Source organism: Pleurodeles waltl, chromosome 3_1 (genome assembly GCF_031143425.1).
Source record: "Pleurodeles waltl isolate 20211129_DDA chromosome 3_1, aPleWal1.hap1.20221129, whole genome shotgun sequence".
In the NCBI taxonomy this organism is placed as follows: domain Eukaryota; kingdom Metazoa; phylum Chordata; class Amphibia; order Caudata; family Salamandridae; genus Pleurodeles; species Pleurodeles waltl.
This window is the reverse complement of record NC_090440.1, coordinates 1,401,390,637-1,401,512,532: the sequence shown is the minus strand read 5'-3', so window position 1 is coordinate 1,401,512,532 and position 121,896 is coordinate 1,401,390,637. Positions and strand designations below refer to the sequence as shown.

Sequence of the window (121,896 nt, the reverse complement as noted above, 5' to 3'; positions counted from 1 at the left end):
CCGTCACCATCGAGCCGCAACGAGCTTCCCAGCCCCACTGGCTGGCGTCCGACTCTATGACAACTTCTGGGTGAGATCCGAAAATGGCCCTGCCATTCCATGCTTCCATGTGGTGAAGCCACCACTGAATCTCTTCTTTGACCTCTGAAGTCAGAGGAACCTGGGGGGAGTAACTTAGACCCTGTCTCAAATACTGGATCTTCAATCTCTGGAGGGCTCGCTAGTGTAAGGGGGCAGAAAATATTGCTTGAATGGATGAGGCTAATAGTCCCACCAAACGAGCAATGCTCCTTAAAGAAATATTCGGTCTGAGTAATGCCGCTCTCAATTCTCTCTTGATATTGCGAATTTTTGAAGCTGGAAGTATCAATAGGGAGAGGATGGAATCTATCCTCAAACCCAAAAACTCTATCGTTTGGGATGGTTTCAACAATGACTTCTGCGCATTGATAAGGAAAACTAATTCCTGTAGTAAAGTGACTGTCCAATTCAGATGTGTCAGTAACGTCGTTGAATCCTGCGCCATCAGTAAGATGTCGTCCAGGAATATGATAAGACGAACACCCTTGGTTCTCAGCCATTCCACTACTGGTCTCAGGAGCTTTGTGAAACACCAAGGGGCCGAGGATAGGCCGAACGGGAGAGCCGTGAATTTTAGGTAATTACCCTTCCACTGGAATTGAAGATACTTCCTGTGGGGGGCAAAAATCGGGATTGAGAGGTACGCGTCCTTTAGATCTAAGCGAACCATCTAAAACCATCCAAAAGGATGTCTCGTAACATGTGAATCCTTTCCATCTTGAAGTGTCTGTATACAATCCAAGAATTGAAATCTTTCAGATTTAATACTAACCGGTGACCACCTCCTTTTTTGTCTACCACAAAAATAGAATTGCAGAACCCGGTAGGGTGAGGGGTTGAAAAAGTTACCGCACCTTTGTCTAACAACGCTTGTACCTCTAGATCTATAAAATTCTGATTTGATTAGGAAAAACACATGTTTACCGGAGGAGTATGCTGAAACGGAGTGTTGAGGAACTCCAGGTGAAAGCCTGACACTGTCTGAATAACCCAAGGGTCTCCTGAAATCTCTCTCCATTTGTGTACAAACAGTCTGACTCTTCCCCCAAGAATAATTTTTTAGGAACTGGTGTAGCAGTGTCTTCAGAGGAGGGGGTGGGGTCCCCGGTCATCCAACCCTGCGATTGGGCATATTCTAATAACTGGCCGGAAAAGGGGCGAAGAGCTCTTGCCAGAGCGTCATTAACCGACTGTTGCACCCTGGAGTCTAGTGCTTCAACCAAATTTACCTCCAGTTGGTTGTCGGTATCATCAGGGTAGAACCCTGCATCCTGGTCGCTCCATTGAGCCATAGTGATATTATATATAGGACCAGAAGTCAATAAGAATAATAAAGGGGGAGTGAAAAGACCCCAGCAGGTGTTTTAGCAAGTCAAAATATATATATATACCTAAAACCACAGGCAAGAGGGAGATAAGTATGTATATATATCAATAAAAAATATCTCTGGTTGTGGAGGAAGTTGCCTGGATCAAAAGAATTATTTCACTCTAGGCCAAGCCTTTATCTAAATTTTACAACCCAGTATGATTTTTATCCTTAACTGGGCGTCAGGGAGGAGGTGATTTATTGACACCAGGCAAGCTCTGATGCCTCTCGCGCTGCCCAAAAACAAACCGATCTCAAGAAATGGCAAATGGAAATGAGATCGGCTTGTAGAGGACGCGCGCGCTTGGCAAAACCGGTTGCCAGTGAAAACAGACTGCGCGCTGAGCGTGCAGTCCTCTCCCGACTTCACTCCACGGGAGAAAATCAATAAAACAATTAACTCGGCGGGAAGCCAGCACACAAAGAATAAAGCGATCTGTAAGGCGCGCGGACTCACGACGCCTGCACCAAATAACAATTAATCTTCAAAACACCATACAATAGGTATTAGCATCGTATTAAGATAAAGTGAAAAGTTACTTATCTGCTGCGAAGCAGCAAAGAAAGAGGATATGACGTTTGAGGTTATGGCTTTTATGGACTAAGGTCACTATTGGTGATTGGTGCATGTGACTTATACACTAGAGCATCTTGGGAAATGATGTTTTTTGTTTAAATGTATTTTAATTGGCTGCTGTGAATTTTCAGTAAAGAAAGAGAAAGCATAATCCGAGCCTCAGGTCCTGATATAGAATTTGATATAGAGTTCAAGTCACAGTGTGTGCAACACTGAAAATGCACTATTTTACTTATTATAGTTGTATTATGTGGAGACAGGGTGCGCGCATCTCTGTTGTGTCACCGAGTATGACCACCCACTTAGCTGGGCTTTGTCAATGAAGATGGCCCCAATGTAAGATGGCAGGGGCATGGAGAATTCGGCATTCCACACCCAGTTACCAGCCCAACTGCCTTCCACATTCTCCCAGTTCCAGAACCATTCCCCACAACATTCTATCAGCGCGTGATGGTGGTAGCGTTAGATTAGCATAGCAGCAAAGTACAAGCAAAGCATTACAACCCAACAAGAACAAGTAGAGAAAGGGAACATGGCTGGTTAGACCGTTTTAGCCATGGCCGCTTTTGGTTCCCCAGCCTGGCCTTGCCTTTTAAGTGGAAGACAAAAGACACATTCTAGGAAATAACTATATATGAGCTGCTATGAACGTCTCACCGGCTCATACAATTAAGATGTTACCAGAGATGATGACAGAAAGGTATGGTGCAGCTAGATGTGTAATCATGTGTCGATTGTATAGTTGAGTGTCTGTAGTGTTTGTCTTATTTTTTCTGTTTACTGTGTTAATTAATTTGAACATCAATTTCTATGTTGAGCATATGGTCCTTGATGAAAGCGAAAGCAACAACAGAAGAAAGGTTCTTAACGAACAGAGAGGAAAAAAGAGCTTTTATCGTTTCTTAAAGCCTATTCATTTTGCTGCAGTTTCCTTATAAAAAACAAAATGGGACACAAAACCATTGGTAATGGTTCTTTTTTCCATTTCACCTGCATCCTTTCCTGATTCTGTGTGTTAGGCACCCCCTTTTGACTGTGGTGAAGTTGAGTTTATTATGCTAATCTTCACTTTTAGGTAATAGTTTATTGAATTACATACTGTAACCTTCACTCAACTTTTATTTGTTTAATCTGCACTTGCTCCTTGTCCTGTTTTATGCGGCAATTCATATACTCGCTCCCACCAAAACATCGGCAGCTTATTGAATGTGAAGAGCTTTTTTGGCACAAACTGTTGTATTCAGGGCTGCCTGAAGAATAATGTTGTCCCTTACCAGGACTTCTGTGGGCACCTAGGGATAATTCAATACAAAATTATGGTTTTACTCGATTTTACTTAAAAAGTTTACGGTTTAAAACGTGTATTCTCTTCGCTGGTACCTGAAAGAAAATGAATGTGTGCGCACAATGGACTGTTTACAGCCTTTTTCCCAGAGGCTCACTTGGAAACCTGCCAGGCCTGTTAGGTTTGCTCAAAAACCAGATCCTGTTTTTGGCAAGGCGTGGTTACAAGCGAGTGTCTGTTCTTTGAGGACCATTACTGATTTGCGTCCCTGGGGAGAGCGATTCGTAATTTCTAGGAGAGTGGAGTGTTCAACGAAGTATGCTGGTCTTTTGAGCCATCGCAGTCTGAACTGTGCTCTGGCTACCTGCAGGTGCCAGCGAATGGTAAGTGACAGGCAGGGGAGTAGCTTGGTCAGCAAGATTTGGGGGGAGAGCGGGTGAATTTCAGATTTTCCAACAATCACATTGCTATATAACATTAAAATACATTATATGACAAGCAGGGTGCATGAGAAGGGCTTAAGGGGCAGACAAAAGGGAGAGGAATGCAGATTGGCAGGGGTTCTAAGTGAGGGAAAACACGATATTTTGTAAACCAACATTTTTTAAGACATTTAAAACACAGAGACTGTTTGTGCATTTTTGCCGCGTGTATGTCAAAATTCCTGGTGAAATCCGAAGACACCACTCCATACTCAACTGAAAGCACTGTACCCAGCTAAAAGCAACCCCATCCAACTATTTACCAGAAAATAAGTGTAGTAGGGGCATGTCAGACCCTTAACATCTCCCCAGAAGCTACGTATCTGGTGCCAGGAGGACCTTTTTATCAAACTCAAAGGTCTCACAGGTCTCAAGCTTAGAAGTGTTTGTCTTGGTTTGGATGAGGGTTATCAGTAATGTGGACATACTGCTTTGTACGATGTAACCATAGGGCAGGCATGAAATTAGTTGAGGATGTACCGTCGCTCTGGTGTAAACCTAGGAAAATAAGCTTTAATTTTTTGCAGTGGTGATTTTGGATAAGGCCTCGTTATCTGTGTTAATAATATAATAGGTCAGTGGTGCAGTCTCGGGATATGGATACATGATTAGGTACAACAGGTAGCATATACTGGTCTTGAGATAATTCTCAGGGTGTTCGATTTGGAATCAGGAAAGTGTATTATTAATGTGAAAGACCAAGAAATGGCACCTTCGTTCACAATACCAGCTGCAGACAGTTTGCTGGGCATTGAGATGACACACCCACCCTTTTTAAACAATTTTATATTGATTTTAATCACCAAGACAGATGCTTTGCCGTCCTTCCCCCTCTAACTCCTGAGCTGTGTTGTGGAACAGTGTTAGTGTGATGTATATTATTCAGTTGGTCCAGGGCCTGTATATCCACAGGCTGCCCTCATAACATTCATGCCCTCAATCATGTATGACCCATGGGAATGGGCAGTTTTGTCCATTTGGCGTACTAAATCCTCCATTCGTTTCTCTCCCCCCGGAGATGGCAGTGCTGAGGCTGGGTCTGGTTCCTTCTAGCATTCTACAAAACTCTCTCATGCATAAGCCACCTCTATTGAGTCCTGGTCCCGTCTGGTGTCCGGGAATAGTACCTGGCGTTTGTAACCAGCTCAGTTCTCTGTGCCAGGCGCCTTCCCTGCACTCGATAAGGTTTCAAATTTTGGGTGATCTTTAGCTTTGCCAGGACCATGGGTAGGTCAATAAACCTGTTTAGTAACTTTGGGTTTGGCTGGGTTTGGGAGCCAGTGCAGCAGGCGTGGCCCAAGGTAACACTGGACTTTTCTCTAAGTGACATCAGCCACATAGATTGTAACCCTTTCCAGTAGACATACAAAGAGGAGCAAGACCACAACATGCAGTGGATGTAGGAAGGTACCATCTTGCCTGGCATGTTTCCCCCATTTTTACTTGTGTGTCAGTTTGTTTTTGCCTGTCTCACTGGGATCCTGCTAGCCAGGACCCCAGTGCTCAAAGTTTGTGGCCTAAATGTGTTCCGTGTGTGGTGTCTAACTGTATCACCGAGGCTCTGCTAACCAGAACCCCAGTGTTTATGCTCTCTCTGCTTTTTAAATTGTCACTACAGGCTAATGACCATTTTTCCCAATTCTGATTGGCACACTAGAACACCCTTGCAATTCCCTAGTATATGGTACCTAGGTACCCAGGGTATTGGGGTTCCAGGGGATCCCTATGGGCTGCAGCATTTGTTTTGCCACCCATTGGGAGATCAGACCATTCTTACACAGGACTGCCACTACAGCCTGAGTGAAATAACGTCCTTGTCATTTCACAGCCATCTTACACTGCACTTAAGTAACTTATAAGTCACCTAAATGTCTAACATTCACTTAGTGAAGGTTAGGTGCAAAGATACTAAGTGTGAGGGCACCCTGGCACTAGCCAAGGTACCCCCACATAGTTCAGGGCAATTTCCCCGAACTTTGTGAGTGCGGGGACACCATTACACGGGTGCCCCTCATATAGGTCAATACCTATATGTAGCTTCATAATAGTAACTCCAAACATGGCCACGTAACATGTCTAAGATCATGGAATTGTCCCCCCATGCCAAATCTGGTATTGGGGTGCCAATCCAATGCATCCCCGGGGTTCCAGCTTGGACCCCAGGTACTGCCAAATTAGCTCTCTGGGGTTTTCACTGCAGCTACCGTTGCTCCCAACCCACAGACAGGCTTCTGCCCTCCTGGGGTCTGGGCAGCCCAATCCCAGGAAGGCAGAACAAAGTATTTCCTCTGAGAGAGGGTGTTACACCCTCTCCCTTTAGAAATAGGTGTTAAGGGCCTGAGAGGTGTAGCCTCTCCTGGCCTCTGGGAATGCTTTGAAGAGCACAGATGGTGCCCTCCTTGCATAAATCATTCTACGCCGGTTCAGGGATCCCCCAGCCCCTGCTCTGGCAAGAAACTGGACAAAGGAAAGGTGAGTGACCACTCTCTTGTCCATCACCACCCCAGGGGTCTTAGATATCTGCCATCTTGAATTCAGATGTGTGAGGGCACAGTGGAGGCCTCTGAGTGGCCAGTGCCAGCAGGTGACATCAGAGACCCCTCCTAAAAGGTGCTTACCTGGTTAGGTGGCCAATCCTCCTGTGAGGGCTATTTAGGGTCTCTCTTTTGGGTTTCTCTTCAGATAAGGAATGCAAAAGCTCACCAGAGTTCCTCTGCATCTCCCTCTTCGACTTCTGCCAAGGATCGACTGCTGACTGCTCCAGGATGCCTGCAAAACTGCAACAAAGTAGCAAGAAGACTACCAGCAACATTGTAGCGCATAATCCTGCCGGCTTTCTTGACTGTTTCCTGGTGGTGCGTGCTCTGAGGGCTGTCTACCTTCACCCTGCACTGGAAGCCAAGAAGAAATCTCCCGTGGGTCGACGAAATCTTCCCTCTGCCTAATGCAGGCTCTAAACTTCCGCATCACCGGTCCTCTGGGTCCCCTCTCATCTTGACTGGCTTAGTCCCTGGAACACAGGAGCTGGATCCACGTGACCCCGACAGTCCAGTGGTCCTTCTGTCCAAATTTGGTGGAGGTAAGTCCTTGCCTCCCCCCCCCAGACAGTAATCCTGTGTACTGCGTGACCTGCATTGCTAGGGCTTCTGTGCACTTTTGCAAGGAATCCTTCGTGCACAGCATAGCCCAGGTCCCCAGCACTCTGTCCTGCATTGCTCAACTTGCTGAGTTGACCACCGGCTTTGTGGGACCCTCCTTTGTAGTGTTGAGATGACCGCCGTGCTCATATTTCTTGAACCTCTGTTCAAGTGCTTCTGCGGGTGCTGCCTGCTTCTGTGTGGGCTCTCTGTACTGCTGAACGCCCCCTCTGTCTCCTCCAAGAGGTGACCTCCTGGTCCTTCCTGGGCCCAGGCAGCAACCATTTCCTTCAACCGTGACCTTTGCAGCTAGCAAGGCTTGTTTGTGGTATTTCTGCGTGGAAACAACTCTGCATCCTCCAGCATGCCGTGGGACATGTTCTGTGCAAAGGAGAAGTTCCTGGCATCTTCCGTTGTTGCAGAATCTTCAGCTTCTTCCACCCAGAGGCAGACATTTTGCACCTTCATCTGGGGTTTAGTGGGCTCCTGCCCCGCTGGGACACTTTCTTGACTCTTGGACTTGGTCCCCTTCCTTTACAGGTCCTCAGGTCCAGGAATCCGTCTTCAGTGCTTTGCAGTCAGTTGTGGCCTTTGCAGAATCTCCTTTCACGACTTTAGTGTGTTTCTGGGGAAGTCGGGTTACTTTACTCCTACTTTTCAGGGTCTTGGGGTGGGGTATCTTGGACACCCTTAGTGTTTTCTTAGTCTCCTAGCGACCTTCTACACACTACACTAGGCCTGGGGTCCATTCGTGGTTCGCATTCCATTTTTGGAGTATATGGTTTGTGTTGCCCCTAGGCCTATTGCATCCTATTGTATTCGACAGTGTTTGCATTACTTTTCTAACTGTTTACTTACCTGATTTTGGTTTGTGTGTATATTTTGTGTATTTTACTTACCTCCTTAGGGAGTATAACTTCTGAGATATTCTTGACACATTGTCACTAAAATAAAGTACCTTTATTTCTGATGGATACAAACTAGCTGTGGATTCCTCACCTGTTCTCTTCCTGGCTCTCCGCGTTGACGAGGACGTCACAATTGCACGGCTCCACGCGACTCCGTCTGATGTCACCGTGCCAATAAAAGGTCCTTGTCGGCGTGCTGACGTCAGTTTCCTTTTTTCCGTGCCTTCGACCCCAACGTTTTCTTTTTTTCCCTGGCTCGTTGGATAGTGTGTATCTTTGGTTGTTACAATGTCTCCCCCGAGAAAATCGGGTTTCAAGCCTTGTAGTGAATCTGGCGGTAGGATGTTGGTCACGGATCCGCATGAGAACTGCCTTTGGTGGCTTAGCTCTGAGCACGATGTCGAGGGGTGTGGTTCGTGCCAGAGTATGAATCCTAAGAAACTTAAGGAAAGAGAGGCCAAGCTTTTCTTAGCGAAGGCTAAGAAGAAGGGCCACATGAGGTCTTCATCTCACGCCTCTTCCAGGAGGCATAAGAAGAGGCGTCGTCATGACTCTTGGCGCCGTCATGGTTCACGGCGCCGATCGACATGGAGCCGATCAAGGTCGAGGTCTCAAACAACTGGAGGTCGAAGTAATTGGGAGGTGAGCCCTACTGTGACTCCGCAGCCCCAGAGCTCAGAAGTATCTTCGACTCCGTCAGTCTATGAGGTAGGTGGCTACTCATAGCTCTCAGTTTTCTCCAGCGCCGCAAGAGCCTGATGTGCAGCAGTAGGATCAAGAACAGCGATACATGGCTTCGGGAGCGGATCCGGGTGCATTTTTCAATGCCATGTATGCTGTTCTCCAGGCTATGGCCCCTGCTGGTGCACCGGCGGGTCCCTCGGGCCATTAGCTTTTTCATTGGGCTCCCCGGCTCCATATCAGATGAAGTCATTTATGCCGTTCTGCCCGGTTGAGGGTGCCGGGTCGACGTTGATGATGTCCCCTTGAGGTATGGCGTCCCCATCTAGATCCGTGGCGCCGTTACCATCTCCGCGTCAGCCGACGCCGATACTCTCCCTGGCCAGCAGGCTCCATTACCTGCGTGCCAGCCGACTCAGAAGGAGGCGCCGTTGGAGTCCGTGTCGGCACCGGGTCGGAGTGATGCTCGGATCCATGCATCTTCTTCTGTACCTGGTTGGGATTCGGAGTAAATGGATCTGAAATCTTGGAGAAAGGCCTTGCGTCTTCTTGAAGAAGAAGAGTACCGACAATTGGAAGAGGGTGAGCTTTTGGAGCCTTCGGAGGAATTCCAAGGATTGGGGTCAGCCAGTGGATTGGATAATTCCCCAGAACGGGACATTTCATCTCCGGGGGAGTTTAGGGAGGAGGCAGCGTCATTCCACTCAGTCATTTAGAAAGGCAGCGGACTATTTAGACCGGCTTTTATCTGCAGCAGAGGTAAAGACAAATCTGCTAGCTGAGGTGCTGCATCCCTTTACATCCTCAGTGGACCCTTTGCTGCCCTTCAACAAGGCATTGTTGGAGCCTATTATGGACTTGTGGAGGAAACCAGTTTAGTCTCCAGCTGTTAATAGAGCGGTGGCAAGGAGACATAGGGGGGCACCCGAGGATCCTGGGTTCCTCTCACGTCATCCAACCCGGAGAGTTTAGTGGTTCAAGCGTCTTGCTTTACAAAGTCTGCTCCTGGTTCGTTCCCTGTGGCCCCGTCTGATAGGGAGTCCAAACGAATGGAGCAGTCTTCAAAAAAGATCTTCTCGTCCTGCAGCATGGCGCTTAAGACTGTGAACGCTACCTGTGTGCTGGGTAGGTATGTCCATGCTCTTATGGATTCAGCCAAGACTATGGTCAGGGATCTGCCACAGGAGGCACAGAAGCCTTTTGGAACACTCTTTTCGGATGCACAGGCTGCGGCGCAGCAGATTATACAATCTGGCCTGATACCACAGACTTGGTTGCTAGAGCGATGGGGACATCTGTTGCTACAAGGAGGTATGCGTGGCTGAGGTCCTCCGGATTCTCCTCAGATGTACAGACCACCTTATTTGACTTGCCCTTCGATGGTGAACGGCTGTTTGGAGAGAAAGCTGTCTCCGCCCTTAAGCGTTTTAAGGAGAGCCGAGCGACAGCAAAGTCCTTAGGTTTAAAGGCTACCCCTGCTGCCCCTTATGGGTCTTTTTGCAGATTCAGAGGATTTGGTCGTCGGGTGGTTTTTCGGAGGCCCCAGTACTCTTCTCAACAGCCTGCCAATCCATCTTATCGAGCCTTTAGAGGGGTGGGATGGCTAGAGCTAGAGGGGCAGCCCAGCAACACCCTTCTTCGTCATCCTCTTCCTCTGGTGGACAACAGCAGGGAAGGCAGCCCTAGCTTTCCCCACTTTATCGAACATGCCTCTCCTGTAGGGGGAAGGCTTTGTCTTTTTCTCCGCAAGTGGGAGTTGATAACAGCAGCCTCCTGGGTGTTGAACTTGTGGAGGGAACTTTCAGGAGTTCCCTCCTCCCTTCCCCCCTTCCCTCGTTTTGTTCAGAGGACCATCTTCTGTTGTTGCAGCAGGAGGTTCTGACCATGTTATCAAAGGGTGCGATAGAATTGGTTCCTGAGCAGGAAAGGGGTCAGGGTTGTTATTCAAGATATTTCCTGATCCCCAAGAAGGACGGTCGTCTGAGGCCAATCCTAGACCTGAGGATTTTGAATTGGTTCCTCAAGCAGGAGAAATTCATAATGCTGACTCTGGCACAGGTACTTCTGTCATTGAACAAAGAGGATTGGATGGTGTCTGTCGACTTGCAGGATGCGTACTTTCACATCCCTATACTAAAGACGCACAGGAAGTATCTCCGGTTTGTGGTGGGGTCGCAACACTACCAGTTTGCGGTCCTTCCGTTTGGGCTTACTTTAGCACCTCGAGTCTTCACAAAGGTGATGTTGGTGGTTGCAGCACATCTCAGGCGGAAGGGAATAGCGGTATTCCCTTACCTGGATGATTGGTTGATCAAAGCCAAGTCTCAAGAGCTGGTGCTGCATCACCTGCAGGTGACAACCCAGTTGTTGTTCGATCTGGGGTTTTCGGTAAACGTGCCCAAGTTTCACCTGGAGCCCTCTCAACACCTCCTGTTCATAGGGGCAGTACTGGATACAACATTGTATCGGGCCTAGCCTCCGCCTCAGTGGATTCGGGACATTCAGGCGCTGATTCCAATATTTCGAAATAGAGCGGTTGTTCCGGTCCTCAAGGTCTTACGCCTGCTTGGTCTGTTTGCTTATTGCATTCTGTTGGTCACTCATGCGCGCTGGCATATGAGGGCTCTTCAGTGGTGCCTCCGCAGGCAGTGGTTTCAGCACAAAGGGGATCTTGAGGAATCAATAAGGATCTCCAGGGACACTGCAGCGGATCTCCAATGGTAGGCAATGGACGGCAACCCTTCCCAAGGAAGGCCATTCTCACTGCCACCTCCAGTGGCCACATTTGTTACGGATGCCTCCACTCATGGGTGGGGGGCTTATCTGGAGATCAAGGGTCATTGGTCTCCGGTGGAACAGATGTTTCATATCAATCTGTTGGAGCTGCAGGCGATACGTCTGGCTCTCAAGGCCTTCCTCCCTTATCTTCGCGGTCAGTCAGTTCAAGTCCTCACGGACAACACTACCGCGATGTGGTACGTAAACAAGCAGGGAGGAGTAGGGTTGTACTTTCTCTGCAGAGAGGCTCTGTGGCTCTGGTCCTGGGTTGAGGACCATCAGATTTGCCTGATAGCGGACAGTCTCAGTCAGCGCTTTTTGGCCGATCATGAGTGGCGTCTCCATCCAGATCTAGTCCGATACATCTTCAAGATGTGGGGGTCTCCGCAGGTAGATCTATTCACCACTGCCCGTCGTTCTGCAGTCTCCAGTATCCATTGCAAGGAGCGTTGGGGGATGCGTTTCAAATACCCTGGGGCGGCTGCAGGAAAGTACCATCTTGCCTGGCATGTTACCCCCATATTTCACTGTATATATGTTGTTTTAGTTGTATGTGTCACTGCCAGCCAGGGCCCCAGTGCTCATAAGTGTGCCCTGTATGTGTTGCCTGTGTTGTGACTAACTGTCTCACTGAGGCTCTGCTATTCAGAACCTCAGTGGTTATGCTCTCTCATTTCTTTCCAAATTGTCACCAACAGGCTAGTGACCAATTTCACCAATTTACATTGGCATACTAGAACACCCTTATAATTCCCTAGTATATGATACCGAGGTACCCAGGGTATTGGGGTTCCAGGAGATCCCTATGGGCTGCAGCATTTCTTGTGCCACCCATAGAGAGATCTGACAATTCTTACACAGGCCTACCACTGCAGCCTGAGTGAAATAAAGTCCACGTTATTTCACAGCCATTTACCACTGCACATAAGTAACTTATAAGTCACCTATATGTCTAACCTTCACTGATTGAAGGTTGGGTGCCAAGTTACTTAGTGTGTGGGCACCCTGGCACTAGCCAAGGTGCTCCCACATTGTTCAGGGCAAATTCCCCAGACTTTGTGAGTGCGGGGACACCATTACACGCGTGCACTATACATAGGTCACAACCTATGTATAGCGTCACAATGGTAACTCCAAACATGGCCATGTAACATGTCTAAGATCATGGAATTGTCCCCCCAATACCATTCTGCTATTGGGGGGACAATTCCATGATCCCCCCAGTGCTCATAAGTATGTGCCCTGTATGTGTTCCCTGTGTGATGCCTAACTGTCTCACTGAGGCTCTGCTAACCAGAACCTCAGTGGTTATGCTCTCTCTGCTTTCCAAATTTGTCACTAACAGGCTAGTGACCAAATTTACCAATTCACATTGGCATATTGGTACACCCATATAATTCCCTTGTGTATGGTACTGAGTTATCCAGGGTATTGGGGTTCCAGGAGATCCTTATGGGCTGCAGAATTTCTTTTGCCACCAATAACGTACACGTTATTTCACAGCCATTTACCACTGCACTTAAGTAACTTATCAGTCACCTATATGTCTAACCTTTACCTGGTAAAGGTTGGGTGCTAAGTTACTTAGTGTGTGGGCACCCTGGCACTAGCCAAGGTGCCCCCACATTGTTCAGGGCAAATTCCCCGGACTTTGTGAGTGCGGGGACACCATTACACGCGTGCACTATACATATGTCACGACATATGTATAGCGTCACAATGGTAACTCCGAACATGGCCATGTAACATGTCTAGGATCATGGAATTGTTATTCTGGCATTGGGGAGACAATTCCATGATCCCCCGAGTCTCTAGCTCAGACCCGGGTACTGCCAAACTACCTTTCCCGGGGTTTCACTGCAGCTGCTGCTGCTGCCAACCCCTCAGACAGGTTTCTGCCCTCCTGGGGTCCAGCCAGGCTTGGCCCAGGATGGCAGAACAAAGGACTTCCTCAGAGAGAGGGTGTTACACCCTCTCCCTTTGGAAAAAGGTGTTAGGGCTTGGGAGGAGTAGCCTCCCCCAGCCTCTGGAAATGCTTTCATGGGCACAGATGGTGCCCATTTCTGCATAAGCCAGTCTACACCGGTTCAGGGATCCCCCAGCCCTGCTCTGGCGCGAAACTGGATAAAGGGAAGGGGAGTGACCACTTCCCTGACCTGCACCTCCCCTGGGAGGTGCCCAGAGCTCCTCCAGTGTGCTCCAGACCTCTGCCATCTTGGAAACAGAGGCGCTGCTGGCACACTGGACTGCTCTGAGTGGCCAGTGCCAGCAGGTGACATAAGAGACTCTTTCTGATAGGCTCCTTCAGGTGTTGCTAGCCTATCCTCTCTCCTAAGTAGCCAAACCTCCTTTTCTGGCTATTTAGGGTCTCTGTTTCTGGGAATTCCTTAGATAACGAATGCAAGAGCTCATCAGAGTTCCTCTGCATCTCTCTCTTCACCTTCTGACAAGGAATCGACTGCTTACCGCGCTGGAAATCTGCAAAACTGCATCAAAGTAGCAAAGATGACTACTGCAACCTTGAAATGCTGATCCTGCCGCCTTCTCGACTGTTTTCCTGGTGGTGCATGCTGTGGGGGTAGTCTGCCTCCTCTCTGCACTAGAAGCTCCGAAGAAATCTCCCGTGGGTCGACGGAATCTTCCCCCTGCAACCGCAGGCACCAAAGAACTGCATCACCGGTCCTCTGGGTCTCCTCTCAGCACGACGAGCGAGGTCCCTTGAACTCAGCGACTCTGTCCAAGTGACTCCCACAGTCCAATGACTCTTCAGTCCAAGTTTGGTGGAGGTAAGTCCTTGCCTCCCCACGCTAGACTGCATTGCTGGGAACCGCGTGTTTTGCAGCTACTCTGGCTCCTGTGCACTGTTCGAGGATTTCCTTTGTGCAAAGCGAAGCCTGGGTCCCCGGCACTCTAACCTGCATTGCACAACCTCCTGAGTTGTCCTCCGGCGACGTGGGACTCTCTTGTGCAACTTCGGGTCAACACTGATTCACTCCACTTCGTAGTGCCTGTTCCAGCACTTTTGCGGGTGCTGCTTGCTTCTGAGTGGGCTCTTTGTCTTGCTGGACACCCCCTCTGTCTCCTCACACAATTGACGACATCCTGGTCCCTCCTGGGCCACAGCAGCATCCAAAAACCCTAACCGTGACCCTTGCAGCTATCAAGGCTTGTTGGCGGTCTTTCTGCGGGAAAACACTTCTGCACGACTCTTCACGACGTGGGACATCCATCCTCCAAAGGGGAAGTTTCTAGCCCTTGTCGTTCTTGCAGAATCCAGAGCTTCTACCATCCGGTGGCAGCTTCTTTGCACCCACAGCTGGCATTTCCTGGGCATCTGCCCACTCCCGACTTGATCGTGACTTTTGGACTTGGTCCCCTTGTTCCACAGGTACTCTCGTCTGGAAATCCATTGTGGTTGCATTGCTGGTGTTGGTCTTTCCTGCAGAATTCCCCTATCACGACTTCTGTGCTCTTTGGGGAACTTAGGTGCACTTTGCACCCACTTTTCAGGGTCTTGGGGTGGGCTATTTTTCTAACCCTCACTGTTTCTTTACAGTCCCAGCAACCCTCTACGAGGTCACATAGGTTTGGGGTCCATTCGTGGTTCGCATTTCACTTCTAGAGTATATGGTTTGTGTTGCCCCTATCCCTATGTGCCCCCATTGCATTCTATTGTGACTATACATTGTTTGCACTGTTTTCTATTGCTATTACTGCATATTTTGGTATTGTGTACATATATCTTGTGTATATTTGCTATCCTCATACTGAGGGTACTCACTGAGATACTTTGGCATATTGTCATAAAAATAAAGTACCTTTATTTTTAGTATAACTGTGTATTGTGTTTTCTTATGATATTGTGCATATGACACTAGTAGTACTGTAGGAGCTTTACTCGTCTCCTAGTTCAGCCTAAGCTGCCCTGCTAAGCTACCTTTTCTATCAGCCTAAGCTGCTAGACACCCCTCTACACTAATAAGGGATACCTGGGCCAGGTGCCAGGTGTAAGTACCCCTTGGTACTCACTACAAGCCAGTCCAGCCTCCTACAGCGGCCAGTTGCTTTACTCGTTTCCCCCCATACCCTTGATTCCTCGGGTCCTGAGGAAGATTCACCAAGACAGGGCCCAAGTCATCTTGGTGGCACTGGATTGGCAAAGAAGGGTGTGGTACACAGACCTTCTACAACTCTCAAAGTACCCTACGCTCCGTCTCCAGCTCAGGGAAGACCTCCTCTCGCAGGGGAAGGTTCTACACCTCCACCTCCAGAGCCTGCACCTTCATGCCTGGAGATTGAAAGGGGCAACCTGAGTTCTTTTTGTCTCGTACCGGATGTAGTGGATGTTATTCTATCGTCCAGGCGACACTCCACTAAATCCATTTATGCCAATAGGTGGGCTAAATTTGTTAGTTGGTGTGGAGAGAAGCAGAAAGATCCCTTGAAAGCCCACCTTTCCTATGTTTTGTTATTTGTTCTTGATTTAGCAAAGAAAGGCTGTTCAGTAGGTACAGTGAAAGGTTATTTGGCCGCTCTATCGGCTTTTCTTTGTCTCCCGGATCAGCCCTCTTTATTCAAATCTCCGATTGAAAATAGGTTTATTAAGGGCTTGCTAAATAAGTTTTCCCCATGCTTTTTAATATGCCTCAGTGGGATTTAAATCTTGTATTAACATTTCTGATGGGTTCACCGTTCGAGCCCATGCATTCATGTCCTTTGAGGTATTTGGTTCTTAAGACGGTATTCCTTATTGCTCTAACCTCTGCTAGGAGGATTGCGGGGCTTCAAGCCCTTTCCGTAAAACCCCCCTTTACCTTGTTTTTTCCTGATAAAGTGGTACTGAAAACCAGGGCGGCTTTCCTGCCAAACGTTGTCACTCCTTTTCAAATGGGTCAGAGCTATTACCCTTCCCTCTTTCTACCCTCCTCCCCACCCCTCTAAAGAGGAAGAGAGACTCCATCGATTAGACCCTAGTAGGGCTCTCAGTTTTTATATTGAGAGGAAGAAAGACTTTCGCCTAGAGGATCAGCTGCTTGTGGGGTATTTTGGTCAGCGGAAGGGCAGAGCAGTCAATAAAAGAACAGTCTCCAGGTGAGTCATTCTTTGTATAAAAGTTTGCTACTCACTGGCAAAGAAAGTTCCTCCTGAGGGAATCAGGGCTCACTCCACCAGGGCTAAGTCTGCCACTTCGGCCGTGGCCAGGGGAGTCCCGGTGGTGGACATTTGTAAGGCGGCAACTTGGGCGTCCCTCCACACTTTTGGTAAGCATTACTGCTTGGATGGTGAGGTTCGGAGGGACGGCTATTTTGCACGTTCTGTTTTACAGGATTTCTTGGTGTAATCAGACGGGCACCCACCTCCGAGTGCAGTACTGCTTTGGGACTCTATTCATAAGGTGAGGAATCAACAGGTAGTTTGTGTCCATCAGAAGAACAAGTTACTTACCTTCGGTAATGCTTTTTCTGGTGGATACAATAGCTACCTGTGGATTCCTCACAGTCCCATCCGCCTGTCTGATTGCACTAGGATATGTGGTTGTATAGATATATGTGTATATAGATATTTTTTCTTGTATATATAAATGATGGTTTTTGATTATGTTGCATCATGAAGGTTTTATGTGTATATGTTTTTATTGTGGAAGTCGGTACGCACCTTTTCGCCTCAAAGGCACGTAAAAAATGTGTGAAACTGACGTCAGCACGCTGATGAGGACCTCTTATTGGCACGGTGACGTCAGACGGAGTCACGTGGAGCCGTGCAATTGTGACATCCTCGTCGACGTGGAGAGCTAGGAAGAGAAATTTCCATCGGATGCTGACGTGATGATGAATTCATAAGGTGAGGAATCCACAGGTAACTATTGTATCCACCAGAAAAAGCATTACCGAAGGTAAGTAACTTGTTCATTTAGTAACTCTGAGTATTGTGATTCTTATGATAAAGTGCTATATGATATAAGTGGTATCGTAGGAGCTTTGCTTGTCTCCTAGTTCAGCCTAAGCTGCTCTGCTATAGCTACCTCTATCAGCCTAAGCTGCTAGAACACTACTAATCTACTAATAAGGGATAACTGGACCTGGCACAAGGTGTAAGTACCATCAGTTACCCACTATAAGCCAGGCCAGCCTCCTACAGTGGACATTTACTCCAGTTTCGCCTCATCTGGGGCAAGATGCTTTTGTTGCAGAAAATAATTTGTTAAATCTATCCTGGGTTAGGTACGCCCTATGGAGGGCTTAAAGGTTTATTAATTTAATTCAGACGTTTCTTGACACCTTTGAGGTATGCTTTAGGATCTTCACCCAATCTCCCTCTGGTATCTGGGACCCCATGCCCCTCTCCCACTGCTCTTGGAACCTATCTAGGGGCTGCATCATGTCTGTTCTGAGGGCACTGTAGAAGAAGAGACATCCTTAAAAGCTCCAGAGGTCATACAGACCAGAATGCACCTCTGGCTCGTAGGTCGTTTCATCAGGCCCAACTCCCCCCAGTGCTTCTACAAGGCTGCAACCACTGCTTTATGCAAGAAGTAGTGTCCCAGAGATATAGCAAACTCTTCTGTGAATAGAATTCAACACCTAAGAACAAATTGCCCACCCAAGTGATGCTGGCCTCCACCCACTCGATGAGCCCTCTCCAATTCCCCCGTGGGGTAATACTTCCAAGATTATTAGTGGCATCTCTGGGGAAAAGGGACACTAGGTGCAGGGTTTTTGCAATGCACATTTGCCAGCATTGTTTCTGTACTTTAAATTCTTCTGAATCTTCTCCAGTAGGTCGCTAGAGGCCCAGAACCAGGTGGAACAGCTGGAGGACCTCAGGAATGAAAGGCCCTATCACTGATGGCTGGCCTTGCCTGCTCTTCAGCCATTGTGTAAACCATTGCATTTGTGCCACTAAAGAGTAGGCCTCCAAGTTTGGAACTGCTAAGCCCCCATGTGTTACCAGTTGCTTCAGTTTTGCTAATGCTACTTTCCGGCGGCTGGAATCCCAGATAAAAGTAATGAGAAGGGATTCCAGGTTTCTGAAGATCCCCTGTAGAATCAGCAGTGGGAGGAACACAAAGAAACAAAGAAGTTGTGGGAGTGCATTCATTTTGATTACAGTGATGCGACCTGCTACAGACAAAAGCAGAGTTTTCCAGGACTCTAAACTGGATCAAAGGGATCAGACCGCCGCCCCTACATAGCCATCCAGTAATTCACGAGTGTCATGATATATTTTTACTCCTAAATATTGCAAGCAATGTGGTTCCCACATCTGGGTTCTCAGGCCGGGAGCTGCTTGCATCTTAGCCAGTTCGTCCTCAACCCCAACAGGGCACCAAAGTGATCGAATACTCCCATTGCACCATTCAGTCCCACATTAATATTTTTCAGGAACAAAAGCAGGTCATCAGCATATAATGCAATGTGTTGTGTAGCCTTGGACCTCAGGGCTGCTAAAAATGCCACCCCTCTCTCACGCTGCATGCCAGGGGTTCTACTGCTAAGGCAAACAGCAGCGGGAACAAAGGGCATCCCGGTCGTGTACCCAGACCCACCTCATATTACTCAGCTATCATACCTCCCGTTTTGACCCCCGCCACAGGTCCCATGTACAACACCCTGGTTCAGCTGATAAAACCTTACCCCAGCTTTAATTCCCACACTTGGTATTGGAAATACCATTCCAGACTACTAAAGACCAGCAGTTGAGTGCTGGTTATAGGAGTTATCTCTCATCAGCACCTGGAGCCACTGAATGTTAAGTGCTGTGTTTCTGACCTTTATAAATCCTGCCTTGCATTCGTTTTGTAATATATGACAGGAGCCTAGATGCTAACACCCGGCTGAGGAGTTTACAGGCAACATTCACTATCGATAGTGACCTGTAGGCTGTTCTGTCATGAGGGGGCAGCCAGGTTTTAACAGTGGGGTGACTAGTGCCATTTGTGTGGTGTTTGGCAGTTGGCCCTGTTCCTATGCTGAGTTGTGCAACTCCACTAATTTATTGCTAGTGTCTCTACATATGTTGTGTAAAACCCAACAGGGAGACTGCCCGTGCCAGGAACGTATCCTCTGGCCATACTTTTCATGGCTGCCCATATTTTGGGCAGTATTATATTGCTCTCTAAATAGGCGCCTCCTCCTTTGTACGTGTTGGCATGTGCAGCGGTTCCAAATAGGCATCTAAGTCATGTAGGGCTGTGGCTTGTATACTCACTTATAGGAATGCATAGTAGTTTTAAAAACAGTTTTTAATGGTGTCCTTTCTATATAGTCTCCCTGCCTGGTCTGATTCTACTTCCAGTACCATAGAGCCCCTCTTCATGGTGTTGGCCAGCCAAGCTAAGAGCATATCTATCTTATCCCTCTCAGCATATGCATGAGTCATGTAGGCTCGGTAGTTGAAACACTGAAGTTTCACAACCTTGCTTAGTAGGAGTTCTTTAGTGTCCAATAATGTTTGCTGCAAGTTTGGGTTTCCAGGCCTTCTCTTCTCTATGTCTCGCAACACTTCTTAGGTTTCTACCTTCCACAGCAGTGTGTGCTGCACACCCACCGTCTCTGCTATACATGTCCCTCGAATCACTGCATTAAAAGTATCCCATTTGAACTGTGGTGTGGACACTGTTCCCTGATTATACTCAAAATATTCCTGAATGCTTTCTCTGATCGAATGCTGGAAGACCGGGTCCTCCAGCACCTCAACTTTCAGCCAACATGTAGGGATATTGTGGCACACCATTTCCCAGTTCAGGTGTAGCAGCACTGAGCTGTGATCGGAGAGTGTTCACATTAGGTTTTTAACATCCCTTACAATTCAAACAAGCACAGGAAGGTATAGAGGTGCACATAAAGCTCGCGAAGGCTCAAGAACAAATAATAGCTCTCAATGGGTCTGTCATCCTTTAAATCCTAGGGCCGCTGTATCAACTGGTGAATCCTGCAATGATTGGTGGGGCCTATCCATTGTGCGGTCGGCCGCACAACTCAAATTGCCTCTGTAGGAAAGTACCATCTTGCCTGGCATGTTACCCCCGTTTTTATATATATGTAGGTTTGTTTTTGCCTGTCTCACTGGGATCCTGCTATCAAGGACCCCAGTGCTCATAGTTTGTGGCCTGAACGCGTATACCTGTGTAGTGACTAACTGTGTCACTGAGGCTCTGCTAACCAGAACCTCAGTGCTCATGCTCTCTCTGCCTTTAAATCTGTCACTATAGGCTAGTGACCACTTTTGCCAATTTTAATTGGCAAACTGAAACACCCTTATAATTCCCTAGTATATGGTACCTAGGTACCCAGGGTATTGGGGTTCCAGGAGATCCCTATGGGCTGCAGCATTTATTTTGCCACCCATCGGGAGCTCAGACAAACCATTACACAGGACTGCCACTGCAGCCTGAGTGAAATAACACACATGTTATTTCAAAGCCATTTTTACTGCACTTAAGTAACTTATAAGTCACCTATTTGTCTAACCTTTGTAGGAAAGTACCATCTTGCCTGGCATGTTACCCCCATTTTTCACTGTATATATGTTGTTTTAGTTGTATGTGTCACTGGGACCCTGGTAACCCAGGGCCCCAGTGCTCATAAGTGTGCCTGAATGTGTTACCTGTGTAGTGACTAACTGTCTCACTGAGGCTCTGCTAATCAGAACCTCAGTGGTTATGCTCTCTCATTTCTTTCCAAATTGTGACTAACAGGCTAGTGACCATTTTACCAATTTACATTGGCTTGCTGGAACACCCTTATAATTCCCTAGTATATGGTACTGAGGTACCCAGGGTATTGGGGTTCCAGGAGATCCCTATGGGCTGCAGCATTTCTTTTGCCACCCATAGGGAGCTCTGACAATTCTTACACAGGCCTGCCACTGCAGCCTGAGTGAAATAACGTCCACGTTATTTCACAGCCATTTTACACTGCACTTAAGTAACTTATAAGTCACCTATATGTCTAACCTTTACCTGGTAAAGGTTAGGTGCAAAGTTACTTAGTGTGAGGGCACACTGGCACTAGCCAACGTGCCCCCACATTGTTCAGAGCCAATTCCCTGAACTTTGTGAGTGCGGGGACACCATTACACGCGTGCACTACATATAGGTCACTACCTATATGTAGCTTCACAATGGTAACTCCGAATATGGCCATGTAACATGTCTAAGATCATGGAATTGCCCCCTCTATGCCATCCTGGCATTGTTGGCACAATTCGATGATCCCAGTGGTCTGTAGCACAAACCCTGGTACTGCCAAACTGCCCTTCCTGGGGTTTCACTGCAGCTGCTGCTGCTGCCAACCCCTCAGACAGGCATCTGCCCTCCTGGGGTCAAGCCAGGCTTGTCCCAGGATGGCAGAACAAAGAACTTCCTCTGAGAGAGGGTGTGACACCCTCTCCCTTTGGAAAATGGTGTGAAGGCAGGGGAGGAGTAGCCTCCCCCAGCCTCTGGAAATGCTTTGTTGGGCACAGATGGGACCCCTTAGCCCTGCTCTGGCGCGAAACTGGACAAAGGAAAGGGGAGTGACCACTCCCCTGACCTGCACCTCCCCTGGGAGGTGTCCAGAGCTCCTCCAGTGTGCTCCAGACCTCTGCCATCTTGGAAACAGAGGTGCTGCTGGCACACTGGACTGCTCTGAGTGGCCAGTGCCACCAGGTGACGTCAGAGACTCCTTGTGATAGGCTCCTTCAGGTGTTGCTAGCCTATCCTCTCTCCTAGGTAGCCAAACCCTCTTTTCTGGCAATTTAGGGTCTCTGTCTCTGGGGAAACTGTAGATAACGAATCAAGAGCTCAGCCGAGTTCCTCTGCATCTCTCTCTTCACCTTCTGATAAGGAATCGACTGCTGACCGCGCTGGAAGCCTGCAAACCTGCAACATAGTAGCAAAGACGACTACTGCAACTCTGTAACGCTGATCCTGCCGCCTTCTCGACTGTTTTCCTGTCTGTGCATGCTGTGGGGGTAGTCTGCCTCCTCTCTGCACCAGAAGCTCCGAAGAAATCTCCCGTGGGTCGACGGAATCGTCCCCCTGCAACCGCAGGCACCAAAAACCTGCATTACCGGTCTCTTGGGTCTCCTCTCAGCACGACGAGCGAGGTCCCTCGAATCCAGCAACTCTGTCCAAGTGACCCCCACAGTCCAGTGACTCTTCAGTCCAAGTTTGGTGGAGGTAAGTCCTTGCCTCACCTCGCTAGACTGCATTGCTTGGAACCGTGACTTTTGCAGCTACTCCGGCCTCCGTGCACTTCCGGCGGAAATCCTTTGTGCACAGTCCAGCCTGGGTCCACGGCACTCTAACCTACATTGCACGACCTCCTAAGTTGTTCTCCGGCGACGTGGGACTTCTTTGTGTAACTTCGGGTGAGCACCGTTTCACGCATCCTTGTAGTGCCTGTTTCTGGCACTTTTCCAGGTGCTACCTGCTGCTGAGAGGGCTCCTTGTCTTGCTCGACGTCCCCTCTCTCTCCTGGTCCAATTTGCGACCTCCTGGTCCCTCCAGGGCCACAGCAGCATCCAAAAACGCTAACCGCATGATTTGCAGCTAGCAAGGCTTGTTGGCGTTCTTTTGGCAGAAAACCACTTTTACACGACTCTCCACGGCGAGAGGGATCAGTCCACCAAAGGGGAAGTCTCTAGCCCTTTTCGTTCCTGCAGAAACCGCAGCTTCTTCTGTCCAGTAGAAGCTTCTTTGCACCCGCAGCTGGCATTTCCTGGGCATTTGCCCATCTCCGACTTGCTTGTGACTTTTGGACTTGGTCCCCTTGTTCCACAGGTAACCTAAATTGGAAATCCACAGTTGTTGCATTGTTGGTTTGTGTCTTTCCTGCATTATTCCTCTAACACGACTTCTTTGTCCTTAGGGGAACTTTAGTGCACTTTGCACTCACTTTTCAGGGTCTTGGGGAGGGTTATTTTTCTAACTCTCACTATTTTCTAATAGTCCCAGCGACCCTCTACAAGGTCACATAGGTTTGGGGTCCATTCGTGGTTCGCATTCCACTTTTGGAGTATATGGTTTGTGTTGCCCCTATCTCTATGTTTTCCCATTGCATCCTATTGTAACTATACATTGTTTGCACTGTTTTCTAAGACTATACTGCATATTTTTGCTATTGTGTATATATATCTTGTGTATATTTCCTATCCTCTCACTGAGGGTACACTCTAAGATACTTTGGCATATTGTCATAAAAATAAAGTACCTTTATTTTTAGTATAACTGTGTATTGTGTTTTCTTATGATATTGTGCATATGACACTAAGTGGTACTGTAGTAGCTTCACACGTCTCCTAGTTCAGCCTAAGCTGCTCTGCTAAGCTACCATTATCTATCAATCTAAGCTGCTAGACACCCTATACACTAATAAGGGATAACTGGGCCTGGTGCAAGGTGCAAATACCCCTTGGTACTCACTACAAGCCAGTCCAGCCTCCTACAACCTTCACTTGCTGAAGGTTAGGTGCAAAGTTACTAAGGGTGAGGGCACTAGCAAAGGTGCCCCCACATAGTTCAGGACCATTTCCCTGGACTTTGTGAGTGCGGGGACACCATTACACTCGTGCACTACATACAGGTCAATACCTATATGTAGCTTCACAATGGTAACTCCGAATATGGCCATGTAACATGTCTAAGATCATGGGGTTGTCCCCCCATGCCAAATCTGGTATTGGGGTGCCAATTCCATACATCCCCAGGGCTCCACCATGGACCCCAGGTACTGCAAAACCAACTCTCTGGGGGTTTCTCTGCAGCTACTGCTGCTGTCACCCCGCAGACAGTGTTCTGCTCTCCTGGGGTCTGGGCAGCCCAGTCCCAGGAAGGCAGAATACAAACTTTCCTCAGAGAGTCTGGGGTCCATTTGTGATTTGCATTCCACTTTTGGAGTATATGGTTTGTGTTGCCCCTATACCTATGCTTGCCTGTTGCAACCTATTGTAATTCTACACTGTTCGCATTACTTTTCTGACTCTTACTTACCTGATTTTGGTTTGTGTACATATAACTTGTGTGGATTACTTACCTTCTTACTGAGGGTAGTCACTGAGATACGTGTGGCATATTGTCATAAAAATAAAGTACCTTTATTTTTAGTAACTCTGTGTATTGTGTTTTCTTATGATATTGTGCCTATGATTTAAGTGGTATAGTAGGAGCTTTGCATGTCTCCTAGTTCAGCCTAAGCTGCTTTGCCATAGCTACCTTCTATCAGCGTAAGCTGCTAGAAACACCTCTATTCTACTAATAAGGGATAACTGGACCTGGCACAAGGTGTAAGTACCTTTGGTACCCACTGCAAGCCAGGCCAGCCTCCTACACTCTGCACTTAAGTAACTTGTAAGTCACCTATATGTCTAACCCTCACTTAATAAAGGTTAGGTGCAAATTTACTAAGTGTGAGGGCACCCTTGCAGTAGCAAAGGTGCCATCACATAGTTCAAGGCAATTTCCCCGGAATTTGTGAGTGCGTGGACACCATTACATGCGTGCACTACATATAGGTTAATACCTATATGTAGCTTCACAATGGTAACTCCGAATATGGCCATGTAACATGTCTAAGATCATGGAATTTCCCCCCCATTCCAAATCCGGATTTGGATTGCCAATCCCATGCATACCCGGGGCTCCACTATGGACTCTGTGTACTGCCAAACCAGCTTTCTGGGGTTCTCTCTGCAGCTACCGCTGCTGCCAACCCACAGACAGGGTTCTGCCCTCCTGAGGTCTGGGCAGTCCAGTCCCAGGAAGGCAGAACAAAGAACTTCCTCTGAGAGAGGGTGTTACACACTCTTCCTTTGGAAATAGGTGTTAAAGGCTGGGGAGGGGTAGCCTCTGGAAAGGCTTTGAAGGGCACAGTTGGTGCCCTCCTTGCATAAGCCAGTCTACACCGGTTCAGGGAATCCCCAGTTCCTGCTCTGGTGCAAAACTGGACAAAGGAAAGGGGAGTGACCACTCCCCTGTCCATCACCACCTCAGGGGTGGTGCCCAGAGCTCCTCCAGTGTGTCCCAGACCTCTGCCGTCTTGGATCCAGAGGTGTGAGGGCACTCTGGAGGCCTCTGAGTGGCCAGTGCTGGCAGGTGACGTCAGAGACCCCTCCTGAGAGGTGCTTACCTGACTAGCTGGCCAATCCTCCTCTGAGGGCTACTTAGGGTCTCTCCTGTGGGCTTTTCCTCAGATAACGACTTGCAAGAATTCACCAGAGTTCCTCTGCACCTCTCTCTTTGAGTTCTGCCAAGGATCGAATGCTGACTGCTCCAGGACACATGCAAAACTGCAACAAAGTAGCAAGAAGACTACGAGCGACATTGTAGCTCCTAATCCTGCCAGCTTTCTCGACTGTTTCCATGTGGTGCATGCTTTGGGGGCTGCCTGCCTTCACCCTGCACTGGAAGCCATGAAGAAATATCCTGTGGGTTAACGGAATCTTTCCCCTGCTCCAACAGGCACAAAACTCTGGGTCACCGGTACTCTGGGACCCCTCTTATCCTGATGAGTGTGGCCCCTGGAACACAGGCGGTGGACCCAAGTGACACAGACTGCCCAGTGGTCCAACTGTCCAAATTTGGAGGAGGTAAGTCCTTGCCTCCCCTCTCCAGACGGTAATCTAGTGCACCGCGTGGACTGCAGCTACAAGGGCTTCTGTGCTCATTTCCACAAAATCCTTCATGCACAGCCAAGCCTAGGTCCCCTGCACTCTGTCTTGCGATGCTCAGCTCCCTGAGTTGATCTCCGGCTTTGTGGGACTCTCTTTTGCAGTGTTGAGACGATCGCCATGTTCAAACTTCTTGAACCCATGTTCAAGGACTCCTGCGGGTGCTATCTTCTTGTGCGTGGGCTCGCTACGTTGCTGAGGGACTCTCTGTCTCCTATCCCAAGTGGCGACATCCTGGTCCTTCCTGGGCCCTGGCAGCACCCTTTTTCTTCAACTGCAACTCTTGCAGCTAGCAAGGCTTGTTTGCGGTATTTTGCCAAGGAAACAACTCTGCATCCTCCAGCATTCTGTGGGACATCTTCTGCACAAAGGAAAAGTTGCTAGCTGCTTTCGTTGTTGCAGTATCTTCAGCTTCTTCCATCCAGAGGCAGCCATTTTGCACCTTTATTCGGGGTTTAGTGGGCTCCTGCCCCCCCTGGACACTTTCACGACCCTTGGACTTGGTCCCCTTCCTTTGCAGGTCCTCAGGTACAGGAATCCATCTTCAGTACTTTGCATTCTGTTGTGGGCTTTGCAAAATCCTCTGGGGAAATAGTAGTACTTTACTCCTACTTTCCCTCTACACACTGCACTAGCCTAGGGGTCCATTTGTGGTTCGCATTCCACTTTCTTAGTATATGGTTTGTGTTGCCCCTAGGCATGTTGCATCCTATTGTACTCTACAGTGTTTGCACTACTTTCTGACTGTGTTATTTATCTGATTTTGGTTTGTGTGTATTTTTTGTGTATTTTAGTTATCTCTAAAGAGAGTATATCCTCTGAGATATTTTTGGCACATTGTCTCTAAAATAAAGTACCTTTATTTTTAGTAACTCTGAGTATTGTTTTTCTTATGATATAGTACCTATATGAAATAAGTGGTATAATGGGAGCTTTGCATGTCTCTATCAGCCTAAGCTGTTAGAACACTACTACTCTACTAATAAGGGATAACTGGACCTGGCACAAGGTGTAAGTACCATCAAGTGCCTACTATAAGCCAGGCCAGCCTCCTACATTGGTGGTTCAGCGGTGGGATAGGTACTTGTAACTGCTTTACCACTTTGTCATTGTTGCTTTTCATAAGAAAACCATATTCTAAATACTAACAAATATAAGCAGTTAACCTAAGCAGTCTAACTTTCTTTCCAAAAACTTTCTAAAAAGTTTCAGAAAAGTTTTTAAACGTTTTTCTCTTTTCTTTAAAAGTTTTCTATTTTTTTTTCTCTCCCTTAAACTCTTTCTTTCAATTATGTCTATAGTAGAGGCCACTCCCAAAGTTGTGCAGACAACTTATGACTATTTAAACTTAAAAAGTTTGAGGGGTCTCTATATAGAAAGGAGTTTAGGGATTGGTAAGAACCCTACCAAAGATCTCCTTCTTAGCCTTCTCCTTGAAAGTGACCAGAACCAGACTGGTCAAACCCAGGATCAGAAGGTAAAGGAGGGGGGTACCCAGATAGTTCCAGTGGAGGTCCCTGAGGACTCTGGGGAGGGTACTTCCAAAGACCTTTCAGTTAACAGGCCATCTAGTGAAGCTGGTAGTGGGAGGGGGTCACACACTACTGTAGTAGGGCACCTTTCACTCCAAAAGGCCATGTAACAGGTAACTAGAGTTCAGGTAGCTAGAGAAAGATCCACTTCTGCCCATTCCCACATTACCTCTGTGTGAGAGAATTCCCAAGCCTCCCACCCTGAGGATAACACCCTAGACAGGGACCTCAAAGCTGAGGTTGGAAGAGGCCAGACTGAAGCTGAGACAGCAGCAGTTGGCCTTAGACAGGGAGTCTCTAGATGTAGAGAGGGAAAGACAGAAGTTGGGGTTAGTTCCCCATGGTGGCAGCAGCAGTATTCTTGATAGTCATCCTGTTAGAGAAACAGATTCAAGAAGCCTGCATAAAATTGTCCCCCCTTACAAGGAAGGGGATGACATAAACAAGTGGTTTTCTGCACTTGAGAGGGCCTGTATGGTACATTTAGTCCCTCAAAGTCAGTGGGCTGCTATCTTGTGGCTATCTTTCAGTGGCAAAGGTAGGGATAGACTCCTTACTGTCAGGAAGAGTGATGCCAAGAACTACAAAGTTTTGAAAGATGCACTCTTAGATGGATTTGGCTTAACCACTGAACAATACAGGATAAAGTTCAGAGATACAAGAAAAGAGTCCTCCGAAGACTGGACAGACTTTGTTGACTGTTCAGTGAATGTCTTGGAGGGATCGTTACATGGCAGTAAGGTGACTGACTATGAAAGCCTATTTAATCTTATCTTGAGCATATTTTGAATAATTGTGTGTCTGACTTGTTGCATCAGTACTTAGTAGACTCAGATCTGACCTCTCACCAAGAATTGGGAAAGAAGGCAGACAAACGGGTCAGAACAAGAGTGAGCAGAAAAGCTCCTACAGGTGGTGACAAGGATGGCATGAAGAAGGATAGTAAGTCTTCTGACAAAGGTGGGGACAAAGATAAAGAGATTTCTGAGTCTTCATCAGGCCCACAGAAATCCTCTGGGGGAGGTGGGTCCAAATCCTCTTCAAACAATCAAAAGAAGCCATGGTGTTATTTATGTAAAAGTAAAGGCCATTGGGCAAGTGATTCCACTTGGCCAAAGAAAAACACCAAGGCTCCCACCACTACAACCCCAACTGCGTCCACTAGTGCCCCTAGTAATAGCAGTGGTGGTGGGAAGAACACTACAAACAGCCAATCAAAGGGTGTAGCTTCGCTCACCATTGGTAATTTAGTTGGGGTTGGTCTTGATAGGGAGACCACAGAGGCTGTTTTAGTCTCTGATGGTGGTATTGATTTTGCCACCTTGGTTGCTTGTCCCCTTAATATGGGTAAGTACAAGCAACTACCCCTAATAAGTGGTGTTGAGGTTGAGGCTTACAGGGACACAGGAGCCAGTGTCACTATGGTGATTGAGAAACTGGTTGCCCCTGAACAACACCTACTTGATCAGCAGTACCAAGTGACTGATGCTCATAACAACACTCTTAACCATCCCATGGCTGTTGTGAATCTCAACTGGGGGAGGGGGGGTTTACTGGTCCAAAGAAAGTTGTGGTAGCCACTGATTTACCGGTAGACTGCTTACTAGGCAATGATTTGGAGACATCAGCTTGGCTGAAGTGGATTTGGAGGCTCATGCAGCAATGCTGGGCATTCCTGGGCATATCTTTGCTGTCACAAGGGCTTAGGCCCAGAAGCAAGGAGGACAGCGAAACTTGGATCCTGGAAAAATAGACCAAGTGCTCCCAAAAGCTAGGGGTAGAAAGGGTAAGTCATTGCCCACTATCCCTCCCTCTCCAGAAGATTCCCCTTTTGAGGAAGAGGAATCCTCTCCCTGTGCAGAACCTACACCAGATGAGCTGGCAGCAGACACTGCTGAGCTTTGCAGGGGGGCCTGCTAGGGAAGAGCTGAATGTGGCACAGCAGGCCTGTCCCACACTAGAGTTTTTAAGACAGCAAGCTGTCAAACAGCAGAATGGGGATATCACTGATAGCCATAAAGTCATTGGGAAGATAACCTCCTGTACACTGAGTCAAGGGACCCTAAACCTGGAGCTGCCAGGAGATTGGTCATCCCTTTGCATTATAGGGAGTTTCTTCTGACTTTGGCACATGATATTCCTTTGTCAGGGCATTTGTGCCAGAGTAAAACTTGGGACAGACTTGTTCCATTGTTTCACTGGTCTCATATGTCAGAGGACACCAAGGAATTTTGTCGCTCCTGTGTGACCTGCCAAGCCAGTAGCAAGACTGGTGGCACACCTATGGCCCCCTAAATTCCACTTCCAGTGGTTTGGGTGCCCTTTAGGAGGGTAGGGGTTGACATTGTTGGCCCCTTGACCCTCCAACAGCTTCAGACAATATATTTATCCTTGTGGTAGTGGACTATGCCACTAGGTATCCTGAAGCTATACCCTTAAGGACCACTACAGCTCCTGCAGTGACAAAAGCCATCCTGGGAATATTTTCCAGAGTGGGTTTCCCTGAGGATGTGGTATCAGACAGAGGTAGTAACTTCATGTCTGCATACCTCAAAGCTATGTGGAAGGAGTGTGGTATAACTTACAAGTTCACTACTCCTTAACATCCACAGACAAATGGACTGGTTGAGAGGTTTAATAAAACTCTCAAAGGCATGATCATGGGACTCCCTGAAAAACTCTGGAGGAGATGGGATGTCCTGTTGCCATGCCTCCTTTTTGCCTGTAGGGATGTACCCCAGAAAAGAGTGGGCTTCAACCCCTTTGAACTCCTCTTTGGACACCCTGTAAGAGGTCCCCTTGCTCTTGTGAAAGAGGGTTGGGAACAACCTTTGAAAGATCCCAAACAAGAGAGTGTGGATTATGTACTTGGTCTCAGATCAAGGATGGCTGAGTACATGAAAAAGGCCATTAAAAACCTTCAGGCCAGCCAAGAGCTCCAAAAGCAATGGCATGCTCAGAAGGCTGTCCTGACTCAGTACCACCCAGGACAGAAGGTGTGGTTATTGGAGCCTGTGGCCCCAAGAGCACTCCAGGACAAATGGAGTGGACCCCATCTCATTGTGGAGAAAAAAGGTGAGGTCACCTATTTGGTAGAACTGGGCACTGCCAGAAGTCCCCTTAGGGTGCTTTATGTCAATCGCCTGAAACCTTATTATGACAGGGCTGACTTAACCCTGCTCATGGCCACTGATAAGGGGCAGGAAGAAGAGAGCGACCCTCTCCCTGACCTCTTCTCCACCACTGAAGCTGATGGCTTAGTGGAGGGAGTTGTACTTGTAGATTGCCTTACTGCTGAACAGAAGGACAACTGCATAAATCTCCTTGATCAGTTCTCTGACTTCTTCTCACTGATCCCAGGAACAACTACCTGGTTGAGCACATAATCAACACTGGAGACAGTTTACCTGTCAAAAGTAAGATTTATAGGCAGCCTGACCATGTCAGAGACTGCATTAAACAAGAGGTACAGAAAATGTTAGATCTAGGAGTGATTGAGCCTTCTGAAAAACTCTGGGGTAGCCCAGTAGTGCTTGTCCCTAAACATCACAGTAAAGATGGTAAAAAGGAAATTAGGTTTTGTGTGGACTATAGGGGTCTCAATCAAGTAACCAAAACTGATGCTCACCCTATACCCAGGGCAGATGAGCTGATAGATATACTGGCTTCTGCCAAAAATCTAAGCACTTTTGACTTAACTGCAGGGTATTGGCAGATTAAGTTGTCAGAAGATACTAAACCTAAAACAGCATTTTCAGCCATTGGAGGTAACTATCAGTTCACTGTTATACTCTTTGGATTGAAAAATGCACCTGACACTTTTCAAAGGTTGGTGAATACAGTCCTCCAAGGATCGGAGCATATCTAGATGATATAGCTGTCTTTAGCTCCACCCGGGATGATCACCTGGTCCACCTGTGGAAAGTTTTGGAGGCCCTGCAAAAGGCGGGCCTCACTATCAAGGCTTCAAAGTGCCAGATAGGGCAGGGGAAAGTGGTTTATCTGGGCCACCTGGTCGGTGGGGAACAGATTGCACCACTGCAGGGGAAGATCCAAACCATTATGGAATGGGCTCCCCCAAGAACTCAAACCCAGGTGACAGCCTTCCTAGGCCTCACAGGGTACTATAGGAGGTTCATTAAGAATTATGGCACCATAGCTGCCCCCCTTAATGACCTCACATCCAAAAAGATGCCTAACAAGGTATTATGGACAGCTAGCTGTCAAAAGGTTTTTGATGAACTCAAACAAGCCATGTGCTCTGCACCTGTCCTATAAAGCCATTGTTAATCTACAAAATTCATAGTTCAAACTGATGCTTCTGAATTAGGGGTGGGGGCAGTTCTATCACAGCTTAACACTGAGGGCCAGGATAAACCTGTTGCTTTTATGAGCAGGCGGTTGACCTCTAGAGAAAAGCGTTAGTCTGCCATAGAGAGGAAGACCTTTGCTGTGGTCTGGGTCCAGAAAAAGTTGAGACCATGCCTCTTTGGTACTCGCTTTATTGTTCAGACAGACCACAAACCTCTATTATGGCTTAAACAAATGAAAGGTGAAAAGCCGAAATTGTTGAGGTGGTCCAGCTCCCTTCAGGTAATGGACTATACAGTGGAACATAGACCTGGGAGTACCCACTCCAATGCAGATGGACTCTCCAGATATTTCCACTTAGACAATGAAGACTCATCTGGGCAAGGTTAGCCTTATTGCCCCTCGTTTGGGGGTTGGGGGGGTTGTGTAGGAAAGTACCATCTTGCCTGGCATGTTACCCCCATTTTTACATGTATGTAAGTTTGTTTTTGCCTGTCTCACTGGGATCCTGCTAGCCAGGACCCCAGTGCTCATAGTTTGTGGCCTGAATGTGCATACCTGTGTAGTGACTGAGTCACTGAGGCTCTGCTAACCAGAACCTTAGTGCTTATTTTGTCACTATAGGCTAGTGAACACTTTAACCAATTTTAATTGGCACACTGGAACACCCTTATACTTCCCTGGTTTATGGTACCTAGGTGTCCAGGGTATTGGGGTTCCAGGAGATCCCTATGGGCTGCAGCATTTCTTTTGCCACCCATAGGGAGCTCAGACAAACCTCTACACAGGGCTGCCACTGCAGGCTGCGTGAAATAACACACACGTTATTTCACAGCCATTTTCACTGCACTTAAGTAACTTATAAGTCACCTATATGTCTAACCTTCACTTGCTGATGGTTAGGAGCAAAGTTACTAAGTATGAGGGCACCCTTGCACTAGCAAAGGGGCCCCCACATAGTTCATGGCAATTCAATCGGACTTTGTGAGTGCGGGGACACCATTACACGCATGCACTACATATAGGTCAATCCCAATATGTAGCTTCACAATGGTAACTCCAAAATATGGCCACGTAACATGCCTAAGATCATGGAATTGTCCCCCCATGCTAAATCTGGTATTGGGGTGCCAATTCCATGCATCCCCGGGGCTCCACCATGGACCCCGGTTACTGCCAAACAAACTCTCTGGGGTTTTCTCTGTAACTACCGCTGCTGCCACCCCACAATCAGGGTTTTGCCCTCCTGGGGTCGGGGCAGTCCAGTCCCAGGAAGACAGCACAAAGGATTTCCTCTGAGAGAGGGTGTTAAACCCTCTCCGTTTGGAAACAGGTGTTAAAGGCTTGGGAGGGGTAGCCTCTCTCAGTCTCTGGTGCCCTCCTTGCATAAACCAGTCTACACCAGTTCAGGGAACCCCCCAGTCCCTGCTGTGGCGTGAAACTGGACAAAGGAAAGGGGAGTGACCACTCCCCTGTCCATCACCACCCCAGGGGTGGTGCCCAGAGCTCCTCCAGTATGTCCCAGACCTCTGCCATCTTGGATCCAGAGGTGTGAGGGCACTCTCGAGGCCTCTGAGTGGCCAGTGCCAGCAGGTGACATCAGAGACCCCTCCTGATAGGTTCTTACCTGACTAGGTGGCCAGTCCTCCTCTGAGGGATTTTTAGGGTCTCTCCTGTGGGCTTTTCCTCAGCTAACGACTTGCAAGAATTCACCAGAGTTCCTCTGCACCTCTCTCTTCGACTTCTGCCAAGGATCGACCACTGACTGCTCCAGGATGCCTGCAAAACTGCAACAAAGTAGCAGGAAGACTACCAGCGACATTGTAGCGCCTAATCCTGCCAGATTTCTCAACTGTTTCCTGATGGTGCATGCTTTGGGGGCTGCCTGCCTTCATCCTGCACTGGAAGCCACAAAGAAATCTCCTGTGGGTTGACGGAATATTCCCCCTGCCCCAGCAGGCACCAAACTTCAGCATCACTGGTACTCTGGAACCCCTCTCATCTTGACGAGCGTGGCCCCTGGAACACAGGTGGTGGACCCAAGTGACCCAGACTGTCCAGTGGTCCAACTGTCCAAATTTGGAGGAGGTAAGTCCTTGCCTCCCATCTCCAGACGGTAATCTTGTTCACCGCTTGAACTGCAGTTACAAGGGCTTCTGTGTACATTTCCACGAAATCCTTCATGCACAGCAAAGCCTAGGTCCCCAGCACTCTGTCTTGCGATGCTCAGCTCCCTGAGTTGATCTCCGGCTTCGTGGGAATCTCTTTTGCAGTTTTGAGACAACCGCCGTGTTCAGACTTCTTGATCCCGTGTTCAAGGACTCCTGCGGGTGCTACCTTCTTGTGCATGGGCTCTCTATGTTGCTGAGGGCCCCCTCAGTCTCCTCTCCCAAGTGGCGACATCCTGGTCCGTCCTGAGCCCAGGCAGCACCCTTTTTCTTCAACCGCGACCCTTGTGCTAGCAACGCTTGTTTGCGGTATTTCGCCAAGGAAACAACTCTGCATCCTCCAGCGCTCCGTAGGACATCTTCTGCACAAAGGAGACATTCCTAGCACCTTTTGTTGTTGCAGAATCTTCAGCTTCTTCCATCCGGAGGCAGCCATTTTGCACCTTCATCTGGGGTTTAGTGGGCTTCTGCCCGCCCCGGACCCTTTCACGACTCTTGGACTTGGTCCCCTTGCTTTGCGGGTCCTAAGGTCCAGGAATCCATCTTCAGTGCTTTGCAGTCTGTTGTGGTCTTTGCAAAATCCTCTATCATGACTTTTGTGTGTTTCTGGGGAAATAGTAGTACTTTACTCCTACTTTCCAGGGTCTTGGGGGGGGGTATCTTGGACACCCTTATCGTTTTCTTACACTTCCATCGACCCTCTACACACTACACTAACTTAGAGGTCCGTTCGTGGTTGGCATTCCACTTTCTTAGTGTATGGTATGTGTTGCCCCTATTCCTATTGCATCCTATTGTATTCTACAGTGTATGCACTACTTTCTGACTGTGTTACTTACCTGATTTTGGTTTGTGTGTATATTTTGTGTATTTTACTTACCTCCTAAGGGAGTATATCCTGTGAGATATGTTTGGCACATTGTCACTCTAATAAAGTACCTTTATTTTTAGTAACTCTGAGTATTGTCTTTCTTATGATATAGTACCTATATGCTATATGTGATATAGTAGGAGCTCTGCATGTGTCCTAGTTCAGCCTAAGATGCTCTGCTATAGCTACCTCTATCAGCCTAATCTGCTAGAACACTACTAAACTACTAATAAGGGATAACTGGACCTGGCACAAGGTGTAAGTACCATCAAGTGCAGACTATAAGCCAGGCCAGCCTCCTACAGCCTCCCAGTAGGATTGAGTGCATCAAGCAGGGCAACAGGACCCTGGACAACCCCTCCAAAAAGCTCAACTGGTCTATGTCTGTAGTGTATATGTTTACTATTGTTAAGTCCTGTGAGAAAGTAGCCTCTTTCGAGCCTTGTTACCCCCACTTTTGGCCTGTTTGTGAGTATATGTCAGGGTGTTTTCACTGTCTCACTGGGATCCTGCTAGCCAGGGCCCAGTGCTCATAGTGAAAAGCCTATGTTTTCAGTATGTTTGTTATGTGTCACTGGGACCCTGCTAGCCAGGACCCCAGTGCTCATAAGTTTGTGGCCTATATGTATGTGTTCCCTGTGTGATGCCTAACTATCTCACTGAGGCTCTGCTAACCAGAACCTCAGTGGTTATGCTCTCTCTGTTCTACAAATTGTCACTAACAGGCTAGTGACCAATTTTACCAATCCACATTGGCATACTGGAACACCCTTATAATTCCCTAGTATAAGGTACTGAGGTACCCAGGGTATTGGGGTTCCAGGAGATCCCTATGGGCTGCAGCATTTCTTTTGCCACCCATAGGGAGATCTGACAATTCTTACAGAGGCCTGCCAGTGCAGCCTGAGTGAAATAACGTCCAAGTTATTTCACAGCAATTTACCACTGCACTTAAGTAACTTATAAGTCACCTATATGTCTAACCTTCACCTGGTGAAGGTTGGGTGCAAAGTTACTTAGTGTGAGGGCACCCTGGCACTAGCCAAGGTGCCCCCACATCGTTGAGGGAAAATTCCCTGGACTTTGTGAGTGTTGGGGACACCATTACACGCGTGCACTGTACATAGGTCTCTACCTATGTACAGCGTCACAATGGTAACTCCGAACATGGCCATGTAACATGTCTAAGATCATGGAATTGTCATCCCAATGCCATTCCGGCATTGGGGGGACAATTTCATGACCCCCAGGTCTCTAGCACAGAACCCGGGTACTGCCAAACTGCCTTTCTGGGGTCTCCACTGCAGCTGCTGCTGCTGCCAACCCCTCAGACAGGTTTCTGCCCTCCTGTGGTCCAGGCAGCCCTGGCCCAGGAAGACAGAACAAAGGATTTCCTCTGAGAGAGGGTGTAACACCCTCTCCCTTTGGAAATGCAGCGCCGGCCTGACGAGTAGCACAGCCCTATGATGAAGCATGTCACCGAAAGGTGAGTGAGGGCTCGTGCTTGAAACCTTTTGGTTTGCCCTGATATGCAGAACCTGTAGAAAAAATCCCTCGTTTTTTGGAACCGTGTGTGTAATTTTTTGGTTTATACAGTATTGGGAGCTCCACACACGGGATCAGGAGTCTGTCCTCCAAATATCCCACATTTCGCCCCTCCTGTTGTTGTTTTTTAATGCTTTGATGGGCACAGATGGTGCCCATCTCTGCATTAACCAGTTTACACCGGTTTAGGGATCCCCCAGCCCTGCTGTGGCGCAAAACTGGACAAAGGAAAGGGGAGTGACCACTCCCCTGACCTGCACCTCCAAGGGGAGGTGCCCAGAGCTCCTCTAGTGTGTCCCAGACCTCTGCCATCTTGGAAACAGAGGTGTCTGTGGCACACTGGACTGCTCTGAATGGCCAGTGCCAGCAGGTGATGTCAGTGGCTCCTTCTGATAGGCTCTTACCTCTCTTGGTAGCCAATCCTCCTTCCTAGGTAGCCAAACCTCCTTTTCTGGCTATTTAGCGTCTCTGTTTTGGGGATCTCACCAAATAACGAATGCAAGAGCTCACCAGAGTTCCTCTGCATCTCCCTTTTCACCTTCTGCCAAAGGATCGACCGGTGACTGCTCAGGACGCCTGCAAAACCGCAACAAAGTAGCAAGACGACTACTAGCAACATTGTATCGCTTCATCCTGCCGGCTTTCTCGACTGTTTCCAGGTGGTGCATGCTCTGGGGGTAGCCTGCCTCCTCTTTGCACCAGGAGCTCTGAAGAAATCTCCTGTGGGTCGACTGAACCTTACCCCTACACCGCAGGCACCAAAAGACTGCATCACTGTCCTCTGGGTCCCCTCTCAGCATGACCAGCATGGTCCCTTGAACTCAGCAACTCTGTCCAAGTGACTCCCACAGTCCAGTGACTCTTCAGTCCAAGTTTGGTGGAGGTAAGTCCTTGCCTCCCCACGCTAGACTGCATTGCTGGGTACCAAGTGATTTGCAGCTGCTCCTGTGCACTCTTCCAGGATTTCCTTCGTGCACAGCCATGTCTGGGTCCCCGACACTCCTTCCTGCAGTGCACAACCTTCTGAGTTGTCCTCCGGTGTCGTGGGACTCCCGTTTGTGACTTCGGGTGGTCTCTGGTTCACTTTTCTTCTAAGTGCCTGTTCAGGTACTTCTGCGGGTGCTGCCTGCTTCTGTCAGGGCTCCCTACGTTGCTGGGCACCCCCTCTGTCTTCTCATCCAAGTGGCGACATCCTGGTCCCTCCTGGGCCACAGCAGCACCCAAAAACCTCTACTGCGACCCTTGCAGCTAGCAAGGCTTGTTTGCGGTCTTTCTGCTTGGGAACACCTCTGCAAGCTTTATCGCGACATGGGACATCCATCCTCCAAGGGGGAAGTTCCTAGTCCTCTTCTTTCTTGCAGAACTCCAAGCTTCTTCCAACAGATGGCATCTTCCTTGCACCCTCAGCTGGCATTTCCTGGGCTCCTGCCCACTCTCAACACTGTTGCGACTATTGGACTTGGTCCCCTTGTCTTACAGGTACTCAGGTCCGGAAATCCACTGTTGTTGCATTGTTGGTGTTTGTTCTTCCTGCAGAATCCCCCTATCACGACTTCTGTGCTCTCTGGGGGTAGTAGGTGCACTTTACACCTACATTTCAGGGTCTTGGGGTGGGCTATTTTTCTAACCCTCACTGTTTTCTTACAGTCCCAGCGACCCTCTACAAGCTCACATAGGTTTGGGGTCCATTCGTGGTTCGCATTCCACTTTTGGAGTTTATGGTTTGTGTTGCCCCTATACCTATGTGCTCCTATTGCAATCTATTGTAACTTCACACTTCTTGCATTACTTTTCTTGCTATTACTTACCTGATTTTGCTTTGTGTACATATATCTTGTGTATATAACGTATCCTCATACTGAGGGTACTCACTGAGATACTTTTGGCATATTGTCATAAAAATTAAGTACCTTTACTTTTAGTACTTCTGTGTATTGTGATTTCTTATGATATTGTGCATATGACACCAGTGGTATAGTAGGAGCTTTATATGTCTCCTAGTTCAGCCTAAGCTGCTTTGCCATAGCTACCTTCTATCAGCCTAAGCTGCTAGAAACACCTCTTCTATACTAATAAGGGACAACTGGACCTGGCACAAGGTGTAAGTATCTCTGGTACCCACTAAAAGCCCGGCCAGCCTCCTACATTGGTTGTGCAGCGGTGGGATAAGTACTTGTAACTACTCACCACTTTGTCATTGTGTACTTTTCATAAGAGAATAATATACAAAACAGTTCAGTGTATGTACACCTAACTAAAAAGTTTTGCTTTTCTCCTCTTACACTTTCCACTAAGTGCTGAAAAGTATTCTAAAACTTCTAAAAGTTTCTAAAAAGTTAGAAAAAGTTTTTTTCTCTGTTCTTTAAAAAAGTTCTGAAACTTTTTCTTCCTTTACACTGTCTCTAAACCTTCTTCTATCATGTCTGATGTAGAGTCTGCTCTTAAAATGGTCAATACTACTTATGACAATTTGAATAACAAGAGCCTAAGGAGTCTCTGCTTAGATAGAGGTTTAGTGATAGGAAAGAACCCCACAAAAGAGTTTCTATATAACATGCTTATTGTGAATGATGAGTCCCTATGAGGCACTTCAAATGAGAAGTTAATAGATGGCTCCCATTCTGACTCAGGGGATCTCCTTGAGGGAGGTGGGGAGGGTTCTGTTCCAAATCTGCCCCCTAGCAGGCCACCTAGTAATGCTGGTAGTAATGGAGGCTCCAATCATAGTAGGGGTGTCTTCACTCCTGGAGGCCAGGTTATTAGAGTCCAGTCAGTTATTGACAGATCTCCCTCTGTTGTTTCCAATTTATGTTCTGTGTCCAAGCAATCCCAACCCTCCCACCCTGAAGACAACATGTTAGAAAGGGAACTCAAAAAGTTGAGAGTGGAAGAGACCAGACTGAAGCTTAAACAGCAACAGCTGGCCTTAGACAGGGAATCCCTAGACCTGGAGAAGGAGAGACAGAGATTGGGGTTTGGACCCCATGGTGGCAGCAACAGCAGTATTCCTGATAGTAATCCTGTTAGAGAGCATGATTCCAGGAATCTGCACAAGATAGTCCCCCCTTACAAGGAGGGGGGTGACATCAACAAGTGGTTTGCTGCACATGAGAGGGCCTGTATGGTACAGGGGGTCCCTCAAAGGCAGTGGGCTGCTATATTGTGGCTATCTTTCAATGGAAAGGGTAGGGATAGGCTCCTTACTGTTAAAGAAAGTGATGCTAACAATTTTGCAGTTTTGAAGGATGCACTCTTGGATGGATTTGGCTTAACCACTGAACAACACAGGATTAAGTTCAGAGACACCAGAAAAGAGTCCTCACAAGAATGGATAGATTTTGTTGACTGTTCAGTGAAGGCCTTGGAGGGGTGGTTACATGGCAGTAAAGTTTCTGACTATGAAAGCCTATATAACCTTATTCTGAGGGAGCATATTCTGAATAACTGTGTGTCTGACTTGTTACACCAATATCTAGTGGACTCAGATCTGACCTCTCCCCAAGAATTGGGAAAGAAGGCAGACAAATGGGTCAGAACAAGAGTGAACAGAAAAGTTCATACAGGGGGTGACAAGGATGGCAAGAAGAAGGATGGTAAGTCTTCTGACAAGGGTGGGGACAAAAGTAAAACTGAGGCTTCATCAGGCCCACAAAAATCCTCTGGTGGGGGTGGTGGGTCCAAATCCTCTTCAAATCAAGTTAAAAAGCCTTGGTGTTATTTGTGTAATAAGTCAAAGGCCATTCAAAGAAAAACACCAAACCTCCCACTACCACAACCACTACTGCAAATTCTAGTGCCCCTAGTAATAGCAGTGGTGGTGGGAGAAAACCTACTAATAGCCAATCCAAGGGAGTAGCTGGTCTCACTATTGGTAATTTACTTGGGGTTGGTCTTGTTAGGGAGACCACGGAGGCTGTGTTAGTCTCTGAAGGTGCCATTGATTTGGCCACCTTGGTTGCTTGTCCCCTTAATATGGATAAGTACAAGCAAATTCCCCTAATAAATGGTGTTGAGGTTCAGGCCTACAGGGACACAGGTGCCAGTGTTACCATGGTGATAGAGAAACTGGTGCACCCTGAACAACACCTACTTGGTCAGCAGTAACAAGTGACATACGCTCATAACAACACTCTTAGCCACCCCATTGCTGTTGTGAATTTCAACTGGGGGGGCGGGGGTTACTGGTCCAAAGAAAGTTGTGGTTGCCTCAGATTTACCTGTAGACTGTCTACTAGGGAACGATTTGAAGACATCAGCTTGGGCAGAAGTGAAGTTGGAGGCTCATGCAGCAATGCTGGGCATTCCTGGGCATATTTTTGCTCTCACAAGGGCTCAGGCAAAAAAGCAAAAAGGACAGGGTAACTTGGATCCTGGAACAATGGACCAAGTGCTCCCTGAAGCTAGGGGTAGCAAGGGTAAATCCCTACCCACTATCCCTCCCTCTACAGATGATTCTCCTTCTGAGGAAGAAGAATTTCCTCCTCGTGCAAAACCTTCACCAGATGAGCTGACAGCAGACACTGCTGAGCTTTTGGGTGGAGGGGGGCCTGTCAGGGAAGAGCTGGGTGTAGCACAGCAATCCTGTCCCACATTAGAGGGTCTCAGACAGCAAGCTGCCAAGTAGCAAAATGGGGATGTCAGTGACTCGCATAGAGTTTACTGGGAGGACAACCTCTTGTACACAGAGGCAAGGGACCCAAAACCTGGAGCAGCCAGGAGATTGGTCATTCCCCTGCAGTACAGAGAGTTCCTCCTAACTCTGGCACATGACATTCCTTTGCTGGGCATTTGGGCCAGATCAAAACATGGGAAAGGCTTATCCCCCTGTTTCACTGGCCTAGGATGTCAGAGGACACAAAATATTTTTGTAAGTCTTTTGTGACCTGCCAAGCCAGTGGCAAGACTGGTGGCACACCAAAGGCGCCCCCTATTCCACTACCTGTGGTTGGGGTCCCCTTTGAAAGGGTAGGGGTTGACATAGTTGGCCCCCTTGACCCTCCTACTGCTTCAGGCAATAGGTTTATCTTGGTGGTTGTGGACCATGCCACCAGATATCCTGAAGCAATTCCTCTAAGGAACACTACAGCACCTGCAGTGGCAAAAGCCCTCCTGGGAATCTTTTCCAGGGTGGGTTTCCCAAAAGAGGTTATATCAGACAGGGGTAGCAACTTTATGTCTGCATACTTGAAAGCTATGTGGAAGGAATGTGGTGTAACCTACAAATTCACCACGCCTTATCATCCACAGACTAATGGACTGGTAGAGAGGTTTGATAAAACTCTCAAAGGTATGATAATGGGACTCCCTGAAAAACTCAGGAGGAGATGGGATGTCCTGTTACCTTGCCTCCTTTTTGCTTACAGGGAGGTACCCCAGAAAGGAGTAGGCTTCAACCCCTTTGAACTCCTATTTGGACACCCTGTAAGAGGTCCACCAACACTTGTGAAGGAGGGTTGGGAACAACCTTTAAAAGCTCCCAAACAGGACATAGTGGACTATGTACTTGGCCTAAGATCCAGAATGGCCGAGCACATGAAAAGGCCAGTAAAAACCTTCAGGCCAGCCAAGAGCTCCAGAAGCAATGGCATGACCAGAAGGCTGTTCTGATCCAGTACGAACCAGGACAGAAGGTGTGGGTATTGGAGCCTGTGACCCCAAGAGCACTCCAGGACAAATGGAGTGGACCTCATCTAATTGTTGAGAAAAAGGGTGAGGTTACCTATCTGGTAGACCTGGGCACTGCCAGGAGTCCCCTTAGGGTGATTCATGTCAACCGCCTAAAACCCTACTATGACAGGGCTACTCTCACCCTGCTCATTTCAACAGATGAAGGACAGGAAGAAGAGAGTGACCCTTTCCCTGATCTCTTCTCCTCCACTGAAGAGGATGCTTTAGTGGAGGGCGTAGTATTAGCAGACTGTCTGACTGCAGAACAGAAAGACAACTGCATAAATCTCCTTGGACAATTTTCTGAACTCTTTTCAACTGTGCCAGGCACCACATCTTGTTGTGAACACACAATTGATACTGGAGACAGCTTGCCTGTCACAAGTAAAATCTATAGGCAGCCTGACCATGTCAGGGACTGCAGAAAACAGAGGTTCAGAAAATGCTTGATCTAGGAGTGGTTGAACCTTCTGAAAGCCCATGGGCGAGTCCTGTGGTGATTGTACCAAAGCCTCACTCACAAAATGGAAAAGGGGAGATGAGGTTTTGTATAGACTACAGAGGTCTCAATCAGGTAACAAAAACTGATGCTCACCCTATACCCAGGGCAGATGAGCTCATAGCTACACTGGCATCTGCCAAGTATCTAAGCACCTTTGATTTGACTACAGGGTATTGGCAGATCAAATTGGCTGAGGATGCTAAACCTAAAACTGCATTTTCAACTATACGAGGACACTACCAATTTACAGTGATGCCCTTGGAATGAGGCATTTACCTGCCACTTTTCAGAGGTTGGTGAACACAGTCCTGCAAGGGCTGGAGGCTTTTAGTGCAGCATATCTAGATGATATAGCTGTCTTAGCTCCACCTGGGATGAGCACCTGGTCCACCTTTGGAAAGTTCTGGAGGCCCTGCAAAAGGCAGGCCTCACTATCAAGGCTTCAAAGTGCCAGATAGGGCAGGGAAAGGTGGTTTATCTGGGACACCTGGTAGGTGGAAAACAGATTGTACCACTTCAGGGGAAAATCCAGACAATCATGGATTGGGTTCCCCCTACAACACAGACCCAGGTGAGAGCCTTCTTAGGCCTCACTGGGTATTATAGGAGATTCATTAAAAACTATGGCTCCATAGCAGCCCCTCTTAATGAACTCACAAGTAAAAAGATGCGTAAAAAGGTATTGTGGACAGCTAGCTGTCAGAAAGCTTTTGAGCAGCTCAAACAGGTCATGTGCTCTGCATCTGTCCTAAAAAGCCCATGTTACTCCAAGAAATTCATTGTTCAAACTGATGCATCTGAATTAGGGGTAGGAGCAGTCTTATCACAACTGAATTCTGAGGGCTAGGATCAACCAGTTGCTTTTATCAGCAGAAGGTTGACCCCTAGAGAAAAGCGTTGGTGTGCCATAGAGAGGGAGGACTTTGCTGTGGTCTGGGCACTGAAAAAGTTGAGGCCATACCTGTTTGGCACTCACTTTAGTGTTCAGACAGACCACCAACCTCTACTTTGGCAAAAACAAATGAAAGGTGAAAACCCTAAATTGTTGAGGTGGTCCATATCTCTACAGGGAATGGACTATACAGTGGAAAACAGACCTGGGAGTACCCACTCCAATGCAGATGGACTCTCCAGATATTTCCACTTAGACAATGAAGACTCATCAGGTCATGGCTAGTCTTATTGTCCTTCATTTGGGGTGGGGATTGTGTAGGAAAGTACCATCTTGCCTGGCATGTTACCCCCATATTTCACAGTATATATGTTGTTTTAGTCTATATGTCACTGGGACCCTGCCAGGCAGAGCCCCATTGATCATAAGTATGTGCCCTGTATGTGTTCCCTGTGTGATGCCTAACTGTCTCACTGAGGCTGTGCTAAACAGAACCTCAATGGTTATGCTCTCTCTGCTTTCCAAATTTGTCACTAACAGGCTAGTGACTAAATTTACCAATTCACATTGGCATACTGGTACACCCATATAATTTCCTAGTATATGGTACTGAGGTACCCAGGGTATTGGGGTTCCAGGAAATCCCTATGGGCTGCAGCATTTCTTTTGCCACCCATAGGGAGCTCTGACAATTCTTACACAGGCCTGGCAGTGCAGCCTGAGTGAAATAACATCCACGTTATTTCACAGCCATTTACCACTGCACTTAAGTAACTTATAAGTCACCTACATGTCTAACCTTCACCTGGTGAAGGTTGGGTGCAAAGTTACTTAGTGTGTGGGCACCCTGGCACTAGCCAAGGTGCCCCCACATAGTTCAGGGCAAATTCCCCGGACTTTGTGACTGCGGGGACACCATTACACGCGTGCACTGTACATAGGTCACTACCTATGTACAGCGTCACAACAGTAACTCCGAACATTGCCATGTAACATGTCTAAGATCATGGAATTGTCACCCCAATGCCTTTCTGGCATTGGGGGGACAATTCCATGATCCCCCGGGTCTCTAGCAGAGAACCCGGGTACTGCCAAACTGCCTTTCCGGGGTCTCCACTGCAGCTGCTGCCAACCCCTCAGACAGGTTTCTGCCCTACTGGGGTCAGGCAGCCTTGGCTCAGGAAGGCAGAACAAAGGATTTCCTCTGAGAGAGGGTGTAACGCCCTCTCCCTTTGGAAATAGGTGTGAAGGTTGGGGAGGAGTAGCCTCCCCCAGCCTCTGGAAATGCTTTGATGGGCACAGATAGTGCCCATCTCTGCATAAACCAGTCTTCACCGTTTTAGGGATCCCCCAGCCCTGCTGTGGCGCGAAACTGGACAAAGGAAAGGGGACTGACCACTCCCCTGACCTGCACCTCCCAGGGGAGGTGCCCAGAGCTCCTCCAGTGTGTCCAAGACCTCTGCCATCTTGGAAACAGAGGTGTCTGTGGGACACTGGACTGCTCTGAATGGCCAGTGCCACCAGGTGACGTCAGAGTCTCCTTCTGATAGGCTCTTACCTCTCTTGGTAGCCAATCCTCCTTCCAAGCTAGCCAAACCTCCTTTTCTGGCTATTTAGGGTCTCTGCTTTGGGGATCTCACCAGATAACAAATGCAAGAGCTCACCAGAGTTCTTCTGCATCTCCCTCTTCACCTTCTGCCAAAGGATCGACCGCTGACTGCTCAGGACGCCTGCAAAACAGCAACAAAGTAGCAAGACGAGTACTAGCAACCTTGTATCGTTTCATCCTGCCGGCTTTCTCGACTGTTTCCAGGTGGTGCATGCTCTGGGGGTAGCCTGCCTCCTCTCTGCACCAGGAGGTCTGAAGAAATCTCCTGTGGGTCAATGGAATCTTCCCCCTGCAAACGCAGGCACCAAAAGACTGCATCACTTGTCCTCTGGGTCCCCTCTCAGCACGATGAGCGTGGTCCCTGGAACTCAGCAACTCTGTCCAAGTGACTCCCACAGTCCATTGACTCTTCAGTCCAAGTTTGGTGGAGGTAAGTCCTTGCCTCCCTACGCTAGACTGCATTGCTGGGTACCGCATGATTTGCGGCTGCTCCGGCTCCTGTGCACTCTTCCAGGATTTCCTTTGTGCACAGCCAAGCCTGGGTCCCCGACACTCCTTCCTGCAGTGCACAACCTTCTGAGTTGTCCTCCGGCGTCGTGGGACTCCCTTTTGTGACTTCGGGTAGACTCCGGTTCACTTTTCTTCTAAGTGCCTGTTCAGGTACTTCTGCTGGTGCTGCCTGCTTCTCTGAGTACTCCCTATGTTGCTGGGCGCCCCCTCTGTCTCCTCATCCAAGTGGCGACATCCTGGTCCCTCCTGGCCCACAGCAGCACCCAAAAACCTCTACCGCAACCCTTGCAGCTAGCAAGGCTTGTTTGTGGTCTTTCTGCGTGGGGCACCTCTGCAAGCTTCATCGCGACGTGGGACATCCATCCTCCAAAGGGGAAGTTCCTAGTCCTCTTCTTTCTTGCAGAACTCCAATCTTCTTCCAACAGGTGGCAGCTTCCTTGCACCCTCAGCTGGCATTTCCTGGGCTCCTCCCCACTCTCGATACTGTCGCGACTATTGGACTTGGTCGCCTTGTCTTACAGGTACTCAGTCCTGGAAATCCACTGTTGTTGCATTGCTGGTGTTTGTTCTTCCTGCAGAATCCCCCTATCACGACTTCTGTGCTCTCTGGGGGTTGTAGGTGCACTTTACACCTACCTTTCAGGGTCTTAAGGTGGGCTATTTTTCTAACCCTCACTGTTTTCTTACAGTCCCAGCGACCCTCTACAAGCTCACATATGTTTGGGGACCATTCGTGGTTCGCATTCCACTTTTGGAGTATATGGTTTTTGTTGTCCCTATACCTATGTGCTCTTATTGCAATCTATTGTAACTTTACACTGCTTGCATTACTTTTATCGCTATTACTTACCTGATTTTGATTTGTCTACATATATCTTGTGTATATAACTTATCCTCATACTGAGGGTACTCACTGAGATACTTTTGGCATATTGTCATAAAAATAAAGTACCTATATTTTTTAGTACTTCTGTGTATTGTGTTTTCTTATGATATTGTGCATATGAAACCAGTGGTATAGTAGGAGCTTTACATGTCTCCTATTTCAGCTTAAGCTGCTTTGCCATAGCTACCTTCTATCAGCCTAAGCTGCTAGAAACACCTCTTCTACACTAGTAAGGGATAACTGGACCTGGCACAAGGTGTAAGTATCTCTGGTACCCACTACAAGCCAGGCCAGCCTCCTACAGGGTGGGGGTCAGAGTAGTTTTTAGGACAGGGTGGGGTAGTTTTTAGGATAGAGTAGGTTTTAAGGTTTAGGGTAGGGGTTTGGTAAGTTTTTAGGACAGGGTGGGGTAGTTTTTAGGACGGTAGGTTTTAGGGTTTAGGGTTGGGGCGGGGTCGCTTTTATGACAGGGTGGGGTACATTTTCGAAAAGGGTAGATTTTAGGTTTTAGAACGGGGTTGGGGGGACGGGGTAGTGTTTAGGTCAGAATAGATTTTAGGGTTTAGGATGGGGCGAGGGGATGGGTTCGTTTTTAGGACAGGGTGGGGTAGGTTTTAAGACAGGGCATTGTAGCTTTTATGGTGTTACACTGGGCAGGGTGTCATGGTAGTTTTTAGGACAGACTAGGGTAGGTTTTAGGGTTTAGGCCGGGGAGTCGGGGTAGTTTTTAGGACAGGGAAGAGTCGTTTTTTGGACAGGGTAGGTTTTAGGGTTTAGGGTGGGACGAGGAGGTCGGAGGGTTGTATCACTCAACCATGCATGGCGTTACTACATATACCTTTACTAAGCATGCTTTCACAACCAAATTCAATGTAAAGGAATGCATGGTAAAGACACAGTCATGGTTCCGACCGGGTAGATAAGCCCTGCATGGTTCTGCCATGCTTGGTTCTGTCATGCAACCTTGAGATTGTGATGCACATGCTAGTTCATACTTGCATATGTTTTTTCTATGCCCTGTTGTTTCTGAATTTTTTACTCATGTTTGGCAAAATTTTGAAGTTATTCCAAATGTTTACTCACCTTTTTCGTTAGATACGTTGTTCTTCGGAGGGGGTTCACTCTGTTTGGCATCATAGCATAATGGCAGGAAAACGTGTAGACCTCGTAATAGCAATTGCTTTACAGGTCATTACTTCTAACGGGAAATGCAAAGAAAATATTTCTATTAACTGTTGGTGTAATGCAGTATGTCACAATCAAAGATCAAAGACTGGACAGATTTAATCTGAACTCCCTATAGTTAACATTTAAATGTGACAAACTGATCTCACCAATTACCAATAATGTATCTCATAGTGTTATTGTTAATGCTACTATGTCTTCACAAGACTAATTAGCTTTTTGATTAATTTTATCCTTTATAAGTACTTCATGTTACATTTCACTTGGATTTTAATTGGATACTTTGTTATAATTTTTACCTATATGATAACTTTGTCTCAAAATGTGTTTAATATCCCTCTTACATTCTTCTTTCCACTCTCTCATTTTTCCTTCTATTTTTTCCTCCTTCTAGCTTGCTTTCTTCTTTTCCATTATAGTTTCTCTCTGTATTTTACCTGTTTGTGACTTATTCATTTTGATATTTTATCTCTCTTTACTCTAATATATTGTTCACACCCTACTATGTTGTGGACTACATGACATATTGGCTTATGTTATGATTTATTGTTTTGGTTCTTCAATAAAAAATAAACAGAAAAAATGCTAATGCTTCAGTTTACGGCAGTACAAAAATAAGAGATTGTCCATTGCGTGTGAGCAAGCCAAAGCATGCCTGTGTGAGCTCCTAAAATATGTCTATGTCAGCACAGGCTTAATCCTGGTCTTTCTTCGATCCCACACGTTTAATCCTAGGATCTGCTTAATCATGACAAATGTACTATCTCAAAACATACTTTATCTCAGTACTTGTCCTGTACTGACTGCTGCAACATCCAGACATATAGAATTTCATGAAATTGTCTATCCCAAAATAGCTTCTATCCTAATGCATGTTTTATTCTGACACATCATATGTCCTGACATTTCTTCAATGCAAGTCCATCCTCTATCCAAAAACACCTTTTTTCTCTGGGGGTAGTCTTTCCTGAGGTGTGGTGTCTCCCCAACACATCCTCAGTCCTAACACATGCTCTGTCATGCACAGTCATGCAAGCAAGACATGCTTTGTCGCAACACATGCACCACCCTGAATTAATGACACCAACACAAGACCTTTTCCACAAAATGTTCTTTCCCAAAGTATGCTCTTGACTGGCATATCTTCTATCCTTACTCTCATCACATGGTGTCTCCCAACAGATGTTCTCACCCACCACCTGCACTCCTTGATCTTGACACATGTTATTGAAACATAGGCCTGCAGTTCATTCTTACACATTCATTTATCTCTCCAGACTTCATTTTTACCTGTCATTCCTCTCCATTTTACATTTTGTGAAGTTAAGGCAGTCCTTGTTCTCAAGAGCCACTTTCACATGAACAGCTCCACCACAGAGCAGATTAGCACCTTGGTAAATGGTGTCTCCTTTCCCAAACTGTTTGAGAACAGTGCCTGGGTGTTTGGACATGCTCTGTAAATCGGAACTGTGTTGGAGAAGACGATAGATGTGTATGTGAGAAAAGACAATGGGGGTCATTCTGACCCTGGCGGTCGGTGATAAAACGGCGGCCAATCCGCCAACAGGCTGGCGGTTCAAAAAATGGAATTCTGACCCTGGCGGGAACCGCCAACACAGCCCGCCACTTTACCACTCCGACCGCCACGGCGGGACAGACAAACAGCGCGGCGGTCACCGCCAACAGGCAGGCGGCAGACAAAGTACCTCCCACCCTATCACAACTCACCAATCCGCCACCTCATCCGGGGCGGGAGCCCCGCCGATAAAAACACGGCGGAAACAGACTACGAACGGGAAAACGCTCACCTCTATACACTCCACGAGGACGGAGGACAGCATGGAGCCCGAATTACACATCCTACCAGCTCTCGTCTACCTGCTCATCTACCACGAGTACGAACTCCGGCGCAGACGACAACGGTGAGTACCGCACCTACGACACAGGGGAGGGGAGGAGGAGGAAGGGTTACGGGCACACACATACGCATCACACCCACCCCCCAACTATCTACACACCAATGCAGAGCACCAAGTCAAAGTTACCCCACCCAAACCCCCCGGAATAACGAAAAGATATGATTCAAGTGAGAAACAACATTTATGTACAAAATAGGTTCATTGAAGACATGGCAAAATAGGAAAATGATGGAAATATTATCTAATGTAAACATTGCGTGACCGAGAAATAGAGGCAGAAAGTCCCGCACAGTCACAGAAAATGCAAATGTCCGTGGGCCGAAGTGTATCAACACATGGGCAAAGCCCACAAAGGAGACCTGAGTCCGTTGGAGAGAACACTGCAGGGGCATCACATGACAAAACTACAGGCATCTCAGGGGGAAGGGAAGGGGGGGCACCACAGCCACATGAGTCCACGACGCCAGATCCAAGAAGGGGCCACCATGCCCACCGTCCAATCCTGGGTAGTGCAAAGCCACAGTCTCTCAAGTCTCTACAGTGGGTGGCTTGCCCACTGTCATATCCTGGGGAGTGCAAAGCCACAGTATCTCAAGTCTCACAAGTGGGTGGCTTGCCCACTGTCATATCCTGGGGAGTGCAAAGTCACAGTCCATCAAGTGGATAACAGTCTCCACAGGCAATTGAGGAGGCAGGGTGGGCCGAGTGCAGCGTGAACATTAGCACGACACAGAACCGGCACAGTCATTGGCCCAGCGGTGCATGAGACGGCGGGGCCCAGCAGAGCGGTGCCTGAGATGAAGGGCCCAGCGGAGCGGTGCTTGACAGGAAGGGCCCAGCGGAGCGGTGCTTGAGACGGCGGGGCCCAGCGGAGCGGTGCCTGAGATGAAGGGCCCAGGGGAGCGGTGCTTGACAGGAAGGGCCCAGCGGAGCGGTGCTTGACAGGAAGGTCCCAGCGGAGCGGTGCTTGAGACGGCGGGGCCCTCTTCAGCGGTGCCTTTCAGGACGGCGGGGCCCTCTTCAGCGGTGCCTTCCTGCACGGCGGGGCCCTCTTCAGCGGTGCCTTTCAGGACGGCGGGGCCCTCTTCAGCGGTGCCTTCCAGGACGGCGGGCCCTCTTCAGCGGTGTTTGGCCTGTAATTTCAGGGAGTCTGACCTGGACAGGACTCCCTGCTCAGTCGCCCTCCGACCGTGCAGTTGCTGGACCCTTCGGTGACGGTGTCCTGAGCCCTTGGGTGTCCTCCCTCACACCCGGGATGGGGCTTGTGGGGCCCTCCTGGTCCGCGCTCCTGCTGCCTGACTTCTCCGCCCTGCTGTCCTTGCCCTCCTTCGCTGTGGCTCTCTGGGCCTTGCCTCCCCTGGATGTTGTGGCAGGTGAAGTGTCCGAACTTTGGTCCTTGGGGGCAGCCGTGGCACTCCTCCCGCGGCAGCCCCTCACTTTCCGGGTCCTCTTTCCAGGGTGGGGGGGCTGGCTGTCCCCTTGCTGCTGACCGATGTCTCACTGCTGGCAAAGGGGGGACTCCAAAATCCATGGACTACGCTGACACGTGAACCCGGGCTGGTGGTGGCTGAGGTGCTCTTGGGACTCTTAGCAGATGGAGGGGGTGGGTCAGGTGAGGGAAAGAGGTCAAGATTGGAGAGGTAACACTTTTTAGGACCAAGGTAAAAGGTAGGTGCCGTGGTTATGGGAGTGGAGGAAGAGGAGGTGGTTGTAGGAGAGTCAGGTGTGCTGTCCTTGGGTGAAGGTGCATGGACTGGAGGCTGTCGTGAGGTGGTTGGCTGTTGGGTGGGTGGCTGCCTGCGTTTGTGTGTCTTGGAAGAGGGGGTGACAGACACAGTGGGAGAGGACACAGGGAACGTGTAAACGGCAGTGGGGGTGGTGACTGCACGTGTGCGGACTGTAATGGAGGGTGTGCTGGTGATGGGTGTACTGGCTGTTGGTGGTGTGCATGCAGGTGTGAGTAGCGATGTCACAGGGAGGGAGGAGGGAGACGAGGAGGTGGGGGACACAGAGGTGGTAGTGGCTGTTGGCATGTCTGCATCTGGGTGTTGCTTGGGTGATTGTTTGTGTGATCTGTGGTGCTTATGTCTGGAAGAGCTGCCCTTGGGTGTTGAGGTGTGTGCAGGCTGGTCTGATGGTGTGGATGGGATAGGCAGATGAACAGGAGACAGAGACAGGGTGGAGGCAGTTAGAAGAGGGAGGCTGGAAACAGGGACAATGGCTGCCGTCAGTGCTGAGGCCAGAGAATTGAACGATCGTTGATGGGCAGACTGACCCGAATGAATGCCCTCCAGGTATGCATTGCTACGATGCACCTCCCTCTCTACCCCCTGGATGGCATTCAAAAGGGTAGTCTGCCCAACAATGATGGTCCTCAGGAGGTCAATGACCTCCTCACTGAGGGCAGCAGGGGTAACAGTGGCAGGGCCTGAGGTGCCTGGGGCGAAGGAGACGCCCGCCTTCTTGGGCGAGCGGGCACGGAGCGTAGGCTGAGGGGCTGCTGGGAGGGCGGAGCTGGTGCGCTGGGTGGCGGCTGTACCTGTAGAGGCGGGGGGCACGGATGTTGCCACCACCGCTAGGGAGCTCCCTTCCGAGGACGTGTCGGTGTCGCTGGTTTCACCACGGCTCCCTGTTGTGAAGCTCCCCTCGCCCTCCGTATCACTGGTGGCCTCGGTGTCTGTGCCATGGCCCACCGGGGCCTTGTGAGTCGCAGCTCCCTCGTGCTCCGGTGCCAAGTCTCCTCCGCCTGATGATGCTGAAGCACACATGCACAAGAAGATAAAGAAAAAGGGTGGGGGGAGACATAATAAAAGGTTGAGTACATGCATTGTCAACACCGTTGGCGGAGAGGACAGACACAGGAGCCTCATGCACTAAGCCGCGCAATCGGGGTACACTACTGAGTACTTGTCACTGGGCCAACAGGTCTAGGGACAACAAACGCGCACATGGGTGATGCAGGACCATGGCTAGCTGTACCTGGCACCATACAGGAGGTTGGGGGCGGGGGCACAGGGCCATGCCTAAAGGAGGGGACTACACTACAGAAAGCGCCCTGGCCTAATGTCACCCACAGCCCTCCTCCCCCACCCAGACGCCTCCACTGCGTGTAAAGATAGCTGAATGTGCTGGTACTCACCCCCTTGTGTCTGCTGTGATGTCGTCACGCGCCCATCCAAATCGGGGTAGGCCACCGCCAGGATCCGGGACATCCGGGGGGTCGGGGTACGACTGGCACCCCTCCTAGGTTGGGAGGCCATCCCCAGCAGTGACTCGGCGGTCTTCCTGGTCCCGCGGCGGATGTCCTCCCACCTCTTGCGGCAGTGGGTGCCCCGTCTGTTGTGGACCCTCAGGTTCCGGACTTCCTTGGCGATGGCACGCCAAATGTCGATCTTCTGATGGGCGCTGACCTATTTGACATGTACAGGGTGGAAATTGAAATATCATCAATTTTCCGCATGATAGATGCGATTGGCCCCCCCTCCCCAACCTTGCCATGTGGCACATGCTCTCATCTGTCGTGCCTTGCACTCCTCATTCGCTCCCCACCCCACCATCTTACATCCACCATACACAACCCAGGCATAGCCCATGCAACGTGCACACAGTGTACTTACCTGTTGGTCTGGAGGACCGTAGAGTCGCGCATACTGGGGCAGGACCCCATCCACCAGTTTCTCCAACTCTTCTGTTGTGAAGGCAGGGGCCCTTTCCCCAGTCGCAGCAGCCATTGTATCTCCCAGACCGAGGTCACAGCAGCACTTGCAGTATAGGTCCTCTCCTGTCGATGATCAGATCTCGAGTGATTAATCAGATAGAAAATGGCGGTCACGCCCGCGGCGGCGCGTACCGCTGCGGTGCGTTCCGCGACCGCTGGCGCAGCTAGTCATTGGCCCGTGAAACCCATAGGGTTCGATGTTAACCAATGCGGCTTTGCGCTGCGGTCTTCGACCACCTACCACCACGGTGTGTCACGCCAGCACATTGACCTCAAATCCCATTGTCACACTTCTCAGGTCAGGCAGCCGCCATTACAAGGGGCCACAGGGCTTAATTACTACTGCGTCACACAGGCCTAGGCCTTGCATTGCCACTCATACAAGCCATTCAATGCATTGACAATCGTGTACTGTGCAAGCTGTAGTTACGTACCTGTCGGTTGTCTGTGCTCCATGTTGTCCTTCCTAGGCACCGTCCGCTGGGACTTGCGAGGAGAAGGATGAATCCTCCTGTGTACCGACCGCTGGTGGACCTGTCGACAATGGAGGAACGTCATATAATACTTCGATACCGACTTGACTGAGCCACTATACATGAACTGTGTGCCCAGCTGGAGCCAGCACTGATGTCCCCCATCCGCCAACCCACAGGAATTCCCCCTCTGGTGCAGGTTCTGTCAGTCCTCCATTTCTTGGCAAGTGGGTCTTTTCAGACAACAGTGGCCATGTCATCAGGGATGTCTCAGCCTATGTTTTCTAAGATTTTGTCCAGAGTGTTGTCTGCCCTGACGAAATACATGCGGAGCTACATAATTTTCCCTGAGGAGGGTGAATTGGCCACTGTGAAGGCTGACTTCTATGCCCTTGGACATATCCCCAACATCATTGGTGCCATTGATGGGACCCATGTGGCCTTAGTACCCCCAAAAGACGATGAGCAGGTGTACAGAAACAGGAAAAGTTACCATTCTATGAATGTCCAGGTGGTCTGTTTGGCTCCCATGTAAATGCCAAGTTCCCTGGGTCAGTGCATGACGCGTATGTTATGCGAAATAGCAGCATCCCCTATGTGATGGAACAGCTACAGAGACACCGTGTGTGGCTAATTTGTGACTCTGGTTACCCCAACCTGCCGTGGCTACTGACCCCAGTGAGGAATCCCCGGCCCAGGGCAGAGGAACGGTACAATGAAGCCCTTGGGCGATCTAGGAGGATCATAGAAAGGACCTTCGGCCTCCTGAAGGCCAGGTTTAGGTGCTTGCATATGACAGGGGGATCCCTCATGTACTCACCAAAGAAGGTGTGCCAGATCATCGTGGCCTGCTGTAAGCTTCACAATCTTGCATTGCGACGCCAGGTGCCTTTTCTGCATGAGGATGGTCCAGATGGTGGTGTTGTAGCAGCTGTGGAGCCTGAGGAGAGTGAAGAGGAAGAAGACGACGGGGACGACACGGACAACAGGGACACGGTCATACAACAGTATTTTCAGTAGCACCCAGGTAAGAATCCCCCACGTCATTTTACATTTCCTTCTGGCCTCCTGCATCTCTACTTTCTGTGTTTCCCCCCAGTTCCTTTCAACTGAATTGTGACTTTCCCTTGGCTTTTCAGAGCTGTATGACCCACTCCGTGACATCTGGTTTGTTCGGCAATGGAGTAAAGCAAATTGACATTGGTATGTTGTCATCACAAAGTAACTGCACATTTTTGACCCGTTATGCATAATACATTTGTTAAGAATACAAGCAGACTCCTGAGTGTTTTATGTGCAATAAGTGATTTATTTAAAGTGCTACATATAGGTCCATGATAGTAAAACGGTGATGGGTGGGGGTGGAGTGATGTCCATGGCAGAGTCCAGTTCTCGGTCGCACAGGTGCATTGTCCATATGCCTGTGGAAGGATGGAGCAGGGGCAGTTCAAGGTTGGACAGGGTGACGATGTGGGACAGTGGAATGACATCCGGGGGGATCTTAGGCTGGCGGGGGTCTTGGCATCCTACTCTGTCTTCCTTTGTGATCTCAGGCTCCTCTTGCGGGGTGGTTGATCTTCAGCAGGAGGTGGGGTTCTGGTGGCCCGTCGTTGTGTGGGGGCCTCCTGTCCACTAGCGCCGGCGGAGGTGGTAGGCTGTTCCAGGTCCGTGCTGGGGACAGGGGCCCTTTGGGGTGCCACATGGTCCCGCAATGTGGTGACTATTAGGTTCAGGGCCTGGACGATGTTCCTGAGCTCCTCTCTGTACCCCATGTACCGTTCCTCCTGCTGTGCCTGGATCTCCTGGAACCTGGCCATTACCGTCGCCATCGTCTCCTGGGAGCGGTGGTATGCTCCCATGATGGTGGTGAGGGCCTCTTGGAGAGTCGGTTCCCTGGGCCTGTCCTCTCCCCCCTGTCGCACTGCAGCCCTCCCAGTTGCCCTGTTTCCCCGGGCCTCTGTCCCCTGGACGGTGTGCCCGCTACCACTGCCCCCAGGTCCCTGTTGTTGTTGGGGTGTTGGGTCAGCCTGGGTGCCCTGTAGTGGCGGACACACCGCTGATTGACCTGTCCTGGAGACAGAGGCATGGGCCCGCTGGGTGGGAGCAGTGCTGATATTCCCAGAGGGGGTTAGGTCTGCTGTGGCCTGTGTCTGTGTGTGGGGAACCGACTGTCCAGAGGTCCCCGATGGTCCGGGCTGGTCATCAGGTTCCAGGTCGACAGAGCTGCTGTCCTCACTGCGGGCCTGTTCTAGGGGTGGGATGGACATATCTGGACCCTCCTGGCCGGTGTGTTGGCGTTCGGGCCCTGCAGGGGTGAAAGAGTATGGTTATTGCTTCTGTGTGTTCCATGGTGTGCGATTTGTGGGTGCCCTTGTCCCCCAGTGCTGGCATCCCCTTGTGGCAGGAGTTGTGAGGGTGGTTTGTGGGGGGGATGGGTATGTGCAGTGGTCATGCATAGGTGATGGGTGTCCATGGTTTGTGTTGGCTTTCAGAGTTTGGTTTTGGGTTGGGTGGGTTGTGCTGGTGAGACATTGGCAGGGAGGCTGTGTGCTGGGGGGTTGGGGGTGAGGGTGGGGGTGTGGGTTGGCTGCTGGTGGTTGGGGGGGGAGTAGTTGAGACTAGACTTACCAGAGTCCATTCCTCCGCCTACTCCAGCGAGGCCCGCAGGATGCAGGATGTTGAAGACCTCTTGCTCCCATGCTGTGAATTTGGGAGGGGTGGGTGGTGGTCCGCCGCCAGTCCTCTGCACAGCGATGTTGTGTCTGGAGACCATCGACCGTACCTTCCCCCGTAGGTCGTTCCAGCGCTTTCTGATGTCTTCCCGGTTTCTGGGATGCTGTCCCACAGCGTTGACCCTGTCGACAATCCTCTGCCATAGCTCCGCCTTCCTGGCTATTGTGGTGTGTTGCACCTGTGTGCCGAAGAGCTGGGGCTCTACCCTTATGATTTCCTCCACCATGACCCGGAGTTCTAGGTCAGAAAACCTGGGGTGTCTTTGGGGTGCCATGGGGTGGTGTGGATGAGGTGTGGGGTGGTGTTTGCGGTGATGTGAGTGGTGGTGTGTGGTGATATGTGCGTAGATGTGGTGTGGTTGATGATGTTGGGTTCCTGTGTGTGTTGGGGTTTTCGATTGCTGTTCTCTCTCTCTCTCTCTCTCTAGCCTTCTCTCCGATTTCCAACTAGTGGGGGTTTGTGGGTGATGTGGGTGTGTGTTTTATAGTTGCTTGGATGTGTGGGAGTGGTGTTTATATGTGTATCAGGTGTGTGTATTTTAAATTGGCCAATGTGGCTGGGTTTTGGAGCCTGGGTGTGTATTTTGACCGCGGCGGTGTGTACCGCCAATGGAATACCGCGGCTGAAAGACCGCCGCGTGGATTGGTGGGTCGTAATGGCATGGGCGTGTTTGTGTTGGCGTGGCGGTGGAGGTTTGGTCATCTCCAGTTTATCGCTGCCTGCTGATGAGGCGGCCTTCCGTGGATGTCGGGTTTTTGGCGGCTTGGCAGTTGTGGGTCAGAATGATCGTGGCGGCTTTCCGCGGCCGCGGCGGTAGAATGGCGGTCTTCTGACCGGCGGTAGGAGCCTTTTACCGCCGAGGTCAGAATGACCCCCAATGTTCTGCTCTGCCTCTAGCGTTTATATTGTATTGTGGTTAAAGATGACTTTTGAAATTGAAGCTCAAGCAAAAACCTTTGTTTAACTGTTCCTCTGTCCTTTCCCCACTTTTACTTCTTACTCTACCATCTGGTGCCAATCCACGTTACTGTCTAACTAGATAGCGTTCATTTAAAAGTGCACAGGAATAATATGAAGTCTCTTCAACATCGACAGAAGGAAACAGCACGTGGTATTGCCTATTTGAATAGCAAGGCCTCAGAGCTCCTGCTTATTAGCTGATGAACAGTGAAGAACCCTTGTGGACAACACCGAATGTTGCTTTAAGATCTGGTAGCAGTCTTGCCCGCATCAACTGCATAGAGGCTGTCATCCTAAAATTGAGCAAGAGAGATTCTTTTCCAGTTGCTTGGGTGGAAGTCAGTCAGTACAGGACAAATTTTAAATATAGCGGTTTGGTGATTGATGTTTGAGTAAGTGGTGGCAAAGGCCAGGTTGAGGTTTTTTTAACATTACTTTCTGGGGATATTTATTCCGTCAACTTCTTCTAAGGCATTCCATAGATGATACCCAAGTCATCTTCTTACTTTCATCCTTCCCTTTCAACCTACAGACCAAGATATGACTGCAAATATGCAGCCCAATGCTGAATGGCTCTCTACTCTCTCATGTGCAATTGATCACAAACTCAAAAAACTATGGGGCTCATTTACAAGCCCCTTGTGCCACTTGAGCATTACTTTTTTGCGATGCTCTGGTGGCATTGTGCCCCGCTCCATATTTACAAGGCGGCGCCAAGCCACTTTTCATGGCTTAAAGCGGCTTTGTAAATATGGCCACAAGTCTCAGTTTTCTTTGGCAAATGGGCGTGCAATGGGTATTGCTGTGGGCGTACCCATGCAGCATGCAACACCCATTGATTTTTTACACTGCCCCAGATTTACAAGGAAATGTAAACCTGAGGCAGCGCCAAGAACTGAAGCCTCCCCAGAGGTGGTGTTAGAGTGGCGTGATGAGGAGAAATACTTTTATTTCTCCTTGTTTTTTGCTCGTTCTATGTGTGCTGCATTCTGCATCACACATAGAAGGAGAAAATTGCCATTAATGATTGTTTACTGTATGTTTGGAATGTGTCCCTTCCTGCACATTAACATTCACCCCTGCAAAGCAGGCATCCTTGCACTATGGCGCAAGGGTGGCTGTGTTGGCGCTAGGCAGCTGATTTAGCGCCCACGCAGGGGAAAAGACAGTGATGCACCATATTCCGATACTTGCAGCACATTCCTGCATTTTGGAAATGTCGCAGGTCGGTGCAGCAAAATTGCTTGCGGTACTGCACTGTGCCATTTCCTTGTGAATGAGGCCCTTTATTTCAATTCTCTATTGTTTCAAGTATCCTATTTGTCCCTTTCGGTTTCTTACCCATTAAGGTTATACCTAATTCCTCTGCCTACTATTTGAAATGGCCTTCAGTTCCACAATGTTCAGTGAAGAATTCATTTTCTTCACTACCATGGCCAACAGACCCCAGGTTTTGAATGTTCTCACGTCTTACTCAACACTTCAAAGGCTTTAAACTGTGTTCTAATCATAAGCAAAACTGATTACAACAAAAGGCTCCTGTTTGTTCTACATGACTAAACCTTTTGGCAAGATGCTCAATTTCACTACCCCTATCGTGCTCAATCTCCCCCAACAGACATCCACTTATGGCCATCAACAGGTTGGCTTATTCTGTTTAATACAGGGTTCAATACAAACTCAATATCTTGTATTTAGAGGCATATCTGACTGTGATTCTGTCTTGCTTCATCTCCTTGAGCACCCTAAATTCAGGAAATCAAAACCTTCGTGCCAACTTCAAATCTCTTTTTTAGATTCTGAACCATCAGGGTGCTCAGGTCACTGCAATTGCTTGCTCACCCCAATGGCAAAGGAACGATCACCTTCCCCTCTAACTTCACTGATCAGTAAGTTCCAAACGGAAACATGTGAAACATGATCACAAGTCAAATATCTCAAATGAGCCTGTAAATGAATCACCTATGGAGTCTGACATTTGGGAGCCCATGTACCAGACTTCTAGAACTCTGTTAAGCCAAGCCACAAGGTAGACTTATTTGTTCGGGAAAGATTTTAAACTTGAAATGACCCTTCTTGCTGAACCCCCAAAATAATTTCCCCCTGAGTAAGAAAACAAGGGGCAGATTTAAGAGCCCCTAGCGCATTCTTGCACCACATTAGTGTCATTTTGTTTTATGCTAATGTGGCCCACGGAGGCCAAAATCGCAGCGCCAAATTTACAAAGTGGTGCAATGCATACATTGTGCCACTTTGTAACCCTTTGCGCTACATTATGCCTGCGCCAGGCATAATTATGCAGAGGGGGAATTGCCTGTTAGGGGACCAAAAAAATGGTGCAGAGAAATGTAAGAGATTTCTTTGCGTCATTTTTTTTGTCACTTTTGGCATACCATTGTTTACAATGGACCTCAATGGGCTTTGCATGATTAGTGTCAAACGTTTTGACGCCTATCCTGCAAAACTCTGAACTAGTGTCAAAAATATTGATGCTAGTTCCCTAACTACCACCATGGTGTGTCATATCTTATATTCAGCACACACATGGTGGCGTTAGGGTGGTGCTAAGGGGCGCAAGAAAAGTGGCGCTGCACTGGGTGCTGCACCACTTTTCATAATCCTGCCCTAAAGAACTTCGGATTGGGGTCCTCTCTTACTTGTTGGATACTAACTTTCACATTTTTCACCTTGCACAGATTCTATCCATAGTGCTCTGAAGTAAACAAAAAGAAATTGGTAGTGCTTCATAAATCTATTTTCTTAATAAATAAATTAGACTACTTAAAACGTTCACCTCGACCAACTATTTATCTATCTATGTAGTCACTTTTTATTACTCAAGCCTAGCTCTTTTGAAAAGGAACACTATATAATAATGGAGTGTGTAACAACAGAAAGGGATGAAGTGGGTTTAGAAGGCTTGCGTTGAAAAATCTACAGTCAGTTCCTTCCATCCCTAAACATGTTTATGCCACTGTTTAAAAAAAATATCACAAATGCATTGGCTCCGCTTCATACAATTTTCCATTCCTTTACAAAACTCATTTTGGAGAAAAGAAATTCAACCATATATCATTGATTCTGAGAGTCCTCCATTGGCTAACATTTGTGACGGGAATTATATTCAAGGTAGGATTCATCACTTTCAGAGCCTTGCACTGAAACAGACCTTCTTACTTAACCAAACTGCCCATGCTATTTGGAGGAATAAGATATTCTAGAAGCTTAAAAAACACATACATTAAGGTGGTCATTACAACCCTGGCGGTCAGTGTTAAAGCGTCGGTAAGACCGCCAACAAGCCGGCGGTAAAATTTTTGCAATTACGACCGTGGTGGAAACCGCCAACAAAGACACCACTTTAACACTCCAACTGCCACGGCGGTACAAACAAACAGCGCGTCTGTCACCGCCAACAGACAGGCGGAGGACAAAGTACCGCCCACAGTATCACAACCTACCAATCCGCAACCTTTTCCGGGGCGGATTCACCGCAGATAAAAATACGGCGGAAACAGGATTTCGAACGGAAAACGCTCACCTCTACACACCCCACGAGGAACGAGGACACCCTTGACCCAGAACTCCAAATTCTCCCTGCGATTGTCTTCCTGCTCCTCTACCAGGAGCACGAACGCCGGCGGCGAAGACCACAGTGAGTACTGCACCTACGACACAGGGGAGGAGGGAGGGAAAAAACAGGGACACACACACGCAACACCCCCCCCCCCACAACCACTACAACACACACACTAATACAGCATGATACATCACAGTTACACCCCCCCTCACCCCCGGAAGAATGCAAAGACAATAGAAAATGAGTGTAACCATTGTCATATATTAAAATCAAGTAGGCAAAAATATATATATATATACACCATGTACAAAATATATACCAAGCATATTAGTCCAGGTAGTGCTCCAAATAAGTCCGTGGAACACTGGGCCCACATGGTATGACACAAGATCCCTGACCATGACGGAGAAAACACTGCAGGGGCATCAGAGAGCAAGAAAACAGGCACCTCAGGGGGAGGGAAAGGGGGGGCACCTCAGCCAGTTGAGTGCACGACGCCAAATCCACAAGAGGGCCACATGCCCACTGTTCCATCCTGGGGAGTGCAAAGCCACAGTCTCTCAAGTCTCTACAGTGGGTGGGTTGCCCACGGTTCAATCCTGGGGAGTGCAAAGCCACAGTCTCTCAAGTCTCTACAGTGGGTGGTTTGCCCACTGTTCAATCCTGGGGAGTGCAAAGCCACAGTCTCTCAAATCTCTACGGTGGGTGGTTTGCCCACTGTTCAATTCTGGGGAGTGCAAAGCCACAGTCTCTCAAGTCTCTACAGTGGGTGGCTTGCCCACTGTTCAATCCTGGGGAGTGCAAAGCCACAGTCTCTCAAGTCTCTACAGTGGGTGGGTTGCCCACTGTTCAATCCTGGGGAGTGCAAAGCCACAGTCTCTCAAGTCTCTACAGTGGGTGGGTTGCCCACTGTACAATCCTGGAGAGTGCAAAGCCACAGTCTCTCAAGTGGATAACATTCTCCACTGGTTCTGGAGGGGGCTTTGTGCCCAGTGTGCTTCATCCTGCTAAGGACAGAGGTAGTGGATGGATCACTCCACTGGTTCTGGAGGGGGCATGGTGCCCAGAGTGCTTCATCCTGCTAAGGACAGAGGTAGTGGATGGATCTCTCCACTGGTTCTGGAGGGGGCATGGTGCCCAGAGTGCTTAATCCTGCTAAGGACTGAGGTAGTTGATGGATCTCTCCACAGCTTCTGGAGGGGGCATGGTGCCCAGAGTGCTTCATTCTGCCCGTGACAGACTCAGTAGCGTCAGTGCCCTTGGCGCTCATGGGTCAGCGTTGCTTGAGACGGCGGTGTCCTGTTCAGGGGTGCTTGAGAAGGCGGTGCCCTGTTCAGCGGTGCTTGGAGCGGCGGTCTCCTTTGCAGTGACTCAGCTGCTGGCTTTTGCTGGTGGTCCTTCATGGCCCAGCGGGGCTCATGCTGGCGGTCCTTTATGACCCAGCGGGGCTTTTGCTGGCGGTCCTTCATGGCCCAGCGGGGCTTTTGCTGGCAGTCCTTCATGACCCAGTGGTGCTCTTGCTGGTGGTCCTTCATGGCCCAGCGGGGCTCTTGCTGGCTGTCCTTCATGACCCAGCGGGGCTTTTGCCGGCGGTCCTTCATGGCCCAGCGGGGCTTTTGCTGGCGGTCCTTCATGGCCCAGCTGGGCTTGTGCTGGCGGTCCTCTCTGTCCCAGCTGGGCTGGTGCTGGCGGTGGCCTCCTGGGCAGCTGGGCTAGTGCTGGTGGTGGCCTCCTGGCCAGCTGGGCTGGTGCTGGCAGTGGCCTCCTGGGCAGCGGGGATGATGGAAGTGGCCTCCTGGGCAGCAGGGATGATGGCAGTCTTCTCCGCCGTGCTGCTCTTCCCAGACTTGCTGACTTTCTTGTGCCCCTTCCCCACCTTGGAAGGTGTCACAGCTGACTCCACACTCCCACCTGTACCCCTGGAAGCTGCTTTGGTGGCTGGAGTCTTCCTCCTCTCCTGCCGGGCACTGGCCAACTTCTGATGCTTCACAGGTGGGGGACTGTCTGTGCTGTGGCTCCATGCCTCACCGGCTGCCCTGGTGGCCGGTGCACTCCATATTCCGGTGACTACAGGCACCACTGGTCCCGGAGATGTTGTGGCTGAGGTGCTAGTTCGGGACCTAGGAGACGGACGGGGTGGGGGAGGTGGGGGAAAGAGGTCAAGGTTGGACAGGAAACATTTTTTTGAGACACTGGGGACGGGTAGCTGGAGGGGGTTTGGGAGTGGAGGAAGAGGTTGTGGCTGTAGGAGGTGTCCGTTTGCTGACTTTGGGTGAAGGTGCATGTGCTGGAGGCTGTCGTGAGGTGGATGGCTGTTGGGTGGGTGTGTGCCTGCGTTTGTGTATCTTGAGAGGGGGTGTCACAGACACACTGGGAGAGGACACAGGGGATGTGTGAATGGTAGTGGGGGTGGTGACTGCACGTGAGCGGGGTGTGGTGGTGGGTGTGCTGGTGATGGTTGTAGTGGCTGTAGAGGTAGTGCATACAGGTGTGAGTGTAGACGAGACTGGGAGGGAGGAGGGAGACGAGGAGGAGGGGGACACAGTGCAGGCAGTGGATGTTGGTGTGTCTGCATGTGTGTGATGCTTGCGTGAGTGCCTGTGGGATGTGTGGTGCTTATGTTTGCCTGAGCTTCCCTTGTGTGTTGACGTGTATGCATTCTGTTCTAGAGGTGTGCTTGGGATAGGCTGGGGTACAGGGGATTGGGTCTGGGTGGAGGAAGGTGGAGGGGGGAGGCTAGACACAGGGACCATGGCTGCCATCAGTGCTGAGGCCAGAGTCTGAAAAGCTTGCTGAAGGGCCGCCTGACCAGAATGAATGCCCTCCAGAAATGCATTTGTTTGTTGCAACTGCCTTTCTACACCCTGGATGGCATTCAAACTGGTAGACTGCCCAACAGTGAGGGAGCTGAGGAGGTCAATGGCCTCCTCCCTGAGGGCAGCAGGGGTGACTTGGGCAGGGCCTGAGGTGCCGGGGGCGAAGGTGATGCCCACCCTCCCGGGTGAGCGGGCACGGGGCGAACGCTATGTGGCTGCTGGGAGGGCGGTGCTGGAAGGGGGGGGTGGCGGCTGTACCTGTAGATGGGGGGGCACAGATGTTGCCGCCACCACAAGGGAGCTCCCATCAGAGGACGAGTCCGTGTCACCGGTCTCAGCTCCTGTCCTCGCCGTGGAGCTCCCCTCGCCCTCCATCCCACTGGTGAAGTCTGATTCCGTAGTGTGGCCCTCTGTGGCCATGTGGGATGCAGCCCCCTCGTGCTCCGGTGCCACTGCTCCTCCGCCTGATGATGCTAATGCACACAAGAACAGGGAGACCACAAAAAGAGGGACGACGACAGAAGAAAGACATGTTGAGTGCATGCATTACCGCTACCATTGGCGGACACGACAGACATAGAAAGCCCCCTGCACTACGCCACGCTCTTGGGCTCCACTGTTCAATTCCTGGGAAATGGCCTACTAGGCTATGGACGACATCTGCACACATGGATGACACAGGGGAATGACTAAGTGTAGTTGGCACTCTATAGAGGTGCGATGGGGTGCCACATGGCCTGCCTTACGGAGGGACCTTGCCTACAGAACTCGACCTGGCCTAGGGAAACCCACAGCCCACCTCCCCCACCATGACACCTCCACTGCACGCAAAATCTGCAGGATGAGAATGTACTCACCCCCTTGTGGCTGCTGTGATGCCCTTAAGCGCCCATCCATCTCCGGGTACGCCACCACCAGGATTCTGAACATCACGGGGGTCATGGTGCGACAGGCACCCCTCCCACGTTGGGAGGCCATCCCCAGCTGAGCCTTCCCCATCTTCTTGCTCCAGCGGCGAATGTCCTCCCTTCTTTTCCGGCAGTGGGTGCTCCATCTGTGGTAGACCCCCAGGGTCCGGACGTCCTTGGCGATGGTACGCCAAATATATTTTTTCCGGTGGGTGCTGACCTACATGATTTGTACAGGGGGAAGCGAAAGTTATTACCAACTGCACCGTCAAAGTGATTGGCCCCCATCCCTACCCTTGCCATGTGGCACATGAACTCACCGTCGTTTCATGCACGCCGCACTCTTCTCCCTTCCTTCCTACATCCACCCCGCTACACACAGGCATAGCCCATACAGCATGCTCCCAGTGTACTTACCTGTTTGTCTGGAGGACCGTAGAGTAGCGTGTACTGGGTGAGGACCCCATCCACGAGTTTCACCAACTCTTCCGATGTGAAGGCAGGGACCCTTTCCCCAGACACTCGAGCCATTGTCTCTTCCAGACCGAGGTTACAGCAGCACTTGCAGTGTAGGTCCTCTCCTGTCGAAGATCAGGTATCGAGTGATTGAACAGATAGAAAATGACGGTCACGTCCACGGCAGTGCATACCCCCACTGCCGGCGTACATCGTCATTGGCTCCTGGGACGTAGAGGGTCCAATGTTAACCAATGCAGCATTGCGCCGCGGTCTTCGACCGCCTACCGGTTCGGTGTACAACACCAGCGCAGTTACCTCACATCCCTTTGTCCCACTTTACAGGTCAGGCAGCCTCCATTTCAGGGGCCCACATGGCTACATTTTCAACTGCGTCACACATACCTAGGCCTAGACTCAACACACATACAGGCCACTTTTTAGATTATGAATGGTGTTCTGTGTAAGCTGTGGGTACGTACGTCTGAGTTGTTTGACTCTGTGCTCGCTGTTGTCCTTCATAGGCACCGTCCGCTGGGAAATGTGAGGAGATGGCGGCATCCTCCGGTGTACCGACCCCTGGTGGACCTGTCGACAATGGAGGAAAGACATGTGAAAATCACCTACAGGCTTGACCGTGCCACAATCCAGGAACTGTGTACCCAGTTGGAGCCTGACCTTATGTCAGCTATCCACCATCCCACAGGAATCCCCCTCAAGTGCAGGTGCTGTCAGTGCTCCATTTCCTTGCAAGTGGGTCATTTCAAACAACAGTGGCCATAGCATCAGGGATGTCCCAGCCTATGTTTTCCAACGTGTTGTCCAGAGTGTTGTCTGCCCTGCTGAAACACATGCGGAGCTCCATCGTTTTCCCTCATGTGGAGGATTTGCCTACAGTGAAAGGTGATTTCTATGCCCTGGGACATATCCCCAACATCATAGGTGCCATTGATGGGACACATGTGGCTTTGGTACCCCCCCACAGGAGTGAACAGGTGTACAGAAACCGGAAGAGTTATCATTCCATGAATGTACAGATGGTATGTTAGGCAGACCAGTACATCTCCCATGTGAATGCCATGTTCCTTGGCTCTGTGCATGACGCCTACATCCTGCGGAGTAGCAGAATCCCTTATGCGATGGGTCAACTCCAGAGGCACCGTGTGTGGCTATTAGGTGAGCACCTGGAAGCAAGACAGTGGGAATGGTTGTCTGGGTCTGGGGGTATCCCTCCAGGTTAGTGTGTGTCTAACAGTTGTCCCTCGCCATTTGCAGGTGACTCTGGTTACCCCAACCTGTCGTGGCTATTGACCCCAGTGAGGAATCCCAGGACAAGGGCAGAGGAACGCTACAATGAGGCCCATGAGTGAACTAGGAGGGTGATCGAGCGGACCTTTGGCCTCCTGAAGGCCAGGTTCAGGTGCCTCCACATGACAGGTGGATCCCTATTCTACTCACCAAAGAAGGTGTGCCAGATCATCGTGGCCTGCTGTATGCTTCACAACTTGCCTTTGCAACGACAGGTGCCTTTTCTGCAGGAGGATGGTCCAGATGGCGGTGTTCTTGCAGCTGTGGAGCTTGTGGACAGTGAAGACGAGGAAGCTGAAGAAGAAGACATGGACAACAGGGACTCAGTGATCCAGCAATATTTACAGTGAAACACAGGTAAGAATACCGAGCTGCCTACTACATGTACTTAAACACTACTGCCTCTCTACTGTCTGCCGTTTTCACCCAGTGTATGGTCACTGAGTTGTCACTTACCCTTACGATTTCACAGATCTGGGTCCCACAGTGTGTCATCTGCTTTGATTCCTCATGGACTAGAGCTGTGGGACATAGGTATGTTGACATTACAAATGAAAGAGCTTTTTGCAACAGTTATTGCTAATACAGTATTCCGAAATCACAGACTGACTCCAGATTGTTTTGTGCTTTAAGGGTGTTTATTTAAGTGCTCAATATTGAAGGGTGTTGTAAAATGGTGAGGGGTGATGGTGGAGGAATGTCCATGGCAGAGTCCAGTCCATTAGTCTCACAGGTGCATTGCCCAAATGGGCATAGGAAGTGGAGCTGGGGCAGTTTAAGGATGGACAGGGTGACAAAGTGGGACAGTAGGATGACAATCAGGGTGGTGTCATTTCTTGGCGGGGGTCTTGGCATCGTTCTATGTCTTGTTCCTGGATCTCAGGGACCGTTTGCTAGGTGGTTCTCCCTCTGCAGGGGGTGGGGTGCTGGTATGGTGGTCCTGTGGCGGTGCCTCCTGTCCACTAGCGCCGGCGGAGGGGGTGGGCAGTTCATCGTCCATGCTAGTGCCAGTGGACCCTTGTAGTGCTACAGTGTCCCTCCTGGTGTTAAGTACTTCCTTTAGCACCCCTACGATGGTGCCCAAGGTGGAATTGATGGTTCTGAGTTCCTCCCTGAAGCCCATATACTGTTCCTCCTGCAGGCGCTGAGTCTCCTGAAACTTGGCCAGTACCGTTGCCATCGTCTCCTGGGAGTGATGGTAGGCTCCCATGATGGAGGAGAGGGCCTCGTGGAGAGTGGGTTCCCTGGGCCTGTCCGCCCCCTGTCACACAGCAGCCCTCCCAGTTCCCCTGTGTTCCTCGACCTCCGTCCCCTGGACCGTGTGCCCATTACCACTGCCCCCAGGTCCCTGTTGTTGTTGGGGTGGTGGGTTAGCCTGGTTTCCCTGTAGTGGTGGACACACTGCTGATTGACGTGTCCTGGGGACGAAGGTATGGGCCCGCTGGGTGGGTGCTGTGCTGGTGTTTCCAGAGGGGGGTAGCTCTGTGGTGGCCTGTGACTGGGTGTGGGGACCTGACTGTCCAGATGTCCCTGACTGGCCGGGCTGGTCATCTAGATCCAGTTGGACAGAGGTGCTGTCATCACTGTGGGCCTCTTCTGTTGGTGATGTGGACATTTTTGGACCCTCCTGTCCGGTGATGTTGGGTAGGGGTCCTGCAGGGGTATAAAAGGATGTTTATTGCATATGTGTGTGGCATGGTGTGCAATGGGTGGGTGTCCGTGAATCCCAGTGCTTGCATTCCTATGTGGGACCTTGTGTGATGATGGTTTGGGGGGTGTATGGGTATGTGCAGTGGCCATGCTTTAGTGATGTGTGTCCATGCACTGTTGTTGCATGCAGGGCTTGGTGTTGGGATGGGTGGGTTGTGATGTTGGGACATTTGTGAGGAGTTAGAGTGATGGGGGTGAGGGTGGGGGTATGTGATGGCATGCAGGTAGGGTGGGGGATGTAATAGTTAAGATTTGACTTACCAGAGTCCATTCCTCCACCTACTCCTGCGAGGCCCTCAGGATGCAGAATCGCCAAGAGACCTGCTCCTCCCATGTTGTTAGTTGTGGGGGAGGAGGTTGGGGTCCGCCGCCACTCCGCTGAACCGCCAGGTGGTGTCTTGATACCACGGAACGCACCTTCCCCCGTAGGTCGTTCCACCTCTTCCTGATGTCCTCCCGATTTCTTGGGTGCTGTCCCACTGCATTGACCCTGTCCACTATTCTTCGCCATAGCTCCATCTTCCTTGCAATTGAGGTGTGCTGCACCTGTGATCCGAATAGCTGTGGTTCTACCCGGACGATTTCCTCCACCATGACCCTGAGCTCCTCCTCCGAGAACCTGGGGTGTTTTTGCCGTGCCATGGGGTGGTGTAGGTGATGTGTGGGGTGGTGTGTGGGGTGATAAGTGTGCTGATATGTAGTGGTGTGTAGTGTGAGGTGCGTGGAAGTTATGTGGGTGATGGTGTTGTGTGCCTGTGGATGCTAGTATTGTTGATGGTGGTGTCTCTCTCTGGCCTTCGTTCGTGAAATTTTGTCGTAGGGGTTTGTGCGTGATGTGGGTGTGTGTTATATATTGTATTGGATGTGTGGGAGTGGTGTCTGTATGTGTATCAGGTGTGTGTATTTTGAATTGTCCAATGTGGCTGTGTTTTGGAGATGTGTGTGTATTTTGAGCGCAGCAGTGTGTACCGCCAATGTTTTACCCCGGTTGAAAAACCGCCGCGTGGATTCGTGGGTCGTGATAGTGTGGGCGTATTTCTGTTGGCGTGACGGTGGAGGTTTTGTTTTCGCCAGTTTATGACTGACCTTTGGTGTGGCTGTCTTGTGTGGGTGTCTGAATTTTGTCGGATTCCGTGCTGAGGGTCATTATAGCTGTGGCGGTTTTCCACAGCCGCGGCGGTGTGTTGGCGGTCTTCTGCACACGGTAAGCGGCTTTTTATCACCAATGTTGTAATGACCGCCTAAGTTTGCTTTAGCACTTAAACAATCCTTCTCTGGTGCGCCACCCAGTTTTTGGAACTCTGTACCTCTTAGCCTTAGACAAAGCCATGACATCATATCTTTCAAGAATGGCATGAAGATTTTGCATGAGAAAAAGAAGAGTAATAGATGTATGGGGATGTTGCATTTAGGAAATCTCAGCTCCAAACACTTCCATGCCTTATTGCTGACACATTACAAATCAAAATTCTATTGAAAGAGGTTAGGTTTTGTGTGTTAGTTAAATGCATTTCAGTAGCATACTTCCTCCATTTTCTTGGGCCTGAAGTCTTTTCTGGTTCTGGATGCCCACTCTTATGGATTAAAGCCACAGAGATACTAAAGTGTATCATTTATATTTTAAAAACCTACTTTGTAGTATTCACTTGCTAACTCTAAAGTGTCTAGTTGTAGAAAAGAAATAAATGCTTGCTTAGTGAAAGAACAAACTGAAGCTCACATATTAACCTCTTATTGAATTTCAACCAGATGACAACTAACAAAACTTTGAAGTCTTCAAAAAGACCTAGCAAAAAAAATCCATGAGTGTTTTTTTATTAATTAGTTTATGAAAAAGGATACACTGCACCAATAGTACCTAGCACAAATTATTTTCTTCTTGTGCAGATGTGCATATTGTGCAAGAGGTCAGTCAGGTTATCAAGTAGCTGAGGTGGGATGGTCATGTGCCCCATGAGATATGCTTTGGTAGGCGGAATCAAAATGTGTATGACAGTGCAGGAGACCTTTGAATTAAGAGGGCTAACTGAAGGGCCTTGTCAGAAAGTATGGATAGTATATAGAAAAGGTCTTGTCTAACGCCATAACTAAAAATGAATTTGTTTCACAACCCGCGCCTCAACGAGAAAACAGTATCTGAATTGCACATTACCTCTCTGTTTTATTTTCTGCTCTTGTTCTTCTTTCTATGTTATTTTTCATTGTTTATTAGTTACTTTTCATGAAACATTGTAAGGTCTAATAAAATTAATATTTAATCCTATTTTTTTCTGCCCTTTGAAAGTACAATCTTTTTGTAAGAGCTTTATTTAAAAATTGGCACCTGTATTAAATAAGGTGCAAAATTATTTTTGCTCCTTTTCTAAAATTAGCATTGATATAGAGCTAATCACTAGCTGCACAATGGCCCTGATTACACGCTGGTCAGTGTATATCAACATTTGCATAAACTCCTGTTGATGCACAGGTTGAAATAATGAAGTGGTAGCTATTTAACACATCTAATGGTTATTTCATGAGTTAAATACCTCAACTTCGTTAAATTTCGGTAGGTCAAACCTGACAAAATTTAACAGGGCAAACCATGTGGTATGTACTGTACCATGGGGATTTTGGTTCATTAAACACTAAAATCTGCATGTTTTTCCCCACCAACCTGTAATAGGTGTTATTTATCACATTTATCTCACACGTAGCACCTAAACTCGTTATCAGGGCCTCAATCTCTTGATTTAGTGCTCTGTTTTTACCACATGAACCTGGTGGTAAGATTGAGTGTGTGCTGAGGAGGTGCTAAATAACATTTGTTAATGCCTAAATTGTTGTCCGCTACACATACATTTTTTCCACATGCCGGCTATCATGAGTGGATTGAATAGATTTGCAAAGATTACAACACTGAATCACCTGGGACACTCCTTACATAAATTTGAAAACAGGGACTATTTCTCTTTCTTCTCAGTTTTGTCTCCAATTTTGCTAAGCTATGCAAGAGTACATCCAAGAATTTTGTGGCTGATCATGGTACCACCAATGTCCTGTAAGGTGCTCCCCTTCATTACAAAGGCTTTAGGAATTTATTTTAAAAAACTCAAAGAAGCTTTTTGACCCCTTTACTGGGAATATGATTGTGCTATTCTCCTCGAACCTGGTACGACCGTTCCATTTAGAAGAATCTACTCCCTCTCAAAGTCAGAGAGGAAGGTGTTGAGTCAATACCTTGAGAAAATCTCCAAAATGGTCTCATTGCTTAGTCCTCTTCACCTGGTGGGGCTCCACTATTCTTTGTGCTAAAACATTCCAATGAACTGTGACCTTGTAAAGACTTTAGAGGTTTAAACAAAGTAACCATCAAGGACAGGTGCAAAATTGTTTACAAAATGTGATCTTTCTGAGGCCTATTCTTACAGATCAAAGATGGTGTCACGTTTGCACGCTTCTTACCACTGCAGTCTGCAAGTCTCGGGCACCACCTGGTTTCTTGCTTGATCTGGATTGGCCAAGATTAGGACGACCCCTTCCAGTAGCCATGATGCTGCTGACGATACTACTTCTAGCAGGCTGTACACTCCAGAGAAAAAACTCAAAATATGGGGTAAAAACCTCAGACCACAGGAACTCCTGAGACGAGGCAAAAAGAGAAGCAGAAAGAACTTAAAATCAGGAACAACAAACCTGCAGGCAAAAAACTGAATAGCGGTCCAGAGTCACTGGGAGCAGGAGCGAGGATCACCACCACCACGTAAGTGTTTGCAATACAAGGAAAAGAAGACCTTCTGTGCTCTTTGTAGGAGGCTGGACTGGCTTGTAGTGAGTACCAAGGGGTACTTACACCTTGCACCAGGCCCAGGTATCCCTTATTAGTGTATAGGGTGTCTAGCAGCTTAGGCTGATAGATAATGGTAGCTTAGCAGAGCAGCTTAGGCTGAACTAGATGACGAGTGAAGCTCCTACAGTACCACTAGTGTCATATGCACAATATCATAAGAAAACACAATACACAGTTATACTAAAAATAAAGGTACTTTATTTTTATGACAATATGCCAAAGTATCTCAGTGAGTACCCTCAGTATGAGGATAGCAAATATACACAAGATATATGTACACAATACCAAAAATATGCAGTATAGTATTAGAAAACAGTGCAAACAATGTATAGTTACAATAGGATGCAATGGGGACACATAGGGATAGGGGCAACACAAACCATATACTCCAAAAGTGGAATGCGAACCACGAATGGACCCCAAACCTATGTGACCTTGTAGAGGGTCGCTGGGACTGTAAGAAAACAGCGAGGGTTAGAAAAATAGCCCACCCAAAGACCATGAAAAGTGAGTGCAAAGTGCACTAAAGTTCCCCAAAGAGCACAGAAGTCGTGGTAGGGGAATTCTGCAGGAAAGACACAAACCAGCAATGCAACAACAATGGATTTCCATACGAGAGTACCTGTGGAACAAGGGGACCAAGTCCAAAAGTCACGATCAAGTCGAGAGTGGGCAGATGCCCCAGATGTGGGTGCAAAGAAGCTGCTACTGGACAGTAGAAGCTGAGGATTCTGCAAGAACGACAAGGGCTAGAAACTTCCCCTTTTGAGGATGGATGTCCCACGTCGTGAAGAGTCGTGCAGAAGTATTTTCCTGAAGAAAGACTGCAAACAAGCCTTGCTAGCTGCAAGTCGTGCGGTTAGGGTTTTTGGATGCTGCTGTGGTCCAGGAGGGACCAGCATGTCGCCAATTGCGTCAGGGGACAGAGGAGGCACCCAGCAAGACAAGGAGCTCTCTCAGAAGCAGGCAGAACCCGCAGAAGTGCCGGAACAGGCACTAAAAAGAGGAGTGAAATGGTGCTCACCCGAAGTTGCACAAAGGAGTCCCACACTGCTGGAGGACAACTTAGGAGGTCGTGCAATGCAGGTTAGAGTGCCGTGGACCCAGGCTTGGCTGTGCACAAAGGATTTCCGTCGGAAGTGCACAGCGGCTGGAGTAGCTGCAAAAGACGCGGTTCCCAGCAATGCAGTCTGGCGTGGGGAGGCAAGGACTTACCTCCACCAAACTTGGACTGAAGAGTCACTAGACTGTGGGAGTCACTTGGACAGAGTTGGTGGATTCAAGGGACCTCGCTCGTCGTGCTGAGAGGAGACCCAGGGGACCGGTGATGCAGTTCTTTGGTGCCTGCGGTAGCAGGGGGATGATTCCGTCGACCCACGGGAGATTTCTTTGGAGCTTCTAGTGCAGAGAGGAGGCAGACTACCCCCACAGCATGCACCACCAGGAAAACAGTCGAGAAGGCGGCAGGATCAGCGTTACAGAGTTGCAGTAGTAGTCTTCGCTACTTTGTTGCAGTTTTGCAGGCTTCCAGCGTGGTCAGCAGTCGATTCCTTGGCAGAAGGTGAAGAGAGAGATGCAGAGGAACTCTGATGAGCTCTTGCATTCGTTATCTAAGGAAATCCCCAAAGCAGAGACCCTAAATAGCCAGAAAAGAGGGTTTGGCTACTTAGGAGAGAAGATAGGCTGGCAACACCTGAAGGAGCCTATCAGAAGGAGTCTCTGACGTCACCTGCTGGCCCTGGCCACTCAGAGCAGTCCAGTGTGCCAGCAGCACCTCTGTTTCCAAGATGGCAGAGGTCTGGAGCACACTGGAGGAGCTCTGGGCACCTACCAGGGGAGGTGCAGGTTAGGGGAGTGGTCACTCCCCTTTCCTTTGTCCAGTTTCGCGCCAGAGCAGGGCTGAGGGGTCCCTGAACCGGTGTAGACTGGCTTATGCAGAAATGGCCACCATCTATGCCCATGAAAGCATTTCCAGAGGCTGGGGGAGGCTACTCCTCCCCAGCCCTGCTCCTTTTTACAATGGGAGAGGGTGTAACACCCTCTCTCGGAGGAAGTCCTTTGTTCTGCCATCCTGGGCCAAGCCTGGTTGATCCCAGGAGGGCAGAAGCCTGTCTGAGGGGTTGGCAGCAGCAGCAGCTGCAGTGAAACCCCGAGAAAGGCAGTTTGGCAGTACCAGGGTCTGTGCTAGAGACCCGTGGGATCATGGGATTGTGCCAACAATGCCAGGATGGCATAGAGGGGGCAATTCCATGATCTTAGACATGTTACATGGCCATATTCGGAGTTACCATTGTGAAGCTACACATAGGTAGTGACCTATATGTAGTGCACGCGTGTAATGGTGTCCCCGTACTCACAAAGTACGGGGAATTGGCCCTGAACAATGTGGGGGCACCTTGGCTAGTGCCAGGGTGCCCACACACTAAGTAAGTTTGCACCCAACCTTTACCAGGTAAAGGTTAGACATATAGGTGACTTATAAGTTACTTAAGTGCAGTGTAAAATGGCTGTGAAATAACGTGGACGTTATTTCACTCAGGCTGCAGTGGCAGGCCTGTGTAAGAATTGTCAGAGCTCCCTATGGGTGGCAAAAGAAATGCTGCAGCCCATAGGGATCTCCTGGAACCCCAATACCCTGGGTACCTCAGTACCATATACTAGGGAATTATAAGGGTGTTCCAGTATGCCAATGTAAATTGGTAAAATTGGTCACTAGCCTGTTAGTGACAATTTGAAAGAAATGAGAGAGCATAACCACTGAGGTTCTGGATAGCAGAGCCTCAGTGAGACAGTTAGCCATAACACAGGTAACACATTCAGGCACACTTATGAGCACTGGGGCCCTGGCTGGCAGGGTCCCAGTGACACATACAACTAAAACAACATATATACAGTGAAAAATGGGGGTAACATGCCAGGCAAGATGGTACTTTCCTACACAACCCCCCCCCCCCCAAACGAAGGACAATAAGACTAGCCATGACCTGATGAGTCTTCATTGTCTAAGTGGAAATATCTGGAGAGTCCATCTGCATTGGAGTGGGTACTTCCAGGTCTATGTTCCACTGTATAGTCCATTCCCTGTAGGGATATGGACCACCTCAACAATTTAGGATTTTCACCTTTCATTTGTTTTAGCCAAAGTAGAGGTTTGTGGTCTGTCTGAACAATGAAGTGAGTGCCAAACAGGTATGGCCTCAACTTCTTCAGTGCCCAGACCACAGCAAAGGCCTCCCTCTCTATGGCAGACCAACGCTTTTCTCTATGGGTCAACCTCCTGCTGATAAAAGCAACAGGTTGATCCTGGCCCTCAGAATTAAGTTCTGAAAGGACTGACCCTACCCCTAATTCAGATGCATCAGTTTGGACAATGAATTTCTTGGAGTAACAGGGGCTTTTCAGGACAGGTGCAGAGCACATGGCCTGCTTCAGCTCCTCAAAAGCTTTCTGACAGTTTGCTGTCCATAATACCTTCTTAGGCATTTTCTTTGAAGTGAGGTCATTAAGAGGGGCTGCAATGGAGCCATAGTTCTTTATGAACCTCCTATAGTACCCAGTGAGGCCTAAAAAGGCTCTCACCTGAGTCTGAGTAGTAGGGGGAATCCAATCTATAATGGTTTGGATTTTCCCCTGAAGTGGTGCAATCTGTTCTCCACCAACCAGGTGTCCCAGATAAACCACCTTCCCCTGCCCTACCTGGCACTTTGAAGCCTTGATAGTGAGGCCTGCCTTTTGCAGGGCCTCCAAAACTTTCCATAGGTGGACCAGGTGATCATCCCAGCTGGAGCTAAAGACAGCTATATCATCTAGATATGCTGCACTAAAAGCTTCCAGCCCTTGCAGGACTGTATTCACCAACCTTTGAAAAGTGGCAGGTGCATTTTTCAATCCAAAAGGCATTACTGTGAATTGGTAATGGCCTCCAATGGTTGAAAATGCAGTTTTTGCTTTTGCATCTTCTGATAACTTGATCTGCCAATACCCTGCAGTCAAGTCAAAAGTGCTTAGATACTTGGCAGATGCCAGTGTATCTATGAGCTCATCTGCCCTGGGTATAGGGTGAGCATCACTTTTGGTTACCTGGTTGAGACCTCTGTAGTCTACACAAAACCGCATTTCCTTCTTTCCATCCTTGGAATGAGGTTTTGGTACAAGTACCACAGGAGAGACCCATGGAATTTCAGAGTGCTCAACCACTCCCAGTTCAAGCATTTTCTGCACCTTTTGCTTTATGCAGTCTCTGACATGGTCAGGCTGCCTATAGATCTTACTTTTGACAGGCAAGCTGTCTCCAGTATCTATAGTGTGCTCACACCAAGAAGTGGTACCTGGAACAGTAGAGAAGAGTTCAGAAAACTGACCCAGGAGATTTATGCAGTGGTCTTTTTGCTCAGCAGTAAGACAATCTGCCAAAACTACACCTTCCACTAGATCATCTTGTTCTGTGGAAGAGAAGATATCAGGGAGAGGGTCACTCTCTTCTTCCTGTCCCTCATCAGTTCCCATGAGCAGGGTGAGATCAGCCCTGTCATAGTAGGGTTTCAGGCGATTGACATGGAGCACCCTAAGGGGACTCCTGGCAGTGCCTAAGTCAACTAAGTAGGTGACTTCACCCTTTTTCTCAACAATTGTGTGGGGTCCACTCCATTTATCTTGGAGTGCTCTTGGGGCCACAGGCTCCAAGACCCACACTTTCTGCCCTGGTTGGTACTGAGCCAAAACAGCCTTCAGGTCATGCCATTGCTTTTGGAGCTCCTGGCTGGCCTGAAGGTTTTTACTGGCCTTTTTCATGTACTCCATCCTTGATCTGAGGCCAAGTACATAGTCCACTATGTCTTGCTTTGGAGCTTTTAAAGGTTGTTCCCAACCCTCCTTAACAAGTGTTAGAGGACCTCTCACAGGGAGACCAAATAGGAGTTCAAAGGGGCTGAAGCCCACTCCTTTTTGGGGTACCTCCCTGTAAGCAAAAAGGAGGCATGGTAAAAGGATATCCCATCTCCTGCGGAGTTTTTCTGGGAGTCCCATAATCATGCCTTTGAGAGTTTTGTTACATCTCTCCACCAGTCCATTTGTTTGTGGATGATAGGGTGTAGTGAACTTGTATGTCACACCACACTCCTTCCCCATGGCCTTTAAGTAAGCAGATATGAAATTGCTTCCCCTGTCTGATACCACCTGTTTTGGGAAGCCCACCCTGGAAAAGATTCCCAGGAGGGCCTTTGCAACTGCAGGAGCTGTAGTGGTCCTTAGAGGAATTGCTTTAGGATATCTAGTGGCATGGTCCACTACCACCAAGATAAACCTATTGCCTGAAGCAGTAGGAGTGTCAAGGGGGCCAACTATGTCAACCCCTACCCTTTCAAAGGGAACCCCAACCACAGGCAGTGGAATAAGGGGTGCCTTTGGAGTGCCACCTGTCTTGCCACTGGCTTGATAGGTTTCACAGGACTTACAAAATTCCTTTGTGTCCTCTGACATTCTAGGCCAATGAAACAAGGGAACAAGCCTGTCCCAAGTTTTCATTTGCCCCAAATGTCCAGCTAAGGGAATGTCGTGGGCTAGAGTTAGGAGGAACTTTCTGTACTCCTGAGGAATCACCAATCTCCTGGCAGCTCCAGGGTTTGGATCCCTTGCTTCAGTGTACAAGAGGTTGTCCTCCCAGTAAACTCTGTGAGAGTCACTGACATCCCCATTTGCTTGTTTGACAGCTTGCTTTCTTAGACCCTCTAGTGTGGGATAGGTCTGCTATGCCACACTCTGCTCCTCCCTGGCAGGCCCCCCTTCACCCAAAAGCTCAGCAGTGTCTGCTTCCAGCTCCTCTGGTGTAGGTTCTGCACAGGGTGGAAATTCTTCTTCCTCAGAAGTAGAATCCACTGTAGAGGGAGGGATAGTAGGTAGTGCTTTACTTCTACTAGCCCTAGCTTTAGGGAGCACTTGGTCCATTGTTCCAGGATCCAAGTCACCCTGTCCTTTTTGCTTTTTGGCCTGAGTCCTGGTTAAAGCAAAAATATGCCCTGGAATGCCCAGCATTGCTGCATGGGCCTCCAACTCCACATCTGACCAAGCTGATGTCTCTAAATCATTTCCAAGTAGACAGTCTACAGGTAAATCTGAGGCAACCTGTAGTGGGTTCTTTATCCCAATTTAGAGGAGATATTGGAATAAGGTGACAGTCGTAGGAAGTGAGGGGTATTTAATTTATTCGTACTCTGTTTTAAGACGGAATTTCTATCTGTTGTTTCTTGTTCACAATGATAGTCCGCTTTTAGTCCAAAAAAAATAAAATAAAAACAAAATCCCTTTTCTCTTTCAGGGTTTCTGTGGCAGTCCGGGTGTGGTCCAGCTTTGGAAAGGGATCCGATCTTCCCATACGGCAGTGGCCCAGGTTCTCGAAAGAAATTAAAGAAGGAAAAAACAGGTAAGTGGGGAATAAGATAATATATATATTGGGTTAGTAGGGTGGTGGGGAATAGGTAGAAGTGAAGGGAGGTGAGGGATAACTTTTCTTTCCTTTGTGTTTCTTCTCAGGTGTTTTCTCTTAAGTTCCCTTTCTTTTCTTATAAAGTACTTTAGCTGTATGGGTCTCCCTGGTGTTAGAGTTATTTTAGGGTTTTCTTTTAAAGGATCTCCCCTTCTCTACAACACCTCTCTCTTCTCCCCTTATTCCCCCGTATTCCCCATAACCACCCTGAACCAAACCCCCAGTTGCGGTACAAACGTACCTGTGGTGGCCACGCCCCACCAGGGATGCGGCCGGCTTTCTGTCAGTCTCCCAACTTCTCTGGGACAGGGTCGGGAGGTCCCCTGAGCTTTTCCGTTTTCCGTTCTGTTCTCTGTGGGCTCTTCCCTCCTACTGCGGGTCCCTCGTTGTCGGTGCTCTGTGTTCGTGGTTCTTTCTCCTGTCGCGTTCCTCTCACGTCTGTTTCCGTCTCCTCCCCTTTCTCCTTTTCGGGTCCGTCTTTTCTTTCGGTCCCTCTCCAGACGCAGAAGGCGTCTGACGTCATACCCCAGAGCCCCTCTGGGGTGCCCCGGGGGTATGCTTCTGCGGCAGCCGTACTCTCTGGGGAACCGGCGTCGGGAGACATCCGGTTACACATCCCCTCCCTCGAATGGGGCTGTTCGAGACCCAAAGGTCCCGGGAACCGGGACAGATAGTCAGCCTGTCCCATAAGATCACCAGGGAGATGGCAAACCTGGAAGGAGAAAGGTTGAAGCTCCTTAAACCATCTCAGAATGCGATTGTTTGTATCTTTATACTTCGAGAGCCAGGCAAGGGGAGCGTGATCCGTATATAATAGAAAGGGTCTCCCTAAGAGGTAATATTGAAGGCTTTCAATCGCCCACTTAATGGCGAGACACTCACGTTCTATAATGGGATATTTCTGTTCCCTGGGAAAAAGCTTACGACTAATAAAGACCATTGGATGGCTTATATTGCTTTCATCCTTCTGAAAAAGCACGGCTCCCAGACCTACGTCGGAGGCATCAGTTTGAAGGTGAAAGGGGACATCAAACTCAGGACATTTTAAAATCGGTTGGGTAGTGAGACATCTTTGTAGGGTATGGTAACTATGGTATTGAGCCGGGTTTAGATTTGTGATATTTTTGGGTTGGCCTTTTCTTAGGAGGTCGGTCAGGGGGGCGGCCAAGGTGGAATAGTGTGGTATAAATCTTCGATAGTATCCCACTAGGCCTAAAAAGGAACGGACTTCCTTTTTCGTGGTGGTAGTATTTATGCGTAGGATGGCTTCAACTTTATTCATTTGTGGTCTAAGTATACCTTTTCCTATGTGATAACCTAGGTACGAGATATCATTAAAGGCCAGTCGGCTTTTGGAGGCGTTGGCTGTCAGTCCAGCCCTTCGTAATGCTGTAAAGATTTTGTCTAGATGCGTCAAATGGTCCTCCCAATTCTCGCTAAAAATAACAATATCATCCAGATATGCAGCATCATATCTGGTATGAGGTCGTAGAATGGTGTCGATGAGCCGTTGGAAGGTGGCGGGTGCCCCATGTAACCCGAAAGGGAGAACATTAAAATGATATAGTCCTGAGGGAGTAGAGAAGGCCGTTTTTTCTTTATCTTCTGGTGCCAAAGGAATCTGCCAGTATCCTTTGGTCAAGTCGAGGGTAGACATGTACTTAGCTTTTCCCAATTTTTCTAAGAGTTCGTCTACCCTGGGAAGGGGATACGTGTCAAACTGGGATACGGAATTGACTCTTCTGAAGTCAATACAAAAACGTATAGACCCATCTGGTTTTGGTACTAATACCACCGGTAAACACCAAGGACTTTGGGAAGGTTCTATAATGTCCAGGTCTAACATTTTTTCTATTTCACTTTCTACCAGAACCTTTCTAGCTTCAGGGATACAGTAAGGTCGTAACCGTACTATCTTACCAGGTTGTGTTATGATTTGGTGATGTACCAACTTGGTTCTACCGGGTATCGAGGAGAACACATGGGTATGATCATTGAGGAGTTGGGTTAATTGTCTGCTCTGTTGAATCGAGATTTCTGTATTTATTGGAGGCATCTCGTTTCCGCTAGGACTATCAGTGGGGCACCACCCTATCTCCAATTACTTAACCGTGTTAACTAGATATCCCCGGTTCTGGTCTCCCAGTGGCTCTTCCCATCGTTTTAACAAATTAACATGAAAGATCTGCGACCTATTGGGACTGTCTGTGAGTTGAATCTTATAGGTCACGGGTGTTACCACTCCTATCACTTTATATGGACCCTGCCACTTTGCTAATAGTTTGTTGTCGGAACTCGGGAGAAGCACTAACACCTTATCTCCTACGGAAAAAGTCCTTAATTGAGTATTCCTGTCGTAATATCTCTTCTGCTTATCTTGAGCCTTCTCCATATGTTCCCTTACGTTTTCCCACGCTGTTTGTAGGCAGGATTTTAATTCACGGGTATACTCCAAGATGGACTTTTCCCCATCCTCCTCCTCCCATAACTCAGCTGCCATGTCTAATAAGGTTCTGGGCTGCCGTCCGAACAATAATTCAAATGGACTATGGCCCGTAGAAGCTTGTTCATGGGTCCTGATAGCGTATAATACTAACAGGAGTTTCCTATCCCAGTCTTTACCTGACTCTGAAATAGATTTCTTTAGGAGAGTTTTCAGCGTGCGGTTATATCGTTCCACCAAGCCATCCGTCTGTGGATGATAAACCGACGTCCGCAACTGTTTGATCCCTAGAAGTTGACATATCTGTGTCATCAAGTTGGACATGAACTGGGTACCTTGGTCTGTTAAGATTTCTCGGGGAAAACCTATTCGGGAGAAGAACCCTATCATGGCGTGGGCAACACTCTTGGTGTTAATACTGGTAAGGTGGACGGCCTCGGGATATCTGGTGGCGTAGTCTACTAATACGAGTACATAACGGTAGCCTCTAGAAGACGGTAGGAGAGGGCCTACAATGTCCATTCCTATTCTTGAAAAAGGGATGTCAATAATGGGAAGGGGCTGCAAGGGGGCTCTTCTCTTTGAACCAGGATCAATCATTTGACATTTAGGACACTGCTGACAGAATCTCCTAATCTGTGAAAAGACCCCCGGCCAGTAGAACTTCCTCAACAAATACTCTTCCGTTTTCTCCCTCCCATAGTGACCCCCCCCTGGCTGACTGTGGGCTAGGTGTAGGACTTGTTGCCTATAAAGCTCGGGAACTAACAACTGCTTCTTTTCTTCGTTGTTATTGCCAGTGACCCGATATAACAGATTTTTAATTATCGTGAAAGATGGACCCTTATCTTGGAGAGTTCGGGGTCGTGCACTCTTCCAGGCATGGACCAGACTCGGATCTTCTCTTTGACAATTACGGAATGGGGGAAGGTCAGTAAGGGTAAGGACCTGTGTAATTACCCTATCGGGACTCGAGTTTTCATGCACGTAGATTTTTCTTGTTTCTCTTTTTTCTTTTCGGGAGGGTTTGTATCGAACCACCGGAGGTGGTATAGGTACGTTAGAGAAAGGAGCACTTTTCCACCAGGTACTCATATCCTCAGAATTTCTTGTACTATCAAGAAGGTTCGAGAAGTCTGTGAAATCAGTCCCTATAATAGCTTCTTCAACTAGTCGTTCCACCACCCCATCCTTATGGGGATCACTTTTCCTTCCCAGGATAGGGTTGTCCATATTAGGGGATATTCTCTTGTTTCTCCATGAATACAACAAATGGATACAGTAAGCCCTGAAGTAAAGGAAGGGCTACCTAGTAGATCAGCTCGGATTACGGACTGACTGCACCCTGAGTCGATGAGGGCCACAGTTGTTCTTCCATTGATAACAAGTCTCTTTTTATATTGGGTTTCTTTTCCCCCTGTATAGAAGACTCTCCCCCTAGTTACTCCTATTTCCATTGGTTCTGTTTTTTCTGTTTTCAGGGGGCAAAGCCGGGCGATATGTCCCCACTCTCCACAGCTAAAACACTGTGGTTGCTGCATATATGGTCTTTCAAGTCCTCGTGGTTTTCCCGGGTCCTCAGTTGTTCTTCGCCCCAGGGATGAGGATGGTCCGGGGCTCTGTCGGATGGGGTTAGGCATTTGCCGTAAGGGAGGGACTTTGAACTCGAGGGAGCGGTGAAAGGCACAGGCTAACTCAATGGTGGTGTTAGTGTCTGGGCTTGGGTGCTGCTTGATCCAGTTACGCGTGTTGGTGGGTAGGGCGTCTAGATATTGTTCTAGGAGGACAACCTCAATGATATCTTCCCTATTAGTCCCAATGGGGCCTAACCATTTGAGACCCAAATCTTTAATCCGGAAGTATAGGGCCCGGGGGTTCTCGGAGGGTCCCCATTTGGCTTTTCTAAACCGGACCCGGTAGTGTTCTGTATCAAAACCCACCCGCTCCAGGATGCTCTTTTTAATGTCCTGATAGGGAGCTGTTCCGCCGGGGTTTACCGCTTGATAAGCCGCTTGGAGGGTTCCTGTTAATAACGGAGCGATATATTGGCCCCATCTATCCTGGGGCCAGGTGGCAGAAGTGGCAACCCGCTCAAAATTGGTGAAAAAGGCATCCGGGTCTTCGCCTTCCTGATATCGCTGTAGGACCGAGCTGGGCACATTCGGATGCACCCGGGTGGCTGCAATCGTATCCGTGAGATTTTTGATTGCATTCTCATGTACCAATTGATTGTTGGCCATGATAGTGGCCTGACTTTTAAGGGCGCTTTGTAGGGCCTCCCTTTCTACTTTAGCATCCTTCTGTTGCTCTTCCCACACAATTTGCAGATGCCTCTGTCCCTCGGCTAACTGCTGCATCATATCGGATATCGTGGGCGTACCCTCCATGGTTATAGATTACCTGTCGTCGTTCCAATATCCCACTTCTGACACCACTGTAGTGGGTTCTTTATCCCAATTTAGAGGAGATATTGGAATAAGGTGACAGGCGTAGGAAGTGAGGGGTATTTAATTTATTCGTACTCTGTTTTAAGACGGAATTTCTATCTGTTGTTTCTTGTTCACAATGATAGTCCGCTTTTAGTCCAAAAAAAAGAAAATAAAAACAAAATCCCTTTTCTCTTTCAGGGTTTCTGTGGCAGTCCGGGTGTGGTCCAGCTTTGGAAAGGGATCCGATCTTCCCATACGGCAGTGGCCCAGGTTCTCGAAAGAAATGAAAGAAGGAAAAAACAGGTAAGTGGGGAATAAGATAATATATATATTGGGTTAGTAGGGTGGTGGGGAATAGGTAGAAGTGAAGGGAGGTGAGGGATAACTTTTCTGTCCTTTGTGTTTCTTCTCAGGTGTTTTCTCTTAAGTTCCCTTTCTTTTCTTATAAAGTACTTTAGCTGTATGGGTCTCCGTGGCGTTAGAGTTATTTTAGGGTTTTCTTTTAAAGGATCTCCCCTTCTCTACAACACCTCTCTCTTCTCCCCTTATTCCCCCGTATTCCCCATAACCACCCTGAACCAAACCCCCAGTTGCGGTACAAATGTACCTGTGGTGGCCACGCCCCTCCAGGGACGCGTCCGGCTTTCTGTCAGTCTCCCGACTTCTCTGGGACAGGGTCGGGAGGTCCCCTGAGCTTTTCCGTTTTCCGTTCTGTTCTCTGTGGGCTCTTCCCTCCTACTGCAGGTCCCTCGTTGTCGGTGCTCCGTGTTCGTGGTTCTTTCTCCTGTCGCGTTCCTCTCACGTCTGTTTCCGTCTCCTCCCCTTTCTCCTTTTCGGGTCCGTCTTTTCTTTCGGTCCCTCTCCAGACGCAGAAGGCGTCTGACGTCATGCCCCCGAGCCCCTCTGGGGTGCCCCGGGGGTATGCTTCTGCGGCAGCCGTACTCTCTGGGGAACCGGCGTCGGGAGACGTCCGGTTACACAACCACAACTTTCATGGTGTGGCTAAGTGTGTTGTTGTGAGCATCGGTTACTTGGTACTGGTGACCAAGTAGGTGTTGTTCAGGGTGGACCAGTTTCTCTATTACCATTGTAACACTGGCACCTGTGTCCCTGTATGCCTGAACCTCAACACCATTTATTAGGGGTAGTTGCTTGTACTTATCCATGTTAAGGGGACAAGCAACTAAGGTGGCTAAATCAACAGCCCCCTCAGAGACTAACACAGCCTCTGTGGTCTCCCTAACAAGACCATCCCCAACTAAGTTACCAAAAGTGAGCCCAGCTACTCCCTTGGATTGGCTATTAGTAGGTTTGCTCCCACCACCACTGCTATTAGTAGGGACACTAGGTGTAGCAGTAGGGGTTGTAGTGGTAGGAGGCTTGGTGCTTTTCTTTGGACAACTGGGATCTGTTGTCCAATGGCCTTTTATTTTACATAAATAGCACCATTGTTTCTTTTCTTTGTTTTGATTAGAAGAGGATTTGGGCCCACCACCCCCACCAGAGTGTTTTTGTGGGCCTGGAGAAGACTCATTTTTAGATTTGTCCCCACCCTTGTCAGAAGACTTACCATCCTTCTTCTTGCCATCTTTGTCACCCCCTGTATGAACTTTTCTGTTCACCCTTGTTCTGACCCATTTGTCTGCCTTCTTTCCCAATTCTTGGGGAGAGGTCAGATCAGAGTCCACCAGGTACTGGTGCAATAAATCAGACACACAATTATTAAGAATATGCTCTCTCAGGATTAAGTTATACAGGCTTTCATAATCAGTAACTTTACTGCCATGTAACCACCCCTCCAAGGCCTTCACTGAATGGTCAACAAAGTCTACCCAGTCTTGTGAAGACTCCTTTTTGGTTTCTCTGAACTTCATCCTGTACTGTTCAGTGGTTAAGCCATAACCATCTAGGAGTGCATTCTTAAGAACTGCAAAATTATTGGCATCACTTTCTTTTACAGTAAGGAGCCTATCCCTACCCTTTCCACTAAATGATAGCCATAGGATAGCAGCCCACTGCGTTTGAGGGACATCCTGTACAACACAGGCCCTCTCAAGTACAGCAAACCACTTGTTAATGTCATCCCCCTCCTTATAAGGGGGAACTATCTTGTGCAGATTCCTGGAATCATGCTCTTTTGCAGGATGACTATGGGGAATACTGCTGCTGCCACCATGGGTTTCAAACCCAATTTTCTGTCTTTCTCTTTCTATTTCTAAGGACTGCCTATCTAAATCCAGCTGTTGCTTCTTGAGCTTCAGCCTGGATTACTCCACTCTCAATCTATTGAGCTCCCTTTCTAACACTCTGTCATCAGGGTGGGTGGGAGGGATATGCCTAGAAACAGAAGTATGGTGAGAATGAACAGAAGGAGACCTGTTCCTAACAGATGGCACCCTAACAGCTTGGCTAACAGGAACAGCACTTCTACTATGATGAGAAGGAATACTCTTACTGTGATGTGAGACCACACTATCTGTATGATGTGACTCTACATCAGTACCAGCTATGCTAGGTTGTCTGCTAATGGGCAGGCTAGGAAGTTTCCCTTCTAAATCTTTTGCTGGGGGTGCCCCAGGGTCAGATTGGGAACCATCAGCTAACTTTTCAACAGAAGTGCCACCTCTGGCCTTAACCTGTTCAACAAGCATATTCACCAACAGTTCTCTAGGGGGATTCTTCCCTACACTTAAACCTCTTTCTATGCAGAGACTCCTTGCTCCTTTCCAGCTAAGGTGATCATAAAAAGTGAGAAAAACGTTTTTCAGAACTTTTGGAAAGACAGAAAAAAAACTTTTACAACTTTTTAAGAACTTTTTGAAAGTTTAGTAGTACTTTTCAGCACTTTAGAAAAGGAGTGAGAAAAGAAAAGCAAAACTTTTTGGTTAGGTGTACATACACTGAACTTGTTTTGTATATTTTTCTCTTATGAAAAGTACAATGACAAAAGTGGTAAGTAGTTGCAAGTACTTATCCCACCGCTGCACAACCAATGTAGGAGGCTGGACTGGCTTGTAGTGAGTACCAAGGGGTACTTACACCTTGCACCAGGCCCAGGTATCCCTTATTAGTGCATAGGGTATCTAGCAGCATAGGCAGATAGATAATGGTAGCTTAGCAGAGCAGCTTAGGCTGAACTAGGAGACGAGTGAAGCTCCTACAGTACCACTAGTGTCATATGCACAATATCATAAGAAAACACAATACACAGATATACTAAAAATAAAGGTACTTTATTTTTATGACAATATGCCAAAGTATCTCAGTGAGTACCCTCAGTATGAGGATAGCAAATATACACAAGATATATGTACACAATACCAAAAATATGCAGTATAGTATTGGAAAACAGTGCAAACAATGTATAGTTACAATAGGATGCAATGGGGACACATAGGGATAGGGGCAACACAAACCATATACTCCAAAAGTGGAATGCGAACCACGAATGGACCCCAAACCTATGTGACCTTGTAGAGGGTCGCTGGGACTGTAAGAAAACAGTGAGGGTTAGAAAAATAACCCACCCCAAGACCCTGAAAAGTGAGTGCAAAGTGCACTAAAGTTCCCCAAAGAGCACAGAAGTCGTGGTAGGGGAATTCTGCAGGAAAGACACAAACCAGCAATGCAACAACGATGGATTTCCAGACGAGAGTACCTGTGGAACAAGGGGACCAAGTCCAAAAGTCACAATCAAGTCGAGAGTGGGCAGATGCCCAGGAAATGCCAGCTGTGGGTGCAAAGAAGCTGCTAGTGGACAGTAGAAGCTGAGGATTCTGCAAGAACGACAAGGGCTAGAAACTTTCCCTTTGGAGGATGGATGTCCCACGTTGTGAAGAGTTGTGCAGAAGTGTTTTCCTGAAGAAAGGCCGCAAACAAGCCTTGCTAGCTGCAAGTCGTGCAGTTAGGGTTTTTGGATGCTGCTGTGGCCCAGGAGGGACCAGGATGTCGCCAATTGCGTCAAGGGACAGAGGGGGCGTCGAGCAAGACAAGGAGCCCTCTCAAAAGCAGGCAGCACCCGCAAAAGTGCCACAACAGGCACTACGAAGAGGAGTGAAATGGTGCTCACCCGAAGTTACACAAAGGAGTCCCACGCCGCCGGAGGACAACTTAGGAGGTCGTGCAATGCAGGTTAGAGTGCCGTGGACCCAGGCTTGGCTGTGCACAAAGGATTTCCACCGGAAGTGCACAGAGGCCGGAGTAGCTGCAAAAGACGCGGTTCCCAGCAATGCAGTCTGGCGTGGGGAGGCAAGGACTTACCTCCACCAAACTTGGACTGAAGAGTCACTGGACTGTGGGAGTCACTTGGACAGAGTTGCTGGATTCAAGGGACCTCGTTCGTTGTGCTGAGAGGAGACCCAGGGGACCGGTGATGCAGTTCTTTGGTGCCTGTGGTAGCAGGGGGACGATTCCGTCGACCCACGGGAGATTTCTTCAGAGCTTCTAGTGCAGAGAGGAGGCAGACTACCCCCACAGCATGCACCACCAGGAAAACAGTTGAGAAGGCGGCAGGATCAGCGTTACAGAGTTGCAGTAGTCGTCTTCGCTACCTTGTTGCAGTTTTGCAGGCTTCCAGCGCGGTCAGCAGTCGATTCCTTGGCAGAAGGTAAAGAGAGAGATGCAGAGGAACTCTGATGAGCTCTTGCATTTGTTATCTAAGGAAATCCCCAAAGCAGAGACCCTAAATAGCCAGAAAAGAGGGTTTGGCTACTTAGGAGAGAAGATAGGCTAGCAACACCTGAAGGAGCCTATCAGAAGGAGTCTCTGACGTCACCTTCTGGCCCTGGCCACTCAGAGCAGTCCAGTGTGCCAGCAGCACCTCTGTTTCCAAGATGGCAGAGGTCTGGAGCACACTGGAGGAGCTCTGGGCACCTCCCAGGGGAGGTGCAGGTCAGGGGAGTGGTCACTCCCCTTTCCTTTGTCCAGTTTCACGCCAGAGCAGGGCTGAGGGGTCCCTGAACCAGTGTAGACTGGCTTATGCAGAAATGGGCACCATCTGTGCCCATGAAAGCATTTCCAGAGGCTGGGGGAGGCTACTCCTCCCCAGCCCTGACACCTTTTTCCAAAGGGAGAGGGTGTAACACCCTCTCTCTGAGGAAGTCCTTTGTTCTGCCATCCTGGGCCAAGCCTGGCTGGACCCCAGGAGGGCAGAAGCCTGTCTGAGGGGTTGGCAGCAGCAGCAGCTGCAGTGAAACCCCGGGAAAGGCAGTTTGTCAGTACCAGGGTCTGTGCTAGAGACCCGTGGGATCATGGCATAGAGGGGGCAATTCTATGATCTTAGACATGTTACATGGCCATATTCGGAGTTACCATTGTGAAGCTACACATAGGTAGTGACCTATATGTAGTGCACGCTTGTAATGGTGTCCCCGCACTCACAAAGTCCGGGGAATTGGCCCTCAACAATGTGGGGGCACCTTGGCTAGTGCCAGGGTGCCCACACACTAAGTAACTTAGCACCCAACCTTTATCAGGTAAAGGTTAGACATATAGGTGACTTATAAGTTACTTAAGTGCAGTGTAAAATGGCTGTGAAATAACGTGGACGTTATTTCACACAGGCTGCAGTGGCAGGCCTGTGTAAGAATTGTCAGAGCTCCCTATGGGTGGCAAAAGAAATGCTGCAGCCCATAGGGATCTCCTGGAACCCCAATACCCTGGGTACCTCAGTACCATATACTAGGGAATTATAAGGGTGTTCCAGTATGCCAATGTAAATTGGTAAAATTGGTCACTAGCCTGTTAGTGACAATTTGAAAGAAATGAGAGAGCATAACCACTGAGGTTCTGGATAGCAGAGCCTCAGTGAGACAGTTAGTCATAACACAGGCAACACATTCAGGCACACTTATGAGCACTGGGGCCCTGGCTGGCAGGGTCCCAGTGACACATACAACTAAAACAACATATATACAGTGAAAAATGGGGGTAACATGCCAGGCAAGATGGTACTTTCCTACACTTTTATACTTGCAAACAGGAAGTGACATGCAGGAAGAACTAAAGATATCATCTTGGATTGGGAAAGCCATATACAAATTAATTGAGAAAATGCCATTGAAGAAAAGGAAGTAAGCAATGCATGCAGGTAAGGAACCCCAGACACCTGGGGAAATATGGCCACAAGAAGATAAAGGAAAAAGAAGAAAAAAAAAAGAAAGAGGATTCCAGCAAGCAGGTAGCGTGAACCAGAGCCCAAGAGAGGATCCCTGGGCCATGCTGCGGTCGAGAAAACAGGTCGTGACCCAAAGAACAGCCCACGGTAGGACCGGCTGCCTTAAAGGTGGACTGCCGATCTGATCGCGGCCCGCTGGTGGGACGCCACAGGAATCCGTGGTGTCACAGAGGAGGGGGATTGGAAAGCAGCTGTCATTCCGTTGGGATTAAGCAATGCCCTACAATCTTTCAACACTACATGCATCATCCCTTTGCAAATTTATTGAACCAGACTGTTGTGGCCTACGGGGGTGAAATCCTTGTCTTTTCTTCTGACACTTCTCTGCATCATCAACATGTCTGCCAAGTGCTTGGGAGGCTGCAACAAAATCAACTATATTGCAAGCCTGAAAAATCTGAGTTCAATCAGCCTGAGGTTGAATACTTAGGCCTTCACATGAACGAAACTGGAATTTCTATGGACTCTTAAAAAGTTTCTACCATTCTAGAGTGTCCTCCACCATCACAATAAAAGAAACCCAGGGTTTCCTTTGCTTCACTAATTTGTATCTGCAATTCATTGGAGACTTTGCTATCGTAACCAGTAATCTAACCTGAGTCATAAAGAAAGAAAATCTCTGTCATGGTTTGAAGTGGGATACTGAAGCTCAGAACGCCTTTCAGAAAATAAAAGAAGCCTTTACCCAAGCACCTATTCTGTGTCATCCAGATTCAACCAAGAAATTTGTTGTGGAAATCGATGCCTTAAAATGAGCTGTTGGAGCTGTTTTGTGACAAATAGAAGAAGAAGATGGCCTGGAACATCCCATCTTCTGTGTTTCACATATCTTTCAGATTCTGAAAGAAACTACTCATTATTGGAATTAAAGCTTTAGGCAATAAAGTTAGCTTGCGCTGAGTGGTGAGAATTCCTAATGGGAACCTGAGAACCCTTTAAAATTAGGATAGACCATTGAAACCTCCAGTGTCTTCATAACATGCAATGTAGGAGCAGCTGGTAGGCACATTGGACCTACTTTTTCAAGCAGTATGACTTCATCATCACTTACATCCATATCTCCAAGAACATCCTGGCTGATGTTCTTTCTTTCTTATCCATAATCACTGACCACCTTTAGTCAGAAAATTATAGTCCCTCAGCAAATTATTGGAGCAATTCAATCCTCCTTTGAAAGAGTATTACTTAGGTATTCTACAGTAACTAAGAAAGGCTGAAGCTCTTTAATTGGATAGCTTCAAAGAAAAGACAAGTTCTATTTCAAGGACAAAGCCTTATCCATAAGTAATAAGAAATCACAACTTGAAGTCCCTAAAATGTGCCATGATTTCCCTTTAGCAAGTCTAAGCGGCACCAGATCCACATTAGAACTAATTCTTCATTCTTTTTGGTGGTCATCTGCCTGCAGTGATATAGAACATTATGTCATCTCTTGTCTAAACTGTGCCCAAAGTAAGCCTTCTCATACCCAACCTTTAGGTTTGCTCCATCCATTACCAATTCCGCCTGAGCCATGTCACACCATATCAACTGACTTTATCTCTGTATTACCCCCTTCAGCAAGTAACAGTCATAATGGCAACAGCTGATTTCTTAGTTGGCATATTTCACCCCTCTGAAGAAATTGCTGTCAGCTGAAGCATTGGGGAATGTTTTACGCACAAAATATTTCGTCGCCATTGCCTTCCTTAGGTTAATGTGTTAGGCTGAGGTTCACAATACATATCAATCATTTGGAAACATTTTGGAAGTCTCTGCATCTGAGGCTGCCTTGTCATCTGGTTTCCATCCCAAAACCAGTGGCCAGATAGAACGCCTCAACCAGAGTCTTGAACAATACCTCTGATGTTTTTGCAATTCATCTCAGAGTGACCGGTCCACTTTTTTTGTCCCTTTCTGAGTTCACTAACAATAATTCCATTCATGGCGATTCAAAGGTTACACCATTTTACTGTCTGCATAGGAAACATCCACAAACCTTTCTGTCAGTTCCACAGGGGGTCATCCCTGTTTCTGCAGCAGCTAGCTTCCTTCATCATCTTCAAACTGTTAGACATTCAATATCCCTCAATTTGCAAGAATCTAAGTGGAAGATGAAAGCTTCAGCTGGCGTCCATCGGTGCCCATCACCCACTTATCAGGTTGGGTGACAAGTTATGGCTGTCTTCCAAATTTCTACCTGCTCACCTGTCCCAAAACTAATTCAAACCATGGTTTTATGGGCCTTTCAAGATTGTTCACATCATAAATCCAGTGGTGTTTGAAGTCCCGTTGCTCCTTTCCTGGAAGACTCAACCAGTATTTCACTCCTCTCAGCTTATGTGAAAGATATGTTCTGCGGTGTCTTTTCATGACCTCCCACAATTTTGGTAAATGATGCCCCTTGAATATGAAGTCCTGTACGTTTGCGAATCCTGTTTAATTAGGAACCTCTTACAGTTCTTAATGCATTAGAAGGGCTATCCTCCCAGTGAAAAATCGTGGAAAGATGTTTTTACATTTAAGGCCCCAGTCCTGGTCCAGCGATTCTTTAAGGAGCTTCTAGACAAGCTCGGAGCCTCAGAAGCGGAAGATATTGTTGTCTTCTAAGGCTCCGGCATTGTCAGTAAATTGCCTCCCTCTTGTCCCACTGTCTTTAGTGGGACATGCTTTGAACTCACCCTCAGGACATCAATGAAGGAGGTGGACGGATGCATACGCCTATAAAAATCTGAACCAATGGTGGCTGGTAGGGGCCACTGACACTCATTGTTTGGGACAACACTTATTTTTCCTCATCAGACATTTCCCTAAAACAAGAGGGAAAAACACAGAAACATGAAAGAATGAGAAAGGAAAGAAGGAACAACCGTCACCAAAGTAGAAAGCAGGAACCTGCAAGGGTGCCATAAAGGAGCAGGCAGTATCTGATGGTAGATTAAAGAGACCTAAGGTGAACTCAAGTGTATACAGGGTTGGTATTTGGTGTGCTTACATTTAATAGTGCCGGCCAGGCTTCTGAACAGAGCTTTATGCACGTGTGCTCATTATTTGACAAATTAAGCATGGTAGACAATGGTGTGGTGTGTTGATGGATGGGTTTTGCTGAGAGGGTATCATGGTAAAGTACAGAGGGTGGGTGAGGTTCAAGGGTGCCTGTTGAAGCCCCTGTTCTCATTGCTAAGATATAGGCAGTGACAGATAAAGCCATGAAAGCAAGAGAGACCCAACACAGGACAAAACTGCAGGCCAGAAGTGCCTGAGTCCTTCATCGTTGTAGTTTGCTGCTCTGGTCTCCTTGTGTCTTGGGATGTGTCATGGGTGACAAGCCTTCGGTGTTCCTATAGTTTTTTGTGCATTTCTGAGATGGGAGAGAGCTCACGTGGATCTCCACCCAAAGGGCTGTATCCTGGCTTCCAGCCAGGGAATTCTTTTTGCATTGTGGCGTCCTTCCCATAGCTGCAGGATTGTCCATCAATAGCCCCTGGGGTAGGGAAATGGATGGCACGCCCTAAGTGTGGAAACAGACCTGGAAATTGATAATGATTACTCTAGGAGCATGTAAATTATAAGGGAAAAGGGGGCAGAATAATAAATGTTGCATCATGAGGAGAGAATCGATTGACAGCCATCCTCCTTATTATATGTGACAAACTCTGCACCCAAAGAATTTGGTGGCAAGGAAAAATGTGATAGTAAAGCTGTTCCGGTTTGCTTTTTTTGTGGTATAATTCTTTATTGATTTTATACAGCACACAGTACTACATGTAAACTGCTTGATATTAGTACCATATGGTTCTAGTCCATTCTAGCATCCAGGGTATGGCATATTCACATTTTTATAAGTACTAACATTGGTGCTTATATTGTACATGCCAGTGTATCAACAAATTAATTGCATTAACATTAGTAGAGACAATTTGAGTGCACTTTATGGTAAAATTTGTATATCCAGCAGAGGATCCTGGTGAAATTTTGCCATAGCCATGAAATTCCGTCATGGAATGCAATGTGATAACCTCTAGGTCCTTTCTTAGTTCTCCCTCTGATCAATGATGTCCCCACCAGGTTAGTCCCATATCTGAACTTCACTGCAATGATCCTGCTACTCACGTGGGGATAAGTGTCTAGTTTAGCTTCCAATTTTTCCAAATAAGTGTTCCACTGGGAATAGCATATGCCTCTGCTCCATCATTTTGTAGATGGAACATCATGTCGATCACGGCTTAGGACCATCTCTGCATATCTGTCTCTCAGTTCCCCAGTGTTGGTGCCATTGCAGCTTTCAATGACATGGCGATGCACTGTATGGCAAGCACTAGTGCCAGGTCAATAAATCGGGACACATGTATTTTTTTTTAGTGGGCCATTAACACCAACATACACGTCAAAGCATCTCTCAGTATCACCTGGCCTTTAGGTTCTGATATACATTGGAATATTGTGTCCCACTGTTGCACTATGACCGTACAGTGCCACACCATGTGCTAGAAGTCGGCAGGTTCCTCCCTGCATCTGGGGCATGCTCCCTCTGCCCCTGGGAACATGTAGCCTCTACATTGTGGGGTTATGTAAGTATGATGTAGATAGCTGAAGTGTATGTAATGCATCTTAGCATTTCTGGATACCCCTTTGACAGCCATTAAACATTTCTCCCATTAGTTGCCCTGTTAATTTCACACCTAGGATATGTTCTCACCATTCTTTAAGGTGCCCAGTCCGTCATGCGTTGCTTTATAGTAGGGCTGCGTGTAGTGCTGTCACAACATGTCTATTGAACTCATGTGTCAGTAGTACTTGAAGGCATGTTGAGGTCACTGGTTTTATAGTACTCGTCCCCCATACTCACAGCGGAGTTTGTCTCTTGACGTGTGAAGTAGATAAGTGCCCGGACCCAAAGCGCATGTCTCATGAAAGCTGTGAAGCGGTTGCAGTACACCTTTCGAAAACAGATCACCCCAGATTCTAGCTGTCCTGGTTTACGGTATTGACCTCAAACTCACTGCACTTTAATAAATCTGATGAGAGTTTGGAGTGCTTTAAGTAGGCTGAACACGTTGGGGTCTGTAAAGGAGCTGTGACCTAAAAAGACTCATTAAGAATAATTTACCAGAGGCTTGGCCTTGGTAAACCAGGACTTGCCCACATATCTGGTTTACAATCATGTTGACGTCCTCCCAGTCCTTCAGGGCCTTCCTCTCCTCTGGTCCTTCTCCTCCCTCTAATTCCTATCTCCTCCAATTCCTAGTATTTGTCCACCTCCTATTATTTGCTTTACTCCTGGTGGTTGTCCTGGGTCAAATCCTCTTCATATCCTGGCCCTGTCCTGGTCCTTGTTGTCCTGGCCATCCTGGCACTCCTCATACTGCTGATCCTCCTCTGGGCAATGACCTTGATTTTTCTGGTCTTAGTCTTACAAGCCCCCTTGGTGCTTTAGATCCTGGGACCTCCAGTCCAGACACTTCTACTTGTGATCCTCTTCTTCCTGGCACAGGTGCACCTCTTTCCACCCCTCGTCTTCCTCCTGGTGCTCCCTCCTTTCTTGGGGCTGTCCTTCTGCTTCTCTTAGTAGTCCTGCACCCGCTGATGATCCTGGACCTCTTACTCGCTCTCCTTGTCAGTGGTTGACGGCATCCAAGCTTTTTAGTTTTAGATTTTTTTGGCAGCTTCCACATTCTCATACGAGGGAGATTGGGAGAGGGGCATAAGGGACAGAAAAAGAGATTTCAGTTGTAAGTCCTCTCTGGTAAGACCTTCCACTGAAAATACTGGGGTTAAAGCTGCAGAGATATATGTGTATTTAGCTTGTTTCTGACTTTAACATGGTGAGTTAACTCTTAATGTACTTGCTTTAGAAATGTGTGTGACCTCTGGTCAAAGATTTGAAGCATTATAAGATAGCACTGGATGTGATTATGCCTGCTTCCGAGCATATTGTAAAATGTGTAGGTCATAGATTTGTGTTTTATGTAAGATAGCTAAGTGCATTAATGAGTGTTCAAAGACAGACTTGTATTACCTGCACGTCACAAGTGGAAATCCTACTCAAGTAGTGGAATAAGTAATGTGGTCACTTCAAACAGCTCCATGTAGCTTGCAAGGCATTAATTTTAAACCGTGCAGATTTTAACTCAGTATTTTATTATTCTAAAATTGATAGCTCCATTGAAGAAACTAAACACATAGGGGGTCATTCTGACTTTGGCGGGCGGCGGACGCCGCCCGCCAAAGTAACCTCGTCGAAAGACCGCGGGGTCATTTCGACTTTCCCGCTGGGCCGGTGGGCGACCGCCAAAAGGGCGCCCGCCGGCCCAGCGGGAAAGACCCTGCAACAGTGAAGCCGGCTCCGAATGGAGCCGGCGGAGTTGCAGGGGTGCGACGGGTGCAGTTGCACCCGTCGCGATTTTCACTGTCTGCAAAGCAGACAGTGAAAATCTTTATGGGGCCCTGTTAGGGGGCCCCTGCACTGCCCATGCCAATGGCATGGGCAGTGCAGGGGCCCCCAGGGGCCCCATGACACCCGTTCCCGCCATCCTGTTTCTGGCAGTGTAAACCGCCAGAAACAGGCTGGCGGGAAGGGGGTCGGAATCCCCATGGCAGCGCTGCAAGCAACGCCGCCATGGAGGATTCTCCGGGCCAGGGGAAATCCGGCGGATCCCCTTTTCTGACCGCGGCTTTACCACCGCGGTCAGAATGGCCCTGGAAGCACCGCCAGCCTGTTGGCGGTGCTTCCGTGTCCCTCCACCCTGGCGGTCCATGACCGCCAGGGTTGGAATGAGGGCCATAGTTGGTCATTACAACCCTGACGGTCGGTGTTAAAGCGGCGGTAAGACCGCCAACAGGCCGGCGGTAAAACATTTGCAATTACGACCGTGGCAGAATCCGCCAACAAAGACAGCCACTTCAACACTCCGACTGCCATGGCGGTACAAACAAACAGCTTGGCGGTCACCGCCAACAGACAGGCGGAGGACAATGTACCGCCCACAGTATCAAAACCTACCAATCCGCCACCTTTTCCGGGGCAGATGCACCGCGGACAAAAACACGGCGGAAACAGGACTCCGAAGGGAAAACGTTCACCTCTACACACCCCACGAGGAACCAGGACACCATGGAGCCGGACCTCATTTTCTTGCTCCTCTACCAGGAGCACGAACGCCGGCGGCGAAGACAACGGTGAGTACTGCACCGACGACACACCCACTACAACACACACACTAATACAGCATGACACATTACAATGACACCCCCCAAACCCCCAGGAAGAATGTAAAGACAAAAGCCAATTAGTGTAACCATTGTAATATATTAAAATCCAGGACACAAAATATATATATACTATAAACAAATATATACACCAAGAATAGTAGTCCAGGTAGTGCTCCATTGAAGTCCGTGGAACACTGGGCCCAACGGCATGGGCGAGGCCCACACTCAATACCCTAACATGACGGAGAGAACACTGCAGATGCATCAGATAGCAATAAAACAATCACCTCAGGGGGAAGGGAAAGGGGGGGGCACCTCAGCCGGTTGAGTGCACAACGCCAAATCCACGAGGGGGCAACATGCCCACTGTCCAATCCTGGGGAGTGCAAAGCCACAGTCTCTCAAGTCTCTAAAGTGGGTGGGTTGTCCACTGTTCAATGCTGGGGAGTGCAAAGCCGCAGTCTCTCAAGTCTCTACAGTGGGTGGGTTGCACACTGCTTTATCCTGGGGAGTGCAAAGCCACAGTCTCTCAAGTCTCTAGAGTGGGTGGGTTGCCCACTGTTCAATCCTGGGGAGTGCAAAACCACAGTCTCTCAAGTCTCTACAGTGGGAGTGCAAAGCCACATTCTCTCAAGTCTCTACAGTGGGTAGCTTGCCCACTGCTTTATCCTGGGGAGTGCAAAGCCACAGTCTCTCAAGTCTCTACAGTGGGTGGGTTGCCCACTGCTTTATCCTGTGGAGTGCAAAACCACAGTCTATCAAGTCTCTACCGTTGGTGGGTTGCCCACTGTTCAATCCTGGGGAGTGCAAAGCCACAGTCTCTCAAGTCTCTACAGTGGGTGGGTTGCCCACTGCTATATCCTGGGTAGTGCAAAGCCAGAGTCTCTCAAGTGGATAACAGTCTCCACTGGTTCTGGAGGGGGCTTTGTGCCCAGAGTGCTTCATCCTGCCAAGGACTGAGGTAGTGGATGCCTTTCTCCACTGGTTCTGGAGGGGGCTTTGTGCCCAGAGTGCTTCATCCTGACAAGGACAGAGGTAGTGGATGTGATACTCCACTGGTTCTGGAGGGGGCTTTGTGCCCAGAGTGCTTCATCCTGCCAAGGACAAAGGTAGTGGATGCCTTTCTCCACTGGTTCTGGAGGGGGCTTTGTGCCCAGAGTGCTTCATCCTGCCAAAGACAGAGGTAGTAGATGACTTTCTCCACTGGTTCTTGAGGGGGCTTTGTGCCCAGAGTGCTTCATCCTGCCAAGGACAGAGGTAGTGGATGTGTTACTCCACTGGTTCTGGAGGGGGCTTCGTGCCCAGAGTGCTTCATCCTGCCAAGGACAGAGGTAGTGGATGCCTTTCTCCACTGGTTGTGGAGGGGGCTTTGTGCCCAGAGTGCTTCATCCTGCCAAGGACAGAGGTCTTGGATGCCTTTCTCCACTGGTTCTAGAGGGGGCTTTGTGCCCAGAGTGCTTCATCCTGCCAAGGACAGAGGTAGTGGATGTGATACTCCACTGGTTCTGGAGGGGGCTTTGTGCCCAGAGTGCTTCATCCTGCTCGTGACAGACTCAGTAGCGTCAGTGCCCTTGGCGCTCATGGGCCAGCGGTGCTTGTTGCGGCGGTGTCCTTGGAAGCGGTGCTTGTTGTGGCGGTGTCCTGTTCAGCGGTGCCTGTGGCGGCGGTGTCCTTGGCAGCGGTGCTTGTTGCGGCGGTGTCCTGTTCGGCGGTGCTTTTGGCTGTGGTGTCCTGTTCATCAGTGCTTGTGGCGGCGGTGTCCTGTTCAGCGGTGCTTGTGGCGGTGGTGTCCTTGACAGCGGTGCTTGTTGCGGCGGTGTCCTGTTCAGCGGTGCTTGTGGCAGCGGTGCCCTGTTCAGCGGTGCTTGTGGCGGCGGGGTCCTTGGCAGTGACTCAGCTGCTGGCGGTCCTATCTGGCCCAGCGGGGCTGGTGGTCCTGTCTGGCCCAGCGGGGCTGGTGCTGGCAGTCCTGTCTGGCCCAGCGGGGCTGGTGCTGGCGGTCCTTCATGGCCCAGCGGGGCTGGTGCTGGCGGTGGCCTCCTGGGCAGCTGGGCTGGTGCTGGCGGGGGCCTATTGGGCAGGTGGCTGGTGCTGGCGGTGGCCTCCTGGGCAGGTGGGCTGGTGCTGGCGGTGGCCTCCTGGACAGCTGGGCTGGTGCTGGCGGTGGCCTCCTAGGCAGCTGGGCTGGTGCTGGTGGGGCCTCCTGGGCAGCAGGGCTGGTGCTGGCGGTGGCCTCCTGGGAAGCTGGGCTGGTGCTGGCCTCCTGGGCAGCTGGGCTGGTGCTGGCAGTGGCCTCCTGGGCAGCTGGGCTGGTGCTGGCGGGGGCCTCCTGGGCAGCAGGGCTGGTGCTGGCGGTGGCCTCCTGGGCAGCTGGGCTGGTGCTGGCATCCTGGGCAGCTGGGCTGGTGCTGGCGGGGGCCTCCTGGGCAGCAGGGCTGGTGCTGGTGGTAGCCTCGTGGGCAGCAGGGTTGGTGCTGGCGGGGGCTCCTGGGCAGCAGGGCTGGTGCTGGCGGTGGCCTCCTGGGCAGCGGGGATGATAGCGGTGGCCTGCTGGGCAGCGGGGATGATGGCGGTGGCCTCCTGGGCAGCGGGGATGATGGTGGTGGCCTCCTGGGCAGCGGGGATGATGGCGGTCTTCTCCGCCGTGCTGCTCTTCCCAGACTTGCTTTCTTGTGGCCCTTCCCCACCTTGGAACGTGTCGCAGCTGATTCCACACTCCCACCTGTACCCCTGGGAGCTGCTTTGGTGGGTGGAGTCTTCCCCCTCTCCCGCCGGGCACTGGCCAACTTTTGATGCTTGACAGGTGGGGGACTGTCGGTGCTGTGGCTTCGTGCCACACTGGCAGCCCTGGTGGCCGGTGCACTCCAGATTCCGGTGACTACAGGCACCACTGGTCCCGGAGATGTTGTGGCTGAGGTGCTAGGTTGGGACCTGGAAAGTCAGGCCCTAGGAGACGGACTGGGTGGGGGAGGTGAGGGAAAGAGGTCAAGGTTGGACAGGAAAAGTTTCTTGGAAACACTGGGACGGGTAGCTGGAGCGGGTTTGGGAGTGGAGAATGAGGTTGTGGTTGTAGGAGGTGTTCGTTTGGTGAAATTGGGTGAAGGTGCATGCACTGGAGGCTGTCGTGAGGTGGATGGCTGTTGGGTGGGTGTTTGCCTGCGTTTGTGTATCTTGGGAGGTGGCGTCACAGACACACTGAGAGAGGACACAGAGGACGTGTGAATGGCAGTGGGGGTGGTGACTGCACGTGAGCGGGGTGTGGTGGTGTGTGTGTGCTGGTGATGGAAGTAGTGGCTGTAGATGTAGTGCATGCAGGTGTGAGTGCAGACAAGACTGGGAGGGAGGAGGGAGACGAGGAGGAGGGGGACACAGTGGAGGCAGTGGATGTTAGTGTGTCTGCATGTGTGTGATGCTTGCGTGAGTGCCTGTGGGATGTGTGGTGCTTATGTTTTCCTGAGCTTCCCTTGTGTGTTGACGTGTGTGCATGATGGTCTGAAGGTGTGCTTGGGATAGGCAGAGATAGAGGGGATTGGGTCTGGGTGGAGGAAGTTGGAGGGGGGAGGCTCGAGACAGGGACAATGGCTGCCATCAGTGCTGAGGCCAGAGTCTGAAAAGCTCGGTGAAGGGCCGCCTGACCAGAATGATTGCCCTCCAGGAATGCATTTGTTTGTTGCAACTGCCTTTCTACACCCTGGATGGCATTCAGGATGGTAGACTGCCCGACAGTGAGGGACCCGAGGAGGTCACTGGCCTCCTCACTGAGGGCAGCAGGGGTGACTGGGGCAGGGCCTGAGGTGCCTGGGGCGAAGGCGATACACACCCTCCTGGGTGAGCGGGCACAGGGCAAAGGCTGAGGGGCTGCAGGGAGGGCGGTGCTTGTAGGAGGGGTGGCGGCTGTACCTGTAGATGCGGGGGTCACAGATATTGCCTCCACCACAAGGGAGCTCCCATCAGAGGACAAGTCCGTATCACTGGTGTCAGCTCCTGTCCCCGCCGTGGAGCTCCCCTCGCCCTCCGTCCCACTGGTGAACTCTGAGTCCGTTGTGTCGCCCTCCGGGGCCATGTGGGATGCAGCTCCCTCCTGCTCCAGTGCCACTGCTCCTCCGCCTGATGATGCTAATGCACACTAGAACAGGGAGACCACAAAAAGGGGGGGACGACAGAAGAAAGACATGTTGAGTGCATCCATTACCGCGACCGTTGGCGGACACGACAAACACAGAAGCCCCCTGCACTACGCCGCGCACTTGGCTCCACTGTTCAATCCCTGGGACATGGCCTACAAGGCTATGGCCGACATTTGCACACATGGATGACGCAGGAGCCTGACTAGGTGTACTTGGCACTGTACACAGGTGGGGTGGGGTGCCACAGGGTCAGCCAGAACAATGGGACCTAACTTGCACATTCGCCCTGGCCTATGGAATCCCACAGCCCATCTCCCCCACCCAGACACCTCCACTGCACGCAAAATCAGCAGAATGAGAGTGTACTCACCCCCTTGTGGCTGCTGTGATGCCCTCAAGCGCCCATCCAACTCCGGGTATGCCACTGCCAGGCTCCTGAACATCAGGGGGGTCATGGTGCGACGGGCACCCCTCCCATGTTGGGAGGCCATCCCCAGCTGGCTCTCCGCCGTCTTCTTGCTCCAGCAGCGAATGTCCTCCCATCTATTACGGCAGTGGGTGCTCCGTATGTGGTAGACCCCCAGGGTCCTGATGTCCTTGATGATGGCACACCAAATATCCTTTTTCTGGTGGGCGCTGACCTACATGAATTGTACACGGGGAAAAGTAAGTTATTACCAACTGCACCGTCACAGTTATAGGCCCCCATCCCTAACCTTGCCATGTGGCACATGCACTCACCGTCGTTTCATGCACGCCTCAATATCCCCACTCCCCATCTTTCATCCACCCCACTCCACACAGGCATAGCCCATACAGCATGCTCCCAGTGTACTTACCTGTTTGTCTGGAGGACCGTAGAGTAGCGTGTCCTGGGGGAGGACCCCATCCACGAGTTTCTCCAACTCCTCCGATGTGAAGGCAGGGACCCTTTCCCCAGACGCATGAGCCACTGTCTCTTCCAGACCGAGGTCACAGCAGCAATTGCAGTGTAGGTCCTCTCCTGTAGAAGATCAGGTATCGAGTGATTGCACAGATAGAAAATGGCGGTCACGTCCGCGGCGGTGTGTACCGCCACCGCCGGCATACATCGTCATTTGCTCCTTGGACCCATAGGGTCCAATGTTAACCAATGCAGAATTGCAGACCTGTCGACAAAGGAGGAAAGACAGGTGATCATCACCTAAAGGCTTGATCGTGACACAATCCTGGAACTGTGTGCCCAGCTGGAGCCGGACCTGATGTCAGTTATCCGCCATCCCACAGGAATCCCCCCTCAAGTGCAGGTGCTGTCAGTACTCCATGTGGCCATAGCATCAGGGGTGTCCCAGCCTATGTTTTCCAACGTGTTGTCCAGAGTGTTGTCTGCCCTGCTGAAACATGTGGAGCTACATCGATTTCCCTCAGGTGGAGGATTTGCCTACAGTGAATGGTGACTTCTATGCCCTGGGACATATCCCCAGCATCATAGGTGCTATTGATGGGACACATGTGGCTTTGGTACCCCCCACAGGAGTGAACAGGTGTACAGAAACCGGAAGAGTTATCATTCCATGAATGTGCAGATGGTGTGTTTTGCAGGCCATTACATCTCCCATGTTAATGCCAAATTCCCTGGCTCAGTGCATGACGCTTACATTCTGCAGAATAGCAGCATCCCTTATGTGATGGGTCAACTCCAGAGGCACCATGTGTGGCTATAAGGTGAGCACCTGGAAGCAAGTCAGTGGGAATGGTTGTCTGGGGATATCCCTACAGGTTAGTGTGTGTCTAACAGTTGTCCCTCGCCATTTGCAGGTGACTTTGGTTACCCCAACCTGTCATGGCTACTGACCCCAGTGAGAAATCCCAGGACAAGGGCAGAGGAACGCTCCAATGAAGCCCATGGGTGAACTAGGAGGATTATAGAGCGGACCTTCGGCCTCCTGAAGGCCAGGTTCAGGTGCCCCCATATGACAGGTGATCCCTATTCTACTCACTAAAGAAGGTGTGCCAGATCATCGTGGCCTGCTGTATGCTTCACAACTTGGCTTGCCAGGTGCCTTTTCTGCAGGAGGATGGTCCAGATGGCGGTGTTGTTGCAGCTGTGGAGCCTGTGGACAGTGAAGACGAGGAAGCAGAAGAAGAGGACATCGACAACAGGAACTCGGTGATCCTGAAATATTTCCAGTGAGACACAGGTAAGAATACAAACCTGCTTACTACATGTACTTTAACACTTCTACCTCTCTACTGTCTGTCATTTTCACCCAGTGTATGGTCACTGAGTTGTCACTTTCCCTTACGATTTCACAGATGTGGGTCCCACTGTGTGACATCTGCTTTGTTTCCTCATCGACTAGAGCTGTGTGACATAGGTATGTTGACATTACATTTGAAAGAGCATTTTGACACTGTAATTGCTAATACACTATTTCGAAATCACAGACTGACTCCAGATTGTTTTGTGCTTGAAGTGTGTTTATTTAAGTGCTCAATATTGGAGGGGGTTTTAAAATGGTGAGGGGTGATGGTGGAGGAATGTCCATGGCAGAGTCCAGTCTATTAGTCTCACAGGTGCATTGCCCAAATGGGCATAGGAAGTGGGGCTGGGGCAGTTTGAGGATGGACAGGGTGACAAAGTGGGACAGAAGGATAACATTCAGGGTGGTCTCATTTCTTGGCGGGGGTCTTGGCATCGTTCTCTGTCTTTGTCCTGGATCTCAGGGACCATTTGCGGGGTGGTTCTCCCTCTGCAGGGGGTGGGGTGCTGGTGTGGTGGTCCTGTGGTGGTGCCTCCTGTCTACTAGCGCCGGCGGAGGTGGTAGGCAGTTCATCTTCCAGGCTAGTGTCAGGGGCCCCTTGTTGTGCCACAGTGTCCCTCCTGGTGTTGAGTACTTCCTTCAGCACCCCTATGATGGTGCCCAGGGTGGAATTGATGGATCTGAGTTCCTCCCTGAAGCCCAAATACCGGTACTCCTGCAGCTGCTGGGTCTCCTGAAACCTGCCCAGTACCGTTGCCATCGGAATGGTGGTATGCTCCCATGATGTTGGAGAGGGCCTCGTGGAGAGTGGGTTCCCTTGGCCTGTCCTCCCCCTGTCGCACAGCAGCCCTCCCAGTTCCCTGTGTGCCTGTGCCTCCGTCCCCTGGGCCGTGTGCCCACTGCCACTGCCCCCAGGTCCCTGTTGTTGTTAGGGTGGTGGGTTAGCCTGGGTTCCCTGTAGTGGTGGACACACTGCTGATTGACGCGTCCTGGGGACAGAGGTATGGGCCCGCTGGGTGGGTGCTGTGCTGGTGATTCCAGAGGGGGGAAGGTCTGTGGTGGCCTATGACTGTATGAGGGGAACCGACTGTCCAGAGGTCCCCGATGGGCCGGGCTGGTCATCTAGATCCAGTTGGACAGAGGTGCTGTCATCACTGTGGGCCTCTTCTGTTGGTGGTGTGGACATGTGTGGACCCTCCTGTCCAGTGACGTTGAGTAGGGGTTCTGCAGGGGTATAAAAGGATGTATGTTACATCTGTGTGTGCCATGGTGTGCAATGGGTGGGTGACCGTGTACCCCAGTGCTTGCATTCCTGTGTGGGTCCTTGTGTGATGGTGGTTTAGGGGGGTGTATGCGTATGTGCAGTGGCCATGCTTTGGTGATTGGTGTCCATGCTTTGTTGTTGCATGCAGGGCTTGGTGTTAGGATGTGTGGTTTGTGATGTTGGGACATTTGTGAGGAGTTGGAGTGATGGGGTGAGGGTGCGGGTATGTGATAGCATGCAAGTAGGGTGGGGGATGAAGTAGTTAAAGGTTTGACTTACCAGAGTCCATTCCTCCATCTACTCCTGCGAGGCCCTAAGGATGCAGAATCACCAAGACCTGCTCCTCCCATGTTGTTAGTTGTAGGGGAGGAGGTGGGGGTCCGCCGCCAGTCCGCTGAACTGCAAGGTGGTGTCTTGAGACCAGAGAACGCACCTTCCCCCGTAGGTCGTTCCACCTCTTCCTGATGTCATCCCTATTTCTTGGGTGCTGTCCCACTGCGTTGACCCTGTCCACTATTCTTCGCCATAGCTCCATCTTCCTAGCTGTGGAGGTGTGCTGCACCTGTGCTCCGAATAGCTGTGGCTCTACCCAGACGATTTCCTCCACCATGACCCTGAGCTCCTCCTCAGAGAACCTGGGGTGTCTTTACCGTGCCATGGGGTGGTGTGGGTGATGTGTGGGGTGGTGTGTATAGTGATAAGTGGGGTGATATGTAGTGGTGTGTTGTGTGAGGTGCGTGGAAGTAATGTGGGCGATGGTATTGTGTGCCTGTGGATGCTTGGTAGTTGTTTGTAGTGTCTCTCTCTGGCCTCTCGGTAATTTTGTCATAGGGGTTTGTGGGTGATGTGGGTGTGTGTTTTATCTTGTAATGGGTGTGTGGGAGTGGTGTGTGTATGTGTATCAGGTGTGTGTATTTCGAATTGTCCAATGTGGTTGTGTTTTGTAAATGTGTGTGTATTTTGAGCGTGGCGGTGTGTACCGCCAATGGAATACCGCGGTTGAAAGACCGCCGGGTGGATTCGTGTGTCGTGATAGTGTGGGCATATTTCTGTTGGCGTGACGGTGGAGGTTTTGTTATCGCCAGTTTCTCACTGACCTTTGGTGTGGCAGACTTGTGTGGGTGTCTGAATTTTGGCGGATTCCGAGCAGTGGGTCATAATGACCGTGGCGGAATTCCGCGGCCGCAGCGGTGTGTTGGCGGTCTTCTGCACGGCGGTAAACGGCTTTTACCGCCAATGTTGTAATGACCCCCATAATATTAAGTGACCAATAATTCAATTTGTACTGTGGGCTTAATAAAAGGTTTTTATGGGAGGTAGAATAAGGAGCCGATCAAGATGGCTGTTTTCTGCTGAGCTCAGCTCTGGTCGCCCTCTTGCTGTCGTGCAATATGGGGGACCAATACTGACCCTTACCCATGGGCCGGTGAAGTGTTATTTTCTGGGGACAGTGTTGGTGATTGTGCATGCCTGGCTCAGGGCAGTGGTGGTGCTACCCAGGGTGTCAGACAGTGGAAGCCCCTACTAAACGCTTCATCAGATGACAACCACTTACAGCAATTGGCCAAGGGGTTTGGAGGCCTAAGCACCATTGGGCATCGGGTGCTCAGCAGGTGAAACACTTCATTCATTACCTTCTACCCGGGCTGCAAGGACCAACCCAGCTGCTGATGAAGGCACCAACCGCACGGGGCCCACACAGTCATGGAGCAGCCCTACTAGAAGTTGGGCACCGGTGCAGGGTACTGCCAATTGGCTTGGTTTCTGAACATCACTTCATCCCACAGCATGCCGACACTCCCCCACCTCCGGCAGTGGAGCACTTCATTACCTGACAACATGCACAGGAGAGCAGGGTGAGAACTGGACTCTCAGGGTCCAAGATGATCAGATGTATTAATTGTATACCTCTACAGAAGCTGACAGCCTCCTGCACTTGAGAGAAGGCTCTGAGCCAAACTGGTATCTGTAGTCATTGTGCTGCTTTCAGTGACTCCCACCTCATCCTTTTTACAACGGTTGGTGAAGTCGCCAGCAGGGACATTTACAGCACTGGGACTGTGCAGAATGGCTAAATACTGGCGTAGGAGACAACCCAACAGATTGGGATACGATCTTTGCCTATAGGTGCAGTACATCACAACAGTCCACAACAGTGGGAACCTCTTATACTACGAAAGGCTAGCCCAGGGGAATACGGTGAGGCCAGGACTCCCCTGCACCCCCGCCGCTGCCAGGCCTTCCACACAGTTGGATCTTCCACATTCAACTGGAGTTATCCCATACATCTTGCTCTTGGCCCAGTGGACCTCTTTTTCAGACCTTTGGTCCTGGCTCCAGTGACTGGTAGAAGACATGCAGACAGTTCTTGATAATCGGATGCCACTACACTGTAGGGCCCATTAACATCACATGCCAACAGGGCCTCTGTATGTACACTTCTCCCTTAAGGAGCCTGTAACCAACCAGCTTGATCCCTTGATTAATCCTTATATGAGGACTAGCAATTAGAAAGACAGAAGGACCTTGCTTACAGTATTTCATAAGTGCAGGAATGCTGCCAGTACCAGCCATTGGCATATGGCCAGTGTTTACATGTGCCGTCCTGCAAACCTGCAACTCTGCAGCTCCTATTTTTGGAAGCAGTCCAACACTCCAGACTGTATCCAAAATCATCCTCTTCTCAACCACTGAGACGGGATATGAAGACTCTTCTTAAAGAGATTGCAGCCATAGGGCAACCCTTTCCACCATGTCAAGATGTTAGCTCTAGCAATGGAAGTAAAGTAAATGAGGTAGGACATATCCTTCATTCATAGAAGACTAGGAACAGTGGATTGATGACTAGAGTTGTTGGAATTCTGTTATGACCACCAACCATGCTGGGGGCAGGGCAATAAATTCCTCTGCCACAAGGTGACCAACCGGGAGGACAGGGAAAGGAGAGACAATTTCCAGTGCTATGGTGTGCCTGAGTGAGCAGAGAAAGATGGCATGCTCCAGTTCCTAAAGTCCATGATACCACAATTCCTTAACCCCTTCTTCGCTGAACCCCTCTCACTGAACTACCTTCTGCCAAGTCATAGTCTATGTACTTCACCACCAGCAAAGCCAGGCAATATTGCACTCCATGAAGAGAGCTAGAGGCCCCTTGATGTTTGATGGGCAGCCTTCCAGGAGATTTTACTGATCCCACAGATGCTGAACGTAAACGATTCCTGATACTCCAACTCAGAATGAAGAACAGAGATCTTAAATGTTTCTTTATGGAGCCGGCACTTATGCTTGTAACTATTGATGGAAAGGGAAAGTACTTCCCTCACCCCAGTGACCTTGAGATACCTCTGGACACCTTAGATCAGTGGTTCCCAACCTTTTGTCTTCTGTGGATCCCTACTTTATCAGTACTGGAACCTGGGGACCCTCACTGCATTATTATTGGAATTCAGGGACCCCCTCTAAAGAAGCTGGGGACCTAATCTGTTAATATTAGTACATTTTCTAAGCAGTCGCGGACCCCCTGAGGAGGCTTCGCGGACCCCCAGGGGTCCTCGGACCCCAGGTTGGGAACCACTGCCTTACATAGATTCTAGCCTGTCAGATAAGGTGGCCACTCTGCAGGAAGGCACCCTCCCCATCCCAAACACAATTAGGTATCATCCCTGACATTTTAGACTGGGTGGTGCACACAGAAGGGAATCTGATCATACCAGCCTACAACAGATAGTTGAAAACTTTCACAAAGACAGGAATAGGGATAAGTCACAACCCCCCCTGAATCCAAGTGCCGGGAAAAACAAAGATGAAGAGAAGGACTGATGCTGCCCTTGGCATAGCCCCCATCTGATGAACCATTATGTATCCTTCTAAGTTGATTGACTTGTTTGTCTTCTTCCATTTTCCCTTCACTGGGCCTCCCCCAGATCACTCCACACATGTTCTTGTTTGCACGGCCTTCCGGGTCTCAGCACATATTGAAATGGTTGCACTAGTTTGAGCTCATGAAGTCCTTGAGGCATCTTAAGGGTGATGACCTGGTGGACAGGAGAGGGAGGTAGGGGGAACTACAAGACATCTAGCACAATTGAGGCCTTATTATCAATGAGACGCACCAGACCCTTTCCTCTTCACCCTAACATGGCATCCAATGGACTGTTGAGGTCACATAGACCAACACAGTAGGATTCATGGCCCCCGGAGAAGTAGCCTATACACCCAAAGGCAGTGAACGGGTGCTGAGCCAGTGCTCTGTTGTATAGGAACAAGCTCCGGACCTAAAGTTTAGAGTTCCTTCCCAGACGCCCCCTCTTACTGCACATCTCCACAGGAGAACTACCTTTGTTACTTTCATTGCCCTGCTCTAACCCTGCCCATTCTTTATCAGACAACTCCACGTAACTCTGCTGAATTTCGTCACATCATCAGGGACCCTACGTGACAGTAAAGGTCCCCTGCTGACACCTTTTGAACCTCTCCACCTCACTACACTACCATGATTAATTTTTACTTTTGTTTCTTGACACCTCACATCTACCCTTTGATCTTGGACACTCATGCGCCCTCTAATCCCTGCGTCCCATCATCACAGTACCCACACCACACTTTAGTGCTACCCAGGGATCTTCAAGCCACTGATTTCACTCTGTGTGAATGTGAACAACTGTCACATTATTTCAAGCTGAAGAAGATCCGTAACTACCTCCAGATGAAACACACAGACATATCCCTTCTGCAAAAAAAACACCTATTGTCACAGAAGTCCCTGAAACTCAAAAGGGAATGAGTGGGCACGGTTGTTAGTAGCAGCAGAACAGTGAATTCACAGGGTGAGTCTGCCCCCTCACATATATGTTCCAAAAAGTGTGGATTGACCAGATTGTTTCAGAAGAGTCTCTAATGTAAGACCCTCTTAAAACCTTGGTAGATGAGCAGGGATGGTGGAATTTCACAAACTTTGAGTTATGGAACAAAGTATCATTTGGGAATCTATATGCACCCACACTATGGACAAAACCCACTTTTTTGCACAATGTTCCTTGCTCCTATGCGTTTTTGGGAAGACATCTGTCTTGCTTGACTGGATTGTAATCTAATGTTAGACACGATTCTTGATCAGATCTGAAGCGTGGACCCCAATTACAGGTCAGATAGGGCTCAGCTATGTGATCTGGTTGACACCCCTGTATTAAAGAATAACTGGCATGTGATGTACCCAACAGATAGAGACTCCTCATTCTTTTCCTGTCCACATATCACACAGTCCAGAATTGATTATTATCTGATACACAGAGGGCTTCTACTTGACATCACCCATTGCGACATCCTAGAGAACAGCTTATCTGACCAAATCCTTGTCGCCATGGACTTGGATCTGGAACTCATACCAATCCCTCTGCTCGGATGGCAGATGAAAGAATTAGCTTACAAATTTCTAGATGATAAAGAGAATCTCCATTAATGCATCTGATAATACTTTTAAAATGTTGAGGGTACTGACAACTCCTGTTGGTATCTATGTAAGGAAAGAGAACACTCAGGGGGAGGATAATGTAAGGCCCGCAAGACCCTCTGCCAATTACTGCATGAGAACTCCTGGAGCAATACTTGACCGCTTCTACCTTGGCTTTCTAGAAACATTTAGAGATGGCTAAGGTGCTCTTAAACTCACACTTTACATCAGCAGTGGAAAAAGCTTTGGTCAAACTGCAAAGGCACAGATATGATCAGGGAGAAAAGGCTGGGAGACTTCTGACTATATCCCTCCAGTGGAGAGAATCACAAATGCCCATTCCTACAATACGTGATTCAGAGGCCTCCTTGTACACCCTATGAACATTGTAAGACTTTTCATCCCATTACACTGCTTTATACTCATCTGACTCCACTGCTACCCAAGATCAACTATATGATTTTCCTTGCTTCAGTGAACCTCCCAGATTTGTTGAGAGAGGGCTGTGCTCTCCTGACTGGGAAGTTCCGGAAGAAGAAGCTGCCAAGGCTATCAGATTTCTTCTTACCTGTAAATCCTCTGGGAGAATGGATTTCCAGGAGAGTTCTATAAGACCATTATGGCCCTTTCTAGTGTTGGCCCTCACACACGCCTTCCAAGAGACAATGGAAATGGGCTCATTAGGGGCCACATCGAACAAAGACACTATTTCCCTTGGTCAGGATCAAAACTAATATTTGTTCCTATATATGAAGCGTTCGAAACCCCAGACAGATGATATCAAGGCTATGGGCAGAAACTATGGCCGGGAGCCTCAGACTACCTCACATCTTATACATTTTGTCCTTCCAACATTCACAACTGGCCATAAATCTGCAGGTTCTGAGAGAGGCTCCATTGTGAGTGCGGCTGGAAAGGCAACTGTTTGGCTTGCCAAATGCATCCCTATCTGTTTACATGGATATCACTGATCTGTAGCCACCATCAACCCAACCATAACTGCCACAGTGATGGCTGGTGAAATACCCACAAACTTATGAACATTCACCCCATTATTACATCTAAGGGATCCACTGTGGCACAATGTGTTTGTGCAAATCGAGGGCAAAGCTATTTATTGGGTTCACTGGCATGAGGCAGGCATAAAACGCATGGATGAAGTTATCGACGGGGGATCCCTCAAAACATTCTCAGCTCTAAAACAAAAGTTTGGCATCCAGAATAATGACCAGACGTGGTACTGTCAGTTGATACATGGCTTACACAGCTCTCTGGGCCCCCACCCATGTCTTAGCTAGCCTCCTAAATGCTCCAAGACTTTCAGATGGTGTTCGTCCGTTGTTGTTGACAATGACCAAGGACATCACCAAGGAGGTTGACTGGGTACGGTGGGTTCTGCTATGGCTGATCAGTTCTATGCAGGCTTGGAAAGCTCTGACGCACGTAGGGCACAAGTGGTCTGCTAGGTTGGTTGTCAAAGACTAGGCTATGATTTTACATAGCTCACACTTCTGCACAGCTGCAATCCTGCTCTGCTCATATGAGGTAGCGCCTTTGCTGATACAGCTTTGCCAGGTAGGACGGTTTTGTACTAGGATTTCCCAGGAGTCTGGGTCAGTGACTGTACAGCACCCTTATAAAGGCAATATGCTCAGGCCAACATTAACCACGACCCAGTTATTCTGGCAGATCCACTTTGGCAATACTTCCCAGAGGACTGGGTGTCTTTAATTCTTGCAAACACCACAAAATAAAATGATGGACGGAGTGTTGAAACTTTTCAAACGCTCACCCCTAGTCACAGTTTGGAGCCAGCCATATACAAATCACTCTTAACCCTGTTCCCCACGGGAACAGTCCAGCCCGAACTGCCAGGCCAGGCCCTCCCTGTACCAGAAAAAAGCATCATGGGACCACTTTTGGGGTATCGCCCATCATCAGCCATACTAGCTTGAATCCAGCGATGCAGCGAGCAAGGGATCCACGTTTGGGCATACCCTAGCTGCTTAGGGCGCACATAGCAAACTCCACAAAATAAAATGATGGACTTTGCTTCTTGACCATGACAGGGTCCTTCTGGAATCCAAGTTAAAGCTTCTGTATTGTATGACTAGTGCTGGTCTCATTAGAAATTTAAGTGAGAGAAGCTTTTACCTCTTGAACTTTGCTGGAAATGGACAAGCTACCCATTGCAACATCTCTTATATCCTTTGATCATGGCAGTCCTTACATGCCTACTGGTTAGAGGTATGTGCCTCAGTATGGACCTCTCTGTGCCACTACAACTCTGTCCGGATACTCCTATCTCCTTGATTATCCACATAGCATGATGTATCTCCCTTCTCTTTCCTGACTACACACATGAATCAGTGGCTGGCACTATCCTTAGCAGTAGCAAAAATATGTATCCTGCATCATTGGTGACAAACCTCCAGCCGACTTGCAATGAGTGGGAAAATGACTTTCATAGAGTTGGCACTCACAAGCAACAAGTTAATGATAAACTAGTGGTTTTCATATGATTTGGAGGAGATTTCCTGAATGCTGCTTGTACACCGCCATAATGACTCCTAGACTCCCTCTGTTAGAAACAACCTCCTGGAGTGATGATAACATGGTCTGCAGTGCAATGAGTCTCGGGTATTGCATTTTAGAGACATAGCAGGATACCAGGAGAGACAAGTATGGGAATAAGATTACCTAATCCGGCACCTATCCCAGCCCTCTTCTAGTTTCCCTCGCCTTTAATCACAGAGGCCCAGATTTATCAAACTTTGATGTAGCGCAAAGCTACAAGACAACTTCCTGCTCTGCACTGGGTCAAATGGTTGGGGCAGGAATGCACCATAACTATCAAGATATAGTGTATTCCTCCTCTATCCTTGTGCTGGTGCACTTAGTGCAGAATAGCTCCAACACAGGCACCTTTTAGGATCCTCAATGTCAGGATCACGGCTATTCAACCTGTAAGAAATTGGGTAGTTGGTTGAGTGGGTTATGAGCCCTGGTCAAGCCACAACCACCATCCATGCCAAGGTATGGCACAAGCAAACCGCAAATTAACCTATGCTCAACCCCCTGGTAGCTTGGCACAGACATGTCAGGCTTAACTTAGAGGCAATGTGTAAAGTATTTTTGTAACACTTCAAACAGTGAAACAGTGATAGCACCACGCAAAAAGAACCCACACCAAGTTAGACAAATAGAGCAATGTGTAATAAATAAAACAAGACTTAATGACGAAAACCCAACCAGTAGCACCAGAGTTATACATTTTTAAATAATATAGGTGGTCATTACAACCCTGGCGGTCGGTGTTAAAGCGGCGGTAAGACCGCCAAAAGGCCAGCGAAAAAAAAATTGAATCACAACTGTGGCGGAAACCGCCAATAAAGACAGCCACTTTAACACTCCAACCGCCACGGCGGTACAAACAAAAAGCGCAGCGGTCACCGCCAACAGACAGACGGGAGACAGTGTACCGCCCACAGTATCACAACCTACCAATCCGCCACCCTTTCCGGGGCGGATTCACCGTGAACAAAAACACAGCGGTAACAGGACTTCAAAGGGAAAACGCCATGGAACCAGAGCTTCACATTTTTCCAGCCTTTATCGTCTTGCTCCTCTACCAGGAGCACGAACGCCGGCGGTGAAGACCACGGTGAGTATTGCACCTACGACACAGGGGAGGGGGGAGGGAAAAACAGGGACACCCACATGCAACACCCCCACCACCACCCCCACCCTCACCCACAAGAACACACACACTAATACAGCATGATACATCACAGTTACACCCCCCAACCCCCCCAGAAGAATGCAAAGACAAAAGAAAATGAGTGTAACCATTGTAATCTATTAAAATCCAGTATGCAAAAATATATATACACTATAAACAAATATATACACCAATAATACAAGTCCAGGTATTGCACCATTTAAGTCAGTGGAACACTGGGCCCACACTGCATGGCTGAGGCCCACACAAGGTACCCGAACATGATGGAGAGAACACTGCAGGAGCATCAGCTAGAAATAAAACAGGCACCTCAGGGAGAAGGGAAAGGGGGGCACCTCAGCCAGTTGCATTCACGACGCCAAGTACACGAGGGGGCCACATGCCCACTGTTCAATCCTGGGGAGTGCAAAGCCACAGTCTCACAAGTCTCTACAGTGGGTGGTTTGCCCACTGCTTTATCCTGGGAGTGCAAAGCCACAGTCTCACAAGTCTCTACAGTGGGTGGTTTGCCCACTGTTCAATCCTGCGGAGTGCAAAGCCACAGTCTCACAAGTCTCTCCAGTGTGTGGTTTGCCCACTGCTTTATCCTGGGGGGTGCAAATCCACAGTCTCACAAGTCTCTCCAGTGGGTGGGTTGCCCACTGCTTTATCCTGGGGAGTGCAAAGCCACAGTCTCACAAGTCTCTCCAGTGGGTGGTTTGCCCACTGCTTTATCCTGGGGAGTGCAAAGCCACGGTCTCTCATGTGGATGTCATTCTCCACTGGTTCTGGAGGGGGCATTGTGCCCAGAGTGCTTTATACTGCCAAGGACTGAGGTAGTGGATGTGATACTCCACTGGTTCTGGAGGGGGCCTTGTGTCCAGAGTGCTTCATCCTGCCAAGGACAGAGGTAGTGGATGCATATCTCCACTGGTTCTGCAAGGGGCCTTGTGCCCAGAGTGCTTCATCCTGCCAAGGGCAGAAGTAGTGGGTGTGATACTCCACTGGTTCTGGAGGGGGCCTTGTGCCCAGAGTGCTTCATCCTGCCAAGGACAAGGTAGTGGATGCATATCTCCACGGGTTCTGGAGGGGGCCTTGTGCCCAGAGTGCTTCATCCTGCCAAGGACAGAGGTAGTGGATGCTTTTCTCCACTGGTTCTGGAGGGGGTCTTGTGCCCAGAGTGCTTCATCCTGCTTGTGGCGGACTCTGTAGCATCAGTGCTCTTGGCGCTCATGGGCCAGAGGTGATTGTGGCGGCGGTGTCTTTGGCAGCGGTGCTTGTGGCGACGGTGTCTTTGGCAGCGGTGCTTGTGGCGGCGATGTCCTTGGCAGCGACTCAGCTGCTGGCGGTCCTGTCTGGGCCTGCGGGGCTGCTGCTGGCGGTCCTGTCTGGGCCAGCGGGGCTGGTGCTAGCGGACCTGTCTGGGCCTGCGGGGCTGGTGCTGGCAGTCCTGTCTGGGCCAGCGGGGCTGGTGCTGGCGGTTGCCTCCTGGCCAGCGTGGCTGCTGCTGGCGGATCCTGGGCAAGGGGGCAGATGGCGGTTTTCTCTGCCGTGCTGCTCTTCCTAGACTTGCCGGGTTTCTTGTGCCCCTTCCCCACCTTGGAAGGTGTCACCTTGGAAGGTGTCACAGCTGACTCCACACTCCCATCTGTACCCCTGGGAGCGGCTTCGGTGGCTGTTGTCTTCCCCCTCTCCTGCCTGGCACTGGCCAACTTTTGATGCTTGACAGATGGGGGACTGTCCGTGCTGTGGCTCCTTGCCACACTGGCTGCCCTGCTGCCTGGTGCACTCCAGAATCCGGTGACTACTGGCACCACTGGTCCCGCCGATGTTGTGGCTGAGGTGCTAGGTTGGGACCTGGAGAGTCGGGCCCTAGGAGACTGACGGGGTGTGGGAGGTGAGGGAAAGAGGTCAAGGGTGGCCAGGAAAAGTTTCTTAGGAACACTGGGACCGTGCTGCTCTTCCTAGACTTGCCGGGTTTCTTGTGCCCCTTCCCCACCTTGGAAGGTGTCACAGCTGACTCCACACTCCCATCTGTACCCCTGGGAGCGGCTTCAGTGGCTGTTGTCTTCCCCCTCTCCTGCCGAGCACTGGCCAACTTTTGATGCTTGACAGATGGGGGACTGTCCGTGCTGTGGCTCCTTGCCACACTGGCTGCCCTGCTGCCTGGTGCACTCCAGAATCCGGTGACTACTGGCACCACTGGTCCCGCCGATGTTGTGGCTGAGGTGCTAGGTTGGGACCTGGAGAGTCGGGCCCTAGGAGACTGACGGGGTGTGGGAGGTGAGGGAAAGAGGTCAAGGGTGGCCAGGAAAAGTTTCTTAGGAACACTGGGACGGGTAGCTGGAGGGGGTTTGGGAGTGGAAGAAGAGGTTGTGGATGTAGGAGGTATCCCTTTGGTGACTTTGTGTGAAGGTGAATGCGCTGGAGGCTGTTGTGAGGTGGATGGCTGTTGGGTGGGTTTGTGGCTGCATTTGTGTACCTTGGGAGGTGGCGTCACAGACACACTGGGAGAGGACACAGAGGATGTGTGAATTGTAGTGGGGGTGGTGACTGCACATGAGCGGGGTGTGGTGGTGTGTGTGCTGGTGATGGAAGTAGTGACTGTAAATGTAGTGCATATAGGTGTGAGTGGAGACGAGACTGGGAGGGAGGAGGGAGACGAGGAAGAGGGGGACACAGTAGAGCCAGTGGATGTTGCTATGTCTGCATGTGTGTGATGCTTGCGTGAGTGCCTGTGGGACGTGTGGTGCTTATGTTTGCCTGAGCTTCCTTTGTGTGTTGAGGTGTGTGCATGCTGGTCTGATGGTGTGCTTGGGATAGGCTGAGGTACAGGGGATTGTGTCTGGGTGGAAGAAGTTGGAGGGGGGAGGCTAGAGACAGGTACAATGGCTGCCTTCAGTGCTGAGTCCAGAGTCTGAAAAGCTCGCTGCAGGGCTCCCTGACCAGAATGAATGCCCTCCAGGAATGCATTGGTTTGTTGCAACTGCCTCTCTACACCCTGGATGGCATTCAAATGGTAGACTGCCCAACAGTGAGGGACCTGAGGAGGTCAATGGCCTCCTTACTGAGGACAGCAGGGGTGACTGGGGCAGGGCCTGAGGTGCCTGGGGCGCAGGAGATGCCCACCCACCTGGATGAGCGGGCACGGGGCAAAGGCTGAGGGGCTGCTGGGAGGGCGGTGCTGGAGGAGGGGGTGGTGGCTGTACCTGTAGATGCGGGGCACAGATGTGGCCGCCACCACAAGGGAGCTTCCATCAGAGGACGAGTCCGTATCACTGGTGTCAGCTCCTGTCCCCGCCGTGGAGCTCCCTTCGCCCTCCGTCCCACTGGTGGCTTCAGACTCCGTAGTGTCGCCCTCCAGGGCCATGTGGGATGCAGCTCCCTCCTGCTCCGGTGCCACTGCTCCTCCGCCTGATGATGCTAATGCACACATGTACAGGGAGACCACAAAAAGGGGGGAAGACAAAAGAAAGACATGTTCAGTGCATGCATTACCGCGACCGTTGGCGGACACGACAGATGCAGAAGCCCCCTGCACCACGCCGTGCATTTGGGGTCCACTATACAATCCCTGGGACATGGCCTACAAGGCTATGCCGATATCTGCACACATGGATGTCACTGGAGCCTTACTAGGTGTAGTTGGCACTGTACACAGGTGGGGTGGGGTGCCACAGGTTCTGCCTGAAAAAGGGGACTTAACTAGCACACTCGCCCTGGCCTAGGGAAACACACAGCCCACCTCCCCCACGCAGACACCTCCACTGCACGCTGAATCAGCAGAATGAGAGTGTACTCACCCCCTTGTTGCTGCTGTGATGCCCTTAAGCGCCCATCCAACTCCGGGTACGCCACCGCCAGGATCCTGAACATCAGGGAGGTCATGGTGCGACGGCACCCCTCCCACGTTGGGAGGCCATCCCCAGCTGGGCCTCCGCTGTCTTATTGCTCCAGCGGCGAATGTCCTCCCATCTCTCACGGCAGTGGGTGCTCTGTCTGTGGTAGGCCCCCAGGGTCCGGACGTCCTTGGCGATGGCACGCCAAATATCCTTCTTCTGGTGGGCGCTGACCTACATGAATTGTACCAGGGGAAAAAGAGAAGTTATTACCAACTGCACCATCAGTCATTGGCCCGCATCCCTATCCTTGCCATGTGGCACATGCACTCTCTGTCGTTTCATGCACGCATCATTCTCCCCCCCCTATCTTTCATCCACACCACTCCACACATGCATTGCCAATACAGCATGCTCCCAGTGTACTTACCTGTTTCTCTGGAGGACCGTAGAGTAACGTATACTGGGGGAGGACCCCATCCACGAGTTTTTCCAACTCCTCCGTGCTGAAGGCAGGGGCCCTTTCCCCAGACGCACAAGCCATTGTCTCTTCCAGACTGAGGTCACAGCAGCACTTGCAGTGTAGGTCCTCTCCTGTTGAAGATCAGGTATCGAGTGATTGAATAGATAGAAAATGGCGGTCACGTCCGCGGCGGTGCGTACCGTCACCGCCGGCGTACATCGTCATTGGCTCCTGGGACCCATAGGGTCCAATGCTAACAAATGCAGAATTGCGCCGCGGTCTTCGACCGCCTACCGCGACGGTGTAGAACGCCAGCGCAGTTACCTCACATCCCATTGTCCCACTTTACAGGTCAGGCAGCCGCCATTTCAGGGGCCCACATGGCTTTATTTTAACTGCGTCACACATACCTAGGCCTTGCCTCAACACTCATAGAGGCAAAATTCAGGTAATGAATGGTTTTCTGAGTAAGCTGTGTTTACGTACCTCTAAGTTGGGTGACTCTGTGTTCGCTGTTGTCCTTCATAGGCACCGTCCTCTGGGACATTTGAGGTGATGGCGGCATCCTCCGGTGTACAGACCGCTGGTGGACCTGTCGACAATGGAGGAAAGACATGTGATCATCACCTACAGGCTTGATCGTGCTACAATCCAGGAACTGTGTGCCCAGTTGGAGCCAGACCTGATGTCAGCTATCCACCATCCCACGGGGATCCCCCCTTGTAGTGCAGGTCCTGTCAGTACTCCATTTCCTTGCAAGTGGATCTTTTCAAACTGCAGTGGCCATAGCATCAGGGATGTCCCAGTCTATGTTTTCCAACATGTTGTCCAGAGTGTTGTCTGCCCTGCTGAAACACATGCGGCGCTACATCGTTTTCCCTCAGGTGGAGGATTTACCTACAGTGAAAGGTGACTTCTATGCCCTGGGACATATCCCCAACATCATAGGTGCCATTGATGGGACACATGTGGCCTTGGTCCCCCTCGCAGGAGTGAACAGGTGTACAGAAACCGGAAGAGTTATAATTCGATGAATGTGCAGATGGTGTGTTTGGCAGACCAGTACATCTCCCATGTTAATGCCAAATTCCCTGGCTCAGTGCATGACGCTTACATCCTGCGGAATAGCAGCATCCCTTATGTGATGGGGCAACTCCAGAGGCACTGTGTGTGGCTATTAGGTGAGCACCTGGAAGCAAGTCAGTGGGAACAGTTGTCTGGGATATCCCTACAGGTTAGTGTGTGTCTAACAGTTGTCCCTCGCCATTTTCAGGTGACTCTGGTTACTCAAACCTGTCATGGCTACTGACCCAGTGAGGAATCCCAGCACAAGGGCAGAGGAACGCTAGAATGAGGCCCATGGGCGGACTAGGAGGATTATAGAGCGGACCTTTGGCCTCCTGAAGGCCAGGTTCAGGTGCCTCCATATGACAGGTGGTTCCCTATTATACTCACCAAAGAAGGTGTGCCAGATCATCGTGGGCTGCTGTATGCTTCACAACTTAGCTTTGCGACGACAGGTGCCTTTTCTGCAGGAGGATGATCCAGATTGAGGTGTTGTGGCAGCTGTGGAGCCTGTGGACAGTGAAGAAGAGGACATCGACAACAGGAACTCGGTTATTCTGCAATACTTCCAGTGAGACACAGGTAAGAAAACAAACCTGCCTACTACATGTACTTTAACACTACTACCTCTCTACTGTGTGTCCTTTTCACCCAGTGTATGGTCACTAAGTTGTCACTTTCCCTTTCGATTTCACAGATGTGGGTCCCACTGCGTGACATCGGCTTTGTTTCCTCATGGATTAGAGCTGTGTGACTTAGGTATGTTGACATTACAATTGAAAGAGCATTTTGTCACTGTAATTGCTAATTCACTATTTCGAAATCACAGACAGACTCCACAGATTGTTTTGTGCTTTAAGGGTGTTTATTTAAGTGCTCATTATTGGAGGGTGCTGTAACATGGTGAGTGGTGATGGTGGAGGAATGTCCATGGCAGAGTCCAGTCAATTAGTCTCACAGGTGCATTGCCCAAAGGGGCATAGGAAGTGGCGCTGGGGCAGTTTGAGGATGGACAGGGTGACAAAGTGGGACAAAAGGATGACATTCAGGGTGGTCTCATTTCTTAGCAGGGGTCTTGGCATTGTTCTCTGTCTTTGTCCTGGATCTCAGGGACCGTTTGCGGGGTGGTTCTCCCTCTGCAGGGGGTGGGGTACTCGTGTGGTGGTCCTATGGCGGTGCCTCCTGTCCACTAGCGCCGGCGGAGGTGGTGGGCAGTTCATCGTCCAGGCTAGTGTCAGGGGCCCCTTGTTGTGCCACAGTGTCCCTCCTGGTGTTGAGGACTTCCTTCAGCACCCCTACGATGGTGCCCAGGGTGGAATTGATGGATCTCAGTTACTTCCTGAAGCCCAAATATTGTTCCTCCTGCAGCCGCTGGGTCTCCTGAAACTTGTCCAGTACTGTTGCCATTGTTTCCTGGGACTGATGGTATGCTCCCATGATGTTGGAGAGGGCCTTGTGGAGAGTGGGTTTCCTGGGCCTGTCCTCCCCCTGTCGCACAGCAGCCCTCCCAGTTCCCGTTTCCCTGGGCTTCTGTCCCCTGAACCATGCGCCCAGCACCACTGCCCCCAGGTAGCTGTTGTTGTTGGGTTGGTGGGAAAGCCTGGTTCCCTGTAGTGGTGGACACCGCAGATTGACGTGTCGTGAGGACAGAGGTATGGGCCCGCTGGGTGGGTGCTATGCTGGTGTTTCCAGAGTGGGCAAGCTCTGTGGTGGCCTGTTCCTGTGTGAGGGGAACCGACTGTCCCGAGGTCCCAGATGGGCCGGGCTGGTCATCTAGATCCAGTTGGACAGACCTGCTGTCATCACTGTTGGCCTCTTCTGTTGGCGGTGTGGACATGTGTGGACCCTCCTGTGCGGTGACGTTGGGTAGGGGTCCTGCAGGGGTGTAAAAGCATGATTATTGCATCTGTGTGTACCAAGGTGTGCAATGGGTGGGTGACCGTGTACCCCAGTGCTTGCATTCCTGTGTGGGACCTTGTGTGATGATGTGTAGGGGGGTGTATGGGTATGTGCTGTGACCATGCATTGGTGATGGGTGTCAATGCTTTGGGGTTGCATGCAGGGCTTGGTGTTGGGAAGGGTGGTTTGTGATATTGGGACATCTGTGAGGAGTAGGAGTGATGGGGGTGAGGGCGAGGGTGGGGGTATGTGATGGCATGCAGGTAGGGTGGGGGATATAATAGTTAAGTTTGACTTACCAGAGTCCATTCCTCCAGCTACTCCTTTGAGGCCCTCAGGAAGCAGAATCGCCATGACCTGCTCCTCCCATGTTGTTAGTTGTGGGGGAGAAGGTGGGGGTCCGCCGCCAGTCCTTTGAACCGCAAGGTGGTGTCTGGATACCACGGAACGCACATTCCCCTGTAGGTCGTTCCACCTCTTCCTGATGTCATCCCTATTTCTTGGGTGCTGTCCCACTGCGTTGACCCTGTCCACTATTCTTTGCCATAGCTCCATCTTCCTAACTATGGAGGTGTGCTGCACCTGTGATCCGAATAGCTGTGGCTCTACCCGGATGATTTCCTCCACCATGAACCTGAGCTCCTCCTCAGAGAACCTGGGGTGTCTTTGCCATGCTATGGGGTGGTGTGTTGTGATATGTGGTGATATTTAGTGTTGTGTTGTGTGGGGTGCGTGGATGTTATGTGGGTGATGGTGTTGTGTGCCTGTGAATGCTTGGTTATAGATTGTAGTGTCTCTCTCTGGCCTTCTTTCAAGATTTTTGTCGCAAGGGTTTTAGGGTGATGTGGGTGTGTGTTTTATATTGTATTGGATGTGTGGGAGTGGTGTGTGTATGTGTATCAGGTATGTGTATTTCAAATTGTCCAATGTGGATGTATTTTGTATGTGTGAGTGTATTTTGAGCGCTGCGGTGTGCACCGCCAATGGAATACCGTGGTTAAAAGACCGCCGCGTGGATTCGTGGGTCGTGATAGTGTGGGCGTATTCCTGTTGGCGTGACGGTCGAGGTTCT

At 49.4% G+C, this 121,896-nt stretch overlaps 1 long non-coding RNA gene across 1 annotated transcript; it reads left to right on the top strand.

Moving 5' to 3' along the window:
* The first annotated feature begins 3,581 nt into the window (after window positions 1-3,581).
* Window positions 3,582-83,686, top strand: LOC138283360 (uncharacterized). Its single transcript, XR_011201217.1, has 3 exons — window positions 3,582-3,695; window positions 78,349-78,453; window positions 83,587-83,686. It is a non-coding gene; the product is annotated as an uncharacterized lncRNA (long non-coding RNA).
* Window positions 83,687-121,896: the final 38,210 nt, after the last annotated feature.